At 44.5% G+C, this 140,083-nt stretch overlaps 9 protein-coding genes and 4 long non-coding RNA genes across 15 annotated transcripts in view; 7 read left to right on the top strand and 6 right to left on the bottom strand.

The window, feature by feature from the left end:
- Positions 1-24,768, top strand: part of LOC137600305 (uncharacterized) — a 27,388-nt gene extending 2,620 nt beyond the window's left edge. Inside the window, exons 2-5 of the long non-coding RNA XR_011036926.1 lie at positions 4,881-5,014; positions 16,108-16,251; positions 20,150-20,245; positions 24,669-24,768. This is a non-coding gene — a long non-coding RNA (uncharacterized lncRNA). The remainder of the gene's footprint in view (positions 1-4,880; positions 5,015-16,107; positions 16,252-20,149; positions 20,246-24,668) is intronic.
- Positions 24,769-57,361: 32,593 nt separating this feature from the next.
- LOC137600274 (homeobox protein unc-4 homolog) lies at positions 57,362-62,488 on the bottom strand. Its single transcript, XM_068321821.1, has 3 exons — positions 61,759-62,488; positions 60,962-61,137; positions 57,362-58,522 (listed from the first exon to the last, which is right to left on the bottom strand). The coding sequence occupies exons 1-3, from the start codon at positions 62,030-62,032 to the stop codon at positions 57,362-57,364; spliced, it is 1,611 nt and encodes a 536-aa protein (XP_068177922.1). The 5' UTR covers positions 62,033-62,488.
- An 11,439-nt stretch (positions 62,489-73,927) lies between these two features.
- LOC137599876 (ubinuclein-1-like) lies at positions 73,928-76,487 on the top strand. The gene is made up of 8 exons (XM_068321088.1): positions 73,928-74,419; positions 74,479-74,549; positions 74,635-74,737; positions 74,844-74,971; positions 75,059-75,157; positions 75,246-75,386; positions 75,467-75,517; positions 75,583-76,487. The coding sequence occupies exons 1-8, from the start codon at positions 73,928-73,930 to the stop codon at positions 76,055-76,057; spliced, it is 1,560 nt and encodes a 519-aa protein (XP_068177189.1). The 3' UTR covers positions 76,058-76,487.
- Positions 76,488-76,751: 264 nt separating this feature from the next.
- Positions 76,752-80,703, bottom strand: LOC137600283 (intercellular adhesion molecule 2-like). Of its 2 annotated transcripts, none has more exons than XM_068321840.1 (7): positions 80,389-80,703; positions 78,874-79,087; positions 78,729-78,804; positions 77,782-77,920; positions 77,289-77,618; positions 76,958-77,188; positions 76,752-76,883 (listed from the first exon to the last, which is right to left on the bottom strand). In XM_068321840.1, the coding sequence occupies exons 1-7, from the start codon at positions 80,444-80,446 to the stop codon at positions 76,816-76,818; spliced, it is 1,116 nt and encodes a 371-aa protein (XP_068177941.1). In that variant the 5' UTR covers positions 80,447-80,703; the 3' UTR covers positions 76,752-76,815. The 2 variants fall into 2 exon arrangements, with proteins under 2 accessions (XP_068177941.1, XP_068177942.1); XM_068321841.1 differs by having other exon boundaries at positions 78,874-78,972; positions 80,389-80,698.
- Positions 80,704-81,276: 573 nt separating this feature from the next.
- LOC137600298 (uncharacterized) lies at positions 81,277-84,845 on the top strand. 2 transcript variants are annotated; one of them, XR_011036918.1, is made up of 5 exons: positions 81,277-81,412; positions 81,554-81,845; positions 81,986-82,675; positions 83,671-83,944; positions 84,046-84,845. It is a non-coding gene; the product is annotated as an uncharacterized lncRNA (long non-coding RNA). The 2 variants fall into 2 exon arrangements; XR_011036919.1 differs by having other exon boundaries at positions 81,983-82,675.
- A 260-nt stretch (positions 84,846-85,105) lies between these two features.
- On the top strand, positions 85,106-87,572 carry LOC137600299 (uncharacterized). The gene is made up of 3 exons (XR_011036920.1): positions 85,106-85,360; positions 86,287-86,653; positions 86,755-87,572. It is a non-coding gene; the product is annotated as an uncharacterized lncRNA (long non-coding RNA).
- A 586-nt stretch (positions 87,573-88,158) lies between these two features.
- LOC137600272 (protein GPR108) lies at positions 88,159-95,779 on the top strand. Its single transcript, XM_068321818.1, has 18 exons — positions 88,159-88,546; positions 88,809-88,928; positions 90,488-90,538; positions 90,635-90,726; positions 90,811-90,881; positions 91,064-91,266; positions 91,343-91,405; positions 91,508-91,609; positions 91,738-91,871; positions 92,958-93,033; positions 93,124-93,197; positions 93,295-93,412; positions 93,502-93,632; positions 93,763-93,806; positions 93,915-93,964; positions 94,068-94,151; positions 94,250-94,371; positions 94,452-95,779. Exons 1-18 carry the CDS (start codon positions 88,451-88,453, stop codon positions 94,537-94,539), a joined length of 1,719 nt encoding a protein of 572 aa, XP_068177919.1. The 5' UTR covers positions 88,159-88,450; the 3' UTR covers positions 94,540-95,779.
- A 751-nt stretch (positions 95,780-96,530) lies between these two features.
- On the top strand, positions 96,531-100,803 carry soul5l (heme-binding protein soul5, like). Its single transcript, XM_068321843.1, has 7 exons — positions 96,531-96,729; positions 97,283-97,342; positions 97,513-97,594; positions 97,689-97,809; positions 97,902-98,041; positions 99,328-99,491; positions 99,643-100,803. Coding segments are annotated over exons 1-7 (1,026 nt in total). The 5' UTR covers positions 96,531-96,727; the 3' UTR covers positions 100,100-100,803.
- Positions 100,804-101,148: 345 nt separating this feature from the next.
- Positions 101,149-111,763, bottom strand: LOC137600257 (calmodulin-regulated spectrin-associated protein 3). The gene is made up of 19 exons (XM_068321777.1): positions 111,631-111,763; positions 109,767-110,044; positions 109,529-109,669; positions 109,362-109,451; positions 109,093-109,128; positions 108,750-108,797; positions 107,888-108,026; positions 107,000-107,139; positions 106,831-106,924; positions 106,684-106,732; positions 106,525-106,586; positions 106,415-106,445; positions 103,786-106,216; positions 103,567-103,688; positions 103,185-103,471; positions 103,011-103,110; positions 102,760-102,872; positions 102,535-102,653; positions 101,149-102,431 (listed from the first exon to the last, which is right to left on the bottom strand). The coding sequence occupies exons 1-19, from the start codon at positions 111,761-111,763 to the stop codon at positions 102,102-102,104; spliced, it is 4,743 nt and encodes a 1,580-aa protein (XP_068177878.1). The 3' UTR covers positions 101,149-102,101.
- A 1,299-nt stretch (positions 111,764-113,062) lies between these two features.
- On the top strand, positions 113,063-114,999 carry LOC137600301 (uncharacterized). The gene is made up of 3 exons (XR_011036922.1): positions 113,063-113,338; positions 113,962-114,113; positions 114,461-114,999. It is a non-coding gene; the product is annotated as an uncharacterized lncRNA (long non-coding RNA).
- Positions 115,000-118,338: 3,339 nt separating this feature from the next.
- Positions 118,339-128,326, bottom strand: col9a1a (collagen, type IX, alpha 1a). Its single transcript, XM_068321812.1, has 32 exons — positions 128,161-128,326; positions 127,585-127,659; positions 127,190-127,228; positions 127,051-127,113; positions 126,399-126,452; positions 126,257-126,292; positions 125,957-125,980; positions 125,814-125,867; positions 125,645-125,698; positions 125,413-125,445; positions 124,657-124,713; positions 124,518-124,571; positions 124,367-124,420; positions 124,204-124,257; positions 123,699-123,752; positions 123,559-123,612; positions 123,415-123,468; positions 123,243-123,296; positions 123,095-123,148; positions 122,966-123,010; positions 122,830-122,883; positions 122,661-122,714; positions 122,293-122,346; positions 121,138-121,209; positions 120,485-120,520; positions 120,371-120,415; positions 120,215-120,247; positions 119,936-120,082; positions 119,773-119,827; positions 119,451-119,639; positions 119,255-119,332; positions 118,339-119,140 (listed from the first exon to the last, which is right to left on the bottom strand). The coding sequence occupies exons 1-32, from the start codon at positions 128,233-128,235 to the stop codon at positions 118,935-118,937; spliced, it is 2,064 nt and encodes a 687-aa protein (XP_068177913.1). The 5' UTR covers positions 128,236-128,326; the 3' UTR covers positions 118,339-118,934.
- Positions 128,327-128,959: 633 nt separating this feature from the next.
- hyls1 (HYLS1 centriolar and ciliogenesis associated) lies at positions 128,960-134,273 on the bottom strand. Its single transcript, XM_068321087.1, has 12 exons — positions 132,599-134,273; positions 132,107-132,239; positions 131,854-131,955; positions 131,524-131,773; positions 131,392-131,447; positions 130,461-131,222; positions 130,164-130,309; positions 130,056-130,086; positions 129,933-129,981; positions 129,764-129,845; positions 129,628-129,654; positions 128,960-129,151 (listed from the first exon to the last, which is right to left on the bottom strand). The coding sequence occupies exons 2-12, from the start codon at positions 132,204-132,206 to the stop codon at positions 129,017-129,019; spliced, it is 1,740 nt and encodes a 579-aa protein (XP_068177188.1). The 5' UTR covers positions 132,207-132,239; positions 132,599-134,273; the 3' UTR covers positions 128,960-129,016.
- A 9-nt stretch (positions 134,274-134,282) lies between these two features.
- ptp4a1 (protein tyrosine phosphatase 4A1) lies at positions 134,283-138,066 on the bottom strand. Its single transcript, XM_068321854.1, has 6 exons — positions 137,907-138,066; positions 135,462-136,168; positions 135,240-135,332; positions 134,948-135,078; positions 134,638-134,712; positions 134,283-134,547 (listed from the first exon to the last, which is right to left on the bottom strand). Exons 2-6 carry the CDS (start codon positions 135,564-135,566, stop codon positions 134,430-134,432), a joined length of 522 nt encoding a protein of 173 aa, XP_068177955.1. The 5' UTR covers positions 135,567-136,168; positions 137,907-138,066; the 3' UTR covers positions 134,283-134,429.
- Between the last annotated feature and the right edge of the window lie 2,017 nt (positions 138,067-140,083).

The raw sequence follows: 140,083 nt of genomic DNA, 5'->3' as shown, positions 1-140,083 counted from the left end.
ATAGAGAGCTGAATATGGGATTTATTCCCATTATCTATAAGGAAATAATCCATAAACATAAATCCCACATAAATACGGTGCCATTTTTCTTCCTTACAGTGTTTCTCCTCCCCTGAAAACCAAGGAAGAAATAGTTTCACTAAATATTCTCTTTAAATTTGGGAGATATATGCCTTCGTCCAATCGTTCAGCGCTTCAGAACCGCATTATTGTAACTGCAGTTCAATCTGAGTCTTATCATCATCATCGTTATCATCATCATCAAGTGAACAACTTAACGCTTCATCAGATTTTAAATTCAAATGAAGCTGAATCCTGATTGGCTAAGAGATTTCCCTGAGTCACAACACTGAACTCTTCCTGGTTTGGCAGAAATGTCGTTTTTAATCATCAATCATGTAATAAAAACCGATGGAAAAATATGTTTTCAGGGCCTGTAATAAATTCCTTATTATGTTGAGAAAACTAATCTGAAGCCAGTATTTCTCTAAATGTGATAAAAAGATCTTTTCCTGTTGTAATAAAGGAGGGAACTGCTTCCAGTCCTCCTTTAAATATCCACCTATTCTCTTTTAATGACCCAACGTGAGAAAAGCTTCATAAATAAATAATGAGAAATAAAAAAATAAACTCCCCTGCACCAATTTGTTCGTGGTGACGCGTCAACCTGACCTCTGACCTTGCGTTCCTGTGAAGGTCAACAACACGCCGACTGTGCGTACGCGCGCACACACACACGCGTGTGACGGCGTGTATGTGTTGTTAATTGAGCTGAATTGAGATCAGCAGGCAAAAAGCTGAAAGCAGAAAATGAGAAAAGCACTCAAGTGGCTATCAGTATCATAAAGGAACAAAAGTGAAGGAGGGAGGAGGGATGAAAGGAGATGATTTCCAGCCTTAATCCAAATTGAATTAGATCGATAGCATCTCTTTTTTCTGCCTTTATTTTTCATGTTTCTTTCATTTCATTTCAAACATCCACTTCTTTTATTTTTAATTTTTTTTTCTACTTCTAACTCGCTCTTCGTCGTCGTCGTCTTCGCCGTCCGGCGGGTCGACGCTTCTTTAAAAACACAAACTAACGAACAAACAGCAATCAGTAGGTATTCATTAGACTCTTTCTCTCTGTCTCACTGTTAATAATGTGAATTAGCATATAAATGAGATTGCATGTGATTGAATCCACTCTGCCTCAATCTGTCCTTTGGGACTTATGATTATGTCTTTCTCATCCTTTTCCTTCTCTTCTTATTACTCCTTTCCCACCCCGTCTGCCTTACGCTCTCTTGGTTATTCCTCTTTTTTTATTCCCGTTCCGTGATTCCTCCGAACCGACGCCACTGTTTGTGATCATTTGTTTATCTGATTGTGTGCTCAGGCTGTTAGTTTAAGTGTACTTAATTGCTCCTGACTAATTAGCAGATGAGTTGAAGCATTTGGGACATGGAGAACACACACATGAACACACACACACACATACATGAACACACATTCATGTCACCTTTTTGCTGGTGTCCCCGTCCTGTCCGTCTCTGGGCGCTGCGTCCCCTGGCGGTCGGCTGGCGGTGCGTTAATGATGTGAGGGCCCCGTGTTGTCAGCGGGGACGGCTGTGTTTGTGTGTGAACTGCTGTCTGTCACCATATCGCCAGAAAAATACCCTCAGAGTTCAGGTGAGAGTGTGAAGCTCTGAGACCCGGGTGTCGGCTTTTCCTCTTTTTAGTTGCTCTACTTATTTTAAAAAATCACAAGTCCTCAAGTCTGTTTTGTTCTAAATCAGTGGTATCCGACCTTTTTTGTGCCACGGATCGTTCTTCAAGGTGTGTCAGATAAATACAACACAATAAAACGATCAGCATAAAAACAGTTTTTATTCTAAAGATAATAATAAACATGAATCCAGTTTGTATGAACTTTATTAGCAGCAGTCCTCGTAACGTCACGCCAACGTTTGTTTCTTGTTGGTTCTGCTAGCTTTGGGAGTTTCAGTTTAGCGCTAGTGTATTCTGTGTTAGCAGCCGGAGCGGTCCCTTTAAGGAGGTAGTCATGTGACCGAGGCAAGCATCTTCAAGAGCGACTAATAGACGTGGAGGAGAGAATCCACTCATTTAAAACCAAGTTCTAGATTCTTTTTGCGGGACCCGGTAGCGACTGACCCACGGACCGGTACTGGTCCACAACCCGGGGGTTGGGGACCCCTGTTAAGATCTTAGCTGTTCCCTTTTTGTCATTTATATTTGCCGTTTATGCACAGGCGGTCATGTGGACACCTCCGCCACCTCATCGGTAAGTTTCCAAGTTGATCTACTCTTTTAACCAAAGTTGGTCGTTATTTCCTGTTTCTCTCAAATCATGTTTGATTATTAAAAGAGCTTCTTCTTTTTTTTCCCCTTTCCTGTTCATTAAATTCAGACGAGGTTATGGAGGAATCATCGCTTCTCTCCTCGTGTCCGGGGAGGTTAGTGTTAGCAACGGGACAGAAATACAATCTGTGGTTTGAAGAACAGCTTTAAAGCTGACATTTATCCTCCTGATGACATAAAGGAGCCGAGGGGCCTCTGACTGAGGTAAAAGTTTAATAAGTGGTTACAGGAAACGGATAAATGAAAGCGTGTCTTTAACCGGGGCGGTGAGCGCTATGAAGAGGCTAACTAGCTTCTTAATCGCTCGGCAAGTGCTGTGGGACAGTTTGAAGTTATACCACACTTATTTATAACCCCGCGCTGATGGAAACGAACCCACATCCAACCGAGAGTGTTACCCGACTAAACTGGACACTTAAGTTTTTTTTATTATCACCGCAAATAAAACGGATTTGTGTTGTCGTGTTCGGGGGCGGCGGCGGCAAACGGGTTCCAGCGGCAGTGCAAATCATCCCGGCAGGTAGAAACGGGTGTTTTATGATTTCATTTCTTCTTTATTGTGTCTGATTTTTTATTTCATCTTGTGAAACGTTTTGTTTGATGTGGTGCCCGAGAAAAAGTCACTTTATTGACTTAAGGTTAATATATTATAGCACAAATATATAAATAACGCCATCAAATAAAATTATATTACAAACACACTAAAAGTTGGGATCAGAAAAGGGAAGTTCTTGAGACGGGACGTGACAGAATGGAGCAGCGCTCCGGTGGTTAACGCTTCCATCATCGAGACCGTTAAGTCTCCGCTCGCATTCCGCTGACTCAGCGTTTTGTCTGGATAAACACTGAGGTCTGGACTTAAAAAGAGAGTAAATGTCTGAACACACTCATACTAGAGCGTCAACACGACAATGGATCATCATTCGCCCCCCCAAACACACACATAGAAGACACACTTCAGAGATGGATGATGTTGGAGTGAGTGAATTACAGTAGATCACAGTGTTAGACTTCCCTTGAACAGGAAGAAAATTTCACGACACACACACACACACACACCAAAGCCTTAAGGTCTGACAGCCTTTCAGATATCCGCATTAGACCCTGTAATCTAATTCCTGGCTATCATTTTACAAATCAAATCATGACACACCACTCATATTCAATATCACCAAACCTCCAGTCTTTTAGTTTGGCCTCTCCAACCAGCGTGTAAAAGCTTCATCATGGACCGCGCTGATGAAATTATCCTCTATTATCCGCTTCTCGTCTTCTCTCTAACTCTCACTCCCCCCGTTCTGTCTTACTTGAAGGAGTGCACAGATTTAATTTACAGCAGGACTCATGAGCCACTTAGTGCAATCTCTCGCCGTGTGCAAGGATTGATTGATTAGGTCTTATCTTGTTATCTGGGTCTGTGGTCGTTTGATAGGCCTGTTTGTTCTCTCACTAGTCTCTCAGTCTTTCTATCTGTATCCCTTTTTCTTGATGTAATTTCATGCCTCCGTGTGTGTGTGTGTGTGTGTGTGTGTGTGTGTGTGTGTGTTGGCCTGAAGCTCCTCTGTCTACTTTTCCTCCGATGTGAGAATCTGATAAGCACGAATTGTCTCAGAATTGGGAAATTACATGTGTTGCCCGGCGCATACTCGTGGCTCCTCCCTTGTGGCCCCGCCCTCATGGCCCCGCCCTCGCCGGTTAGTAACGCACGACGATGAGCTCAGGTGACCAGGATGTGATGTAAGAGATTGGAAACAAGTTGACACGCGATAAGATGAGCTGACGTCCCGTTCTGAACAGGTACCTTTAAAAAACTTAAAAATTCTAAAATCGTCACCTACGTTATTTTTTTTAACAAAAATTAATTTTTGCCTAAATCATCTCAAAAAACGAAAATAAAAATCAGTAGTCAACTTTTTTTGCACCAGGGACCAGTTTAACGTTAGATAATATTTTTCATGGACCGTCCTTTAAGTAGTTGTGGATAAACACAATATAATAAAAAATATAAATATTATAATAAACGTGAATTCAGTTTGTATCAACTTTATTAGCAGCATCCTTGTAACGTCACACCAACATTTGGTTCTTGTTGGTTCTGCTAGTTGGGAGTTTTATTTTAGTGGTAATGTATTCTGTGTTAGCGGCCGAAGCGGCTCCTTTAAGAAGGTAGTCATGTGACCGAGGCAAGCATCTTCAAGAGCGACTCATAAACAGATGCTGAGGAGAGAATCCAATTCATTTAAAGCAAAACATCGTTCAGAAGCAGATCAGTACCGATTGACCCACAGACTGAAAAAATGACAGGTGATTATTCCAAGAAGTCGTTAAAATGTTACCTTTTTTTCTTTTGTAACTGAGATTTTTAAATTTAAGCAGAATAAAAGTGTTAAAACCTCCACATGTGACCAAAACCTGCTGGTAATATTCCTTGAAATATTTCTAGGACTGCACAACAAAACCTCATCACCAAACTTTCCTGAACTGTTTTGACCCCTCCCTCCCTCTGTTACCCCCTCTAGGCCTGAAGTTGACCCCTCCACCTGTCTTGCCCTGCCTCCTACCCCTCCATGCCCCTCCCGTCGAGCTCCACCCACCTCCAGACCTCTCCTCCAGTCGTCCTGCACCGTTCCCACCGTCTGCCCCCAACCTGACTGTAAAACACACACACACACACACACGCAGTCGGAGCGGCAGGTTTCCTCTAATGACGTCCTCAGAGTATAATTAGTCTGGCCAATTAACAGCAGTAACGATGCTTGCATTCATTATGTCAAATTACACTGCGCTGACAAAGTGTCAACTCAGCTCTGCTCACCTGCTGAGGCGATCTGCGTTGGTGTGAATTTATCTGTGTGCTTATTAAATCCCTCTCATGCTTCTGGAGATGACGAATGTCCTGCCCATTCCTCGTTTGCCTGCGCACAAGAGAGTGCGCACAAGAGAGTGCGCACAAGAGAGTGCGCACAAGAGAGTGCGCATGCATTCAATTAGCGCACTTTCCACTAGCTGTGTTATTCTGGTTTCTGTAGCGGAGGCCCGGAGTCAGTTCGCTATATTGCAATATTAAATCAAAGATATTGATTCTGCGTGTGTGTGTGTGTGTGTGTGTGTGTGTGTGTGTGTGTGTGTGTGTGTGTGTGAGTGTGTGACGTAGATATTAAATGCGATATATCAGCATGAGTCAGATGGGACGGTGGCAGCTGTGATCTGTGTGGCCCGAGATGTGATTTTACACACACACACAAACACGCACGCACATACACACACACACACACACACACATGCATTTGCATAACACTGATGAATGTCGGGGGGGTTGGAGGGTGGGGGGAGAAGGAGGTGGATTCATCTTAATTAGCATCTAGGTCCTCCGGAGGTAAACTACTCTGTCGGGAAAACACACACACACACACACACACACACACATGCGGGCAGAGATAGACGAATAACTGGAATTGTATACTCGAATAAAATTGTCATACTATAAAATATATAAGTACAAGGACTGCATTCATAATTTAACTTATACGAATCAGAGGAGTGTTGGTGTCCTCGAAAAACCAAGAGAGGTTATTTAGTAGTTTCTGTTCACTGTTCAATTTTAAAAGAAGAAAAAAAACTCCCAGAATGCACCTTTCATTTCCACTGAAATGAAAATGGGTTGAAATGAATATACAAGATACAATATACATGTACATACATGCACAATATACATATACAATATACATGAAAATACATATACAATATACTCTTGATTTCCCTTCTGGGATTACCATTCCTGTATCCTCGTCAGTTTCATCAGTCTCAGCGGGTTCATCGGCCACCACCACCAGTTTTAGCTGTATTTATTTCCCTGACTAGCGCCGCCAGAGGAGGATGCTAACAGTAATATCGGTCGTGATTTTTCAAACTTGGACTTTTTGGCTTTAACTATTTCAGTGCCAGGTTTCAGTTTCCTATAAGCGACAAGTTCTGCAGGGTCACATGTGCATCGCTGGGTAAACATGCGTTCATTTTTTGTGTACATGTGCATGGGTTCATGCATGTGCTAACACATGCACTTCAACTCAGACTTGACCCGCTCTGATAGCTAAGCCTAAATACACAAATATACAGTATGTACACACACACACACACACACACACGCTTAAGAGGTAGCACTGGCTTGCTCTCTTGATAGGCAATTAACTTACTTCAGACACCTCATCAGCAAGTGCACAAAAATCCCCCTCTAATTGGACACACAAACACACACACACACACACACACACGTCCTCAAAGCTTTACATATGCAGCGTTCATTGAAGCATTGATATGCAGCGCGAGCGGGAGAATCTGTTCCCATTGCTAGCGCCTTAGCGTCGCAGCATTTCAAATGCACGCACACACACACACACACACACACACACACAAAAGTTCACGTCACACTTCTTCACGTTTGCCCGTCGGAGGGATCAGGGGGCAGATGATTCGTCAGTCCTGCGGAGTTAAGTAATCACACCCGGGTGTTTAATCACTAACGAGAACCTGCTGATGCTCTTTAATTAACACAACACTAATCGAAGAGCGCTGGCGAATCACGGCGCTCCGTCCTGTCGGTTACCGGAATAATTAGGAGGCGAAAGGGAGGGGGGTGTCATCTGTGGGCGGGTCAAAGGCGGTTGAGATACTTCCTGTTTAAAAGTGGTTCTTGAAAGGTTAAAGTTTTACAAATTTGTTGTTCTTGGAATAAATTGTTTGATTCAGATCTGGAAATATGTGAATTACATTTTCCAACATGTTCCGATGTAGAAGCTGCAGACCTGGCGGAGGTTAGCGTCGAGCTAATTGAGCTAACCGCCATTCTAGTTTCTGAATTTCTGCTGAATCCAGATGATGAGCGGCGAGTTTTCTCAATCCTTTGTTCGACACAAATATTCTTGTTCCTTGGAGGAACAGGCGGGAACAAAACAGCTAATTTAGCATGAATGTTTGAACATTTAAGTTCCTCATTTGCGTGAGGAGCCGATAGGATTACGACAAACACGCCTTATTGTAAACATCAGGAAAAACCTGAATCCTCCCAGAACGCCACATGACGAGTTAAAGGGGGAAGTTTGGTGAAGTTTATTCCAACAACGGGGGGGGGGGGGTCTCGGACCAAAACGTGGCAACACGGGTGGAAGATTTAGCGTTTTGTTAATGAGGATTACCGCACAAACCGGTGAAAAGGCAACTAAGCGGAGCGTCATCAGCAAACCGATTTAGTTTCTGGCTTCCATTTGTGAAGGATTACCAGACAATGTTACTGTAATCACGATTGTTCCACCAATGAGTCTGCCCAAGCTGGTGTTATTTTTTTTAAATATAGCGTTTGTGCACGTTTGCTATACGTCGTGCTACCTTTTTTTTTTTTGCAAATCCAAGATGCTAACATTGTGTTATACGACCAATTAAGTTAGTTAGCGCAGGTTAGCATGCAAACACGCCAACTGCATCGCCTTTTTATTTTAGTAGCAGGAAGATAAACCTGACATATTTTATTCTTCCTCTTTTATTTCCCCCCTGAAAGCCGCTGCTGTCTGTTTATAGGCTCCGCATGGGGAAAAAGGACAAAGGTTTAAACAGAGAAGGAGGGGGGGGGGTTCAAAAGATAATTAAGGAGGAAGGAACAGGCAAACTATTGGAGGAGGGATTGGGAGCAGCGAGGATAACGGAGGAGCGGAAGCTACCTTTGTTGTGTCTCGAAAAACAAGTGGATCAACCCAACTGCCTCTCAAAACGCCATGAATATGCATCCTGTAAGGCTATTCATCCACCCTATTGTCCCACACCAATTTATGTCCCATCAGAGGAACAGAGAGGAAAGACAAAAGAAAAAACCAGGGAAATAAAAATACAACAAAAACAACAATAAAAGAAAAAAACAACAACAAGCGCTGTTCTTTTTTTTTTTTTTTTACGTCCACGCAGGTTCTTTTGTGGCATTAGAAGATTCTTCGCCAATGACTGGCTATTATTCACTCGAGTAACAGCGTCTTTTTCAAGCCCTAATTAGCATCTATTTGAATAATCAGATTATCCTACGTTCTTAACGTGATGGTGAGGATGAGGAGGCAGCGATACCGCACCCGGTACGTTCTTCATCATCTCTGATGTGTCAAGTTCTTCCTGGATCGTCCCAGCTTCGTCTTCCTCACAAATGGAGACACTTCCTGATCCTTGATGGAATCCATCCGATGGGGGTTCATCATCAGCATCATCTTCATCCTTCATCCTTCTCCAGACAAACCGGTCCAGAAGCCCCAAAAGGTCCGGTTTGGTTTCTTGGATCCAGGAAGTAGCATCTTAAAGATTCTGTTTTCATCATTTAATATTTAGGTTGCTTTTTTTTTTTAACTATTCCATCTTTTGAGATGATTAAAGCTTCCTATAACCTATTAAACACAGCTTATTTTTATATTTAGTGTCATCCTTGTGGAGTTTTGTCACGCAGGAGTTGATCTAAAATTCAGCCATCTTTTTTTTAAAAATTCGTCATTTGTTGGTGAAGATGAATAGAAGTCCAGATATTTGATTGAAACAAGCTTCTTGTTTTCATACCGTTATCAAATCACACTTCCTGTAAATCAGAAAAAACAGAAGCAGAAGCGTTTCTTTTTTTAAGCCTCGCCCGCCTTGAGAATAAACAGGATTAATTCCTGAGACACTCGGCGTGATTTAAACGTGAGAAGATGACAAGCTCGTGCTTTGGAATGCGTATAGGTAGCGCTCACCTAGAGGGAACGGAGGAACACAAGGCTAATTAGTGATGATGAGAAGTTAATTTAGTCGGACACCTCAGGTAATAGCACCCCCCCCCTTTCATCTTCCTGTTTCTCACCCCCCCCCCTCTCCATCGTTCTCCTCCTTTAACTTCTCTTTACTCTCTAAGCCCATCAATTTTCATGTTCAGACAAGGTGTCGAATGTTCTGTTATCCCTTCAGAGCGTCTCTATGCTTTTTGTCTGTCTATCAAACACACACACACACACACACACACACACACACACACACACACACAAACATGTTTCCATGTATGTTCGAGAGGCCAGAGGGAGTCCGACGCAGACACTCTCATGCTAAGTGGGAAATTACATTATCTTCAGTTCTGACATTTCTGATTGTATTAGTGTGTGTGTGTGTGTGTGTGTGTGTGTGTGTGTGTGTGTGTGCGCGCGTAGGCGAGAGGTTTTCTGAGCTAAATGTTTGCTAGCAGGTGAGCCTGTTGTTGACAGATGGTGTTTGTGAGAGAAGCTCACCTCCCTGCAGAGTCGCACCCCAGGAAAACGCTCAAACACACACACAAACACACACACACACACACACACGGAGCGGTAACATGCCGTCACAAGGTCTCTGAGTGGATTCTAACCTGTTCACTTTGTGTTGTTCTGTCTTCACAGCCAGACAACTGGAGTCTATAAAGGTTTTTTTTAGACAGGAAGCGTCTGACGTTAGCTGTTAGCTGTTAGCTGCACCTCAGCATCATGTTTACAGGACATTAAAATGGAATTTTGTTTGGTATCTAATCAGATGTGCAGAAACAGTAAAATACAATAACTTGCATACTTTAACTAATAATATAAATGGTCTAATTTATTATTTTTTACTTGAAACCTTTAGTTTTCATAAAGGTCGACCACTCCCTTCCTGGAAACGCCCCCTTCCCCGTCTCCCCATCCATCTTCTCCCGCCGCTGATCCGTTGCTGGAACCGTTCCCAGCAGCCATTGGGGCGACAGGCAGGAAACGCGGGATGCCGCGGAGACACGGCTCACATTCACACCTACAGGTCATTTATAGAAGCCTGCTCACCTGCGCCGCCTGTGATTGGACCGTGGGAGGAACATGTGAACCCTGCGTGGATGACAACCGTGCTGCTGCCCCCAGAAATCCATTAGCGCGGCGCTTTGACTGGTTTATAAACCTCTTGTTGGGTCCAACATCAACATTTAATCCCCGACCTATTGACCCCAGGCTGAAAAAGAAGCCATTTTTGGGCGCCTCTGAAATCGGATCGGCGGCCTGGCGCCGCCCCCCCCCCCCCCATCAGCGGCTTGTAATGAGACTTTCACTGTGATGACGAGGAAAGGAGGAAGCCGCTTTAATCCACATGTTGAACAACAGTTTAACGCTTCTTCAGAGCCCGACGTCGACGGATAAAAAAAAAGCAAAATCCAAAAACGCAACTGAACGTGTAGAGAAATACGAGGAGACGGCGGCCCGGAAGGGTCAAATCATAAAATAGAGAAACAGGCAGTCAAAGAGATGCAGCGGCGGGAAGGGGGGGGGGTGAGGTGGGGGGTGGCGCCGGAGAGAAGAGCTCCTGTAATTAGTCAGTTAATTACATCTGGATGATGATCTGCTCGGGGGGATGGATGTTGTTTGAGCGATGTGTGTGTGTGTGTGTGTGTGTGTGTGTGTGTGTGTGTGTGTGTGTGTGGAGCCTTGGCGGCTGTGTACACTCCAGAAAGCGTTGAAACGGGAGCTAATTCTCGCCGTCTGAGGCCATTACGGTATTAATTTAATTTGGGTTAGCTGTCGCTAGCTCATTAACACGTCTAATTAATTCATTGACATCAGAATTAAGTTGTTTCGCTGAAACTGACACCTCTCTTAGAGGAGAGAGGCAGAGCGAGTGGGAGTGGGAGGCAGCAACAGATTGAAGCAGGAGAAGGGAGATGCTGGGTGGGGGAGGGGTACGAGGGGGGGGTGATGGATGGAACCGCATCCGTCACACACATACTATTAATAAACGTTAACGTGGGGAAACCAGGAAGAGGATGGAAACGGAAGAGGAAGCAGTAAGGGGGGGGGGGACAAAGGGGGTGAGCGACACACGACAGCAGAGGTGTGGAATCCTGTCGCCTCGGAGGGAGGTGAGGTCATCCTGGTGGGGGCGGCGGTTGTTCAGATGTAGCAAACAGTGGGTAGCTTGTTAGAGGGGGGGGCGTCGGAGTCTGTCTCAGTGGTCGACTTGATTAAGGCCGGCGGGGGGGGTGGGGGGGTCCAGTCGTGAACAGGTGCCCCTCACAGCGGAGGCGGGTTCAAGTCTTGGTCTCGTCGCCGTCCCTCCTCGTCCCATCGTCTTCCTCCGTCTCCGGCGGGGATGGGGGCCGCCGCCTCGACTGTGGCGTGACCTTCACTGACCTTCAGAAACCACCCCCCCATCTGGATTTTCTTCTCACCTCATCATCTCTCCTTCTTTCTTCCTCTTTTCCATCTCTAATCCTCTTCCTCCTCTCCTAGCCTCCTTTTTTCTCCTCTCATTTCCTCATTTCCTCTCCTTCCTTCCTTCACATTTCCTCCCTCCCCTCTTCCTCTCATCTCCTCTTAAGTCTCATTTTCCTCTACACTCCCTCCCCCCTTTTTTTTCTCATTTCCGCTCCTTTATGTCGCTCCCCGTTTTTAATTTTCCCTCTCTCTCACCCCTCTCCGTCTATCTCTCCTCCCCTTCTCCTCTCATCTTTTCACCCCTTTGCAATAACAGAAGGAGATGGCTTAAGCATCTGTGTCATCAGCGCAGATTAATGTTCTAATAATATTCACAGATGTCATTTTAAAGTTCTCCATTTGTTTATTTTCGCTCTTCATCTCCTCTTCGCCTCGTTTTCTTTCTTTCGTCTTGTGGATGAATCACGGGGCTTCAAAGCATCCACTTAAGGAGGCCCGTCTCATTGGAGTGTGACACACACACACACACACACACACACTTTTCTTTTTTTGAATCATCTGTAATCTGGATAATTACACATGAGAGGAAGTAAAATGAGCGAAGCGATGAGGAAGAGGAGGAGGAGGATGGATGGAGGGTGAGAATCAAAGCTTCTCGACACGTCTTTTCATTCTTATTATTTTTTTGCTGCTGTACTTGTTTGTTTACTCATTAAGGATAATCCAATTAAAGCACTTAAGAGCAGCTTAAGGATGCACACACACTTACACACACACACACACACACACACACGGTGTGTGTCCGGCCCTCGGAGCGAGGGGGACATGTTGCGTTGGGGTCTGTGAATCCTGCAGCTCTGCCAGAATCTCGGGGGGCCCCGAGACCAAAAAACACGTTTCCGTGGCGACTCCTTCTTGGCTCTGGAGCCGGTCAGCCCCCCCGACCCCCACACACACCTCCCCTGCAGAGCTTTCCTGTGGTGTGTTGGCTGACTGGCCCCCCAGTGCACATATGCCCACTTACACTGTGTTCCTCTCTAATGAGCTGCTCTTGTCTACCAGCTTTGTTAAAACATCGCGCTGCTTTTTTTTTTCTTCTTTTTTTTTTCCTGGCGCCGTTCTGGGGGTGTAGAGATCTCCTCATGTGAGGTGACATCCAGGCAGGGGGGAGGTGGGGGGTTTAATCCAGGCCTTATGTGAGACAGACCCCACCGATATGGAGGTTTTCACACCAAAAAAAAATAATACTCCTGAGGTCAACAAGCACGGGTCGTGGTTTCTGATGGTTTTATTTATTTCCTTTTCCTCCAAATCAGCTGTTATATTTTTTATTTTTATTTTATTTTTTTTTTACATTTTTAATTCTTCTTCCTGTGACAGAAGAAGAGAGAGGGTCTCTACTTTTCAAGTTTGATCATTAATTATTAGTCTCCGCTTCCTCTGAGGAAGAGAAGCTGATGACAGCTAATTAAGGATGAAGTGATGTATATGCTCGCCTCACATTTCTACCCCCCCACCACCCCCATTACTACCCCCCCCCCCTCACTTCCTCCCTGCCCACCTGCCAAAATCTTCCAGTCACGGATGGTGAATCCATCGGTGGGGACGACGGTGGCGTTCGACACACGCTTCAGTGGCGACCGGCCTAAATATGGAGGATTTATTTGACGGGGGCGGGGGGGTGTCCCCCTCCCCCAAAACAGTCCCTCCTATTATTAGTTTTTGCTTTTCAGCTTGTGAACATATTTACGACGGATCCGGAGCGTCCATTCACCTCCAGCTCGACCCCTCGGAGAGGTGACGGCATGGCGGATAGATCATCTTCCTCCTCCCCCACTGGTGATGATGATGATGATGATGATGTCTTTATGACACGTCCCCAGGCAGGAGGAAGAGAAGGAAGTGAGGACAGACGGTGGAATTATATTTAAGGCTTGCGGGTGGAAAAAAATTTGCGGTACATTGGGCGCCGTTGGAGGGAGGCTACGGCAAGCCCCGCTGGACAAACAAAGACCCCCCAAAAACTAAGATTTGCTGAAAAATGAAAAAATTGGATAATTTTAGAGATTCTAACGGGAAGATAAATTATGACAGAAGTCGGTGTCTTATTTTGGTCGTAACGTCTCATCCATACGTTTTTCTTTCCTCCCGTCCTCTGGAATCGGAGGCGACAGAAACACCAGTGGAGGAAATCATTCCTGCCTCCAGGCGAGTCATTACCGAGGCAGAGAGTGAGACCGGGGTGACAAGACTCGGTCTGAGGCCCGACGACCAACCGGAGAGCAGAAACCTCCTCCACACTCGTTACTCCTCTCCTCATCTCCTCTCTCCTGGTTTACCGTTTAGATGACCTTTTTTAATCATAATTTATTATTGTTATTATTATTAAGGTCAAAAAATAATATTTATATAATAATATCATATTAATAATATTTATACACATTTTGTGAAAGTTTAAATAGTTAGAAATTAACCAAAAATGTTAATTCACATAACACAACTCCGATTTTCTGTGAATTAAACCTGAAATAGATGTCTTAAATAAAACGTTGTTTGCTCATGTAAAATAAGTTATATATTTTATATTTGACTAAATTCACTAATTATTATCAGCTTTTTTATAGGAAACTGTTAAAAAAAAGTTGGACATTTTTTTGGTTTATGTTATTTTGTTGATTTTTTTTTTTTTAACCAAAAACCTGACAGAACGTTTTATTTTTCAGGCTGGTTTTGCCCTCGCTGGCCAGAAGGTGTCAGCTCTGTGTTAAATAGTAGTGTGCTGCACGCACACACACACACACACACACAGGCCTACTGATGTCCAGCTGCTCCTGTCAACACTACGTTACGGCGTGTAATTCACCCTCTCACACAACGGCAGCTGAGACCTGAGAGGAGCCCCGCCCCCTCAACACACACGCATACACACACACACACACACACACACACACACACACACACACACACACACACACAGGATAGATGGAAGTAAGAGACATAAAAGACAGAAACTCCAAAATAAAAGTGGACGAGCCGGAGAGGGAGACGGGGGTGACAGACGACCGAGAGCCAGACAAAGAGGCCGATTTGGAGGGGGCGGGGGGGCAGTGTGTTTAAGTGGCCCAATCAAGGGACCTCATTCAGAGGGAGGGCTGGTGTGTGTGCTGGTGTGTGTGTGTGTGTGGGGGGGGGGGAGTAGTCACACATGGACAATCTGAGTCCAAGTTACCCTGCAATTATCAACTTACCCGTCCTCCCCCCTCTTTCATCCCCTGAGAGATCCAAGCTGCTGTAGCCATCAACAACTCATTCAGACCTTAACAAAGCCGCGCCACGCCCACACACACACACACACACACACACACACACACACACACACACACACCCCTGCAGCCCGGCTGACTCTGACTTTGTGGATTCATCATTGTGAAATGACTGGCGTTCGAGGCTACCTCCTCCTTTTAGGTGCATCTGGTGCTTTCCAACTTTGTCGTCTTTTTGTCACTGATGATGTCACTGATGATGTCATTCAACACAAACTAAATATGTGCATGACTGTAGAGGGAGGTGTGTGTTCTCTCTGATGTACGTCTCAGATTCTTTCACACACTTTCAGGAACAAACAAACATCGGTGTTTTTCATGCTGGTTTACTCACATCCAACATGAAAAAGGGCGTGTCTGTCCTTGAACACACACTTCCTGCTTGTAAAGTCAGCCGTAAAGGTCATGTCAGAATTCTGTAAAGGCAGCGCCGCGGCTTTAATGGAGTCGTGCTCCCCGTAACAGAAGCTTTTAATGTGCTAACCCGTGCTGCATCCTGCATGCTTTTACAATGAAACGCTGGTGTGTGTGTCTGTGTGTGTGTGTGTGTGTGTGTGTGTGTGTGTGTGTTTGTCAGCCCTACATGGCTGCTCCACACATTTAACATGCCCTGAGGCCATCATTTCACCTGCGGCACCCTAAGCATGTAGTGATTACAGCATGTGTGTGTGTGTGTGTTTGTTCTCTAAGCCTTCAGTAATAAGGTGGGCTATGGTGCATCAGAGATAAGGCATTAGGCAGTTGACCTCTGACCTTTATCCCTGTTTAATACGGAAAACTGGTCACTAACACCCAGGAGAGACTGCTTAATGAAATCTGTGTGTGTGTGTGTGTGTGTGTGTGTGTGTGTGTGTGTGTGTGTGTGTGTGTGTGTGTGTGTGTGTGTGTGTGTGTGTGTGTGTGATGACTGAGCATTGTAGTGCAGCTGTATTTAAAGTGTCTCACATTTAGATTTCTCTTTTATAAATCAGGTGTTTTGAAGCCAATGAAATGAAATTATTTTGCGTGTGTGTGTGTGTTTTTGTGTGTTTGTTTCAATGCATTTGTTGTGTCTCAGGCGTCTCAGATGAAGAAACGCGGATGTTTAATTTTAAAAAGGTCTGACTGGTGATTTTGAATTTTAAATCTTACAATATTTAACGGTTGTTTTAGCACCTTTCCAACAGAAAACTCAAATAAATCCAAAAATGCGACATCTTTTTTGCTTTCTCTTTTCCCTTTTCCTGCAGGACGGATGAAGTTCTATCCTTCCCTCTATTCTTTTCCCCGTATCGATCGTGTTTCCTGTCAATAAGGCCGTCACTTGTGTCGTGTAACCGGTTTGTCCGGGACTCTGAAGACATCCTCCAGCCTCTCCTCCACTCCATTAGACTGTAAGTGGAGACGGAAGTGCATCAGATGTGTGTGTGCGTGTGTGTGTTTCTGGTGCGTGGGGTGTCACTTCAGCTGTATTGGGGTCAGGTTGGGAAATATAGAAGCTTCCAGGCACTCAGCACGTAATTGAAAATCTATTTCACACAAAGTGAGGAGAGGGAGTGAAGGAGTGGAGAACAAATGAAAGGAGGACGGCAAACGGGAGGGGAGGAATAGGTGACCAAAAGATAATAGTCATGGGGGGGGGGAGAAAGGATGACGGATCATAGGGAGGAGGAAATAACGAATGAAGGAGATTATTCTAAAAGCTGGGGTGTGACTGGTGGAGGTGAAGGAAGGACGGAAGCGGCGGAGGAGTGAAAAGGCTCCAGCGCCGTCCTGAGTGGATAGAAACCAGAGGAGACGCTGAGAACAATTCATTTCTGCGTCCCGGTAGAAGATTCCTCCTCGGTTTATCTGGTTCCAGCTGATCTGTCAGAGATCCGGCGACTCCCAGCTGGAATAAATCACACGTCGTCGTCTACCAGGATGATTACTGTTTAAAATGTGCATTTGTTGAAGCAAAGAGGGGCTGGAAATGTTCAAATCGACTTTATATTCATTCGTTCATCTTCTTATCTGCTTCTTCTGTGGGTCACGGGGGTTGCTGGAGCCCATTGCAGCGGAATTAGGGACGAGAGGTGGGGTACACTCCGAGCGTGACGCCGGTGCACCGTGGAGCCACACAAAAGACAAACAACCACTCACGCACCACCGCGCCGCCCTCGACTATTTAGTCATTTTGGAAATTTTTTTTATACTTGTTCCCACCTATAACCAACTTCCTCCATGTTTAACAGGTTGTTCTTATGCTATAAAACACATGTGTCAAACTCAAGGCCCGGGGGCCGAATGTGGCCCGCCACATCATTTTATGTGGCCCCGTGAGAGAATAAAGGGTCAGAGTATCTAAAAGTAAATAGGTCAGAAGTGTGCTTATATAATAATGCAATAATTAAGCTAATTTAGGTTTGACAAAACCATTTTGAACAAAGTTAATGTCCTAACTTTTGTTTGATGTTATTTTTCTTTATTCTCTTGGATAGTTTGACCTGATAAATTAAAAGGATTTATGTTGGAACTGAGCAACAAATATACACATATTTAACTGTAAATTGTAATGTAAATTCAGAGTTATTTAACATTAAGGACATATAATTGGCTCAAATTCAAGTAGTTCAAAAACCCGCCTTTGTCTGTGTGGTACGGAAACAACAACATGAAAAACTAAACCACATCCTGACTCTTATCTTCACGACTGATTTCATGACAACAGATTTCAGGTCGTCTCTCTTTCTCCACCTTTTATAAACATTTCTATTATTAACGTTCGTCTCCTTTACAAGTTCCTAACTGCGCTGTCAAAGCGCTGAAACGACACGAACGTGTGAAAACACAGATGTCCACTTAGCACGCTCGTTACACTTCACCGTATTGGCTTTGCACTCAGGTTTATGGTGTTGTTCACTAAAAACGTTTGCAGCCGTTTACGGCGTTGCTTCTGGGGGCCGAAGCGACGAGCTGTCGACCATCTGAAAAGCGTTTGCTTTGTCACACCAGCTCCTCGCTGTAAAACCACCGACTTTGTAGTTTCAGCTTTAAGAGCGGCTGTGAAATTGTCAGTCACACCAGTCGGAGCGGCGGCGTTGGATGAAGGCCGCCTGTTGTTGTTGTTGTTGTTGCTTCAGCCTGTTGTAAATAAGACAGATTATTATAATAAATATAAACCCAGTCAGGGATTTTTTTTTTTAAAATGTGCTTTTATAAACAAAAACAGCTTTTTTTTGTGCTCCTATTAATTTCCCATACCGGTATAAAACTAAAACTGAAATTTAGTGCACTAAATCTTTATTTGGTCACTATCTGACTGGATTTTTGTTTCTTTGCAAAAATCGCGCACAGAAACACCGACGACACCACGTCTCCTTTACTTCACCGATTCTGAATCTGTGAAAACAAAATGAGAAAATCTGTTGAGGCAACCCGCCGGAGCTGGGAAAGCTTTTTACTGAGCAGTGGGGTAACTACATTTCCTTTAGAGCAAAAGCTTCTAATTACCTGGATTTTATATACAGTACAATACATGCGATTTTGTTTGCAGTAAACAAGAGTCCTGAAGAGATTTCCCTATTTTCCTTAGATGTAGTTAAAGAAAATTTGTCTGACTATAATAAATCCAACTGGTGTAAACTAAAAAGATATATGTCATATCACTCCTGGCATTAATACGCCCTACTTCAAACGAATAATGTAGTTTGTAAAATTTGCTTCAAAGAAAACCAAAGAATAGTCAAAGTCATAGATATGAGTTGTCGCCATGGAAACACTTCCTCTTGGGTTGTCCCGTTAGGGTTTGCCCCAGCGCATCATTCTTTTCCCATTCAGATGAACACTTATATTTGTTTGGCCAAGTTTTTTATGCTGGATGCCCTTCCTGCTGCATCCCTCTGCATTCATTCGATCTTGGGACAAAATAGGTGCAACTGCAGCAAAGTAGATGTGTTAGCATTAGCATTACATACCATCATAATGGAAAAGTGTATTTATGGAACTCAAAGGGATGTTGAAATTTTGCATTTATTTTATTCAGTCTATAAAATAGATACTTTACGTGGCCGTGTTTGCAAAGATGTACAAGGCAAACTTGATATTTATTGACTGGACGACTGTCAACAGCGCTCTGGAGGCTAACAGACAGTGACAACAACCACTTTCTGGCACATTCACACCAGCAGGAAATAGTTAGAGTCAATAAATGATCAATAATTCATGTTTTTGCTTTTTAGAAGACGGATCAGCTGGTGGAGAACACTGAGAACGTTCAAACTGCACTTGGTGAAGCCCCAACCCCAAGAACTAACAACCTGAACGTGTGTGTGTGTTAGATGTGTTTTGGACAGCATAGTAGCATACATTTTCAAAGAATTACAATTAATCTTGACAACTTTCTAATTTTCTATAATTAAATGCACTCCTGGGGAGGGATCCTGTGGATTTCATGCTTTTTCGTTCATTATTTTCAGCGACAGCCTGCATGAGGACAATTTGATGAATCTATCAAAATCATGACGCCAGCATTTGTGGAAATTTATATCTCCAATCCGTAGATGACAAAAATAGAGCAACAAAGAGCACAATTTATCTGATCTGTCTGTATATTTGAGGGTGTGTGTGTGTGTGTGTGGGTGGGTGGATTGGGAGTGTGTGCGCCCGAGGCCTCTTCATCTCATCAGTAAAAATCTATTCTGCTCAGACTCATCCAATAAGGCGGGTAATGATACTCCACTCTAATATTGGGACCGTCCAAATTGAACACATTTAAACTTTAATGCAAGTCAAGTCCTGGGGAGAATGTAATCTGCCCCACTTAGTGTGTGTGTGTGTGTGTGTGTGTGTGTGTGTGTGTGTGTGTGTGTGTGTGTGTGTGTGTGTGTGTGATTATGAGTGGGTGATACACGTTGAATAGAGGTCACTTCTTCACACTGAAGGGAAGTCTTCACCTGTTTCACGCTGCAGGTCCGCTTATATTAATTCCCTGGGAGTCAGTCGTGTAAAGGGAGTCACTAAACGCCTTTTGCTATTCCATCAGAAAACTAAACGACATGTGAGGTACAATTATCCTAAATTTATCTTGCTTAAACTCCAAAATATGAGCTGGAACTTAGCTGGGATGAGTTGCGTGTTTCACAGGGAAGCTCTTTGTGGTCGCGCCGCTGACGAGCGAAATTCTTCCTACAAAATGTCAACACTGATCATACGGGCTCATGTGGTTATACAAGGTACATTAACCTGCATTATGCATATAAAAGAATTCTCAGTATATTTATGAACAAATATGTGTTTTTTGTATTTTTTTAGAGGCCCCGTCTCTATCTTACTTACAGTTGCTTCTGAGTATGGTGAAGTCGAGATGAGGCGATGGGTTGCTGCAGAGACGGGAACTAGTGGGATGTGGTGAGTGGTTCAAAATACAGACTTGTAAATAAAATATGTTATTTTATGAACATTTAGACATCAGTCAGCAGTTGTCTGTGTCTTAGGGTATGTATGCATCAGCATACTTTATTGATCCCCGAGGGGGAAATGGCTTTTTGTTATAGCTGAATATAGAATATCATAGAATGTGTCGGTCTTGAAAAAATGCTGGTCGGCTTCAGTTCGATCAGCTGATCTCGTGTGAACACAATGAGCCATAGAGTTACGGTCGGCTGACAGAGAGTAAAAGTACCTCCATGATTACTGTAGAAAAACTAATAGTATATAATGAAAAGTAAGAGAGAAATAAGTTGTAAGAAAGTTTCAACAAGGAGCTCATTTCTTTTCAGAAGTTTTCAACAGTTGAAGTTCAGAACCACAGATCAGTTTGGGGAAAACAGTTCAACTGTCAGCTGTGTAAAATTAGCTAAAAACAGTATAGTTTGGGACCTTTAAAAGTATATTAATATTAAAGTTATTAAAAGTATAAGTAGAAATAGGAAAAACTGTTAGCGTTAGCATCAATACTATGTTGTAGCGCTAGCAGCAAAGGTCGAAGGACTTCCATTTGTCTGAAAATCAAACAGGTGATGTAAGTTAATATTGTACAACAGGTCTGACAGAAAACTGATAAAACAGAGAACAAACGCAAACCGATTTGATCTGCTGTGTTTTTTACACTTTGAGCTGTTGCCACTAATGAACTCCAATGTTTTGAACTGCTTTTTAGAATAAAGTGAGAGGTGAGACCACAACATGTGTGAGGCTCCAGCTGAGAGCAGCTCTGTGATGAGAAAAACACGCCGCAGCGCCAGTCCTTCACAATAACATCACTCTCTATTGGAAGGTTTCTATACAAACCATCCATAATACATCAAGCAGACCTTATAATCAACATTTAACTTAGAACATCAAATTATATTATATACAGACTTTATTAACCGTCATCTATCACTGGCTTAACTGTTTTTGTTATCAAATGGTTATAAAATAAAAGTTTTGTTTATAAAAATATGTCCAATATTAAATTTCACATTTCTACCATGATCGTTTATGCATTTAACTTCTAGAATCACATTTTTAGCCGTGTAGCAGCAATGATCTAATAATAGTAATCAATAAAAAGTGATCATTAAGTCGTAGTCTTGTATGTGTGTGTGTGTGTGTGTGTGTGTGTGTGTGTGTCTGTCGACACAGCTCAAGCACAAATCCGTGTGTGCATGTGTGAGGCGTTTTATCACTAATCCATGAAGAATCCTCTTCCTCCTCCGTTTCCTCTTCCTCCCAGGATGTCAGGGTCACATCAAAGCAAAAAAAAAAAAAAAAAAAGCAGCGACCTTTGACCTCGTGACCCCAGTTTTAGCAGGTTTACAAGCTAATGGATTCTCGCCCAGTGAGAGTCCTTTCAGCAACGTCCTCAACAACGAGGATGGGAGATTTGAGAAAAGATACGAAAGCGAATTACGGTTTGTTGTAAAAATTATAATATTTACATCACAATAACTCAATTTAAGAATAATAATAAAAATTAAACGGTATCACAAACACACACAATCATATTTCTTCAACACACATTAACCTTGTGGCTGAAAACCCGACTCGATTTGATTTCTTGTTTTCCTCACTAATAAAAAACGCCAACCTAGAAGCGCTCCAAACGCTGAGTGCTGTGTTTGTGTGTGTGTGTGTGTTTGCGTGTGTGTGTGTGTGTGTGTGAGTGTGAGTGTGTGTGAGTGCATTTATGCTTGTAAATGGGGATAACCTGCATTTCAAGCAGCCTCTCGGCATCACTCCCTGTTTTTGTCTTTCCCACAATGAGTAACTTATCTAAACCATCCCCTCCTTCAGCCTCCTATTTATCCATTTTGGGGGGGGGGTGTTGCTCGCCGCCCCGTCGTTAGTATTCCGCCACACACCCCAACAAAGCCATTATCATCAAAACACACACATTCGCATGCAGATGGGGTGGCTCTCCGCCTCTTAGTTGCGCGGCTAATGGCGCTAGCCACTTAATTAAGGTCACTTATGGACAAACTCTGTTAGAATGGGCGCTAATAAGTACTGCCCAGACAATGGGGCTGTGTGTGAGGGTGTGTGTGTTAATGATATTGCTGTAAAGCCTGACCTGCAGGCTCCCATTACCTCCAGCTTATTGAGTGGTTTGTTTTGCAGAGTGGCTCTTGGAGGTGGGTATCATTGAAACTTCACTAGATGGACAACTGGACACTTTAGAAAATGCATCACAATATATTTTTTGGGGGGGCATAGTGTGTGTGTGTGTGTGTGTGTGTGTGTGTGTGTGTGTGTGTGTGGCCTGTTTGAGAGGCGCCCAGAGACCGATGGGAAGAAAAAAAAAGAGATAAAGTGTGTGTCGTTCTGCCACCGAAGCCCATGTGGAAACTGAATATCCGGCGCGTCGTTAATTTATCGCCCCCCCGTCCTCCTGCTCAGGTCCTCCCTTCCGGAGCCTCTCCTCAAGTTGCCTCATCGAAAAACAATTAGTCCCCCCCCAAGCACCAGCCAGTCAGTGTGTGTGTGTGTGTGTGTGTGTGTGTGTGTGTTGTCCCGCCGTGGGGAGCGTAACATTGCCCTCTAACATCACCACACAGGACGCTTCCGAAGTCCTGCTGACCTTTTAACCGTCAGCGGTGATGATGAGAGACGAGAGGAAGTAGAGGTGTGGGGGGGGGGGGCATGAAGAAGGACCCCCCCCCCCCCCTCTCCTGTCCTTCTGATGCAGCGTTCTGAACTTGGGGTCACGGTTAGAACCGTAAGTCATTCATTAATTATGTCAATAAAATATCCTGATTTTCTTCGACATGTTGAGGTATCCTCCATGATCAAGTTACAAACATTACAGTTACACTGAAAAAAGATGTTTGTTTCTCTGCTATAACATAAATCCTCCCACCGACAGACGTTAACCCCCCCCCCCAGGTGAAAACAGCTGATCATGTCCTCACAGGGACGAGAAAGAGCAGCTGTTTCCATCCATTCTGTCCTCCACCTTCACCATCGCTGTCTTCTGTGTGTGGGGAGGGGGCAACTTCACCACTGCTGTCTTTTATATGTCCCCCCCACCCCATTACATGTGCCCCCCCCCCATTCCTCTCTCTTTCCCATCTTGTTTGTGTGCATTCGTCTGCTGCAGGAGTATCATATGTGGTCTCACGATTAGGAACCCAAAGGTCAGAGGTCAGATAAATAGTTGTCAGGAGGGCCTTATCCCAGGAGGGGGGGCAGGGTGGTGGGGTGGGGGGGGTGGGTTTTATTAGATGAGAAACTTGAAACGAGTTAAAGCTAATCAGGCTGCTATTTACACACATGTCCTCCTCCCAGAATGCATCAGTGAACCTGCTCCAGTGTAGTTTTACTGTCTGGTAAATGTAGTTTAATTAGAGCAGAATAATTCAAACCCACCAGTGTTTCTTAATGTACACGTCCTGGATAATGTTTTACAGAACCCTATTCTCTGTTCGATTCGATCCATCAGCCGTCGTCACAAATTACACGTTCCTGCAGGTAAACTCAAGAGATATTCCAGGATTGGAGGCTGTTTCCCATCAGGAATGGGTTACGATTCCACAGGAATGTTCGTCTTTATTCATTTATACTCTTCTAATGTCATCTGTTTTTGCAAACAGCTGATAAATATTAATATAAACCTGAAATAGATGGAGCGTATTAACTGAAGAGTCTGAATCAAGGATTTTAGTGCAATTTTTGATTCATTCTGCTGAAATATATATATTTTTGTAGTTTGCATTAAAAATGGTATGCTGTAGATGACACACACACACACACACACACACACACACACACACACACACACACACACACACACTTAGGCATCAACCCAAAAACCATATGAAAGACATACATCAACACAAAACACACAGGAGGGATGGGGGTGGGAGAGATGGGTGGAGGATAAAAGATGGATTACGGTGGTGCTTCAGACTGGCAGCGATTTACAGATGTGTGTGTGTGTGTGTGTGTGTGTGTGTGTGCGTGTGCGTGTGCGTGTGTGTATGAGCAGAGGGAGCACCGTGTGATAAAAAGTGTACGACAGGTGTTGGGGATGAGATCTCCAATTATCACACTTTTAATACCTTTTTTCCTGTTGGCACACAAACACACACGCACACACACACACACTTCACACACCAGCTAACAGGAGAAGCTCCTCTTCATCCTTAACTCCAATAAATCTGAAAAAAGAATTCCAGAATAAGCGTCTCATCCGAAACGTGAACGTGCAATAACTGAAAATGCTCATTTCTGTAAGTGTTTGTTCTCAACTGTCACCATGTGGACACAGAATTTTTTTTAAGAACCAAGAAGCCACCTTCACACTCTTTCTTCATGTGTGCTTTTCATTCTTTTTCCTCTGGTGAAGCAGCGACGGGCCTTTTCTTATCGCTCCGCATCTGCCGCATCAGCAGGATGACATCATCTAACGGAGACGGAGCCGGATGAGTGACGCTATCCTGACGCCCGTCAGTCATCCTCGTCGCCCTGCAGGAAAAGCCCTGGGTTTTGACTGACAGGCCTGGTTAGAAACCATCCAACACACTATTCACACAACCATAAATAACACCAGATCAGTGTGGAAACCGATGCATCAACAGGAGCTTCCAACTCTGATTTGTCGTCGTGCAAAAAAATAGAAGAAGTCTAATAAAACCATAAAGATTAATTTGTTCTTTATGACTGGATAGAAAACATTTATTTTATACACCCAATAATGAACAGTGATGTGATCAGGACTTACATCGTCACACTAGCTGGAAATCTACTTTCATTGGGTCTGATGGAATGAGTCGCTTAAGGATTTTATTGTTTTATTTCATTACAGCGACATCCAGAAAGGTTAGAGAAGCACCAAATAAAATGAAAAAGAAGTTTTTCATCCTGCAGGAAGAAACGATCCAAAGGGATCAAAACGTTTCTGTCTAGTTTAAATGGTACTCTTATGATCGTTTCACCTTTCTAAACATCATATAAGTTAACATTTTGTTCCTTACATTTAGTTTTAAGCAGGGCTTTGAACCAGAATTTTTTGCCAATCGGTTCGTTCCGAACAGAAACAGAATTATAACGTTTCTGGTTTTGCGTTCCACCCATAAACTGATGTTCCTGAACCGGTTAGAACAAAAAAATAAAGTTCCTGAACCGGTTAATAACGTTCCTTGTAAATATAAATATGTAGGTGCCGTATTTTGCGCACCATTAGACGCTTTAAAGCTTTAAAATGTCTCAAAAATCAACGCTGCGCCTTTTAACATGAAGCGTCTCATGTGTTCACTGAGTTCAGAAATCTGTAAAAAAAAATTTGTGTGACTTTAGTCAGCGATCCACCAGATCGACCGTTGTCCACCGACAGGACGTATTACGTCACTACGTACGCCGGCAGCGATGGACCAATTAGAGAACATGACGCGAGGCTACGTCCGGCACCTCCGGTAGGCACCAGTATAGGGTGTATGCCGAGAAACTACCGAGATATTCAATGCAGACCGGAGATGAGGACTTCAAGGATTTAGCACAGATTTATCAAAAAATAAATAAAAACATATTTAAAAATTAATGTCGGTGTATTGTTTTAAATTTAAATACGTAGTACAACACAGTCCAACCAGAGTCACCTTTTTGCTTCCATTAACAACCATGAACCGAGCAATAAGGTGCACCATGTGTCCGGTTAAAGTACAGAAATAAACTCCGTTATCTAGACTCTTTATACAATGAGCAGAATGGTGCACAAAATATGGTAATTTAAGGACTTTTAAATATAATTGGCAACTAAAGCAATTAGTTTATATACTATATAATTATAGATATATCCCTACCCTACCCTACAGTAAACAGTACCACAGCACTACACCTCTGCTTTATGACAGTTATATCACTGTAGTTAAGACTTATGCCTCCTACTTAGACACTACATGACATAAGACAAGAATAACTTCCACCATGTCATTTATTGCTGAACAACAGATCTTCATTGTTCTTCTCCCATAGCTTAATATTACTACAAAGCTCTGGCAGTACGGGAACACACTGCTCTGAAAATGACTGCAGCCAATGAGTTCATGTCTAAATCATACATTTTTCAGATTGACATACTGCAGTGTTTACCTGTAATGATTAATGGTGACTGGGAGACCTCCCTTTTCTTAACTGCTGCTGATAGCCGCTACTTCTCTCTGCTCTCATCCCGCGTCCAGTGGATGACAGGAAGTGAAACATGAGGTCAATTTTTTTTTTCAAGAACGAAAAAAAACACAAAAAAATCGGTATTAACCGGTTTACAATTATTTTCTGTTCCGATTCTGTTCCGGATACAAAAAATATAAAGTTTTTGGTTACGTTTTCGTTCCTGACAAAATACCAAAAGTTTCCGGTTTTCGTTTTCGTTCCATGAAGCGGTTCAAAGCCCTGGTCTGAACACAGACAGAGGTGTCATCCATCTCTCAAAGCTGAATCTGGAAGCTAACCAAGTATTATTTACCATCACCTGCTCTGTTGCTCTAATGTGACATTTTCTTTTTTTTGCAGTGGGATTATTTCCTAGCACCTGATTGGCTGCCAGCATCAGATATTTGAACATAACCAGATGTGATGAGGATAATAAATGCAGAAGATCATCTGTGTATTGACGGGCAGGTAGAACAAAATCTTCGTCTTTCTGATGGTGAATATTTTTGAAAAGCGTTCAAGTTCTGTTGTTGTTGTTTTTTTAATTTTCTTCTACTCTGTGGCAGATTTATGGTAATTTTAAGTCTCACTTCTAAATAAAATGCGACCAATCTGACATATTTAATTATTTTTAATATTTTTTTTGCAGCTTCTGCACTTGAAAAAATTTTTTATTATCAGATTGAAAATGACTGACGGTCCCTGAATGGGTCGTTGTGTCAAACCTTCAGATGGAATTTTCTGGTGTGCGTTCACTGCCCCTCAGGAGTTTTCAGTGTTTGTACAGTTCTGTATATTTTTGCAGAAAGTGTGTGTGTGTGTGTGTGTGTGTGTGTGTGTGTGTGTGTGTGTGTGTGTGTGTGTGTGTGTGTGTGTGTGTGTGTGTGTGTGTGTGTGTGTGTGTGTGTTACGGTCGAACGACTGTCACAGGCTCATGAACTGGCCGTGATCCATGCTGGTGTGTACAGTGTGTTTACACAGGGTATAACGTGTGTGTTTGCACACGGATGTGTTTGTGGAAATGTGTGTGTGTGTGTTCGTCCTGACCCAGCAGGGAGGTGAACGGAGAGACGCGCCCCGGCTCCAGGGCCCCCCCGTCGGGCCCCCGGCTCCGACTCTGACCCGGAGAACGTTCCAGATCTCTGAAAGTGCACCAACCGTAGAGGTGAGGGTTGTGTGTGTGCGTGTGTGTGTGTGTGTGTGTGTGTGTGTGTGTGTGTGTGTGTGTGTGTGTGTGTGTGTGTGTGTGTGTGTGTGTGTGTGTGTGTGTGTGTGTGTGTGTGTGTGTGTGTGTGTGTGTGTGTGTGTGTGTGTGTGTGTGTGTGTGTGTGTGTGTGTGTGTGAAAGAGGGTCATACTGATTAGCCGGACTAGCTTTTAGCTTATTGATGTACTGGTTAATGATGTTCCCAGAACAACAGAGACTGAGGAAGAGGAGGAGGAACGATCAGAGTTACGTTTATTTGTTTCAGCAAAAAGAGATATTCCTTCTTCTTCTTCTTCTTCTTCTTCTTCTTCTTCTTCTAAGGCGCCGGTAACAAAGAGGGTTGGGGATCTCCAATGGAGGTTTTATTTTGAGTTTGAACCCAAATATGTGGGGAAGCTGTCCGTTTTTCATTGCTTCCTAGACTGTCAGAGGCTCGACAATCTATTCCTGTTTTTAGAGGGAATCTTTTTTCTCATCCGGTCGTGTTTTGGACCAACAGGTATACATTATTGATTAGAAACGTAGGAAAAATCCAAAAGAGGATTGTGCAGATTCTAAATTTTCTTCTTGGCCAAGCAAAGATTGGCGATTTATCGAAGCAGGAAGGAAAAAGGTTGAAGGTTCGTCTGAGTGAACTGGAGAAGCCGATTTTAAGAAGAATGTGTGAAACACAAATCAGAATCGATTTGAACTATTTCAGAGCTGAGAATGATTTAGACACTTTCACCAACCTGTGGCGTGTTAAGGTGTCTTATGTTCCGTGTTGAGTGAGGAACTTAAGGGACATCGAAGCTGATCTGGACCGGATGGAGGCCGGGGGAAGCTGATTGGTCGATCACATTTACCTGTAAAACTCAACTCCCTATGAAAACACACTTTATGGCATTTACTTTTAAAAACAATCTGTTTTTTCTTTTCTTTTTTTTTGCTTTTCAAAGCCGTGGAAACAAAGAGCTGCTCTTCCTCGTCGTGTCTTCGTCTCTCTGGGCTGGAGACTGTCTTCCACTGAACGTCACCTCTTACTGTTTCAGTCCTCTTGGGAATTCTAATCCGCCGTCCTGTGTGTGTTTACACGTTTTCATGTGTGTGTGTGTGTGTGTATGCATCCATTTGTGTTGCAGCCGTCTGGTCCCTCGGCGGCCGTCCCGTCCCCCCCCCCCATCCTGTATAGACGCCTGTTCTGGCGATAGCATTGTCTCCATGTCCAAAGACCTGCCGGCTGCCCTATTCCACCACGTCTTTATCATGCTAATACAGAAGACGAAGCAACGAGGGAGGGGTGTGTGTGTGTGGGGGGGGGGGGACAGGGAACGATAGCTCCACAAACAGAGGAGGGGGTAATCTTTCCCCTCCTCTTTTTCCGTTCTTCTCGTCTCCTCCATCTCGCCGCTTCCTCCTCCGTTCCCTCCATCCATCCATCCGTCCCCCCTTTTACTTCCCTTTCTTCTCCTCCCTGCACCCTCATCATCTGCCGCTCTCTTATCTACCCCCCCCACCCCCTTTTTACTTCTTTGATAATCCCTCCGAACATTGTCTTCATAATTACACACAACAATGATTCCCATCCTTGCAAGAGAAATGTGCGCCGTGCATGGAGAATATTTCATAGATGAAGACCGGAGTGTGAATTAATAACTTGGGTCTCTTGTATGAGGATGTTTCTGTGTGTGTGTGTATGTGTGTGTGAGTGTGTGTGTGTGTCTGTTTGAAGGCTGAACACATAGAACCCAGTGTTGTTTTAACACGACTGTTACATTATGCATGCTGACAGCCCCTCCTGTCCCCATTAAAGGCCCATCTTGTTTCCCCATTATATCTGGTTTCTCTGTTAATAGAGCTCTTTGTGTGGCACTTCCCTTTATGCTGGGGGTGTTACAACAGAAAGGTCAGCGTCGGTACAACCCGCCACGCTGCAGCTCGCCGGTCGTCTCATTACGGCCCTGGTTTAGATTCATGAGTGTGAAGGCCCTGTCAGACGTCGTTAAACGTGTTTGTGTCGCCCGAGTTCTGTGTTCCATCGTTTCTGTTGGTGCGTTTTGAAGCTTCGCATCAGAAAAAAGTTAAAGAAATGGGAAGAAATGTAGAGTTTTATTCATCCTGTGACTGAGCTCTCCCAATTTGAAATAAGTAAAGTCATTTTAATCTGTTCCAGTCTTGTATAAAAAACATCCAAACCACCTAAATTATTAATAAAATACACATTTTTATCAACGAAGAGACACGCAGACTTTGCCTGTGTGTAATTAATTATATATAAGTTGCTTAAAAAATGATAAAGAATGAAAAGAAACTAAAAAGTCACGAGAACACACGAGCTGCGTCTGTACTCCACCAACGAGAACGAGATCCGGTCTCACTGATGTCGTATCCATCCGCCAACACGTGGTAAAGAACGAGATCCGGTCTCACTGATGTCGTATCCATCCGTGTATTTCTAATTTAATTTTAAACATTTGACTCAACATTTTAGATGTTCTCTTTATCTTTATATGTAATAAATGACTAAAAACATAAAGCATTTATATATTTTGCATTGATTTCACTTATTCAGACTATTTTATTCATCCCTACCGACTCAACACAAAATAAAGCCTTTATTCCCGATCAGGTCAGAACCTGAGCCGATAAAACATGAAACAGGTTTTCAAATGGAGATAAATTTCCACGCCTGTGACTCTTTCCTTATTTTATTACCCATAATTCTGTGGGGTTGACGCACCATTGGACATGTTCCCTTCCAAATGCGGTCACAGCTATAAAGACGTCGACGGGTGCGATTTGCATCGAATCCGTTTTGCGGTTTAGCGCAGCTACTAGTTAGCGTCCCTCCGTCGTCACAAACACTGTGGAATAAATTCAGTGGAATACTTCTTCTTCTTTGGTACCTTTCTGACACCCCCACCCCCCACCCCGGCCATGCAGTGATCCATGGATGGTAATGGCCATTCCTGCTGCTCCCTCAGCACACACCATTACTGCTGGAACACCCAGCAACAGACGGGGGGGGGGGGAGAGAAGGATGACTGACGTGGAGAAGGAAGGAATATTTTGGTTCTAATAAAGCATCATGGTGACACGAAACTGGAAGCGTGGCAACATGTGTGTTTGTGTGTGTGTGTGTGTGTGTGTGTGTGTGTGTGTGTGTGTGTGTGTGTGTGTGTGTGTGTGTGTGTGTGTGTCTGCAGATCATTTCATGGTGAGGATTAGAGCCGGACAGGTACGATATCTTGTTTCCTGTGACCTGCTCACGACGACGTTTCCCACACTCATCACTTCACCTCCATCACATCCCTCCGCTAAGATATAAAACACATTGTTCCCCCTGACCCCAACACACACACACACACACACACACACACACTTCCCACAACTTCACGAGCTTCTTAGCTGTAAATCCAGATTATCTTATTTCAGCGCATCTACGTGTGTGTGTGTTTGTGTGTGTGCGCGCCTGTGTGTGTGCGCGCCTGTGTGTGTGTGTGTGTGTGTGTGTGTAATGCTATATTCCTGTCATACCCAAAACCGAGGGGATGTGTGTTTCCTGTAACTCACTGTGGGTTATGATAACAACCGTTTCTTCTGTCAACAGCCCATAATGTCAGATTTACAAGGTTGCCCCCGGTAACCAGCCGGGCTGGCGTGGCTGACTGATTCTACAGCATCTGTCAGAGCAAGAGAGGCCATCTATCACACAAACCACACACACACACACACACACACACACACACACACACACACATACACGCTGTTTCACACACACTCACACACACACACACTTTCATGGGATGCTAGCATGCATTCTAATGAGCTAACGATCATGTTTATTTATGAAGCTCTTTTTGTAACATCCCACTTCATGAGGCCACAAAACCAAAACCAAAACACAAAATAAAAAACAACAGTAGTGTACAGAAATAACACTTAAAAATAGAAATAGAAAGTTTATTGATAGGGGTCACACTAGCAGTACCACAGGTCGCCACAGGGGGCAGTGTAGCCATAATTCAACTATGCCAACAAGAGGAGGAAGAAATAAAAAAACACACTCACGCCTTTTTACTGATTTTGTTTATTAGCTATGTTTTGGACTCCTCCCTGCCCCCTTGTGGACGCATCGAAGTCAACAATAGAAGGACATGAGCGTTCGAAATAAACTTTTATTTACAGCTTCAGATGGAGAATGAATGAGCCTTGAATTTCTATTATTAAAGTAACGCAAAGAGGTGTTTTCAGCACGTTTCCAAAGCCCATCAGTGCTTTTCTTTTCTTGTTTTAAGGAAGTCATCCGAGTGTGAAGATATAAACGTGTGCAACTGGATCTTTTCTGCTCAAGACGCCGGAATCTCAATCTGTATATACATAATACTTATTTTTCAAAAAATGCAATTAAATCAGTTTTTTCTTCCAATTCCAGTCAGCCTGTTTGTAATCAAACAAATGAAGGCGTTTGGAGGTGTCTTTAAAGAAACGAAGTAATTGTGACTGATCAATACCGATCATCAAAACCTTAACATCTCTGTTAAAGCCAATGATGTAGTAGCAGCCAATAATGTAATAAATATGCCCTTTTTTAAAAAGGTAATAGGCCAATAATCAAATAAAAGTCTTGAATTGATCAGGTAATAATTTCTGGCTCATAATGTAATTTATTAGGCTACTAGCCACATAAAAAAATTTAAAAAAAACTTCAGCCAAAACTTATTACGTTATAGTTTCAGGACTTTTATTAATTTGTTGGCCTATTGCATTTCAAATGAGGGCAAATTTATTACATTACCAACTGTTCTTACATCAGCTGTTCTTACAGCTTTAACAATCCTCTTCCGATTGAGTCATGACATCATACAGGTTAATTTATGACATCATACCAGTTGTTCCCTAGAATAAATATACCGTTATCTCTTCAGCATCACATTTCCACTCATGTCCGTCTCTTAGGCTCCATCGTTCCTCTTTTATCCTATTTGGTTTAGTTATGAAGACTTGTAACGAACCTCTTCCTGTTATTTCTTTTTTCTTCTCAAAACTATCCAAACAGTAAAAGTTATGCCTTCCTTTTCCATTAATATGATCAAAGCTGCGTTTCAGCTGCTTTAAATGGGCCCCACTCCCACTGATGTGAAACCTGCGGGACATATCAGACGATGCAATCTCGTCGCACATTCACACTCTGACTGTTTAGTTCTTATCACACTGCACTATTCCAGATCTGATCTTGATAGACTATTTTAATTCTTATCATAATAGACTATTTCATGCACCGATGCCTTTTTACTCCCATGCAGCTGCGATGAGGTATAATTGGTTTGTTCTGCACGCATTCCGAGGCGGCAGACGGGGGTTTTTATTTTGTTTTCTCGTGCCGCCTTTTCTCCTCCTTTTGTAGTTTGGCTGTTGTTGAAACGTTGCGTTCACGGACGTCTGTTCACATCGATTCTGATGGGGAATTAGTGAAGTTTCTCGTTTTCTCGTTGTGATTAAATGTCCGGGTGTCGTGATTGGACGGGTCGGTGACCTCCAGGCCTCCAGCTACCTGGATGTGGAAATATTCCCAAAACCATCCCCCCCTCTAATGGTGATTGATTAATGGGCTGTACCAAAGGTGGGGGGAACCCAACAAAATAAGGACTGATCTATTTTCTGATTCATCAGAGACTGAGTCTAGGTCTACGTTGAGTCAGTTTGAGCTTCTTGACATGAAAGAATGAGCAACAAATGGTAAATGTTTGTACCTGAAGTTTATATTAAAACAAAAATACACAAAAAATTTACATTTAATTCGCGATTATGGTGCAAGTAACCCCCCCTCTGCTCCTCAAATATGGTACAACCAGGAAGTAGAGACAGACATGAGATCCTCCACAGACATTTTTGAATGAAGACGGCGAGGAAAAAAATGTAAGTAGGTAGAGATTTATGTATTTAAAATCATGTATTTTATGACTTTATGATGTCATCAAACTTAGTTATGAGATGGGGGGGGGGGTCAGACTTCCCAGAGTCCTTCAGATTCTTAATGTTCTGAAGTTCATATTTACCAGCCAGGTGAGGCAGTAATGGAGGAACAAACCGGTGTGTGTGTGTGTGTGTGTGTGTGTGCGTGTGCGTGCTGGAGAACACGCCGGGGTGTGTGGGATATGTCATAATGTGTTATGTTAGTCACTGCCCCTCTGACAGCTCATGTCAATAGGTGGGTGATACAGCTGTCATCATATTGTGGTGTGAATGAGCTTGGCTCTACTGTGTGTGTGTGTGTGTGTGTGTGTGTGTGTGTGTGTGTGTGTGTGTGTGTGTGTGTGTCCCAGACAGAAGCCCACAGGACAGATGGTGGGTTCAGACGCAGACTGACACACCGTAACGAAGCGATTACACACTCAATGACTCCCCCTGAAGAGAGAGAGAGAGGGGTGGGGGGGAGACAGGGGTATGGGTGGGGTATGGAGGGGGGGGAGAAGATAGATGGAAAGAGGAACGGGGGTAAAAGGGTAGGTGGAGGAGATGAAGAGGAAAAGGTAGCGGATCAATCGGTGAGCGTTTGTGAGAAGAGAGGTGTCAAGTTTTTCATTTGCAAATCCGAGGGAATGGAGAAGTGAGAGATGGATGGATGAAGAAATGAAATGAAATGACAGGGTGGGGGGGAGAAGAGGTGAGGAAGGTGGGGGGGGTGTATCAAAAGCAAGGCGGGAAAGAAGGGATGGAGAGGGTGAGAAAGGGGGAGTAACGGACGGAGGGGAACTCTTCAGGGAGTCCGGATTACATGATAGCCAATTAGAGGGAAGGATGCTGGAAACTCCCCTGATGAAACTGATACGTGATTGGTTCAGGATTTATTAGGGCTCACAGAGGTATCACAGGCTCTTACATGCAGATAAACACACACACACACACACACACACACACACTTGATGTTTTCTGTTCCGACTGAATTTGTCAGACCTTATAAAAGATGTGCGGATGTGAGGAAGAACATGAATCTGTTGGGGGTTGGAGTTGGTAGTGGGGGGGGGGGGTTCTAACCTCTGCCCACCCTTCTCACTGTTTACAGCAGCGAGACAGACCAGAAACACTCACCACACACACACACACGCCGCGCTACCCGAGTCTAAGCCGGCCCAGGTCAGGTCAAGCGGGATCATGGGAAACTCGTCCTGTGGCCCTTCTCACCTTTTTCATCTCCGAGCGTCTCAAAAACATCCCAGACTTTGTCTTCGCTGCTCCCTCCTCTTCCTCGTCCGTCCCTCCCGTCAAACCGTTCTTTTTTTGGAATAAGGGTAGCCTTCTCCGAAAATGCCACGGCGCTGTTTGTGGTTACTTTAAACACAAATTGTTTCCATAGAAACAAAACTAAGCTTAGCTAATTTTGAAAAAAATATGATTTTGTAATGTTTGTGCGTAAAGTTTGTTGAAAAAAAACCAACAAAACATAACAAACTGAGGGTCGGAATAACAAAAGTTAGCACAGGCTAATGGTAGCCCTTCAGGACACGACATGTGGGAGTTAAGATGCGGTTTTACATTTTTTCTATCTCTTCTTTGTGAGTTTATTCGGCGCGATGATGAAGAGCGCCTTCGCTTCCTCTCACATCGCTGCAGCCTCGCTGTGGAACCTTAAATCCAGCCAGGCTGGACTCCTCTGGAGGAGATATTTACCAATGGAGGATTAGGAAGACGGCTCTTATTAGTTCACATCTTTGGGCTGTCGTTCTATTTAATCATTACTAAATGTCCTCATTAAAGTCCTCTTTTAAAGCGATTCCCTTCCCGACTGATGCGCTGCGCAGACTAACGCTAACGCATTCAGATTCAGAGACACTGTCCACTGTTTCCGATCTATTGAAGTTAAGTTTATCTGAAGTAATTTATCTAACGCGACCAGGACTAATTATTCACGACAGATTAGAGGTGTGTGTATGCATGTGTGTGTGTGTGTGAGGGGGGTGTAAAAGGGGTTGTCGCCATCTTCATGTGATGTTCTCTATGATGTGGATCTGCCACCTGACTCCTCCTCTTTTTGGAGGAGGAGCCAGATGGCTATCCAGCCTTTAGTTTGAGCCAAAGTAAAGGCTGGATAGTTTTGGAGAGTTATGGATAGTTCGTCAATGGAAGTCAGGTGTCTGTTAAGGAGAAACTTCTCACCAGGAAGTGCAGATCCTTGGAATTCTGCTAGGTGTTCACCTGGAACATCTCTGTTAGGTGGGCTTCAACCTTCTCCCGTCTCTCTTCCCATCATCCCTTGCTTCCGTCTTCCTCAGTGTTCGTCTTCCTCGTGTCAATCCGAACCCAAACGGTTAACAGATTTAGCGGCTGCGCCGGTGGAGAAGCCAATGAGAGAAACCATCAATTCATCCGGCGTTTAACCGCTCCGATCTAACCTCCGTTAAACTCGCCCGGTGAAACTCATTTCTGTGTTTCCTAGCCAATCTGAAAAGCTATCATCTCGCTAATCTTGGGCTTTCAATTCGCCGGGGGGACCGGGGGAGTTGGACCAATCCCGGATCTCGGAGATGATCTGTTAGCCTGGCGTAAATGTTTATAACACGGGGCAATCTCCAGAGTTTATACGTTGATGCATACGTCCAGTCACACACACACACACACACACACACACCTGTTTTTTTTTCTCTCTGTGTCTTTCGCTCGCCCTCTCCGGGGCATTTATAGTGATGTGAAAGCTGTTATTGGGCAGGTCAGTGGAGTGGAACTGTCAGATAATAGGCTAGTTACCGTGGCAGCACATGAATGAGGGATGGAATGGAGGAGGGAGACAGAGGCAATAGAAACGCTCAACTCACCCCTTAATCAGAAGGTAAACTGGAAATCTGGGGAGTTTAGACTCCCCGCCAAAGCCGAGGGAAGAAGGGGGGAGGGAAAGGGGGCGAGTCGGATGGAGGGTGACAAACGGAGGAGGAAGGGGAAATGTGAATTGGCGTGAAGCAGAGATGAAGATATACCGAGAGGGGAAGAGAGAGAGAGCATTCCCAGGCAGTGAGGTGTTTATTTCTCAATTTGTAAATGCTGGCATCATTACCCAGAGTTCAACAGGAGCGGGCTGAGCCGCCTGCGTCAAGGTCAGATTAATCAGACGGCCAATAGGAAGAAAGACGGGAGAGGGAGCACACATTATGTAATGCATCCTCTCGGCGGCTCCCCCCTCCGTCCGTGCCATCTTCGATCCGTCTCTGGTCCAGCCCCCCCCCCCCGAGCCTCTCCTCCGTCTCGCCTTCGTGCTTCCCCTGCTTTGAGGAAGGATGCTTGTTATTTTAGAGCACCAGACAATATTCCACCAATATGTCAGAACCATGTTGTTTTGTTTGTTTGTTTGTTTGTTTGTTTGCTTTTGTATTCAGGTTTATTTATTCTGGGTTTAAAAGTGAGAAAATTTACCTGGAAGCACAAAATTGGTAACGGCTTCGGATGAAAATGGAAAAATTGAAGTACAGGTATAGTCCTCAACATACGAACACGACTGGTTCCAAGAGGTTGTCCATAAGTTGAATTGTCGTACTTGTTAAGTTTCGATCTTTAATCTCCGTTTGAGTTCATTTAAATGTCATTACTACTCAAAATACTAAAGTAATGTTATACTACTCTAAATACTAAAGTAATGTCATTACTACTCAAAATACTAAAGTAATGTTATACTACTCTAAATACTTAAGTAATATCATTACTACTGTAAGTAATAAATTTCTGTTCCCTCAGACTGACCAGAAACAATTACAGGACATTAAAACATCCCATAATAAAATGCTGTAGTACCGTAATGTGACTTTAACATCTCTACCTCTGATGGATTAATTTTCTCCTGGGGGGTGCAAAGGCTAAATCCAGCTTTAATCCACTGAGGTGTTCCACCACACTGACGTGTATGATGCGTTGATGTCACTTCCTGGTCACCAAAAGTCAGACACGCCCCTTTATGTCGATAACTCTGTTTTATTTCATTAAGTCTCTGTAGATAAATAATAAATAAATAACAGCGTCATGTTTTGTTTTTTTCTTGTCACATGACTGCAGTGTGATCATAAACTGAGATTAGACGTCCACACGGAACATTTAGGGATTATTTTTTCTCTTCAGGACGAATCCGGTTTGGTTTTAATGAGGATTGACCTCACTGACGTAACTTCTTGACCTTGCGTCCATCCAGGATTGTTCTCACAACGTCCGTCCACGCAAATCAACACCCCCGGAAACGAAGCGTTGAAAACAAACATGCTTCAGAAATGAGTTCCGGTCTGTTACGTGATGGTATCCCTACGCACGCTGGGGTCTATGTTCCGATAAGAAACGCCGTTTCGTCATAATCAGATTCTTTTGAAAATGGCCGTTCTACCAAACTGTTAATCTCTCAAACGTGACAAAGAGGAGGAGGAGGAAAGAGGAAGAAAGGAAGGAGTAATGAGGAAGGAAATAAGGGAAAGGAGGAGGAGATGGAGATGGAGAGCGACGGCGGAGGGAGAGAAGGCCAGAAATTGGAAAATGAATGAGAGGAACAGCGATAAGAACTCTTGCTTTTGAACTTGAAGAGCTTAATTTGAAATGTCAGGGCTACCGCCCCCCCCCCACCCCACAACCTCCCCCCATCCTACCCCCACACCCCCCCCCTAATGCACCACCTCTCCTCAGGAGTCCCTGTTGTGCAGTAGCCTGGATTAAAATAATTAAACGGGCTCTGTTTTAATTAAGACAATAAAGCCATGAGTCTCTAGGTAAGACCTGAGAGTGATTGAGGGAAATAGAGGGAGAGTGGGTGAGGGAGGGGGCTGAGTGGGCGAGGGAGGGGGGGGAGGGTGATAAAGTGGTCTAACGAGAGAGGTGGGATGATAGGAGGTGCGCAGGGAGATGCATTATCTCCATTACTTATCTGTCTTGTCTGTTTGGAGGCATGAGATTGCATTATCACTCTCCACGTAAGGATGTTTGCATTGGTCCTCCGTGGGCCAATCCCCTCCACGCGCGCGCGGGACGGGATTGGTGTCTGGAGCCGCGTGTTTAATAACTTAGGCCTGTATGTGAGCATGAATTTATAAATGCATTTATATTGCGTGTCCCCCCCCCACACACACACACACACGCCCACTCTCCCCGTGTCTTTGAATCATGCATGTTTGTGCGCGCCGCCCTGTGCACACGTGTGTGTGTGTGTGCGCGCACGCATCTTTATTATATACGCCCGCCTCTCAGGCTGCTAATGAAATATTTATTTATTTCTCGGAGCGGGGGCGCCGGGTGGGGGGAAACTCAAATGAAATGTCATATCTCATTGTCCCCCCCACCCCCCTGTGAGGAGGGGATGGAGGAACAGAATTGCTACTGAATTATATAGAGAGGATTCAGAGGGGAGTGATTACAGGATGGGGGGGTGGAGAGGGTGCGGAGGATGACGGGGGTTGGGGGTGGTGGTGGTGGGGGGGGGGCAAACAAGTCATTTATCTTCCATCATTTATTGTTGGGTGTGTTTGTTCTTTGTCACCGTGTCAGCCCGCAGATCCGGGGTTCACATGTTCAACCCCGTCAGTGGTGTGGCTCGTGCACGCGCACGTGCACGCACACTGAAGTGAGGTAAAAGAGGAGCCCACTGCTTATCTAGGGCTGTTTATCAGTGTGTTGAGAACACACACACACACACACACACACACACACACACACACACACCGGGTCTTGACACCACCACAAAGGAGATTAAAACTTCTTAATCTTCTCTTGTCCCTCCTCGTGTTGGACAAACACACACTGAGCCGCCTCCTAACCGGGGGGCGGGAGGGGGTGGCGGGGGGGGGGCCCTCAGGGGCCGCAACGACTTCCAACGACGTCGTTAGAGGCTGTTTGTGATGTTTGTTTGTTGTATTGATCTATTTAAAGCGTTCGATCAGTTAATCACAAACTGATCGACTGAACGTCGTCAATCAAAAGTCGTTCAGAACGTCTGTCGGTTCATTTCCAGACATCTGCTGATCGGCCTGTGTCGTATTTGTTGATAATTACCTCCATATGTTTGTTTATTTACAAGCAGGACATTAATGAACCTTTAGCTGCTAGCTGATGCTAGCTGATGCTAACTCCGTAGCGCTGCTGACATCCTTGCAGGACTTGTTCCCATCTCCTTGAGCCGTTCTCATGACCCTCCGTATCCACGCTGCAGGTGCAAAAACACACCAGTAAACAAACAAAATGTGTAAACAAACGCAGGCAGCTGATTGGACAGCTGCCCCCCCCTCCCCCACCCCCCCTTTACTTGAATGCTTCTTTACGACTTTCCCTGGAGGAGCTCACGTGTCGGGGAGCCGGAGTTCAAGAGGGTTAACGCCTCTGGAGCCGATTGGACGCAAGTCTGTGGCGTCTGTTTGGATGGGCGGGGCTTCACCGCACCCCTGATAGATTTATCAATCAATGTTATTGGCCTTTTCACAATTAATAATACCAGTTTAATTTCTAATTAGCCTGCAGAGGCTCCTGGAATGTTATTCCATTCTCTGTTAAGGTCAAATACGTCGACGACCTTCTTTCATCATTTTCCTAATAAATCTAATAATTGAGGGGACTTTTGTGTCTTTTATGGTTCGAGTCCTGATTATTTAGGGAGTTTTTAGATATTATATCATCATTGAAACCCTCATTTGGCACCAGAGCTTGAATTGATGGGCTGGACTCTGCAGAGAGGCGTGTTCGCCGCCGTCTGGGCACGTCCCATGACTAAAGCGAGGTTAGACTAAAGCCACGCAGGAGGCTGGCCTCAGTGTGTGTGTGTGTGCGCGTGTGTGTGTGTGTGTGTGTGTGGAAAAGGCTGCAGAGCAAGTAATAGCAGCAGGCATGTGGGAGTGTTTAATGGAGAGTGGAGTCATTTGCGCTTTTTAATGATGATTAGAGGAGGAAATTGGCTCAGATTTACAGAGTCACTCAGCAGCGAGACAGAGGAGGGAGAAAATAGAATAAGGCCTTCAAATTGTCTCGTGTGTGTGTGTGTGTGTGTGTGTGTGTGTGTGTGTTGTTTCACAGGTGTGAGACCCGTAACGTACGGCTGACCCCCCCTCCCTCGTCCACCCACGCACCTCCACACCTTCACTTCCACAGGAAATGTTTCACTTAAACCGACTGCAACTCAGCTCACAGAACCTAATGAATCTGGACTCAATTTTACGCCTAGCTGCCTCACACACACACACACACACACACACACACACACACACACACACACACAGCCTCTCTCTCACACACACACACGCACACAGTTAAACATAAGCCTACTGAGACTGCCCTACCTATAGCTACTCGTCTTTGCAACCTAAACAGGAAATTGGAAAAGTGTGATTCTGGCCTTTTATTGGCTGACAAGTCTTCATCAGGGCTACCTAATCTACCTGACCCCCCTGTTAGCCAATGAAAAACCTTTTTTCATGCTTTTGTAGATCCGTTTCTTCCTGTACACCCACCTTTTATACGGCAACTTACTTTTTTTTAGCTCACGGATCTCCAGAATTTTGCGCTGTTTTTGGTGGATTCTTCTTCGAATTAGCCGCTAAGGGCTAGCATTTTTTTAAGCATCGCCTCCCAATGGGAGAACAAGACTTTAATGTCATCATTGAGAAATAATAAGATGTCTTGATGATTGGGAGCGATCTGAGGTTTGGTCCACACTAATACACACACACACACACACAAAAAGTTCACACACATCCTATAATAGTGAAGAGGACTTGTGTGGTTTTCTTTCTTTGTGCAGCAGAGCCATAGCGCGCATTCCTCTATTAAGATATGTAAATTCATAATCTCTCAAAAAGCCCATTTTTACTTCCATTTCTCTCTGTCATTCAAACGGTCTTCTTTGGAGTTTTCCCTCCTTCCTGCTCCCGTTTTCAGGTTTATTTTAGCTCCGTCTTTCTGCGCCGTCACTCCATTCAGTCCGATGCCGCCGTGCAAACAGACCAGTTTCCTTCCTTAAAACACAAACTTCCATCAATCAATTAGAGGTTTTTAAAAAAAGACAGAAATCTAGCTGAAGGATGAGAAAGAGGTAGAAATGTGTTCATTTAAAAAGTGTTTGGTCACACCTCAAATGATTCATTTATTAGCTGTTTTAGCTCTATCTCTACCTCTAGCTCTACCTTTAACTCTACCTTTAACTCTACCTTTAGCTCTGCCTTTACCTTTAGCTCTACCTCAAGCTTTACCTTTAGCTCTACCTCTAGCTCTAGCTCTACCTTTAACTCTACCTTTAGCTCTACCTCTAGCTCTACCTTTAGCTCTACCTTTAGCTCTAGCTTTAGCTCTACCTCTAGCTCTACCTTTAACTCTACCTTTAGCTCTACCTCTAGCTCTACCTTTAGCTCTACCTCTAGCTCTAGCTCTACCTTTAACTCTACCTTTAGCTCTACCTCTAGCTCTACCTTTAGCTCTACCTCTAGCTCTACCTTTAGCTCTACCTCTAGCTCTACCTTTAGCTCTACCTCTAGCTCTAGCTTTAGCTCTAGCTGTAGCTCTACCTCTAGCTTTAGCTCTAGCTTTAGCTCTACCTTTACCTTTAGCTCTATCTATAGCTCTACCTCTAGCTCTACCTTTAGCTCTATCTTTAGCTCTACCTCTAGCTTTAGCTCTACCTTTACCTTTAGCTCTACCTTTAGCTCTACCTCTAGCTTTAGCTCTACCTTTACCTTTAGCTCTACCTTTAGCTCTAGCTTTATCTCTATGTTTAGCTTTAGCTTTAGTTTTGGTTTTTGCTTTAGCCTTAGCGGTCCATACAGTGCAGCCATGATCATGCGTGCACAGAAGTAAAGACACACTGATCGACTGGGCAAGCCTTCAATAAAGCTGTACCCATACACACACATACACACACACACATACACACATACTGTACACACACACACATACACACACTTTCAACACATCAACAAACAAGCATCATGCAACAGAGTAAAGCTCGATTTAGTCCTTTGGCACCCTGGAGTTTGGATCCCGTCCTGCTCTTTGCTATCTTCTGTCATTTCTGGCTTGCCAGCGCTGTTGTTGCCTCCCTTACACACACACACACACACACACACACACACACACACACACACACACACACACACACACACACACACACACAGAGTGGATGCCAACTGTTACACTATGTAAGCCAGATTGACCATGTGTTGTTGTATCCTAATGTCTCCATCCAACAGTAGCGCTTCTAATAGCGCCGGATCACCTCCACGCCTTTCTTTCCTTACATCCTCCTCACAAGCAGACGCTGATGTCATCAAAACACAGCAAGGTGATTTTTGCACACGCAACACACACGCTTGGCCACACGCGTGCACACACACACACACACACATTCAGAATCAACACAATAATTGAAATATTTTCAACCTGATTAGGTCTGGCCTGCTGGCGGGGTCGGTTGCTAGGGCTGTGCTCCCTGGTTGCTAGGGGGAGTAAATCATCTGGCCTTATTTGATTTCTGTTCCAGATATGAAACCGTTACCGCGGCGATTAAATGTCTCACAGCTTCTACAACCTGAGGGGAGAAAAGAGTGAGGATGAGAAAAGGGAGAGAGACCAAGAGGGAGATTAAGTTGAGGAGATGGAAGGATGGAAGAAAAGGGGGTAGGGGGGGGACAAAGAGGCCCCTCGCGTGAAAGAAATATGAGAAAAGGTGAGAATGATGATGCCTGAATCCAGAAATACTGCGTTTGTGTGAAAGAGAGAATAACTGGGTAATAAGGATGAAATGTTTTGCTGCGCTTCCGTGTCTCAGTTGGACGCTCTTCCCTTCTGACGCCTGACAAGTGTGTGTGTTTGTGTGTGTGTATGTGTGTGTGTGTGTGTGTGTTTGTGGGGTGGGGGTGGGGGTGGGGGGTTCTACCGACACACGGGGAGCTGTTGGCGTTACCCAATGTTTATAAAACACAACGTGAACCACGACGTCCCGCCGGAGCGCACGTTAATGGGAGGAAAGTAAAGAGGAGAGAGGAACTTTATTATCACGGGGGCTCATAAATAATGATGATAATAATAATGATAATAACAATAATACCACGTGACTATTTAAACACATTGTACATGGAATTCATACATATCTCTAATTTTATTCAGGCAGTCAGTCCATCGTTTTTCCCATCGGGTGAGTCAGGATAGGCCACGTGAGTCAAACTCAAGGCCCGGGGGCCAAATGTGGCTCGCCACATCATTTTATTTGGCCCGCAAGAGCATAAGTCAGAGTGTCTAAAAAGTACGTCAAAAGTGTGTTTTTACCAAAACGACATTCCCCACAATGCAGTAGTTCAGCCCATTTTAACACTGACAGAAACATTTTGAACAAAGTTAATGTCCTAACTTGTGTTTGATGTTATTTTTCTTTATTCTCTTGGATAGTTTGATCCTTGATTGATGGAGTTCTGTGGGTTTAATAACCTGACAAATTAAAAGGATTTATTTTATAACAGAGAAACAAACAAACATATTTTTTTGTGTAACTGTAATGTTTGTAACTTGAATAAGTAATAAATTCAGAGTTATTTAACATTAAGGAGTAGTTACATTTATTTTACATTACATTGAGTTACATTTATTAGTTACATCTGGCCCTCTGAGGACAGACATGAGGCTGATGTGGCCCTCAGTGAAAATGAGTTTGACACCCATGGGATAGGAGTCAGGTGCAATGCATGCTGGGTAGCAGGCAAGGTACTTGTGGGGACAGTCAAACAATATGTTTGAAATCCAAATAATTTCAATCACATGTGTGACTTGGAGATCAAATTTGTACATGGTTGAAGTGTGTCCGGTGTGTGTGTACCTCTGGAGGCCATGATGGTCCACATGAGGGGTTTAGGGGGGGGTTAGGGTGATTGTTGGTGCCCCTCCCTCCCTGTGGGTCACCCAGTGATGGAAAGCTACTCCAACAAGCTGTCAGATGAAGAGATGGGAATAAAAGAGGAAGAGGAACGATTGTCTCTTCACATGAAGGGCCTCCAGAACGTTTAATGTCAAGCACCCCAAACATTTTGTACATAATGACACACACACACACACACACACACACACACACACACACACAAACACACACACACACACACACACACATAGCAGATTCTGATTTTAGTCACTGAATGAAGCATCAGTCAATAGAAGCAAAACTCTTCATGATGCCGATCGACTCAGAATCTCTGATTGGATTCTGATCATTGATTCTTTATAATCTTCGCTGGTGACGACGTCTTTTATTTACCTGACGGATCAATGAAGTTTTATTCTAAAGGATGCCGTCAGGAGACTCGTCTCCAGAAGTTTCTTAAAAGCAGAAACCTCAAGTCACACCTGGAGTCACGCTTGGGTCAATCCCAGATGACGCGAGTGTGTGTGTGTGTGTGTGTGTGTGTGTGTGTGTGTGTGTGTTTAACATGTAGTCGAGGAGGCGTTGGACAACTGCAGTACAAAGGATGGTAGTGGAAAGTACACTACTCTAATTACCTTAAACCTGCTTCTCCCTTCAACCAGTCAATATATATGTGTGTGTCGGTGTGTGTGTGTCTGTGTGTGTGTCTGTGTGTGTCCTGCGAGTCGATAAAGCGTGTGCTAAGAGGCAATTGGTTGTTTTTCCTCGACTTGACACGTTAAATGCAGTCACATTTCAGGTAAACACACACACACACGCACGGCGAGGCTAACGGCTAAACGCTATCGATCGGGTTCTGTTCTCCACTCGTTTCCCTTCATGACCCCTCGCTGCGCCGTCGCACTCGGCGACGGACGTGGGGAAGCTTTGAAATCACACCCACGTGAAAACACACGCTCACAAGCGCCGAGACGGAGCTTCCGATTCCGATGCGTTAGCGTTAGAACTTTACTTTATCAATTCCCGTTGGGGGGGGGATTGATAAAGGACATTGAAAAATCCATCCATCTATCCATCAGTCCATCCAAACGCTTCTTCATCTGTTTGTCCAAGGGGGGGGGTCGTGGTGGCGGATGGATGTTCAAACTCTCACCTGACAGGTCTCTCAAGCTGAGCCGTGCCCTAAAGTAATGGGACAACCTACCCTACACTGGAGGGGTCAGGGTTGGGGGCAGGGTTCGGATCAGGCCTTGAACTTCTTCATTTTGAAGCAGCAGTTCACCCCTCCCACCTGTAGGGGCAGCAAAGCTGGTTTCACCTGAACATTGAAGATAGCGGGTGCCGATGGATTCTAAAGGAATAGCGCCGTTCCATCGTAGGCGTGATGAGTTTCTCGCCGCCGGAGGGGAGGAGTGTGTGATCCGACACCCTCACAGCGTCCAGGAATAAATAATTAGTGTCCGTGGCGCCGGAGATGACTGGGAGTGGGGGGCGAGATGTAATTATTTACGCCAGATTATTGCCCCGAACACGCATGGACTCATGCCTGCGTGGTGAGGCATGTTCACGAACACATGACTGATGTCAGCAGGTGAAGATCAGGCTTAGAAACCATCGGTTCTGATGTTTTGGGGTTTTTTGACCTCAATAGGGGACAAACCGGATTTTCTTTTCAGATCTGTGTGAACGCAAAAATCCATTTTTAAACCACACTGGAATCAGATTTGAGCTTTCAAATCTCAGGAGGACCCGGTTTCCTTGTTTGCATCCAGATCCTGCAGTTATACTGATGTTCTCATCACACGCTGCAAATCTTCCAAGAAAAAAAAGTGACATTTTTATCATTTGTAAACACACCTAACCTACGGGATTAGAGAGTGTAGAGATGTTTACCATCCCTTTGTGCTTCGTCTCATACTTTGGGCTGCACTGTCTGTTGTACTGCCTGTTGTCCTGCCTGTGTTGTACTTCCTGTTGTACTGCCTGTGTTGTACTGCCTGTGTTGTACTGCCTGTGTTGTACTGCCTGTGTTGTACTGCCTGTGTTGTACTGCCTGTGTTGTACTGCCTGTGTTGTACTGCCTGTGTTGTACTGCCTGTTGTTCTGCCTGTGTTGTACTGCCTGTGTTGTACTGCCTTTGTTGTTCTGCCTGTTGTTCTGCCTGTGTTGTACTGCCTGTGTTGTACTGCCTGTGTTGTACTGCCTGTTGTACTACCTGTGTTGTACTGCCTGTTGTACTGCCTGTGTTGTACTGCCTGTTGTCCTGCCTGTGTTGTACTTCCTGTTGTACTGCCTGTGTTGTACTGCCTGTGTTGTACTGCCTGTGTTGTACTGCCTGTGTTGTACTGCCTGTGTTGTACTGCCTGTGTTGTACTGCCTGTGTTGTACTGCCTGTGTTGTACTGCCTGTGTTGTACTGCCTGTGTTGTACTGCCTGTTGTTCTGCCTGTGTTGTACTGCCTGTGTTGTACTGCCTTTGTTGTTCTGCCTGTTGTTCTGCCTGTGTTGTACTGCCTGTGTTGTACTGCCTGTGTTGTACTGCCTGTTGTACTACCTGTGTTGTACTGCCTGTTGTACTGCCTGTGTTGTACTGCCTGTGTTGTACTGCCTGTTGTTCTGCCTGTGTTGTACTGCCTGTGTTGTACTGCCTGTGTTGTACTGCCTGTGTTGTACTGCCTGTGTTGTACTGCCTTTGTTGTTCTGCCTGTTGTTCTGCCTGTGTTGTACTGCCTGTGTTGTACTGCCTGTGTTGTACTACCTGTTGTACTACCTGTGTTGTACTGCCTGTGTTATACTGCCTGTTGTACTGCCTGTTTACCGTGGGTCAGAGAGGACTGCAACTTGACGATCAAGCTGACTTTGACTTTTTGACTTCGATCGATCAGCCTGAACACACGTGACGTCATTCTGTTGGTCATGTGACACATGATGGGACGTTTACCGCCACTTAAACACGTCGGTTATTCTGTTTGTTTCCTGATCGCTCACTTCTCTCCTTTTCTTTCTCACATTTGCAGATCATTTTCACCCTCCCTCACCCCCCCCAGATGACCCCCCCCCCCACACCTCTCTAACTCACTTCAAGCGGACTTCCGACGTTTTGTGGACTCACATCTGGAAACAGCATTTCGCGCTGGTTGTGTCTCAGGAAGTTTTCACACTTCACGACTCATTAACCTGCAGACCTGATGCCCCCCCCAAGTAAGAGAGAGGGCAAGAGTGAATGGAGGGGGGGTGGGATGATGGGTCGGATACGGGAAGCTCAGGGAGGGGATGGAGGAGGGTTTTAGGGATGGTTTGAACTCTGGATCTGAACTTATTTCCATCCCGTAACCGGATCTGATTGGTCGGTTTCAGATTTTAATATTCGACACATACATCCAGGAGTTGGAGGAGTTAATGTAAGAAGGAATGACTACAGGAGGAGAAGGAGAACTGACTGAGAGGTGATGAAATGAAATGTGTGTGTGTGTGTGTGTGTGTGTGTGTGATGTCCAGGGGTGTCAGCATCCAGCCCTCTGTGAGTAATGTGTGTGTGTGAGAGGAGCTCTCCTAATGAAACACTTTTCCTGGAGTGATAATTACACCAGTGGACGCCTCCAGTCCACGTGTGAAACTTAACTTACTAAAACACAAACTTCCCCTCGGGCTTCTGTGTGTGTTTGTGTGCATTCTGAAAACACACTTTGCACCCACGTGTGTGTGTGTGTGTGTGTGTGTGAAGCTGACATTCTAAACTTTGCTTAATAATCAAGCCAATAAGTTGGCGCAGACCTTCTCCCGGATGTGTTTTTATTTTTCTTGTGCAGGGAAACACAAGCTGACATTTACATGAAGCTGAAGACGCTGATTTAACGCCGTCACTCTCTAAACCTTCACTGTATATAAAGCCTGTTTTCTGTCTCATGTGGGGGGTCAAACATGAAATTATATTAACTTTCCCTACCCCCCTTTTTCCCACTTCCCCCGCTTTCGGTTTGTTGCTTGAAATCTCACCGAGGGCCTCCATGCAAAGATAAGCGATGAAGATGAGGATAAGCAGTGACAGCAGAGGCTCGACGGAAGATGAGGAAGGCTCCGTGTGCAGCCGAGATGCACAAATACATAAACGCAACCTGTCTTTAATGGGATTTGCAGGAAATCCGGTATCACACTTGGACAACCAAAGAGTTTAGTTAAATAAACCCGACCTAGACCAGCAGAACAATTCAATTATTCTGCATTGGCTTTAATAAATGTTTGATATGCATTACACGGGAATGTTCTCATTCAAATTTTACGATTTAACAGTTGGGGCTTTTCCCATTAATTCTCGACACACAAAGATACAATTTGCACTGTTGGGCATTTATTAAATAAATATGGAAAAAGTCTAACAAAATTACAGCAGGGGCAGGATGGAGCGGAGATTAGCACACATGAGGAACAGAAAAGTTTCAACTACCAGTGCATTTATAATACAAACTCCAGGTGTGTGTGTGTGTGTGTGTGTGCGCGCGCTGGGATCTGGAAGATGAAGTATTTAATTCTTTGCTTTTTAATAGATTTTTCCACCTTTCTGGAAATATGGAAATGCCTTTTGCTCCTCCAGCGGGAGAAGACTTTTTTTCCACGTGGCGTAAGCAAATCTCTGTTTGTCCTGCTCTCTCCGGTGATGACAACCCGACTCGTCTGTGATTGGTCCAGATTTACAGGATGTTTTTCTGTGTGGCAGATTTTTGCAAACAGGGGGCATCTGGAGACTCGATTCTGGGGTAGCTTTAGCTGCCTGTCCAAATGTTTTTCTTTAAACCGGAATTATTCGTACATGACTCTCCGTAGCTTTCAGACCACAGTAATCCCTTGTTATTCGCGGTTATTGCGTTCCGAGAACCACTTCCTGATGCCGTCAGCCAATAGAATGCGCGTGTGGTATCACATGACTGCCAACTAAAAATCTGCGATGTAGTGAAGTTGCGAGTGTTGATGCGCGAATGCGCGAGGGATTACTGTATATCATCTTTGAATGTGCAGCGGAAACATGTAAGAGTCTCTGAGCTGAAAGATATAACATTTAGAATGTATAATAAACGTAACGGAAGAGTAAATGAATGATTTTCCGCTGCGTTCACCCTCATTGAAGCAGATCCTAACATTTAAATACTCCGACACAGAATTAAACTATATCCATTGTAGCTTTTTTAGAATTTATTCGACACCAGCGATGGAGGTGAGGAATCGGTGGAGGCGGATGCAGCGCAGGTCCCGGCTCGGTTCTGAGGTTCACACGAGGTCCCAGCACTGGAGGAACCGACTCAATCACGTGATGTTTTTTTTATTTGATCTTTAAACATAACTGAGGGTCATGTGACAACAAAGGTCACATGGTGTTGTTGTCTGAGATCAAATGAAGACACAGAAACCAAACCTTTAAATACGCCTGACTGGTTTTAGATATTATTCCCTTGTGTAATAATAGCTAAAACCAATCAATCAACTTTCATTTATAAAGCGCTTAATCACATCAACAGACATTTTAAAGCGCTTTAACAGACACAAAAAACCCAGCACAACCCTCCAGAGTAAGCATAAGCGACAGCGGCGGCGAAAAACTTCATTGAGGAAAAAACTCCGGCCAGGACCCAGACTCTTTTGGGCGGCCATCACCTTGACTGGTTGGGTGGAAATCCAATACTTCCTTTCATTTGAATATACTTAAGTGTATTCTAAGTTAAAGATATATTTAAAAACATGTTTAAAACCAAACAGGTTTCAAAACTGTCGCGTTTCTGGAATATTTATTTTTCTGCCGCTGCATCAGATGTTTTGCACTCAGGAATAATTTCAGGAAATAAAAAGCAGTTTTCTTTTTCAAAAACAGCCACCAGCATTTCTAAAGGAGCCACTAAAACAAATAAGTAGTCGCGCTTTGAAAAGGACAGTGTAAATAGAGTTTAGTGGTGACCAGTAGGCACACAATGAAAGCACCACTCATCATCTCACCAATTAGGTATAGCGTGATGGCTTTCAGCTGAAATTAGCCCCATCCACTGCTGTGGAGTGCAGGTTAGACCGAAAAGAGACACTCAAGTCTTCTGAATGGAGCTCACCTGCTAACGCTAACACAAAAACAATGGAAAGCTGTTCAAACGCTATACATGAAATGACGGTAAACACGCACGACACGTGGCGCTAATGTCGTAGCATCTCATCCTTTGTGTGTTTTGGGGTTTGTGGGATTAATAACATCGAGATTTTTACACTCGACGGCGCTAAGAGGAGCGCAATCGTGTGCAATTGTGAAAGGGTTCATTCGGAGATAATGAAAACATGTCAGTACGGAGGTGAAACAATAAGAAAGATAATATATCTCTCATCTAACTCAATCTAATCTGCTATAATTAACATAGTCTGGCAGGCATAACATGGAGATAACAGATCCAGTAGATCTTTGGCCGCTGATCCATAATTGATCCGATCAGAACAGATTGTCAATATGAGAAATTATTCTTCATTTTTAAGTCTTGAAAAGCTAAACGTTCAGCGTAAAACAGGTTGGTGTAAAAAGGTACTTTCAATGATTTTATTAAAAAAGAAAAACTTCATTATGAGTCAAAGGGATCTGTCAGCGCACACATAATGAAAGTCAGGCCAATAATTATGATAATGTGGTCTTAACACTTTGTTAGGCTTTAAAATGAATGAATACAAAATGAACGGGTCCGTCTTCAGTCCGTCTTTAAGGATGGACTCGTTTCAAACGGTCAAACGAATCACCTGCTGACTTATTGATTATTGATCTCACACAGGTGTCTGATTGAGTGTTGATGGAGCTTCACACAAAGTTTTTTATTCTTTTCAGAATACTTTGCGTCCCCCCCCCCCATAGATCCATTCACCCATAACGGACAGACAGTTTTCAACCCGTTAGCATTAGCCAATCATCTCACTCCTGTTTTGATCCATGATCCTTTTCAAGTCTCAGCAGAGTCATCAGCCGCCGCCGCCACCAGCACCGCTTCGTTCGTGTCACTTCTGATTGAATCCAGCAGATTCCTACATGCATTATCCTCCTCAGAGACTGCTGAGTCAGCACTAAGTGAGCGCCGCGATGTGATTGGCTAACTGTTGTCCGTTATTAAAAACATTTCTCATCAGTTATGCATTTTTAAAAACTTTCAACTTGGGTTTTATTGAACATCTTGAACATTGAACATATTGAACATCGAATACGACCTCTAGGATCAATGTTTCCACCTGGTGTTCTATCCTGATACACGGTTCATTCATTTCATGTTAATCAATGCTAATACGCGACGACATTCAGATTATACTGTAGATTTAGCGCTCGACTGTATCATACATGATAATCTCATTAATCCAACCACTGAATATGATAGTGCTTATCCAGGATTAGCTCTATTCCAAACAGGAGAAGCAAAATAAATAAAAATGCCTCTTTTTGTGTCATTAAATTGAGAACTCTTCATGTTTTTGTCATGTTTTCAGCGGGTTTTATAAGGGAAAACATAATAAACTAATAAATAAAGACAGCAGTTTGTAAAATGGGGCAAATTCACAGGAAAATACACCTAAAGAATTAAATAATCTGATTCGTTTACAGTTTACACGTGACGCTGAGCATGAAAATCCAGAATCTGGGATTTGGTGATCCCAGATTTAAATCTAAACACTGGATTATTATTTATCTCTGGATCAGATTAAGACATATTCCCAGAATTTTGGACTAAACTTTTCATTACTGCTGCTTTGCTTTGAAAAGGATCCAAACAAGTCATCAATCACATTAAGGCCTAGACGTTCCAAACACATATCGATAATCGATACCTGCTGATAGTTGGCTGCGTGGATCTGCGTGGGGACGCGTGCCCGTCACGTCTGCGAGCAGTTTACCACGGATAAATAACACACACTATGTGTGTGTTTAACTCTGATGCTGAATCAATGCGACACCTCAGGGATGGGGGGGTTAAATGGGGTGTGGGGGGGGGCAGACTCGTTCTTCACGGTTTCTTTTAAAAGCAGAAGTGTGTGCGAAGTAATAGCCGCTCATTAGGAGCGCGCAGGTTCCCGGTTCATCCATCGTGGGCTGTCATGGGGGGTGTGTGTGTGTGTGGAGGGGTGGTGGGTGGGTGGTGGGGGGTTGTACGACCCCCGGGTAACGCATAAATCACGCGCGGAACCGAGCGGTGGCGCGGGAAGCCTCGTGCCCCGAACGCCGCCGATTTATCAACCAAATTACTGCGCGTCCTGCCCGGTCCCGACACTTTACCGGGAAATCACCGACTAACCCCTGAGCGAACCGATTTATTGAAAACCTACCCCCCCCCCCACACACACACACCTCCACTCACCCCCACCTCCCTCCCTCCCTGCCCCGCGCTCCGTGTCACTCCACTCATCTCTCACCGACTTAATTAAAATCTATCCCGTTGGCTCGTTGGCATTTATTACAACCACTGGCCTCATGAAACAAAGAACACAACAAAACGTTCATTAAAGCACACACACACACACACACACACACACACACATACACGCGCGCGCACAAACGCAATTCTGGCTACTTTTTGGCTTTTACGCATGGATTTACGCATGGGATTATTGTGTGTGTGTGTGTGTGTGTGTGTGTGTGTGTGTGTGTGTGTGTGTGTGTGTGTGTGTGTGTGTGTGTGGGCATCTAAAACATACCAAATATTAACAAACAACCACTTTAAACAGAAAACTAAACCCTTGTTGGTCCAATAAGAGCGTCTTCATTTAAATATGTCCTGTTTTAGGCCCCACGCAGGCCCAACAGGACGCACTGGAGCTCCACTCAGATAAACAAAGATAATTGTGTGTTAAAATGTTATTTTATTGTGTTCAAGCTCCACACGGTGCAAACAGTGGGGGTGGAGGGAAGCAGGTTTAACTTTAAATTATGTCTAAAGTCATATTTAAAACAGAACAAGAGGCAGGAGTCCACGCAGAATATAAAAATAAAAAATAAAACACTCTCCAAATATTCTGTTATTATTTAGGCTCTAACTTATTATTTAAACACCTTAAATTAGTTTTTTGTCTGCAGGTGCTTCCGGATTGATTCGAAACATCGGGTTTTTTTCTCTCTTCATCACTGCTGATCATTAAACTTCTACTTAAATACTTAAATTGATGATTCCTGATGCTTCTGATCGATAACTATTGATTAGCTCAGACAGGTCTGGAATAATGAACTGACACTGATTGAGATCGGATCTTCTGTTGGATCCTGAACCGCAGGATCATCCAGTCCGGATCCCAGACGCGCCTTTACGCACAACAACAAACCTCCTTTACTCCACAGCTGGGGTGATGCGGAGGGAGGTGGTGGTGGTGGTGGTGGTGGTGGTGGGGGTAATAGGTTCTCGAAATGATGTTGATAATTAATTGCGCAAATTTGTTTCTATTAAATAGGAATAACACGTATTGAAGAAGTCATTAGCGTTAATTAATCCTGTCTGTAAATTGCGTCAGAGAACAACCAGGCGGACTGGAGGACTTTCTCCTCCGATTCTTCACCTCAGGGTGTTTTTTTATTTATTTTTTTCCTCACTTCTGGAGGTGATGCAGCTATTGGACTCTCTCCTCTACACTCCTGGTGTTTTTTTTATTTTTTTTCCCCCCTACCTCCTCTTGAGAATTAGAAATGGTGGGGGGGGGGATGGAGACTGGGAATGTGGAAGGTGCTAAATTAGCTGGCTGATCCGCGCTCATTGCCGCATACACATCCCCCTATTACTGCGCCCCGGCGCCAGCTTAATATTCCGGGCATGGCGGGCGCGTCTAGATAGCAGATTTATCAAATGGGAAAATGAATGTATGATGATCAGTTAAATTGAAAATCAGCGCCCGGGTGACAGGCCGCGCTGACACCTCGGTAATTAGAAAGAAAAATGATGGCGTCCGAATGCATAATAGAGCAAAAACAATTTACGCTCTTCCCCCCACGCCGTAATGATCGCGCGTTCAAATTGAAAATTTCTCCCGGTTGAAATTGAATTCATAAAGTGTGATGCATGAGCCGCACGGACACAGCGGGAGGGCCTGCCCGGTCCGGGTGGGGTGTGATCGATTGGTCGTTTGTATTGGTGCCACCGAACCCTCCCCCTTCTCCCTCTCTCTCTCTCTTTCACCCTCTGACTCACCCCCATTCTCTCTGTTTTACTCCACTTAGTTATTTTTTTTATTTCTACCAGTGGAAAGGCCCAGTTTGGGGGGGGAAACACATTGTTTTTCTGGGGTTTTTTTAGAGGAATAGACTTCAAGTATGTTTTTTTATCACAGTGAAGATGATATATCTGTAAGAAATAAAGCAATAAAACAGCCTGAATCACCTAGAATATAAGTGATATAACCTACAAGAGCTCTGAGGTCATGAGGTCATCTCTTTTTTTTCTCAGTTCCAGATCCAGACAATGAATTTGGGCTGCAGTTTTCCTGATTATCAGCCCTTTAATAATCAGACAGGTCAACATAAGCAGGTCTACATCAAATTCTAATAGGCTGAGGGAATATTATGACCATTTAGAAAGATTCCGGGTGCTTTAAAGGATCAGATATTTTCCCTCTGATGAATAAAGTCCCACTGGTTTTCGACAGCGAGTCTTGTTTTTCAGTTTATCTCTTTAATTATTTAGAAAAATGACCTTCATCTATAAGAAAGGCGCACTTTAAAGGCCGGTATATTCTCTCCTGCGCTGCGCACACATGGGCTGCACTAAAGGCCTCAGTGAAGGGAGATGAAACCTATATTTTCTAATTAACCGCATTCTTGAAACGAACCGATTATAATAACGCCCCCCCCCCCTCTCTCTCCCCACCCCATCCTTATTCTTAAAAAAAGAGAGAATAAAAGTAGGAATTTGACACAGCGCGCTCGGAATGAGCGATTTAATGTGATTATTTCGGTCGAAGGGGACGTTTCCGGAGGCCTTATGGGAAAATAATGTCCTTATGAATTAAATAATAGGGTTATTACTTTCATTGATTTTAGCTGTCTGGGAATTTAGTGTTCTGCTTCGGTCTTAACCCATCCTCCTCCTCCTGCTGTTCTTCACTCTGGCTCCATCCTCGTTCTCTTGTCTAATTATTTTTCTATAAGCCCCCCGCTTTCTGCAGCGCAAATAGCAGAGTCACTGAGCGAAAATTATGTAAATATTATTAAAGGGACTCAGGCACGGAAATTCATTTTAGGTTGGCGCAGAAAAGTAAAGCTCTGTCCCTCGGATCCCCCTCAATTTATTTGCAAATAAAGGCGCGGTGACCGGGAGGGATCAGGGATATTTAGCCGGGCTGTCAACAGAGCCGCTCCGCCAGAATTAATGCTTTTAATAATTGGGATTTCAGTTTTCCAGGGGAAATTGTTGGGGTTTTACACTCCACAGGCCGAACACACTCCATCCCCATGCAAAAACGGACACGAGCATATACGTCCAGTGCGTGCACGCGCACATTGAAGACAACCTGGACGTCCTCAAGTCAACCATTCATAGTTTTTTTAAAGCTCAGCCAACAACTAAAAATAATAATAATAATAATAATAAAATAATGAAAAAAATAATATTAATGCAAGCGTGGCCTCCGCTCTCTTTCTTCCTCTCCTATATCTTTATCTGTCCCCCCACCCTCAGGGGACTGGGAGTACTATTAGAACAAATGACGAGGGAGGGAGTGTGTGTGGGGGGGGGCCCAGGCGCCTTTTGTAAAAAAAATAAAAAAAATAAAAAAAAAGGAAAAGGCGCAGGCAGGCAGGCGGGAGCGCGCCTGTCCTATTATGTGCGACACATGATCAATAGGGCGATAAGGCAGCAACATCAATATAAGCGACAGAACAATGAGGGATATCATCGAACATCTATCTTAATATAGCCGACTACAAGGGCCGTCTGACAACCGAGGCAGCTCATGAAAATTCCGCCCCACGAATCTCCCACCATCTCCTCCTCCTCCAATAGACGCGGGCACACACACACACGCACACACACACACACACACACACACGCAGACATTGACGATGCAGCTGGCGCGGCTATTATTTTCCCATTTCAATTTGACACCCCTGCCTTTCATGCTAATTCTATTATTGTAGGAAGTTTATGTGATTCCATATCACTAGAAATCGGTAATGTCTAATAACCCTTTGGGCTGAAAGAAGAAGGGGGGAAAAACACACACACACACACACACACACACACACACACACACATACACACACAGCCTCCAGACCCGCAGCAGCCAGTGGGAAAATAATTACTTTCATATCAAAACTCAGCAGGAGGCGCAGGGTCCTATAGCCCCCGGCCACTAACCTCATTCCAGCCCCGGCCTTTCAAATGAATAAATTTGTTAAAGCAATAAATACAAACAGCCAGACGGACTCATGCGCCTCAGCTTCCCTTTGACGCACGGAGGAAGGAGGATTTATCTGCTGTAATATGACAAAAAAAAAAAAAACTCCATCCCATCGTGATCCGAAAAGGTTTTCTGTCACACAGTCATTCAATTTAAACAATAACTTTATTTATCAAAGTTTACATATAAATATCATTTTCTTGTTGTTGTTGTTGTTTTTATTGTTTTTTTTTAGTTTTTTTTTTACAATATCTGAGGATTTTTGTTGTCTTAGATGTTTGTTTGTTTTTTAAGAGAGAAAACCTAAAAGGTTTTTAGGCCTAAAGCCAGACGAGGACAGCTTTTTTTTCAAGGTGGGGGGGGGGGTTGTTGGTGTCTGGATCACATGTTCTGATTAAAAAATAGATGGGGCTTAAGTCTCCTGATTCCTGATATGTTTTCGAGTGTCTCGGCAGAGCTTTGGGAATGTGTGAACGGTCTTGTGTGTGTGTGTCAGTCCATATCCACGTCCTCTCCGTCCGTTCCGGGTGTTTCCTGATGTTCTGCGTTCGTCGAGGCGTCCGGAGACGCCCGCTCCTTGTCTTCTCCGCACGTCGTCGTCGCTGTCGTCGTGGCGATGACTCGACAACCGTCGTCCTCCTCCGCCTCCGTTCCGACCTGTGGACGCCTCTCCTCGCCGCTGGCGGCGGCGGCGGCGGTGGCGGCAGCGCTCAGCCGGGTCAGAGCCAAACTGTTGAGTTGAGGAGAAACAGGAAGTCCATCGCCGCCGCCGCCGCCACCGCCCTCCTCAATGTCCCTTCCCTCCGCCCTATTGCTAACGTGATTATGTTGAGGCGGCGACGGCGTGCGGCGCTCCGTAGGATCCGAGCTCAGAGTTTTGGGGACGAAGCCGGAGAGGTCAGAGGTCAACGGGCTCCCCTCCTCGCCCGTCACGCGCCTCTGCCCCAGGCCGAGCCTGCCGATGCTACCGTCCTGACACGCCGAGGCCTTCAGGGCCGTTTGGGGCACGAGAAACCCCAAGGGTTGATGGGTAATGGGGTAAAGCAGGAAGTGACCTTTACCCACCAGCGTCCTCTGACCGGGCAGCAAACTGAAGTCCAGCTGAGGTTTGCGTCGGGGCGTGGCGTCCGAGAGGAGGCTCTCCACGCTGAACGGGTTGTGTTTCTGCAGGGCCGACGACCTGGGCCCCCCAGGGCTGGAGCTGTGCGTGCTGCCGGGGGACACCTGTTCCGGATCCCCCGGGGCTCTTTGGTTTGGGTGGTTCTGAAGCTGTTGGCTGAAGTCGTGTCGCGTTTGGTCGCAGCCGGATTCGGCGCCACGCCTGGCGGCCGGCAGCTCCAGGTGGATATTCCCGTTAACGCTGGACGGCTGCTGCTCGCTGTCGGTGAACTGGGAGACGCCGCTGTCGCTCTCCGACCCCCCCGGGGTGTGGAAGTTGTCGCCGGTGAGGAGTTTGCTCTGCGACCTCAGCAGCTTCCGCTCCTGCTTCCGCTTCTTCTTCTCGGCGCGCTCTTCCTCCCGCCGGGCGATCTCCTCGGGGTCCATGGGCTCGCCGCTGCAGGTGGTGGGGTGGGAGTTGTGGGCTGGCCGGCCCGGACCCTTCTTTGTGTTCTCCTTTTTTCTCCATTTGGCACGCCGGTTTTGGAACCAAACCTACACACACACACACACACACACACACACACACACACACACACACACACACACACACACACACACACACACACACACACACACACACACACACACACACACACACACACACACAGGTGGAAAACAGACGTGAGATGATTTAGGTTTAAACATCTGAGTTTGTTTTTGCAGCTTTTGCAGAGATTTTAAGTGAAATGTAATTAATTTTATGTTTGATTTTTTTCTTATAGCAGCCGATCAATAAATTCCCTACCCAATAAATCAATTTAGTGACTTTTTCTCAGGAATAACTTGAAGAAAATCTGATTTATTTATTTTTTGTTTTATTTCAATTAAAATATTTTTTACGAGAGGAAAAAAAATAACCCTCATTCTTGATTGGGATCAAAATGTTTCACTACTTTCTAATAATCCACAGATTAAATCATGATACCAATCATGACGCCAGGAATCCCCCCAGAGTTATGCAAAATTCACTTTTTGTATGCATGGGAGCTGGTTTGCATAGCATTTGTGGTCATTTGTGAGGTTTGAATGTTGTCATAATTCGCTTGAATGTGGACGCTGAGGACATGAACTGAGTGAGGCTGGCTGCGTTACACCAAATGTCACTGGTGGTGTGTTTACACAACGGAAGTCACACCTGTTTCGGTCATAAATCCGCCTCAGAGCGGTGGTGATCAGTCGGTGAAGACTAAACCACATTGCCTACAAATCCAAACAAATCCCCCACCCCACCCCCCACCCCCCAGCTCTGAAAGGTGAAACCTTTGTCCTGTGTGTGGATGCAGCTCCAAACACACGGAGCTGCGTGGGGGTTAATGGGTCAGCAGATGCGCACCATCCACCTTTAATTGAGTAACTCCGCCAATTACTTCATTTAATTATACCGTGGCTAAAGCAACCAGATCGCATCCTTTCACCCCCCCTACCCCACCCCACCCCCCACATAAGGACCTGCGGGACTCCACGCGGCCGTCCCCGGCTCTCCTCCCTCCGCACCGCACCGAGCCAAGAGCGCCAGCTTCCCCCGCCCGAGAGCGCTCCGTGCCCGGCCTCCGAGCGCCCAGGGCCGCGTGTTCGGCGCTGATAACGTTTAGAATGCGCCAACGCCGCGTAACGCGGACGGGACGCGAACATCATGTGCGACAATGGCGCTGCTTATGAATTGTTAATGTCGGTTCTACCCCCCCCACCCCTCCACCCCCGCGCAAAACCTGCTGATAAAAGAGTGTTAAGAAGCTTGAGGGAAGAATAATCGGAGATTTAGGAGAGAAATCCCCCAAACAACACAACATGCTGTCCCGCTGGAGCGGAACCGAGCGTGAGAATCACCAACATACATCCAGCTGTTAGCTGGCGAGAAAGTAACAGACTCCTCCTGACCATTATTATTATTATTATTATTATTATTATTATTATTATTATTATTATTATTATTATTATTATTATTATTACTATTACTGTTATTATTATTATTATTATTATTTATTATAATTATTAATAAAACTATTATTACTAGTATTAGTAGTATTATTAGTTATTCTACGTTACCATTCCTATTATCACTGTTATTATTAGGGTTATTAATTAGATAACAGTAATATGATATGATAACAGTAATAGTAGCAGCAGTAGAAATTGAAGTACAAATTACTTGAACATGTTAGTAATTTTTATCTTCATTATTATTATTGATATTATTATTAATGTTAGTATTATTATTAATATTATTATTTTAACGATATTATTTGAAATAATTTCTCAAAGAATCTTGCAAATATCTGATCTTGGATATTTTTAACAGTAATGTAGCTCCAATATTATTGTTATTTTTATTATTACTATTATTGTTGGTTTATTAAATATATAAACAATTATATATGTAAATATGAGTCATAAAAAATTCCATTAGCCTAAAATATAATGTTCCTTTAGGATTTTTACCTTTGATATTGAATCAATAACAGTAACAATAAAAAGATAAGGGGAAAAAAGCAATGTGTAATTAGAGGAAAATCAATAAATGTTAAACAGACTCACATTAAAATATATAAATAGGTTATAACAAGGGCAGACATGTAGAATTGATAAAGTGTCGACTTATTAGACGTTTAAAAAGTAAAGGTAAAGAACATTTTCAGCCGTTGGTTTGCTCAGTAAATTGCCTTGTCTTTATTAACCCATAAATCAATAGGTTGCCTCGATGCATAATTCAACAGAGCCTTTATTGATGCTTTGATAATTGACAAATTGCTATCTGAACGTGGGGCAGGCCTTCCGTGGGCGTCACAACAAAGGCCCCACTCACCCTCTCCGTGCGTCCCACGTTTGGGACTGATCATTTCACCAAACCTCACGCCCGCCCGCCCGCCCGCCCCCCCTAAATGAACGCTGAACGCGTGTCAGTCCATTCCACGCGTTTGTGCGTGTCGTTACCTGCACGCGTGACTCCACCAGGTCCAGCCTGAGGGCGAGCGCCTCACGCATGAACACGTCCGGGTAGTGGCTCTCGTTGAACGCCTTCTCCAGCTCCTCCAGCTGCCACCCGGTGAAATTCGTCCGCGTCCGTCTCCGTTTGCAGCCGGGACTGTCTTTATCCGGGTCCCCTGAATCTGTACGTGTGTGTGTGTGTGTGTGAGTGTGAGTGTGAGTGTGTGTGAGTGTGAGTGTGTGTGTGTGTGTGTGTGTTTGTTGTTTGTTTGTTTGGGGGTGGTGGTGGTGGGTAGTTGTGAGGGTGAGAGAGAGGAAGACTATCATGGCAGAAGTAGCCTGGATTGAGCCTAAAAACTCACCTGACCTTTTATTTATTATTATGACGTCACAATATTTGGGTCAAAAATAAACATTAAAGTCATCCTTTATATTTAAAAGTAATCAAATCTGGTGAAGTAAACATAACTAATAAATATAGAAATAATCAAATCCATATAATCCCCAAAATCATCTCAGTGTGTTTGTAATCGAAGATTAATGATCAGATTTATTTATCTTTATTGATTGATTCTTCATATATATAATTTTTTCCATTTATTTTAAGATCTACAAAACTTTAAAACATCATTCTGCTTCAAAATATTCCCTGGAAAGCTAAAAACACGTTTACTGTCATCCGCGGTTGGATTTACGCACCAAACGCGCCTCTAACGCTCCTGTCGTGGGGAAATAAAGCCGCATTTTTACGCATCGGTTCTGAGAATGAGAGAAACCGAGCCGAACCGGCGAACCGGGCCTACCTGAGAGTTTGAACTGCTGGCTGTCGGATGAGAGCAGCGGGTTGGAGCTGACCACCGAGGCCGAGCAGGAGCCGTTAAGTAATCCGTCTATGGAGAACGGGACGGCGGCCGCGGACTGCAGCTGGTTCCCGCCGGCGAGCTCGAAGACGTGCTGGTGGTGGTTGTGGTGATGGTGGTGATGATGATGGGGACCCAGCGGGTACGGGAAGCCCACCAGCCCGCCCAAGGAGCCCCCGAACTGGGCGTGAGGATGCTCGAGTACCCGGCTGTCCATGCTCGCCCGGGCTGCGGCGGGGCCGAAGTGAAGACGCGCAGGGAGACAGTGTGGCTGAACATGCAGTCAAGGAAAAAAAAAAAAAAAAAGAAAAAGTCGGGGAGAGGAGGAAGAGATGATGATAAAGGGAGCCCACGTCTCCCCTGGCCGCGGTGCGCGTCTGCGGCGGTGGCGGGAACCGGGGGACCGGGGGACCGGGGGACCGGGCGATGCGAGGTATTTCACGTTCACGGTTCCAGGCGAGATGTCAAAGGCTCCTCTTTCTCTCCGTGATTCCACCTCATTAGGACTCCTCCATCTGCTCCGCGGGACCAATAAGAAACGTTAATCGCCCTGTGACGTCAGAGACGCGGTTAATGGAGTAACGGAAGGCAGAGCTCTGGAAAAAAAAAGAGAAAGAGAGAAAGAGAGAGTTTTTTTATTCCTTCCTTCCAAATCGATCCCTAATTACACCTGACGCGCTCCTCCGGTTCACCCCGGTCAAAAAAATAAAAATAAAACACCGCGGATGGGGGCGGAACCACGTGCGTGGCAACAAACACGTGATCGATAACGGAGGTGGTGGTGGTGGTGGTGGAGGGGGGGCTCAGTTACATCCTCATAACGGATCGTGGATGTTTTATGTATCTGTGATTGAATAAAACTGTTAATCTCCCAACTTTAAGAAGGGAATCGACCTCTGGACGCGCCCCCTGTCGTGCGCGCTCCCGCGCTCTCGCCCACGCGTCACGCGTGTTTTACAGGGGCAGATTGATCCAATAAGAGCGCTTTTATCACCCTCCCTTCTCAACCGAGCTGTCACATTGCATTTTAAACTACAAGCCCCTCTCCATCACCCCCCCCCCCACACACACACACACACATCCACACCCACTCCAACCCCCCCACGGAATCCACGGAAACACAAACTCTGAGTCATTATGTGGATTTTTTTTCCCTCCTACTGCTGAACAGCTGATGGTTAGTTGTGGGTCGGACGTGATGACCAATACGAGGCTTTTAATCTGGGGGGCAGAGCCGGAGCGAGCCTTTATGGGGCCCTTAGGAGGGTTTGATGGGGGGGCCCCCCTACTGGCAACGCTTTATTAGCTGCACTGTAAATCTAACGTGTTGTTGGGGTCGCTTCAATCACATCATGACATGTTTTTATTGGGTCTCGTGTTAATTTAACTTTAATATTTAATATTCATTTTGACGCCATTGTCATGACGACTGCTGGTTTAAACGCTTTGGATCAATACATAAGCTATTGCCTTTGTCAAATAATCAATATCATCTGGTTTATTTACACAATGAATACAATTGTAAATAAAAAACACAACACTTAAGCACAGAACTGAATAATTATTCTTACATCACATAGATGTAGAAAAAATAAATCAAAAACAACCAAATTCAGATTTTTTTTATCATCTTGATTGTTGACTCAAAGTTATTTATAGCAACACAAGAAACAGATGATTTTATTCATTTGCGTATTCAATTAAATTTTCAATGGGATGTAGAATTTTTTTTTGGATTTCGAAAAATTTGTTTGAAAAAAAAAATAATCAAAATTTCGAATTTTCAGTTGGATTCCCATTCAATTCAGTCATGTTCCTATTCACATCGCATATTCAAACTGCCCGTTTTTATTGTAAATTATTGTATTTTATTGAAATAACTTAATTATGATGATTTATTTCACAGTGACGTGACTTGAAGCGTTCGTCCTGATTCTAATCCAGACTGAAAACTTTCTCCGTGGAATTATTCTCTTGTCTCCGACGACATTTTTAGTTGCTTTTTCTTCTATTGTGAATGAGCTGCTAACCCGTATTAGCTTCGTTTTGCCTTTCCTGGTTGTTGGTCGCCCCCGTAATAAATTTTCATTGCGACGTGAGTCTCGGAAACACTTCTCTGGGGCCAGATTGCTAAATGCTAACCTGCTGATGTTTAACATGTGCAAATACTACTGTTACTGCTATTTGTTGCTAATTAGCATTAGCTCAGAGAAGAACGGATCCTTGATTCAGTTCTCCCTGTAGGAGGCGGTAATTTGTGGTCCTTTTTCCAGTACAGTAATCCCTCGTTCCTCGTGGTTAACGCGTTCCACAAATACAAAAATCCGCGATATAGCGACAAACTATTTATGTTATTATTTACGGTAATTTAATATTGATATTAAAACACCTTCTATCTGTTTTACCGTTAAAACACTCTGACAAACTGTTTAAAACACTTTTGTGTCTCACGGAAGTCTGACTTTTATCCGAACAAGACAGGAGACAACTGCGTTTAAAGTGTCAGAGTTTCTCAACTTGAGTTTGAGAAACGGGTGAAATGATGCGCGAATAGATGCTAAAACGGGGAAATAAAAGGTCCGGGAGCAACCTGGGGGGTGGGGGGGGTCCAGGTGGACATCTTTGGAGAAGCGACGGCGGAGGCAGAGGAAGATTATACATATAAATTGTAAAAAAACGGCGTTGCAAGGGGGCCAGATTGTTGCCCGAGGCGGTGCCTGCTCCATATTGTGTTAAATTTCTTGACAGGAAGCCGCCCCGTGCTGGTGAATACTGAACGGTAATCAGAGCTGCTTGAATAAACGCCTCGCCCCCCACCCTCCCACCACCACCACCTCCTCCATTACTGCGAATTAATTCGACTTTATTTATCCAATTTCTGGAGCTGACAGAACGTTAATTTGAGTTGAGATTTCTCTGTGCCGTTCCGCCGCTGACCCGACGCCTCGGGATTGGCGTGTTGTAATAACCTGAATCTTTTCGCCAGAAGCTGCGATAATTGTTACCTTATTAGCATGTAAATTGTTTAATTAATATTATTATGAAGAACCATATAATCCCTCGGTTACTTGACCCCGAGTCCAGGCGAGAGCCGGCTTTTCTGCATTTCAATGTCTGGCTTTTTTTTTTTTAAATGGACTCTTTAATGTCAGATTGTTAAAAAAAAAAAAGAAAGAAAGAAAGAACCCCCCCCCCAAAAAAAAATCTGAGTGTAACTTTGAACGGCTTGAGAGCTTCTTTTCATGTCGCCCCCTCTTGAGCTCTATCTCCACCGTTTTATTTCCTCGCTGCTCTTTTTTTTTTTTTAATGTGTATTTATTTTCCCGAAACATCAAAAACCTCCGACGCCTTCTTGTCGTAAAAAGGCTGTTCCCTCCAACCAGCCGGCCCTCCCCTCCTCCTTTTCCCATGCGGCCTTGCAGCAGCCTGAACCTCACGTGGCGCCGGGATGAAAAGCAGCCCTTGACACGAGGTCCTAGGAGACGGCGCCATTTAAATTCGCTTTTTTTTTTCTTCTTCCTTTCTAGTCGGGCACGAGTGACGCCGTCAGATGCCGGCTTTAATTAATTTGATAATAAGACGGGCGACGCTCTCGCAGGCCGGGGGGGCTGGGGTTTGGCCAATCCCACGTCTAAAGGGAAGACAAACACTGAACTACGGGTCCTCGCTGTGGACAATATTGTTGTTGTAGATTTCAGGGAGGTCATGGAGGAGCTTTGAGGGGGTTTTCAGTGAATCCTCAGGTCAGAACAATAAGAGTCTGATTCTGAGTGGTTTCATCCCATTCTACTTTCTATTCCACTTTAAATCCTAAACTTTTGATTTCATGTATATTTACTGTCTGTTTTACTTTACAGATTGCTTCACAGCCAATACTTTGATTAAAAAAAACAAAAACGATTTAAATATTGACTACTTTGCCTTAATTTTAGCAAATTCAGTCTATTTATAAAGCGCCGCCGCTGCTAACGCAGCTAAAGACTCCAAGCTGCACCTGGAACGTTCAGCGGTTTCCAAAAGAAGACACACGGTTCATTCCAGAAGAGGTTTTTGGAGTGCTTAAAGTCTAATGAGATGATGATATTTATTTTTAAACTCATTTCTGACTTCACTTCAGGTCTGAATGTGTCCAGAGACACGGTAACCAAGGCAACCTGGCCTACTGTACTCCTAACCTGAGGCGTCCCAGTGGGGATACACGCCCTCCAGCTGTCAAACACACACCCTGTAGTTAACATTTAGTTTGTCGTGATGAACAATCAAACCAAAAAATAAATAAATTACATTAAATTAAAAAAATTCTTCTTTAAATACGGAAGAAACAATAAAAGTGTGATCACATAGGTCACCACACAAAATAATAAGAATGTGTTATGAGCCACGAAACCCTCAAAACGCCTCTGGAGAGGAGGAATAAAGACATATTTAGTTTTTAATTAGCAAAACTAAGGTGAAGCAGCGCAGAGTTAATGACTCAATTACTGCTACAAGTTCATTTTTAACTATCTGAGATGAAGTCAGTCATTATTTAGGTGATTGGTCGATAATTAAGAGTCTAATCTAAATTAATTGCAGGGAGGTTTTTTCCTTTGTGTAGCCCCCAAAACCAGAAGGAGATGCTGTTCCAATTAAAAGTAAAGGGATTTCATGAACTTAAGTTTAGTTGGGGGGTTTTTTCCCACCAATCCTGATGCAGAATGAAAAGAAGCTTTTGATGGTTTTGGAGAAGGAGGAACCCAAGCAGGGGATGGTGGGGGCTGAGGGGGGGGTAAACATTTCATCCATCTAATAGTCGGTGTAATCATGTTTCTGGAAGAATGTTAGGAGGAAAAGCAAATTGTGATTGATGTAAGGTTATTTTCTTTGTTCACATCTTCTATGGTAGATTAAACACGATGCCTTTAAAGTCCATCAATGTCTGCCTGTGGATAAACACACATACACTGGATTTATTAAAAAAAAAAAAGAAGAAGAAAGAAAGCTAAACCTGCAAAAATTCCTTTTTTCAATTAAATGTGACTTATCACCTTTTCCTAAAATGTGCTTAATACGCCAAAAATGTTCAATGCTTGAAAGAGTCCGAAATGCCGTTTTAATTGTTATCAGTGAGTCGGATCTCCCTCTGTCTCCCTTCCTCCCCCCCTTTTTCCTCTCTTTTCCTCGGCTGTCTTGGCACAAGCCGCACGGAAATAGACCTAATTAACCACCCAACCCCCCAGGGAAATCCGCTATGCAAATGAACATTTACAAAATAAAGTAATGATATCATTTGAGAAGTCCTGATGCCAATTTTTTACGCATTGGCTCAAGGTATTTGCATATACATTTAAACCGCCCAGCCAATACTTTATTGATCATCTGGAACGTGTGTGTGTGTGTGTGTGTGTGTGTGTGTGTGTGTGTGTGTGTGTGTGTGTGTGTGTGTGTGTGTGTGTGTGTGTGTGTGTGTGTGTGTGTGTGTGTGTGTGTGTGTGTGTGTGTGTGTGTTCAGGGGAGGTCTTAAGACAAATGTTCAGATCGGATGGGCGCTGGGGAAGAATGGATCAGCCTATCCGGCCACTGGCTTGGCAGCTGAAGCCCAACAAAACCATCTGGCAGGAGAGAAATGGTGGAAAGAAGGTGGAGAAAGTCAACCCCCCCACCCTTAACCCATCCACCCTCCCCCTGCCCCCACATCCCACCGACACCCCTCTCTGAGACCTCAGCTTAAATCTGTAAATGAGAAAAGATGTTTTAATTAGAAGGCAAGTTGCTGCGCATCTCATTTAAATCACTGTAATGAGAAGATCAGTCAAAATGAACCCAAATGAAAGGATCGAAGCTGTTAGAGACGAAGGCCTGATCATCTCATCTCATCTCATCTCGTCTTGTCTCATTTCATTTCATCTCATCTCGTCTCATTTCATCTCAGCTCAACTCATCTCATCTTGTCTCATCTCGTCTCATCTGGTCTGGTCTCAGCTCAGCTCAAGTCATCTCATCTCAAGTCATCTCAACTTGTCTCATCTCATCTTCTCTCAACTCAAGTTGTCTCATCTGAGCTTGTCTCATCTCCTCTCATCTGATCTCAACTCAGTTCAACTCGTCTCATCTCATCTTGTCTCATCTCATTTCATCTCATCTCGTCTCATCTTGTTTCGTCTCTTCCCAGCTCAACACATCTCATCTAATCTCAACTCAACTCGTCCAAACTAGTCTCATTTCATCTTCTCTCAACTCAACTCATCTCAACTCAACTCGTCTCATCTCATCTCGTCTCAGCTCAACTCATCTCGTCTCATCTCTTCTCTATTCTTCTCATCTCATCTTGTCTCATCTCATCTCAGCTCATCATCTCATCCCAGCTCCTCTCATCTCATCCCAGTTCAACTCATCTCAGCTCATCTCATTGAGGTCCATGTTCATGTTCTTTTCTCATCTGACAGGGCTTCTCATCAATATGTCCATGTAACATCTGGATCACCGATGCCTTTATCATCGTTTGTCTTAGACCAATTCCTGAAACTGATTTTAGAGAAAAATTCTGTATTTCCTGTTTAACATATTTCACCTTCCAGTTCAATCGGCAGAAAAAAACAAATCAACTAAAGATTAGTATTTATTTATTATTATTAAATAAATAAAGTGTTTATTATAATAATAATAATAATAATAATTATTATTATTATTATTATTATTATTATTATTATCAACTCATACCTAAAAATTATTCTCTTGGAAAGTCTTTGGGGCTTCTCGGGTCAGCTTGTAGAGTCAAGACACTGGTGGCGACGACGGCTGATGACCCCGTAGAGACTGGTAAAGTAAAGATGCTGGCAAATTAGCAAAGACTGGTCGTTGATGGAGAGGTGGAGATGTTATTTATTTGATAATGTGCTTTTCTATAAACCTTGAATTTGTTCAAACTTTCTTCATATTTCATTTTGATTTTTATGTTTTGGGCATTAAAATCTTGTGACTGGGAAAATATCCTGTTTCGACTTACCTGCTTTTCTTGCCACGAGCGCTGCTGTAAATTATCCTGACTAGATATATGTTTAAATATTTCTAGTTTTTATGTCATAAAGCTGGAAAACGTCCTACTCCTTCACCTGGCAGCCATAATAATATCAAACACAGTGACATGATTTCTACAAAACAGACAGGGGTGATCTTTACACTCTGGGAACCCCCACGGAAGAAGCACATCTACCTCTTCTTTAGACAATTAAAATCAGAAGATCTGCTTCATTAACATAAAAACTCACCTGCATCCACTAAACATCATGTTTATTATATAATCTTTGCGCCATACGTGAATTAGAACTACAGATGCGGTAAAGTGACATCATAACCCTGAGGGCAGAGCTGTGGGAGTTATAACATTCATCAATATTATATTTACGAGATTAATGGACGAAAGTTTGACACCGTAATCCTATTATTAAACACTAAAAGCACCTTTTTTTGTGTGCTGCACAACCACAGCACTATTGTCTTTATTAGTCAAACAACCGCTCCAGGAACTATTTGTCTTCCTGTCTTTTTTTCATGCCAGTCCTGACAGCATGCAGTCGATGGCAGGCAGCCAGAACAACTCAACAGTATCAGTAATTAATGCTCAATGATATCAGTCAGAGAGTGAAATAATTCCAGATAAACTGCCGGTCCAAGCACAGCCTGATGATACCCTCCGGAATATCCCATCCCAGCATATGTCTAATTGTTTACTACATGTTTACATAAATACAAAATGTTACAGGGATGGGGGGGGGTTTGAGGGGGTGTTTGGGGTAGAGTCTGTACTCTGTAAGACGGAGCGGAAGAATTAATAACAATTTGTGGCAGATAATTACTTATCAATTAAAGCTGTTATCCTGCCTAATTAGACAACGTTCATTAAATTCAGCCAATTTAAACCTTAATCAAAGTTAGCAGGGCCTGACAGCAGAGTGGAGCAGCGCCCCCCGGTGGAGGAGGGTGGAACCGCATGGACTTCCAAGGCGCGCTGGTGGCGGTTTGTTTTTTTATTATTATTGTGCTTTTAGTTATATCAAGCATAGAATGAGCAAGAAATAATAGATTGCATTATTATTATTATTATTATTATTATTATTATTATTATTATTATTATTATTATTATTATTATTATTATTATTATTATTATTATTATTATTATTATTATTATTATCTGTCAAAGAAATGTAGAGGAGGGTCGTGGATTTGAGCTGCAGCATAAAACTCAAACATGTAAGGTGGAATAAACAATAAGGAATATTAAGAATACTAGAATCAGTCCTGATAGGAATGTAATCAAATCATTAAATAAAAATTCTCAACTAACACACACCAGACTTGAGTAAAAACTTACTTTCCACTGATGATTATTGTCTAAAGTTTTGTGTTACACTGATAAAGACCTGACCCTCTGGCCTCAGCCACTGACAATAAAGCACACGCTTCTCCGAAGGGGAGTGGGATGGCTGGGTGGGGGCGTGAGTGGGGGGGTATGGGGTGGGTGGTGGGGGGTCTCGGCATGAGGAACGAGTTAATTAATATTGGCTCTTGTTGGGTCTAGTTAATGAATGAGTGAATTATGCACCTCTGGGACGCCGCCTCCCCAATCGCTTTAAATTATACCCCGCACCCCTGTTCCAACATTGTCCTCCAATTTCCCCACTCTGATCCTGCACTGATGGGGTCTGTGTCAGCAACCAGACCATGACACAAACACACACACACAGACACAGACACACACACACACACACACACACACACACACACACACACACACACACACACACACACACACACACACACACACACACACACACACACACACACACACACACACACACACAGACTGGGGCTACCCCTGCAGTCTCCATCTGTCTGTCTTTGTCCTGCTCGGGTTTATTCTACTTCTTTGTCTCCGGCAAATTTATTGACACCTTTTTTTCTTTTTTTTTCCTTTTTAATTCAACGCTTCTGCTCGACCTCGCATCATCAGCTCAGGGTGGCAAATAACTTCCATCCCATTAACTCGTTTGAGAGGGGAGGCCAGTCAAACAAAGCTGGGCCTCAATCTCATCCGCACTCACACACATTCACACACACACACACACACATACACACACACAGTCCTGTTGGTCAGAGAGGTGAAAATAGATCCATATTATTTGCATTAAAAGCCCTGCACCGTGAAATTCATTTATAATTACAAAGCAGGGTTCCGTGTGTGTTTTGCAGATCATGTGTGTGTGTGTGTGCAGAGTGAATGGGCCTGATTGGTTATTTTGTGATATGCTAACACAGAATGCACAGTGACAGACTGCAATTATCCAATTATTGTAACTGTCAAAGTTGATTCACTGCAGTCTGAGTGGAGGCTGCCTTAAATAAAGAGAAGGATCTATGCATGACTTCCGTTTGAGTGACTTTTTGTGACTCTTTATTTAAAGTTAACTGCTTCAGCAAACACACAGCTGTCAGACATCAGTCTCTATGCTGCAAATGAAGGCTGGTCTTGACGAGAAGTTTGCATTTTCAATTCTATTTGAATGAAATGAAAATGTGGGCCAAACTTTTAGCGTCTTCTAAAAGTGAAAGGTTTTTATTTTAAGGTGCAGTTACAGAAAAATCCTGCAAACTTTCCCAAAAATGCATTTAATTGTAAAATCTGTAAAAATTTATCATTGTGAATAAAAAATGTATTAATTTTAATCACAAAACAAAATGTGGGTCTACTTTCTCTCCTCCGCCAAGCCTCGTGGACCTCCAGCGCCCCCGCGTGGGTAAAACGGCGCAGTGCAGGCATCTTTTTTAGCTCTTTTACGAAAATATAATAAATATATCAGCTATCGTATTAACGCGAGCACGTTGTCATAGAGACCAAAATAAATAACAAATATTACAGCATAAGGTCTACTTTAGTTTGATTAAACACAATTTTATTTAGGAATCTGCGTGAAGCTAATTAATTGGCTTTGCTAACAAGTTAGCGTGGTACCATTTTAATTGGAGTGCTAAAGCGGAAGTAAACAGATACTTCTCCAACGTAATTGGCTCAAAGTTTGACCTACTTTTTAAACACAGCGTTTGCGTGACTACGTCATGACGCTATGATGATTGGTGATTGGACAACGTCCGAACTCTCTGAGCATGTGACCAGATTGCTAGCGCACCTGCTAGCTCATTAACGCCGGAAGGAGCCGCCCGTCTTTCCCCGTAAATCAGCCCGCGGCTGTCGCTTGCTTTTGGGCCGTTATGGCGGAATGTCGGAGGATTCCGTTAACCCCGTTTACCGGTGACACTTTTGTGAAACCGGCTCCGGTACAGAAGTTTCCGGACGAACCCCGAGACGCCGTGGAGACGGTCCGGCTGGAGCTGACTCTGTTCGAGTCCGGTGAGCGGAGTTTCCCCGAGTTCAGCTACAGTCAGCTGCTGGACAACAAAGTGAGACTTTAGTTGTGTCAAAAAAAAATACATTAATAAATAAAAATTTAAATTTAATAGGAAATTTTATTTCAAATCTGGTAATTGGACCAAACAAAAATTTGACATGTTTGAAGTTATTTAGAGCTTAATTTTTTTGCACGTAATGTCAAAATAGTAATTAAAAAATAGCTTTGTTTTATTTTAGTGGTCTAAGCCACGGAAAATCATTTTACAATTAATATTTTGCATGAAAAAAAAGTCCAGATAATTGTTTTTTTTAGATTAAAGAAACACATTCTGACATTAAAAGAAATTAATAACTAAAGTTAAAAGGAAATCCGATAACTGGTTAATAGGTTTGACATGTTTGAACTTATTTAGACATGGAAACGTTTTTTTCTTATTTGCATGTAATGTCAAGATTATAAAAAAAATAGATGTTTTATCTTATTGGTTTAAATAACAGAAAATAATTTTCCAATTAATATTTTCTATGAAAAAAATATACAAGTAATAGTTTTATCCCCCGTTACTGTTTTTTAATGAAAGGAACGCATAAGAACAAAATGAGTCACTTTTGGGCATGCAGTTGTTTTATTTATTAAAATGTGGTTACTGGTTTTCTTTTTCCTGGCTGGTTTTTATTTCTTTGAGATTAAACTCTCTAAAGGAGACGTTCCACATAGTGGGTTTGAGGAAGAGGAAAAGAAAGCTGATGAAGAAGCCACTGCTCTCGCGAGGAAGTATGAGGAGAAATATGTGAGTCCTTCAGCAATTGGTTGAGTTGGAAATTATGTGGATTAGCTGGATAAATAATTGTTGTCAGATTTAGTCGGTTAAATGTGACCAAACTGTTAAATTATCCCCCATAAAGATGTACAACCAGTTTTAAAATGTTTATATATATAATATAATACATATTATATAATTTAAGTAGAGTAGAAATTAATTTCTCTGTTGTACACAGAAAAAGCACACAGAAAGCACCAGAATGTGCCATTTCATGTAGCTAAATTCAGCATTTTGTTTTTGAATTGTAAAATTTGTGTTAATATAGTTAAACAAATCCTAACTGGAAAGACGCTGCTAAAATATTTTTTCCTCATTTCAGGGCGGCAAAGCAAAGAAAAAGGACCGTATTCAGGACTTGATCGATATCGGATACGGTTACGATGAAGAGGATTCTTTCATCGACAACTCGGAGGCTGTGAGGCGGCGCAAAATTTCATTTAAATCAATATATTAGACTTTAAAACGTTTAAAGTCTTCTTTTTTTTTAAAAATCCAATTACAATCTCGATTCTGTCCCTGCAGTATGATGAGTTTGTTCCGGCGTCCATCACGACCAAATTTGGTGGCTTCTATGTAAATTCGGGGGTGCTGCATTTTCGCCAGGCTTCGGACACAGAAGACGTCCCGACAGGAAACACGTCTGACGCCTTCAGAGTGAGTCGTGAGGCTCTTGGAGTGATTCTGTCTCAGTAAGACGTAACGATCTGGAACATTTTACAAACGTAATCTCATTCTCCAACAGGAAAAACCAAAGAAGAAACTGTGCAGAGAAGATGGAGACGTGAAAAACAGTTTGGATGCTGAGAAGTGAGGCTCGCCCAGGTATCAAGAACTCATTTATTTCTTCTCCTGAGAACGATTTTATTTCTCTTGTAGCGTTTTGACTGAATTTGTGGCGGATGAGATGAGGAAGAAGAAGAAGAAGAAAGCCGCTGGCCCTTTAAGCGTCGCCAGCATGCTGAGGGAGGGACAGACGATGGGGGTGTCGACCCAGAGGTCGTCGCCGATCGTGGTCGTACCCACCACCCCTCTGTGCCCGGCGGACGCCGGCGGCGGCGGCGGCTCCGGTTTGACCGACCCGCTCCTCAGTTTGATCGGCTCGACCAACGACCACGCCCTGATCCAGGCGGTCAGCGCCGTGGATTTCGACATCGATTTGGAGTCTTTGCTGGACGTCAGCGAAGGGAGTCTGGGTTCTCAACCCGCTGCAGAGGTGCCGCTTTTCCATCCCGGCGCCATCGATTACCCCCGCCCTCCGAACGCAGGCGGCGCCCTTCAGCTGAAGCCTCATCCGGGACAAACGCAGCTCCTGAGGCCCCCGTCAGCTCACGGGTGCGTCCCACTACCGGAGGGACTTCCTCCGGGTTTGGAGCACAGCATCGGACGACTGGCGGCGGTAAGTGAATAAAACATGGATCAATAATGTACAAGCGACGCTCACGCTCCTTTTTTCAGGCCGCCAAAACCTCCGAAGGGGAGTCGAAACTCAAGTTCTTCACGCCGGACATCAACTCCATCCTGAGGGAGTGAGTTCTGGCGTCGTGTTTTCTCCACCGCGTGTCGTTTCTTGGAACACGTCTGACTCGTCTCTCGCCGTGTTTTTCCTTCCAGCATCGAGCTGCGGTGTCGGGAACACGGCGGCCAGCTGCGCTCCAGGGTCTACACCCACCTGTCGTCCTTCCTGCCCTGCAGCAGAGACACGCTGCTCAGACGAGTAAAGAAACTGCTGGACACACACACACACACGGTGAGCGTGCTTTATCGTTGACACTCGGCGGCTCGATCACATTTGACTCTCTCGACCTTCCGACGCCGATAAGGAGGAGGCGCCGCCCGACGCCGACGATCCGCTGCACAAACTGAAGGACGCCGTCGGCAGGGCCATGCCGGAGCAAGTGGCGCTCTTCCAGGAGAAATGTCAGGTTTACGAGCAAATCAGGGCTGCAAAGTGAGTTTATTATCGATGAGAGATGGATGCACTTCCTGGTTTTAACGTCTAAAGATGTTTTTTTGGGTATTTTTTATCTCGTTTCAGAGCAACCGAGGAGGAGAACGGCCAGGAGGACAACGTGGAGGAGAAGGGCGGGAAAAGAGGAGGTCCTAAGAAGTTGTTCAAGTGGAACGATGAGATCAGGTTGGAAATATCTTTTTTAAAAATCATAATTAGATACTCAAATTTTTTATTTTTTAAAGATTTTTTTGTAACCTGCTTCATCCTGCAGGCAGTGCTTGTTTCAGGTGTTGAGGCTGAAGCTGCAGCAATGCAAGACGCAAAAAGGAAGCCAGGAGCTGGAGGAGTACCTGAAGACGGTGTTGGATAACGAGGTTAAGCCGCTGTGGCCGAAGGGATGGATGCAGTCCAGGTCCGGTTTGACCCCCAGAACCTGAGTGTCTTGAGCGTAGAACTCCATTTTTCACGCAGACGCGTTTCGGCGTGTTTCAGGGTTCTGATCCGGGAGAGCAGGAACGTCTTCAACCTGCTCACGTCGTCACCGTGAGTGGAGGAACATCTCCGTGAGCGGATGTTCTGACCTCCAATCAGCTCGATGTCTCCCTCAGGGCGAAGCGGTCCAGGCTCGACAGGAAGCCGCCGTCTGTTGTGGTCAGGTCAGACGTCTGCAGGGCGCCGCCGATGAAAGGTCTCCCAGAGGGCGCCATCGCCGCCTCCACGTCGCTTGATGCTGCTTCCCTGAGGCCGGTGGAGGTTAAACCGGCGAAGCCCCCCACGGACGAGCCTGTCGTCGTCGCGGCGACAGCCCCGACACCCTCCCTCCTGGATCTCCTCGCCGACCAGGCGCTGGCTCGCGAGCAGCCGCTCCCCTTCTCGCAGGAGCTCCTGGCGGCGGCCGTCTCCAACTACCAGCGTTCGATGCAGCGCTGGAGCGTCAGCAGCCCGCCTCTTCCTCCGCCGCCGCCGCAGTCCAGCCCCGTCGGGTTCCCGCTGAGCGCCGCGAGTCCGGGGGGGTTCCCTCAGGTCGCACACCTCGCCAGGCGCCAGATGACGCCCGATGAAGCCGACGTGACCCTCCAGTAAAAACCTCCAAACTTTTTCTGTAGGTTTGACTCATTTTTTTCCAGATATTTAACAAAATTTAAAACTTATATCAAAGAAATGCAAACAATATTTCATTAATTCACCATTTATAGAATGAATTGGGGAAAAAGAATTTGTGTTTTTTCTTTTTTTTTCTTTGAGGTTTCCATGGAGACGGACGGATGCACGATGGATCCCGAATAAATGGATGTGGAATAAATAAGCAAATACTGATGTGAATTCCGCCACTGAATTCTGGTTCTGCCTTGAAACAAAACCGTTAACTGTTGGAAGATTTTGTCAGAGATGTGAAAGATTTACTTTGAATTAATAAAGAGTTTATATTTTGTGCAACCGCTTCCTTTTTTTTCTTTTTTTTTTAGCTTTAATGTTTAAAACGAGGTTAAATTAATCTCATCTGAATCAAAGATGTTGCCGGTAATCGCTGTCGTGTTGCAGACAGAAGAACTGATGCATGATGGGAGTTTTTTTTGGGGGGGGTAGTTTATCTACAAAGAAACAGGCGAAGAACAAAACGTGTTGTTTGTCGCTGCACACGACTGGAATTCCTTTCTAGAGATGTTTTTCCGTTGAAGGAAGGACGTGAAGATTGTCGTGCAGATTATCTGCTTCTGAAATCCAGTTTTTGTTTTGTTTTTCTTTTTAGAGTTTGGAAATGATGCGGTTTTTAAAAAAAAAAAAAAAGATGGTCGCAGCTCCGATCTGTTTGAGTCCATCCTGGCGCCGTGAGGAGGATTTCACAGCCAGATCATCACCTGCAGGAGGACGACCAATAAGAACTGTCCGTTCTGACTGTTCGCAGCACCTGAAACAGGAAGAGGATGCTTTAAAACTCCTCCCAGGATGCATCAGTCATCTACCCGACCAAACCGAACCCACCTCTGCCCGTCAGGATCTCCACCTCCACTGTAAAGTTTTTCTGCTCCAGTGGACCCGTCGCCAAGACTGTATATGTCCCAGCATGCTCTCTTCCTGGACGAGCGGGCAGGACGACGGCCTGCCCGTCTCTGAACCATGTGACCGACGGTTCGGGGTTTCCTGTCACCTCGCAGCCGAGGCGTTCTCCTTCCCTCACACGCAGTTTGGTGGGACAGGTGAGCTGCGGTCCGACTGGGGGGGGGAGAAGTGGGGGGGTTAGAGATGATTTCCAGAGGGAGGGGGTCGGTGTGATGACTAGAACTGAACACCTTCAGCGTGTGTCTCCACTCACACAGGACAGTGGCGGTGTAGTTCTGCGACTTCACCACTAGGGGAGGATGTGGGCCTTCAGCTCCCAGTTCCAGCCTGGCTTCACACCAGTACTGGACCCCGTTATCCTCTTTACGGGGGCTGATGTCCAGAGAGAACACCTCCGTCACGGGTTTACTCTCCGTGTTGTTGGACTGCAGTCGACCCAGTGACCTCTGACCTCTGTAGAAGGTCACCGTGAGGTTTCCAACCGGAGCGACGTCCTGGACCGAACACTGCAGCGTGTACGGCTGGCCCTCGAACAGAACCCCGCTGTGATTGGACACGCCGATGGACACGACTTCTGGAGGCTCTGTGGGAACGGATCCACGGTCAGAACCGTGGGGAAAAAAAACCCACTGGAACCACATGTGTCAAACTCGAGGCCCGGGGGCCAAATGTGGCCCTCCACATCATTATATGTGGCCCACGAGAGCTTTAAAGGTTAAAGTGTCTGTAAACTAAACTGAACTCACTGTAGACCAGCAGAGGGAGGCTGATGTCACACTGGCCCCCGTGTTCGGACAGGGCGTAGCACGTGGCTCTGATGCCCCACTCGCTCATCCTGTCCACGCTCCACACCAGGTAGCGGTCCATGGTGGGTTCAGGCGCCGCCTGGACATCAGGAGATCAACGGATTGGAGCGTTAGTCTGACGCGTGATGTCATCGTGTGACGGCTTTGTCTCCGCTCGAGTTCCTTTAGTTTGATTCGTTTCAACCGGAGGCCTCTGTCCCCGAGCAGCGGGCTAACATCCTCACCTTTCACTTCAATTCAAAAAACTTTATTAGTTCCCCAAGGGGCAATTGAAAGCACATAAAGCAGAATAGGTGTAAAACATATCGTGTAAACAGTGTAAATGTAAACAATAAACGTAAATAATAACAACATAAATATAAATACAATGTTTATGTTGAATAATAATTCAAAACCTAGTTAGTTCAGAACCAAGTGAGTTAGTTCACAACAAAACCTAGTTGGTTTAGAACCAAATTTGTTCAAAACCTAATGAGTTAGTTAGTTAGTTAGTTAGTTAGTCAGTTAGTTAGTTAGTCAGTTAGTTAGTTAGTTCAAAAACTAGTTCGTTTAGAATCTAATTTGTTCAAAACTTAATGGGTTAGTTCAGAATCTACTGTAGATTAAAAACTTGTTTAGTTATTACAAAACCTGCTTAATTTATAAACCTGGTTAGTTGGTTCAAAAAATAGTTAATTTAAAACATAGTTCAAAACCTAGTTAGTTCAAAACCTAATGGGGTAGTTAGTTAGTTAGTTAGTTAGTTTAAAACCTAGTTATTACATACCTACTTAATTTGAAAAGCCTAATTAGTTCAAAAACTAGTTAGCTTAAGACCTAGTTAGTTAATCAAAAACTAGTTAGTTCAGAGCGTGTAGATGCGATGTGGGGGCAGTGTGTGTTCCTACCAGGGACACCTCCCATCCCAGCAGAGAGAACCCCGCCCTCTGGACGGAGCAGTTGGCCCTGAAGGGATCCCCAAACCTGCAGGAGAACGTCCCCACATCATCAAGAGCCCCCCATCACCCCCTCACATTGTCTTTGTGGGCGTACCTGACCACCAGAACGGGGGGCCACAGCATCAGGGGGCAGCTGACCTTCTCCTCCGACTCCCCGGGGTCGTCGGGGAGGGGGGGCGTCGGCGCTGGGAGACTGAGAGGCGGAGAAGGGATGGATGGGAGCATTGTTGTCGGGGAGGGAGAGGGGGGAGAGACTTGAGGTGGTAAAGGTGGAGCAGATGTGTGAATGGAAACAGGGGGTGAGGTAACTGGGGGTGGCAGGAGTGATGGGGGGGCAGGGGAGGACACAATCCATCACTTATGTATGTGGAGATAAACCAGGAACAAGCAGCAAACCTTAACGGAAAGAACCCCCCCCCCGTCTGAATCCAGTCCTCCGTATTTACCCACCCAACACAAAGGTCAATTGAATTTAGCTGTTTTGTAAAAAATTGGGCTGCTTTGAGCTGATCTATTGTTCACCATTGTTTGGTAGCGCTCTGAGTCCACCCAGTGTGTTCCTCTGAGGAAGGAAGGACACCCTGCCCAAAGAAAAGAAGTCACTCCTCCTCTCTGGGACCATTGTTCCACCGGGGGGGCCTTCCTCCTGCCTGATCCACCTATCTATCTGTCTATCTATCTATCTATCTATCTATCTATCTATCTATCTATCTATCTATCTATCTATCTATCTATCTATCTGTCTATCTGTCTATCTATCTATCTATCTATCTATCTATCTGTCTATCTGTCTATCTGTCTATCTGTCTATCTGTCTATCTATCTATCTATCTATCTATCTATCTATCTATCTATCTATCTATCTATCTATCTATCTATCTATCTATCTATCTATCTGTCTATCTGTCTATCTATCTATCTATCTATCTATCTATCTATCTATCTATCGGTCTATCTGTCTATCTGTCTATCTGGCTATCTATCATCTAATGTGTCCCTAAAACCAGCCTATCGAAATTATTATTGTTATTATTGTTGTTGTTGTTGTTGTTGTCCAAAGTTGTTTAAATCAATCCACTGGACTTTAACAAAGTTTCTTGAAGATGTTTCACCTTTCACCCAAGAGGTTTCTTCAATTCTAAGTATTATTGTTATTATTATTATTATTATTATTATTATTAATAATAATAATTATTTTATTTTATTTTATTAAATAAAATTAATAAGTTAAATTAATAATTTTATTATTATTGTTATTGTTATTATTAAATTTCTTTTAAATTTCATTGAAGTATTAGACTTGAAGCTACTGTAGTGAATATATTTACAATACTGTACTTACTCAGGTATGACAATCACACACACACACACACACACACACACACACACACACGTGCCACTGATTAAATGGTCTCATAGTAACACACACACACACACTTACACACACAGTGGGATGATTTCAGAAACTTCCTCACAAAACTATACTTTAAAACTCTTCATCCAATTAAAACGTGAACCGTCCAATCATCCCTGAAGGCCACGCCCTCCGGCGAGGCCTCCCCAGGTCTGTTTTAAACGTCTGCCCCCCTCCTGCCGTGGCGTCACTCACCTGAGCCCACAAGGCTGGTCAGCAGAAGAAGTGTGATTGGCCCCCCAGGTGTGAACATCCTCCTTCAGGTGACCCGGCTCCAAACAGCTGATGCGGCGTCCTGCTCAAACACGAGCGGCTGGCTGGGTGATGCTGGCGGCGACACGGCCCGAGACTTCTGAGAAAACACTGGGTACATGTCAGGGTTTTATGGGAGTGAGGGTGTGTGTGTGTGTGTGTGTGTGTGTGTGAGCCTTTGTGTGTCTGCAGTCGATGATCAGGCGATTCCTTGGCTTCTGAAACCCACCATGGGCGTTCTCTGTTGGTACATCAAGAGAGGAAGGAAGGGAGGGTCAAGAATAATGCAGCGTAGTATTGCTGCACAGAGGGCAAGAGTGAGTGTGAGAGAACAGAAGAAAACAGAGGAGGCAGTGATGGTGTGTTATCTTTACAGAACAAAAGGTAGGAACTCAAGTCAGATGTGTGTGTGTGTGTGTGTGTGTGTGTGTGTCATGGTCGTCCAGTTAAATCCTCTTCTTAAACTGTTCTTTATATTTAAGCGAATAGTGAATAAATGGGGGATTTGTTTTTGTCATTAAAAAAAACCCCAATACAAATATTTATTTTATTTTTAAAATACAAAAACATAAAATTAACAACAGCAAAAATAATATCAATTTTTCTTATTTATTCCATTTTTCTTATATATAGCTTTGCAACAAAAACAGACAAAAAAAAGTCAAAGTAACATCAAAATAAAGACTTCTCATTGGACTGGGCTACATTAGTAAAGATTTTTCCCCCTTTCTAGTTAATTTAAATGAATTTCATCCATAAAGTTTCTAGTGTTAGTTTAGTGTATGATGAGTTTAACAGTTCATGGTCCATATAGTAATAGCCACAGTGACCAGCAGGGGTCGCCCAAAATCATCTCTCAAACTTCCTGGATTATTAAATTTGTCCATGTCTTCCTGGATTAAAATCCGACGTCCTGTTAGTTTCATTTTGGATTCCGTTTCGAGGCAGGTTTGAATAATCTCAACTGGTGAGAAATGTACTGAATGAGTAATTTGTTATTATATTAATGCTATCATATCAGTGTTTTACAGTATAATACTGTACTGTAATCCGCGATGCGATTTGAGCGGGGAAAAGTGACGTGACAAATTTGTTCTCCTGTTTCCAGAAGAAGGCGGTGATTCTGTGAGGAGACATGCTGGTTACAGAGCTTCTCATGCTAACTTTGGATGAATTGGGTAAAGAAGACTTCAAGAAATTCAAGTTTTACCTCTGGAACAAACTCATCGAAGGCTACGAAGGCATTCCAAAAACCCGCCTGGAGGACGCGTCGAGCTCCGACACCGCGTTCGAGATGACAAAGAAGAATCCCGGTGAGAAGGCTGTGCGTCTGACTGTGGAGATTCTGAGGAGGATGGATTTCAACGCCCTAGCGACGGAGTTATGGGACAAATATCAAGGTGCAGTAGCCGCTCTGAGCAAAACGAATCGGAATCAGTTTCCATAATGAGTTCCATAATCTGAATCAGTCCATTTTCTGCTTCTGTCTTTTCATTCTGGCTGCTCGGCCCCCCTCCCGCTACGAACGACACCCCAGTAGAAGAGCTTAACTCTCTGCGATGAATGAAGTCAGCGGGAAAAGCTTGAAGAGATCCACTTGTGGTTACCATCAATAAATGAACCGTTATAACCGATGTGTGTGTGTGTTTCTGTGGTAAAAGTAAAGTTAGTGTAACTTTTATTTTATTTTATTTTTTAAAAAACTTTTCCGGCCCACGTGAACGCTTTGAAATGTTTCATTTCCGGTTTCTTTTATTTTGAAAGTCCAAAGCGGAAAAGAGTTTGAGCGTGTGCTCTGTGTCTGTAACTCAAGTTCGTAACTGATTTTATTAAATAATAGCGTCACTATATATATTTATATTTTACTAATTATATTTATTAATATATAATATATTAAAATTGATAAATTTTAACAGTTTAAATAGAAATATAGATAGATGATGCAACTTCGGCGTACTTTGAACGCACCACTCATTATCTGACAACCCGACCGGCCAATCATGTTTCAGGTGTTGTTGCTTCTCGGGAGTGCGGATGACGTCACGACAAGATAACGGCGGCGACCTGAATGGGATTGGTGACGTCACATGCATCGGAGCCTTGAACTCCCCCTGTAGTCCGTGTAATGTAAGGTTTTAGACCGGTTCTACCGGGAACTTCCTGCCATCCTCGCTGCGGATCGTTTGTCAGCTTAACGGGAAATCGTTGTGGATTCTCGGACTCTTTAAAGGTATAGTGTTTTCACTTTTTTAAGGTTATAATGATACCATCATATTTTTTTTAACATCGGTATTATTATTTATTAATTGTTCTGTCTAAAGTTTGAGTTGTTCCTAACTTTCAGTAACGCGGTTAAAGTCTTTTCTTGTTGCCTCATCCGAAAACGAAACTCGCCATGTTCTCCTGTCCCCACCCTGCGATTAAAAGAAAAAACTTTATTTTTCCATTTCTGTGTTTCTCACACGGGATAAGATGACATTTTAAGTGGTTTGAAAGGTTGTTTACATGTAATTAACATGAAACACAAATCTATTTATAAAATATATATAAAGTACTATATATATATATACTTTATTTTATTTTTTTAAAATCTTACTCTGTTTGTATTCATTCTTTCCTTTTGGGTGCATTTGTGTACAAATTGTGTATCAAATACACACAAACACCTTCACACAAAGTGAATACGTACTGTCCGGAGAGACAGGGCGTGGAACTGTTAATGTTCAACCCTGAAACCTGAGGTTTACTATAAACTCCTTGGGTGATAAACACAAATCAGACTGAAGTTTTATATCTTATATCATCTGTTATCTTGACTTCTGACTCCTGTTATTTTTCCTAATACCTTCCATTGTTCCACATTTTTAATCCTTGTGAAATTTATTTTACTCTTTACTCTCAATCAAGGCAATTTCCTTCTTTCAAAACAAACCTCATTCCCTGAGGTTTGTTTTGAATCCTCCTTCGCTGTTCTATTTTTCCAGCTTCAGGTATTCATCATGTTTTCATCTCTTATTCCATTTGGATTTTACTTTAAATCCAACGCATAGATTTGAACTATAATGAGTTCCTTCCTCACTCGTCCAAATAGTCAAATTCCTTCTGTGTATTTTCATTTAGTGGTAGATCTTGTCTTTTTTTTTTCATCAACACAAATCAGACCAGTTATTCCTTGAACAATGAATGCTAATGTGGAAACTACTTTGGCCTCTTGTGTTGGTTCAGTGAGGAGACATGAGGACTCCGGAGCTTCTCCTTAGAACTCTGGAAGACCTCAAAAAAGACGACTTTGAGAAGTTCAAGTTCTACCTCTCAAATGGTCTCATCGATGGCTACAAGAAGATTCCGAGGGCCCGTTTGGAGGAAGCTTCTCCCGTCAACGTCGTGGAAATGATCACGATGATCCAAGGGGAGGAGTTGGCCAGGAAACTTACTCTTGATATTCTCAGATCGATGGACTGCAACGCAGAAGCAGATGAGTTAGAGAGCCTTTCCTCAGGTGCAGTGTTCGTTCTGAGCTAGAAAGCTAACTGGAATCAGTCTCAATTTATCCCACATTATAGCCCATAATGATTTCGTGCATCTGTTGTTTATCTGCAGGGGTAACAACTGCTGAATTGTCCATTCCCCCCACCCCCGAGGCCATTCCTGATCCTCCTGAAGAAAGACCAACGCGGCACCACAGCGTCACAATCACACCAGAATTTATTGAAGTAAAACATAGGAAATGGAATGTATCCTGGCATAAAAAGAAATAATGGAATATATAAGCAGCAATATGACTGTAAGGGAGTCGTGTTTTAATTAAAGGTGAGACTGACAGTTAACGTTGCATCAAACAAATGTATTCCCAGTATGTTGTCACAGAATGAGGAAAATCTAGTTTTAGTATCATAAGAATATATATACTGTATATATAGGTAATCTATCTGCAATTTTTGGGAGTTGTACTTTCTTGTACAAATTTTGTTAAAAAATATATATACACACCAACTCATGCAGTGGCATTAAGTGTCTTTCTTATAGATGCGTGTTAACCTGTGCTATGAAGATCTGATCATTTTATCTGAGATTTTTGTACAAACTGCAGATTTTTACTACAAACCAAAGCCAAAAGAATTCATGCATTTTTCATCAGATTAATTGCATGAACGGCACTCACTGTGAGATGCACTTCATTTTTTTACATCACAACTGTCAATCTTTTAACTACTTCTTTTAAAAAGGACCATGTAATGTTCGTTTGTATTTTAATGATTTTTTTTATACAGAATAATCAAAAAAAGAATGCACATTTTTCATTTAATCATGTCATTTAGAGACATTTGATGCAGTTTGATGTAATTTTGTACTGGATGCGCTTTAAATATTTTCACAAAATACAATAAATAAATATCAGTAACAAAGACTGTAGCCTCCTTTTATTTTGAAAGGCAAAAGCGGAAATGAGTTTGGGTGTGTGCTCTGTGTCAGGAAATCAAGTTCGTAACTTTTTTTAATTAATTAGGGTCACAATATATATTTCACTAATTACATTTATTAATATATAATATATTAAAATTTATAAATAGTAACATTTTGAATAGAAATATAGATAGATTGATGATGTTGTTGTGATAAAGGTAAACTTAACCGTACCTTGAACGCACCATGGGGCCACACTCATTATCGGACAACACGACCGGCCAATCAAGTTTCAAGTGTTGCTTCTCGGGAGTGCTGGTGACGTCACGACTGGTAAACGGCGACCTGAATGGGATTGGTGACGTCACATGCATCGGAGCCTTGAACTCCCCCTGTAGTCCGTGTAATGTAAGGTTTTAGACCGGTTCTACCGGGAACTTCCTGCCATCCTCGCTGCGGATCGTTTGTCAGCTTAACGGGAAATCGTTGTGGATTCTCGGACTCTTTAAAGGTATAGTGTTTTCACTTTTTTAAGGTTATAATGATCAGCACCAGAAGTTTAGTTTATAAATTATAACATAATTACCAACATATGTTTTTAACATTGGTATTATTATATATTAATTGCTCTGTAAGGTTTGAGTTGTTCCTTATTTCAGTAACGTGATTGAAGACTTTTCCTGTTGCTTCATTCGAAATCGAAACTTGCCATGTTCTCCTGTTTTTTAAAAAAAACAACAACTATATCTTTCCATTTCTGTGTTTCTCATTTTAAGTGGTTTGAAAAGGTTGTTTACATGTAATTAACATGACACACAAATCTATTTAAAAAGTATATACATGTAAAAAAAATCTTACTCTGTATTCATTCTTTCTTTTTGGGTGCATTTGTGCACAAAATCGATCAAATACACACACAAACACCTTCACACAAAGTGAATACGTACTGTCTGGAGAGAAAGGGCGTGGAACTTACTGTAAATGTTCAACCCTGAAACCTGAGGTTTACTATAAACTCCTTGGGTGATCAACACAAATCAGACTGAAGTTTTATATCTTATATCATCTGTTATCTTGACTTCTGACTCCTGTTATTTTCCTAACACCTTTCATTGTTCTACATTTTTAATCCTTGTGAAATTTTTTTTACTCTTTATTCTCAGTTAAGGTAATTTCATTTTCACACTTTCTCAAATACAAACATTCCCAGAGGTTTGTTCTGAATCCTTTAAATCCAACGCATATATTTAAACTATAATTAGTCCCTTCCTTCTTCTTCTTCTTCTTCTTCTCCTTTTGGCTTTTCCCTTCAGGGGTCTCCACAGCGAATCAGTGTCCTCCATCTAACCCTGTGTTCTGCATCCTCTTCTCTCACACCAACTACCTTCATGTCCTCCTTCATTACATCCACAAACCTCCTCTTTGGTCTTCCTCTAGGTCTCCTGCCTGGCAGTTCAAAACTCAGCATCCTTCTACCAATATATTCACTATCTACTTTCGAAACTACTTTCGCCTCTTGTGTTGGTTCAGTGAGGAGACATGAGGACTCCGGAGCTTCTCCTTAGAACTCTGGAAGACCTCAACAAAGACAACTTTGAGATGTTCAAGTTCTACCTCTCAAATGGTCTCATTGATGGCTACAAGAAGATTCCGAGGGCCCGTTTGGAGGAAGCGTCTCCCGTCAACGTCGTGGAAATGATCACGATGATCCAAGGGGAGGAGTTGGCCAGGAAACTTACTCTTGGTATTCTCAGATCGATGGACTGCAACGCAGAAGCAGATGAGTTAGAGAGCCTTTCCTCAGGTGCAGTAGTCACTTTGAGCTAGAAAGCTAACTGGAATCAGTCTTAATTTAACCCACATTATAGCCCATAATGATTTCATGCATCTGTTGTTCATCTGCAGGGGTAACAACTGCTGAATTGTCCATCCCCCCCACCCCCGAGGCCATTCCTGATCCTCCTGAAGAAAGACCAACGCGGCATCAAATCATCACAATCAGACCAGAATTTATTGAAGTAAGACATACTTTGACATGTCTTCTGATGTGATTAAGCACTATATGAATAAAAGTTGATTGAAATGGAATGTATGCTGGAAGAAAAAGATATGATGGAACACAAGCAACAAGATGACTGTAAAGGAGTCATGTTTTAATTAAAGGTGAGACTGACAGTTAACGTTGCATCAAACAAATGGATTCCCCGTATGTTGTCACAGAATGAGGAAAATCTAGTTTTAGTATCTTAAGAATATATATATATATATATATATATATATATAGGTAATCTGTATCTGCAATTTGTGGGAGTTGTACTTTCTTGTACTACTCAAAAAATATATATACACACGAAGATTTATGCAGTGGTTAAGTGTCTTTCTTATAGATATGTGTTAACCTGCATGAAGATTTGATCATTTTATCTGAGTTGTTTGTACAAACTGCAGATTTTTACTACAAAACCAAAGCCAAAAGAATTCACGCATTTTTCATCAGATTAATTCCATGAACAGCACTCACTGTGAGATGCGCTTCATTTTTTACATCATAACTGTCACTCTTTTAAATACTTCTTTTAAAAGTACCATGTAATGTTCGTTTGTATGAGTTTTTTATACAGAATAATCAATGTCATTTAGAGACATTTGATGCAGTTTGATGTAATTTTGTACTGGATGGGCTTTAAATATTTTCTCAAAATACAATAAACAAATATCAATAACACAGACTTTATCCTTTTTTTAAATTTAATGTGGGGCCCATTCTTCTCTTTCTAAAATGAGAAAAGGTTTGCGCAGATAAAAAAAATAACATTTGTATATAATTTCTTATATTGGGTCACAGTTACATTATGGTTATGACGCCATAATTTACTCAATATTTTGTGGGTATTCCTCTTTAGTGGCAAATAGAGCATTTTTATCTGGAATAAAAATTTCTTCCACGTGTCAAAGAAGGTAAACATCGTCTATTTACGAACACGGAATCAACGAAATTTCATCCGACGTGGACGGTTATTCACGTGAACGCCTCCATACCGGAAGCTATGGCAAAGAAGCGCAGTCACGTGACCAAATCTAAAGCTAAATCTACAAGGTATAGTAAGAAATGTAATGCGCGTCTCCCGTGTTCATTTGACATATAAATGACACATGGCCATAGTATGTTCGTGTATAGTGTATTTATAATTATTTTTATACCCATTTTTAAGATTGAGCCACACTGTCTCATACTTTGAATCACGTACTCGTCCGTAAACCGGAAGTTAGCGTGGGCCGGTGACGTATGTGTCCGATCCTTGCCCAATGTTTTGTTCCTGTATTTCAAGACAAGGAAGCAAGTTTGCCATCTATCAGCTAGGTTTTTAGTTAACGCAATGGACGCACTAAATATTCGGAAATCGTTACGTGAATCCTCATAATTTACCAGTGGCACACGTAAATAGCAACCGATACATCCGATTTAAAGATTATCATCGCTGTAACTCTCCTCGTATCCTGTTAGCAGTGCTAGCTTACTTGCGATTTTGCCATCTGGCAAGATTGTCGCTCGCTAGCATTAGCATTTAGTCGCCGCTAGCAAGTTAATTACTGCTCAGTGATGGCTGTGGACCACCGAGTTTATGTCGGAGCAGGGTATTTATTCCTTCTACTGCTGACTGGATGTAAAGCACGGATACACAAGCTTACGCTCAAAGTAAGGAAACCACCTAAAATTAGGATTACAATGAGTTAATGAGTGTCATCCAGACGACATTTTAAGCTAGCTAGTGCGCTTTGATTAGCTTTGATGGACGAACCAGACGTGACGTCGTGTTGTTGTGACGTGATGAAAGTTTTTGAGCAAAGTAGCTGTTATTCCACAGACACGATAGGTGATTGTGAGGTAACAGGACCGAAATCTAGTCTCTTCAACTTTTTTTTTTTTTCATTTTTCCCCCCATGTGTTTCTTTTCCAGAATGAAACTCGGGTTGCAGTCGACCTCAACAATTTCTGTTTCTTCGCTAACGGGACGCTGGACGTCAACCTGCATTCCCTCGTCTTCACGGAAAAGCCGGCGAACTTCAGCCCACACCACGTAAGGGACGAATAAAGACATAAAACAGGCTGTTTTTTATCTCCACTTGTGAGCTTTAGATGTGACTGTTGTGTAATCGTCGATAATGAAATCATAATCAATCAATGAAGCTGGTGATACTGAACCAATGCCTGTTGGTCTGTAATTTTTTGTTAGAGCATCTAATGTAAAATCTTCCATGCTAGACCAGTGGTTCTTAACCTTGTTGGAGGCACCGAACCCTTCTTTAGTAAAAATAATAATAATAAATTCAAATTTAAGATATAAGTATATGTTTTACTGGTGTATTTAATGAATTGTGCATTAATGTCACCTTTTTCAAAGAACAAAACCAAGACAGTGCATGACCTCACATGAAATGACCTACCTGCAAATCAGTGTGACTTCTGCCGTTGTCATAGAGACCAGTTCAGATGTGTGGCTCTGATGTCATTTTCACACCAAAGTCTGTTTCTGTTGATTTCCATTTAGCTTAAGGAAGTGTTTTTTTATTTTTGCTAGTGACAGACTAGAGTTAATCAACTTGACATTGCAAATCCTGCAGAACGCTGACTCCCATCACGTTCCGTTATACAGTACATGTAAATTCACGTTGCACACATTCGTCCGACCACTTTCTTATTTTGTTCAACATAGTTACTATGAATTAAAATATGAAGAAAGCAATCAGATGACGTACCATCATGACAGGCAGAAATCGACTACCTAGTGCGCAAAATCTTCCGTAGCACAGGTAGGCTAATCGATGTAGTGTGATCACCTGCAGCCAGTGATGACGAAGGGGGCGTGTCATCACGAGTTAACACGATCTGTCAAACGTACACAGTGATTCATGTATGTTGGGCAAAAACACCCGACACGATGTGTCCGGTGTTTTGTCTTGACCTCTGTCTCCGCCGAACCCCTGAGACCGACTCACCGAACCCCCAGGGTTCGATCGAACCCAGGTTAAGAACCACTGTGCTAGCATCATCAGACTTGTGATTTTTCTATAACTTTAAAGTTTACTGTTGTTTCCATTGACAACAAGACAGTCAGAGACTGCAACATCCTGCAACATCATCACATTTTTGTGCCTCTGGCTTCCTGAAAATGTTGCTTTTTGTTTTGTGATTTTATATCTCATCAGGTTTTTAGAGATGTGTACCTAAAAAGGTGTAAAAGTGGAAATTTGACCTTCACTTAGTTTTTTCAAGGTTAAGGTTGTGATCTGATTTTCATCCCCTTGCCTCCCTGTATATAGCCCCTTTTGTTTCATCTTTCTATCTTATCCGGTTCCTGAGATATGTGCAAAAAAACGTAAAAAAGTTGACATTTGGCCTTGACCTAGTTTTCCCAAGGTCAAGATCATTCTCTCGTTTTCATCCCCTTCGCTGCCCGAGTAATGTACTTTTTGTTTCATCTTTCTATCTGCAACGGTTTTGAAGATGTTTAGTGGACGGATGAACACACATGGGATGTAACAACAGGACCAGAGAGCCTGACTTTAATCTTTCTGTCCCTCTGGTTCTAATTTAGAGACTTGACATAACCGTTTATCTCAATTTCCAACTCTTTAGGTTGGGTTCAGCTTCTCCAGGTCACGTGTCAACGGAATCTTGTCCTACACAGTGAGTGCATCGAATCATTAATATTCCTTAAATACAGGCGTGTAGAACTCTTGTCAAACGTGTTGTAACTGTTTGTGGTTTTTGTTTTTAATCCAGGCAGAAGACACCGAGTTGTGTCCTCTCACTCCCACACAGATATCTGTCACCAATCCGCTCGTTCTTTTCCTTATCGATATCAACTCATCCAGGTATGTGTGTTTGGAAATGTGTGTTAAGTGTGGCCATGAAAGCCAAACTGAAGAAGATTGACGGCATGATGTGTGTTTGTGTAGCGTCAACGTGAAAGCTCTGGGTAAACAAGACAACATCTTGATTGCAAGACAAAAGGTGGAACCACCCAAAGGTCAGTGATGCTCTTACAATCTTTTGCATGCCTCTGCAGTTATTTATTTCATTCTTATTTTACTTTTTTTATCGAAACAAATGACAAACAAACAATCAAAAGGGGATCACAAATCCAGTCTTTTTTTTTTTTTTTTGGAACGTAACGGATAGTTCGGTGTGTTCTGTGCCTTCCACCTGTAGGTCAGAGGAAGAGGAGAGATGCTCCTGCTAATAAAGACAGCAACCCATCACAGCCCGTGGTGAAGAATCCTGAAAAACCAAGTAATGACTTGACCAAGAATAACAAGGACAACGTGACCGATGACCAGAAGAACGTGAAAGAGCCAGGAGAGAAGTCGGCATCTGCTGGAGTAGCTGAGAGCACGACGGCAGAGAGATTTGAGGTCAGATTGGGTCGTGTGTGTGTGTGTGTGTGTCTGCGTGGTCTGAAATCAGTTTCTAATTGGTGTTTGCTTCCAGCTGGCGACGATCAACAAAATGACTTTAGCTTTGGACAAAGTTAACAATACCTACAACTTCAGTGTAAGTGCGCACCTGGTAACCCTCACATGTGATAGGAAACCGTGTTGTTGTTGTTGTTGTTGTTGTTGTTGTGACGTTTTTCATCTGCCCCCTCTCGCACAGTTCCGTCTGGAGGTGGGCCCGGAGGCGGAGGGTCTGTACACGCTCAGGTTCCACTACTGTCCCAACAAGTCGACAGGAAAGAGATATCCCTACTCGTTCACTGTGAGTTGAGTGTTTTCATGCACCTTCGCTGTCAGGTGTGTGTGTGTGTGTGTGTGCGCGCGCGTGTGTGCGTGTGTGTGTGTGTGTGTGTGTGTGTGTTTGCGTTAACTGGAACTGATCCTCTGTAGGTGGAAGTGACGGAGAGGAATCCAGGCAGCTTCCTGTCTGCAGCAGAGATTCCTCTGTCGCGGCTCTACATTGGAATGGCGAGTGTCTTCTTCACCGCTGCCATGGTCTGGGTGTACATCCTGATGAAGCACAGGTATAGACTTTACTGACACGCTCACTGGGGGGGGGCTCACAGTGTTCAACAGAAGGGTCTTAAAGAGAGAATCCACTCATTTAAAACTAGACATCGTTCAGAGTCAGGTCAGAAAGAAAACAGTTCTGGATTCTTTCTGTGTGACCCGGTACCGACTGACCCACGGACCGGTACCGGTCCACAATCCTGGGGGGTCGGGAACCACTGGGTTACAGTACCACCTTTAAAATAAAGAAAACTCCCTGCAGCGTCTTTAATTGAAAAGCCAGCTTGTTCACAACGAATGCTAAGGGTTCCTGCAGGTTTGCATAAAACACCCTAAACCACATGTGTCATACTCAGGGGCCAAATTTGGCCCGCCACATCATTTTATGTGGCCCACAAGAGCCCCATAAAAATAGATTTTAAAAAAAGTGTACTTTGACCAAAAACTACATTTCCCACAATGCAGTAATCAAGCCCATTTTAACAAAAGTAATCAAGCCCATTTGGACAAAATCATTTCGAACAAAATTAATGTCTTAACTTGTGTTTGATGTTATTTTTCTTTATTCTCTTGGATAGTTTGATCCTTGATTGATTTGATTGATTGATTTGAGTTCTGTGGATTTAATAACCTGATAAAAGGATTTATTTTATAACAGAGCAACAAGCAAACATGGTTTTTCTGTGTAACTGTAATGTTTGTAACTTGAATAAGTAATAAATTCAGATTTATGTAACACTAAGGAGTAGTTACATTTGTTACGTTACATTGAGTTACATTGAGTTACATTTATTAGTTACACCTGGCCCTCTGAGGACAGCCAAAATGAGTTTGACACCCCAGCATCTAAACCAAACACCTGAGTGCGTCCGGTCAGCCGTCATCGTTCATTCTGACAGAAAAACAAATCCTTTGTGACGCAACCAGCTAAGTTTCATGTTTTCTGTGACACCTGTGTTGAACTAGAATGTCCGCCATGCAGCATCATTTTTTTTAAATTCCTGTTTTGCACAGAAATGTACAAATAAAGTCCCCATCTGTGCGTTAGAGAAGCATCAGTACACAATATCCCTAGAGGTGAACTGTCTCTATGCTTGCAGGTACAGCGTGTTTAAGATCCACTGGCTCATGGCGGCGCTGGCCTTCACTAAACCCATATCGTTGGTTTTCCATAGTGTGAGTAAGACTGGAGCATCTTCATCTCTCTTATTGTGATGTTTTCATCGCGCTAACAGTCCACCTTCATCCTGCGTGTGTCTCTTTCAGATCAACTATCACTTCATCAGCATCGAGGGCTATCCGATCGAAGGCTGGGCCGTCATGTATTACATCACACACTTGTAAGCACGGTTTCCTCAGGAGAGGAATTTCCGAGCGTTTCGAGACTCCGTTTTGCTTTTCTTTTATCGCTGCTGGTTGTGTTTCTGTTCCTCCCAGGCTGAAGGGGGCGCTCCTCTTCATCACGCTGGCGCTGATCGGCACCGGCTGGGCCTTCGTCAAATACATCCTGTCTGACAAGGAGAAGAAGATCTTCATGATCGTCATTCCGCTGCAGGTGTGTGAATGAGAAACACAATTTTTTTTTGTTTTTCCTGCTTTTTCTTTTTTTGTTTTTTTACATTGGGTGAATTAATTTTCTTCCAGGTCCTGGCTAACGTCGCCTACATCATCATCGAGTCTACGGAGGAAGGCTACAGGGAGTACAACCAGTGGAAGCAGGTCGTGTTCCTGGTGGATCTCATCTGCTGCGGGGCGGTTCTGTTCCCCGTTGTCTGGTCAGTGGGTGTGGGGTCAGATTAACGTGTTTAATCTGAAGTTTTAAAGTCGCCAAACCTCGAGTAAAGTCAACGATTTTCCAAACGTGTCTCACGGATATAAAAATCAACCCTGATATCGTGTTTCCAGGTCAATCCGTCACCTACAAGAAGCTTCTACCACCGACGGCAAAGGTAGGACTCCACGTTTACATACAAAACAGAGATTATAATTAATTTATAATTTATTTTGTTTTATTTATTTAATGTACTGAATTAAACTGGACCTGTTTCCTCTTTCAGCTGCCATGAACCTGGAGAAGCTCAAGCTCTTCAGACATTATTACGTGATGGTGAGAAGAGCTCAGCTCGTCCCAATCTTTTAGTGTCCTAAACATCCGTTGTTAGATTGTTCAGAATTCCTCTGAATTCTTTAAACCTCTGTCCTCCTCTCAGATCGTGTGCTACATCTACTTCACCAGGATCATCGCCATCCTGCTGGAGGTCTCCATGCCGTTCCAGTGGCAGTGGTGCTACCAGGTGAGACCCGGTCGGGTGGGGACGCTGGTTTTATGTTCTGGTAGCTGACAGCCAGTCGTCATGGTTACCCCACCCCACCCTTCTTCGTGTTTCGACAGTTTCTGGTGGAGTTGTCAACCCTCATCTTCTTTGTGCTGACGGGCTACAAGTTCAGGCCGGCCTCCAACAACCCCTACCTGCAGCTCCCCCAGGACGAGGAGGACGTGGAGATGGATGAAGTGTAAGAGAGGCTCCACCACCTGTGTGTGTGTGTGTGTGATAGTTTACGGGAAGTTCTTCTGTCTTTCTCGTCGTCGTCAGGGTGACCGAATCCGGCGCTCTGGAGGGAATCTCCAAAGTCAAGAAAACCTGCAACGGACGCGATCGCCAGAAGGAGTCCACCTTGTGAGCGGGAAGCTCACAAGGTGGGGGCGGGGTGGGCAACATTTTAAACATCCGCCAGACCGGCTGATAGAAGTGGGGGTGCACACGGACCAAGCCCTCCACCGCCCCCCCAGTGACGGCTATCCTTTAAAACTCCTAGAGGTATGCGGTGGTGTTTAGCCGCTATCTGGCTATGCAAAAAAAAACATAGTAAAATATAGGTTTTGTTGGACTCTTTTTCCTCGGGGGGGGGCGCCTCCGATCAGAATCCGACGAGCTCCATCTCAGACGGGTGGAGACAAAAAAAACCCCACGCCTGACGCTCTTTATGGTTCTGTTTTTTCTTTCTTCCCAAAGATAACGACCGTTTTAGACCAGGACTCGCTTTCTGTTGTGTTCATAGCGATTATTTAAAGTGGTACTTCTGGCTCTTAGCTGTGTGTGTGTGATGTGAGTGAATGTGTGTGTGTGTGTGTGTGTGTGTGTGTGTGTGTGAGTGTGTTCCTTTTGGAGTCAACGGCCCTTCCTCAGGTAAACGGCTCCGCGCTCATCTTTTCTCCGATACTTGACTCGTGTTTTGAAATATCTGGTTGAGTGTATCTCAAATAAATTCGCTTTTTTTTTTTTTATTGCTCATTCAGAGCTTTATATTTCAGTATTGATTAGCGTGGAGCAGGAAGAAGCCCCTCCCACTCTGTCACATGACCACTGCTGTTTATTAACGCTTTAGTGGCTGAGGTTGTTCTTGGTGTTGAAGGAGCGATCGGGTTCAAACTGGTCACGTTTGAAATATTTCTGCTTTTGCTTTTTTTTTTAATCTTCTTCCTCTCCATGTGAAGCTCGTTTTATTAATTATTGATGACTTATCGGTGAACGATTGGAAATGTGTGCAGCAGCCAGGCAGGGTGGATTACCATTTGTAAATAATTCAGGGAGATTAAAAAAAAAGAATGGGAGGGGGGCGGGGGCACGTAACACTTTCACAGGAGCTGCATTGTGCTTTGCAGACGATAAATAAACACACAGGTTCGGTTTTTAATGAGGTTTTGTTGAAAAGGAGGAACTATTGAAAACCGCAGGAACTCTTGGGACACCGGTGACGCTATCATGAACCTTATTGGGGGGGGGGGTCCGAATCAGTCGTGGAACTGACAAGGTTTTGTGCTTAAACATGTTTGATTTGTGTGTGAAGCGTAAAAATAAAGCTGGTGTTCTGGAAAGGTCTCAAAGTGTAAATATGTGTCTGTACCTTTAAGAGATGATCCCCTTATGGTAGCATGATGCTCCAAAAACAGACTCCTACATATCCCATCATGCACCTGGATAGCATCTTTTTCCGATGAACTGTACATTAAGCAGTATTCCTTGTTTTGTCATGTATTTTCTCCACGCTTAGTTCTAAAGCTGTTACATTTATTTCATTTAACATTTGAGGTTCATTCTTTGTAGTGTTTTTCTTCTTCTGGGATTAATTATTTATAATTTCCTACTAAAATATATATAATAACGTATAATAAGTAAATAAAATAAAGTATTATAATAAATAAAAGTATATATAATAAAGTAATAAATACTAGTAAAGTATATATAATTTCCTCCGGGATTACTAAAGTATACAGTATAATTTTTTATTTTCATTTCCTCTGTTGCCATGGTAGCAAATTTAACTTCACGACTCAAAAATTTCAACCTCGAATTCTTTTTTTCTCACTTTTTTTGATTTTGATTAAAGTTTTGAACGCTAGATCCCCACCCGACCCCAAGGCTCTGTCACCTCTCTCTTTGGGAGGGCGGGGGGGGGGGGCTGAAGGGTACCAGTCACGTGTCTCACACCTCACATCCATTAATCATATTTTTCTTTTCTTTTTTAAAAGTCCAATAACTCAAAAAATATTTTTATATATATACTGTATATACAGTATATATATTAAAATATTTTTATATATATACTGTATATATATTCCGAGGGTCCGCGTGTGCGTCACGTGTTCACTGGTTTTCAGCCCCGCCCGCCGGGGAGGTCCAGGCGGAGGGCTGCTCGTCACTGCAGTCCGCAGTCACTTCAGCGGAGCGGCTGAGTGCGGCAGACTGCGTCTCCATCCTCCTCCTCTTCCTCCTCCTACTCCTCCTCCTCCTCCTCCCTGCGTCCCTCTGGCAGGTGGAACGGACACTCACACACACACACACACACCCGCATACACGGAGCCGTGACGATGTAAGTATCACCTCTTGTGTGTTTTTATTTAAATCAGCATCGCGTCTGATGAGTCGCTTAGAAATATTTCTGCGTGGATTTTAACGACTTTTCTGCAGCGTCACGCGCGTGCACGCCAAAAATTTTTTTGTTTTACGCGTTGCGGTCACGCGCGCACGAAAACCTGACCTTCATTTTTAACAAAAAAATGTTAAAACAAAAAACAAAAGAAGGCAGCAGGTTGACGTTGAAGACAAGTCGTTAAAAAATTTTTTTTACATACATTTAATTTGCATTAATTCATTATTTTTAAGGATCTTTTATCTTTTCTGTGACCTCAAAACGACTTTGCTTGAAAAAAAGGCAGAGCCTGACATTGCAGCAGAACCCTCTCCCCCCCATATTCAACCCCCCCAATCTGTCCCAAACATGTCCCATTTTACCCCTGCAGTGCTAATCCCAGGGTGACATCTCCAGACTTCCTCTGTGGAAATGCCTCTAGTGACTTTTTAAAATGTTAACATTTTAATGCCCCACCACCACCCCTGAATTACCCCCATCCTCCCCCCTCAAGGGTCTTCATCCCGGTCCTGGTCCTGCTGGTCCTGGCGGTCCCAGCCGAAGGCAGCGTCGGGTAAGTCAGGCCTTTGTACTGTCGTAGCCAAAAGTATGTGGACGGTCCAGGGTGGGGTTGGTTTTGTGGATCCAGAGGGGTTCAGGCATGGGGCTGTATTGATTGGTGATTGGAAACAGTTAATATAAAGGTGTATTTTTTATCTCACCTCCACCCCCCCTCCTGAACAGACCGAGCACCAACGGCAGCTTCTGCACCGAGTCGAAGGAGTGCCTGGAATACGATCTGATCTGCAAGACGGACGAGTACGAGGTGAGCGACCCCCCCTCCCCCGCATCGCATCGCACTGTCACACCCCATCGACCTCTGACCTCTGGTTCACTCATCTCGCTCCGTGTGCGTTCAGGTGCGGCGCTACAGCGCCACCCGCTGGGTGTCGACGGACGCCGAGGCGTATTTCATGGGCGTGGGCGCGGCCATGGCCTTCAGGAGGCTGTTCCAGTACATCACTGGAGCCAATGAGAGAGGTGGGGGGCGGGGGCAGACGTCAGCAGGAAATGACAACCGGAGGAGTGTGTGTGTTATACCTGTGTGTGTGTGTGTGTGTGTGTGTGTGCAGGTGTCCAGATGGAGATGACCGCCCCCGTCCTGGTGAAGATCCCAGAGGAGACCAGGATGTGGGAGCCGGCCGTCTACTCGCTCAACTTCCCGCTGCCGGCGGCCTATCAGGACAAACCGCCGGCGCCCACAAACGACAAGGTGAGGCGAGGTCGGCAGGTGTGTGTGTGTGTGTGTGTGTGTGTGTGTGTGTGTGTGTGTGGAGAGAAGGGTGGGGGTGGGGGCTGTTCTTTCATCGTCAGCAAGGTGGAACGCTTTCATCCCTGCGGTATCGGTAACGTGATCTTTGACTTCTGCCGAGATCAGTAGAGAGCGGAATTATTTTGGCTGACTCAGCAGAATGGAAATAGAAAGTGCTGACTCGTGGATGCTGTTCGGTTTCACCGGTTGCTATTACAGTGATCCTTCGTTTCTCGCGGTTATTGCGTACCTGGAAACGCCCGCGAGAAAAGAAATTCCGCAATATAGCGACAAACTATTAATTTTATTATTTATGGAACGGTATTTTCTGCACTGTAATGCGACCTTCAATGAATGGCCTATTTTAAAACGTTTTTCATATATAAGGCGCACTGGATTAAAAGACGCACTGCCGGCTTTTAGGTGCATTTTGTAGTGCGGAAAATATTCTAATTTAAACCTTTATGAACCCTCCCCATACTGATGCAGGCAAACCTCGGTTTCCGACCACGATTCGTTCCTGAAGGCTGTTCCAATAGCGATTTGTTTGAATTCCAAATACATTTTTCCCGTTAAAAATAATGTAAATGGTCTGAATCTGTTCCAAGACGCTAGAAAACTACCTTTTTTTTTAATAGTAATGAAACATATCAAAGAAATGTAAAAGAAAGAAGCAAACACGAGAAAGAAGGAAAGACAAAAGAACATGGACGTAATCAGGTTAGCCTAAGGTACGAGTTAGCGTCGTCTTTAGGACAGAAGTTTACAGTACCGTAACTCGTACCAGAGGCAATGGAACGCAGATTAAGTGAAAAATTATTGAATACAGTAAACTAAAATAAAAAGCACATTACCGTCACGTTTTCTTTCGACTTTTCTCGCCTTTTTCTCGCGCATGGCGGCGAGAAAAAGTCGTTTGTTTGGCGTTCGACTTCCAAATTTTGTTCGACTTCTAAGACAAAAAAAAAAACAGAATTTTTTGGTCAAATGCCGATTTGTTCGATGTCAAAAGCGTTCAAAAACCAAGGTTTGCTAGTATTAAGCCACCTTCTGGCTGTGTTACCTTCTCCCACACTCTATTTAAAATAGTCTGTTTAAAATACTTTTAAGAGTTTCTTTAATACACGGAAGTGCGCTGCGTTCCGAGACTTCCGGATGCTGTCAGCCAATAGCATGCGCGTATGATGTCACATGACTACCTACGAACAAGCGAGGGGTCACTGTGAACCTCTTCCTGTGGCGTGCAGCTGTATTTCACCGAGATGCCCGACATGGACGTGTACGTGCGGAGCTACGGCGGCTGGATGCTGTCGGTGACGTCCCGGCTCCACGCCCACCTCCTGACCCGCGAGCTGGAGCGGGTCCACGCCCCCTACAACCACAGCTTCCACTACGGCGTGGGCTACGACAGGTACCACCCCCTCCACCCCCATAACGCCCCACTATGTCACAGATCTCCCCCTGATGCTGGTGTGTGTGTGTGTGTGTGTGTGTGTGTGTGTGTGTGTGTGTGTGTGTGTGTGTGTGTGTGTGTGTGTGTGTGTGTGTGTGTGTGTGTGCAGCCCCCTGAAGCTCTTGAACAGGCACAATGAGGTGTGGTACGTCGCTGAGGGTCCCGTCGTCTGCACGGATCCGCAGGAGCCCACCCCCGCTCACCCCCCCAGGCCCACGCTGACGGACACGCCCCCAGACACGGCGTCTGATCCCCTCCCCCACACGCTGGCCGACTCCCCCGCGCTCACCCCCTCAAACGCAACACTCAGCTCTTCCTCGCAGACGCCCCCCGCCCTCCCCCCTTCCGATGCTCCGCCCAGTCCTGCCTCCAACGCCTCCACTGAAGCCGCGTTCGGCCACGCCCCCACCCCCGCCCTGACCCCGCTGGACCTGACGACCAACTCCAGCGAACCCGCGTACGGGAGGCCCTCCGTGACCCCACGGTCTGACGCCCCCCCGCCGAACGGCACGGCCCACGTCGCCGTGGAGACGCACGCCGACAGGAAGCCGGTAGACGCCCGTTAGCGAGTTTTATAGGAGCAGCAAAGAATAAAACAGACGAAGACGCCTCCCTCTTCCTCCCCCTCATCGCTCTGTCCCTACGTAGGACGCCTCCCCCCGCCCCCCTCATGCTTAACATGTCCTGACACAGCTTTCACCTGCAGCCTCTATGAGTAATCACATTCTGAGGTTACCATAGCAACACTTTAGAATTAAGATCTGTGTTTTAGGGTGGAGTCCCGGGTCGTCACGCTGACTCCATCGCTGACTCAGCGGTAGGCTGACGCGTCCAACAGGAAACAGATTCTTGTAGCCACGTGTGTAAATAGAGTAGGATGTTGTAAGTCGTCATTCTTCTTCTTCTCTGTTTACCTTTAGGTCACTTCCTGTCGGTGAGGAGTTCATGAGGATCTTTGGCGCAGCCTTAAACCTTAAAAACATTCAGTTCTTTTAGTCTCTTTCCTCTTATAGTTAATATTTTTGAACTTTTATGCCAGTATTTGTGCTCTAAAATGCTTTAAAAAACATATTTGCATCTTTAAAATCAATTTTCATGTGTTTACATCAAGCAGTTTTTATCTTAATGATCATCTAAGTGCTTAAACTGCTCCAAAGATCCCCAAGAATCGCTCCTAATCAATTATCAAAGCAGAATAAAATGCAGACGTTATCGATGCTATTCTGGGCTACACACTGTATATTCTGAGGAAGGTGCAATAAAAACCAAAACAAACTCAAACTTATTGTGTTGATGGTTTCTTTTGGACTCGACTGACCACCAGAATAATAGTTCTAATCGTCTTAAAGATCGACCTGCTCCCTCCCTGGACGATCATTCTAAAAAAAAAAAAAACAACAACAAAAAAGTAAAACTTCATTTTAGGTAATTTACTAAAAATCAAATCCTTTCTATCATCTGAGATTCAGGAATCTTCAATCTGCTTTATAGGATATAAAATGTGTTCAGGGTGAGACTGCCCCCAAGTGGTGAAGAAGGAAATAACCCCAACTAGACCAACAGGTCTTAATATTAATTTATCAGCCCATAACTTTTAAAATTCGGAGTTGTTTAATTGGCATCTGACACTTGTTTGCATTCACATCAGTTTCATCAAATGTTCAAACATTAATAGTTGGGTTGTGTTCACATCCCCCCCGGGCTGAAGCGGCTCAAGTTGGATTTCCCTCCTTAATGTGACACAAATCGGTACTTGTCCTGATCGGATTGAGTCACTCCAATTGCAAATCTGTGCTTTTCAATTCTGATTTGGCGGTCTTGATGGGTTACGTTCCTAATTCCAAAGGGCATGCAACTCAAATGTGCAAAAAAAAAAAAGTGAAGAAATGAAATGCACCTTTAGGACTCCTCAAGGCACTTGTGAAATTTCTTTGAATTATGTATTTTTCTGTGCTCACTGGCCTCAGGAAATCAGGTTTGTGTCACATTAAGGCAAAACCCCCCCCAAAACAATCCAAAATGAATCAGTCCATCCCGTTAAGGTGAAAACAACCTTAAAAGATCTACAGTGTCCACTTCTCGGCATCGTCCCATTATGGCTATTTTTCATTTAGCAAACAAATGTGCTTTAAATCAACCTACTGACAAACTAATATAAAAATGAACTCATTACAGTTTTGTCAGTCGCTGGTAAAAAAAAAAAAGGCATTTTCTCTGTTGGCTGCATTAAACTCAGGACTGGAGTCCACAAATGATTGGTGTAAAAATGATGCGACGGCTAAACCCCTTCACAAACCTTTACCGACGAGTATTTCTTCTTTAAGATCACATCACTTGTTCCATTAACATTTTCCTGCACAAAAAGTAGAAATAATTTTTTTATGTTTTGTATTTGTTGTAAAATCCCAGGAGAGGTGAGGTGAGAGCTAAAGGCTCAGCTGTGTGCCTGATGAAGTGTCACCGTGACGCGCTCTGCATTAAAACAAACGCTTCTTGCTCCTACTGTATTGTATCTGATGACAGATTTCACTATAATTACAACATGTTAGCAGCCATGAGCTACGTTCTTCATTTGGAAACCACTGCCTTCTTTGTGATGCTCGCCCTCCGGCTTCCTCCTCCCGCCGCCGCCCCGCCTCCGTGCCAAAGGTAACCGGGTATGGTGAAGGCGTCCACACTCATGCCCATGGTCTTAGAGGGGATAGCGCTGAACTGCTTCCTGTCGGAGCTGTACTTGTAGATGGACTCCACCTGGGCGGAGCCAATTGTCCGCGGGCCCACGCCGGCCAGTCGTACCAGCTCCTGGGAGTCGGGGTTCATGGTGTAAACACCCCTGAACTGACAGTTGGAATCACGGAATAGGATGAGAAAGTGGTTGGCAGGACTCTTCTCCATTTCCTGAGGTTTGAAAAAAGGTGGAAGTCAGAGAAATAAAAAGTGCTGAATGCGGTTTGAACTGTAATCTGCAGGAGTTGAAAAAACAAGAAAGTCAATAGTTTACCTCCACGATCTTGTTCTTTTGGGTTTCATTGACCTTTCCGGCGAGGCAGCAGCGAGAGAGAGCGTTGTGAATGATGAACTTATTGGACTTGAAGCTTGGTTCTTTGAAGAGCTTTGGACCTGCAAACAGCCCCAAAAGACCATCCATGTTTATCCTGTTGTAGTTTTCTTAAAAAAGCATTTGAGTACTCAAAAACGGAGACATATTGAACTGTGTTGTGCGCACCAGTGTATTCTGGAACAGGTGAGTTACCATTGGAACAGGTCTCCCAGTCTTTGTCTCCATTCTGATTTGCCAGTCGACTTGGGGTCACGCATCCTGCAGGCGAGTCAGGACGGCTAAGGGAGAAATATCGCGATTAGATTGTTGATAACCTACCAACAACCCCCAGGTGTCCTTGTTTGATCAGACCAATACGAACACTGTGGCTGGAATAGTCTCTGAATGAATGAAGACAGACCTCCGAAGTGGTGTACCTGTTGGGTTTCTTTGAGGAATCCACACTTTTACTTCCTGACTCCTCCATGGCTGCCAGATTGAGGGAGGAATGAGAGTAGACTTTGGTCAACTTAGAGCCTGGAGAGACAAAAATCAGATCATGAGACATTATTCAGCTCTAAATTGGGACAACTTCTCCCTTTTGACTTTACCCGTTTTCCCCTTGGCTGGACTCAAAGACAGCTGCGTTTCCTCCCTGGTCATGCTGCGAGGCCGGGAGCGGGCTTTCTTTGCAGAAGGTCGCCCTTGATTGGTTGATTTCTGCTGGAGCACTTTCTCCAAGTCATCCATGATTCGGAGCTGTTGCCGCCTTGCGTACTCCACTCGCGTGAATTCCCCCCGGCGTCCCGGTGTAGCAGGAGGTGTGAAGGAAGGGGAGGTTGTGCCTGCAGGAGGTGTATTGGAGGGAGATGAAGCTCTTTTGTCTGAGAAGGCAAGTCTGAAACCGAGAGCAGTTGGGTTAGAGTAAAGATGGTGCATCGCTGTTTTGGACTGTATGAGGATCTCCTTTGTGCAGGTTCATAAATATGTTACCTGTTCTCCCGTTCTTGTTCATGCCATTGTCTCCTCTTCTTCAGCTCCTCTGTCCTCTTCTGCTGTTTTTCCAACAGGAAAGCTCTACGCTGGGCCATCTCCTCCTCACTATGTGCTTCCTCCTACCACCACATAAACACAAGATCATGCACCAAACGGCAAGACAGAAGTCATATTCACACAAACTTTCCTTTTCCATCCCGTTTTACAAGGACTCACCTTAAAAAAGAACTGAATTCCTCCTCTTACCCCCGGCACATTCGGTTCTGTGCCTGGTTCCAGAGGTGCAGTCGGTATTGCCTGTTCTCCTTTGGTTTCAGATTGTAGTTCTGGGAACTCGCCGGCTCCTGTGGGCGGATCCAGTTGCTCTACGAGAGCAAGAACTCCAGCGCGTTCCATAGCAGAATCTGTGCGGTCGCTCACAGAATCTGAAGAAAACTCATGTCCTTCATCAGTTGGATCTTCACTGCCCTCCTCTGGCCCTCCGAGAGATGACAACAATACCTCTATTGGGCTGCAGGGCTTACCTGCACCTTCATCCCTACCACCTTCACCTCCTGCACTATAGGCAGCAGATAGCGACAGCATTTCGCTCTCAAAGGAGCATTCAGAGGGAGGTCCAGAGCTGCTTCCGCCAGCAGCCCTTGGGCGATCTTTCCTGGGCTGTGGCAAAACCGGAAGTCCTCCTACGCTCTCCTCCTGCTCCAGCTCCAGGCTGAACTGAGTTGGCGTGTCGCTGGAACCTGTCTCTGATGTGCTCTCATCAGGTAGCGGCTGTTGAACCGACCGAGGAGGAGAATCGATGGGAGTCCGAGGCCCGCCAATACGGAAGGAAGAGGAGGTCTGAACCTGGCACTTACTGGGGGACACTCGCCGCAAGTGGGGAAGGGTATCCACATTCTGAGTCGGTGTTAAGATGCGGTTGAGTGGGGGGAACTTGAGGTCAGACGGCCGTGGGTGAGGCTGATTGGGGTGTCGTGGGTGATTCTTGGGGCTGCGGGGGGTGAGAGTAGTGGAGGAGTGGATCTTAGTGCGAGGAGCGGGGCAAGACGAGGAGATGATCGCTTTCTGGGAGGTGAGACTTTGAGAACGCCGTGATGGGGAAGTGGTAGACTCGGAATTGGATCCAGAGGGAATCATCCAGGCTTTACTGGTGCTCCTTGTGGGGGTTTTCGTGGGAGTCCTTGGTGGCGTCTTTGTTGGGGTGTGAGGAGGGGTTCGCGGCTGTTTGGTGTTACCTCTAGGGTTTGGCTTTGAAGCGGTTCCGGTGGTACTTTTGGGTCTTTGGTTGCTCATGAGCTGCTGCTGCTGTTCCGTCAATTTCTGCATGTCCTTCTGTAACGACTGCAGAGCTTCACTCAGTTTTTGCACCACCTCATTATATTCCATGACCACTCCTTCACCTCCTTTCTCTTTGTCTGCACCTTCCTCCTTCTCAGCTCCTTTCTTACGTTCAATGGAAAACGTGACCTGCTTCTCCAAACGAGGCGGGTTGGAAACCTGCAGCTTCGCTTTCTCCTTTTCCCCATCTTTTTCTTTCTCCCTCTTTTCCTTCTCCTCTTCCTCTTTTAGATGCACCTCCATGCGAGTGAGACGCTCCTCCAGGGTGAGATTATCCTCCTCTCCTCCTTTGCCTTCTCCCTCTCCTTGTTCTCTTTGCAGCTGAAGGAAAGCCGTTTTCCCGAGCCTCTGTCTGTGTTTGGCAAAGATTGCTTCAATCCGTCTTTTTTGGGCTTCAATGCTTTTGCGTTTTTCCTCCAAACGAACCCCCAATTCCCAGGCTTCAGATCCCGGATCAGGGCCTCTGGTTCCTGGACTGTCCTGGCAGCCAGGAGCCCCTGCTGGGGTGGAAGGTGTGATTGGTGTTCCTGGAGTTATCGGGGTTGGAGTATAGGTCGATTCCTCCGCCGGAGCAGCAGGATACCTTCTTCTACTGTCTCGCCGCTCAGCAAAGCTTGTCATGCGTGGACTGTTGCTGATGCTGTGGTTTCCTTGGCAACTTTTACTGGGGCGAATGTTACCGGGGGCGTTTCTAGGGGCGTCATCCGACGCCTCAGACGAGTCAACACTGCCGTCTCTAAGAACAGAGTCATCGTCACGTGACATATCAGAGGTGCATCCTGGTTTCTTCTTCCTCTCACCCCTTCCTTGCCTCTTCTTATCGCCCACCTCTTGTCCAACAGGCCGGTAGACACCAGAGCGACAAGGGGCGGAGCTACTGAGCTGTGGATTATCTTCCTCTGGGGAGTGTAGGAAGAAGCCAGCAGGAGCTCCTTCAGGACGCAACCTGGGTTCTGGCCTTCCTCCTGGAACTACTTTCCCTCCTTTCTCGCCAGTCCTTCCCTTTCTTCGGTCTTTGTTACCGGGATTGTGAACCACCTGTAGCGCCTCCTCAATCGTCGGCAGTTCCCCCAGGGGCGCCGTGCACGCGTAAGGACCCCAAGACGAGCGCTGCGATGGCGCAGAAGCACTGACCAGGCTACCGAAGTCCTCTGCCGATGTCATCGGTGACGTCATTGCAGGGATGCCGGCGGAGAGGCTGTCATTGCTGACGGAGCGAAAGACAGAATCTATTGGGTTTCCCATGACAATGTCAACATCACTGTCCAGCCCAAATGGGATGCTGAAAGTCACTGCTGACAGGGGACGACTGCAGAGAGATGGGTGATGATGATGATGATGGGAGGATGGGACAAAATGGATGAAGGGACAAATGGATGGTTGGTCAGACAGGAATGGAAAAGCAGAGACCACAGAAGCCAAATTAAAGAGGTTTCAAATTAAGATAAAATATGAAGAATGCAACACAACATTTACTACAGAAACTGGACCCGTTCAGAACAACTACCTGATTTGTTTCTTCGTCCAGCTTTTGTTTTCTGGAAAGGCAGCAGAAGGAAGTCTATTGAGGACTTTTGGTGAATGAAAACTTTCTGTACTTTGATGTCTTCACCTTACCTGGAGATACTGGGGAGGAGATGGGTACTAAGGGTTGTTTTAGGATGAAGGAAGGAGAACCGCTGCAAGAGAAAACAGTAACGTTAATGTTGGTCAGGTTTATTCAGGGATAGTAACTTACATCCGTGTTGGTGGATGTTATTAGCGGCATGTTGTTACCTGTTATTTCCACTAACAGGACTGGTACAGTCTAGTAACCCTGAGACATCTGAAAACCAAAGTGAAGATGTAGAAGTTTCACACGCTAATGACCCATGTGGTATTTTTACATATGTAGTTTCCTGTAACGTACGGAGCGTCACACACCTGTGAGGTCTATCGGATGTATTGGTTGGACGAATTCAGGTTTGTTAACCTCGAATGTCTGCAGCAGCTCAGATATGAAGCTCATGATGTTCAGCTGTGGGGAATAAACACTGGATTAGCAGAGAAGGCGGGCCGCTGATTGTGACGCGTACATTTGAATGATGCTTACATGCAGAGCCGGTGGGGCGTAGAGCAGGTCCTCCACCGCTAGGGGGCAGCAGCTCCGTAAATTGCTCCCACAAAACTCTTTGATGAGCTGCAGGTTGTAGAGGCTGTCAGCCACCGACATGGTGTCCTTCAGGCAAACGTCTGGAAGGGGCAGACGAGCAACACGTGTTCATATATCTATTGATATAATATTACAGCTCATTAATATTCAAAGAGGACTAATTTATTTATGACCCTAACCCTAACCCCTAACCCTAATCTTAAACCCGAACTCATAACCCTAACCCTAACCCCAACCCTAAACCCAACCCTAACCCTAAACCTAACCCCAATCCTAACTCTAACCCCCTACCCCAACCACAATCCTAAACCCTACCTTTACCCCAACCCTAACCCTAACCCTAATCCTAACCCCAAACCAGACTCTAACCCTAACCCCAACCCTAAGTGTACCCCCGACCCTGACCCCAATTCTAACTCTACCCTTACCCCAACCCTAACCCTAACCCTAAACCCGAACATGAACCCAAAACCCTAAGGCCAATCCTAACCCTAACCCCAACCTTAACTCCAACCCTAACCCTACCACCTGACCCTAACCCCAACCCTAATCCTAACCCAACCCCTTGATCCTAACCCTAATTATTACGTTACTAGCCAAAAGTTAACACATTATCAGTTCCAGACTTTTATAACATTATTGGCCAGCTATTACTTTTTTTCTTTGTTTTAATATACAAATTTAAATATGTGGTGTGTGTGTGTGTGTGTGTGTGTGTGTGTGTGTGTGTGTGTGTGTGTGTGTGTGTGTGTGTGTGTGTGTGTGTGTGTGTGTGTGTGTGTGTGTGTGTGTGTGTGTGTGTGTGTGTGTGTGTGTGTGTGTGTGTACCCTCCAGAGGCAGCAGGCTGGGGCAGTAGTAGTGCAGCACAGCAGCAATAGCGCAGCCATTGGACAGATCTTTAACCGCGTGGACCAATGGGAAGGTCGGGGTCAACTTAGAGTGCACCTTGTCCTTCCTATAGCGGATCTACAGGAAGAAAGAAAAGAGGGAAGGAGGAGAGGAGAGGGTAAAAAGAGAGAAAGACAGGTAACGGCAAATTGGCAAGTAGAGGGGGTGCGGTGATGGGGGGGGCAGGGTGAAGCAGATAAAGGAGATGAAGGGTAGAAGAAGAAGAAGGGTGGCAAAAGAAAAAACCAGCCGCGATTGTCCTTCAAATAAAACCAGAAAATCAAACTGTGATGTCAGCCAAATCCAGGGAAACACACACACACACACGCACACACACACACACACACACACACACACACACACACACACACACACACACACACACACACACACACACACACACACACACACACACACACCAAATCAAAAGCGAAGGTTGCATGTGCGTCAGCTGCAAGTGATGCTGGATGATGTCACACGGCGTTGTTGGAGGAGGGTGAGCAGTTAGCGTCGGGTCATGTGACCTCCTTTTGGTCACATGACCCCAGAACACGGTGTTTCAAACTCACTTCAAAGAAAAAGTGGTAAAAACACAAAAACCAATGGCGGCGAAATAAAGTCTGAATCCATCGAGTGTTCGCTGATTCGTCCAAACTCGGTGTTGGAATAGAGGTCAGGCTGCAACCGGTCAGTCGTTGGGTCGGTCGTTGGCGTGGCGACCAGTCGAGTCGGGTGTGCGTTGCTACGGGAGACGTGGAGGGGGATGCGGGGTGAGGAGAGAGCGAGGTGTTTATACGTTACCACTGGAGGCTTATTCCCCGACTCCTTCAAACAAAAAGCGATAGCATGCTGGATGGGGGGGTTGGGGGGGGGTGGCAAAGAGAGGGAAACAAGCATCAATGACAAGGGGGCGGGTCGTCATGGGAACCGCCCCACCGTAAAGTCACATGGTACCGCTAACGGGAAGAGGGAGGAGGAGGATGGGTGGGGAAACAAACGGGGTTGAAAAGGTACTGGGGGGGCTATCTCCTCCTCCTCTCCCTCCTCCTCCCCCCTCGGCTCTGATGACATCATCAGCTAACGCTAAACGCTAATCAGAATCAAACCAGCCTGATCAGATGGATAGATTACAGATCACACTTACGGGGACTAGTTTCCAGTACCAACGGGTGGATTGACACTGTCGGAGCGAGAGGCGTGACGGCGGCGATATTGGGGGGGGGGTGGATGGGGGGTTGGGGTGGGGGGGGAGAGAAGCAGAGCAAGGTTGATGTTAAAAGCTGCAGACAAACAGGTACAGTATGAGAGACAGGAGCAAAACGTCATGCGTGTGTGTGTGTGTGTGTGTGTGTGTGTGTGTGTGTGTGTGTGTGTGTGTGTGTGTGTGTGTGTGTGTGTTGGGGGGGTGCTTACCGCGTCGTTAGCCGGCTGCAGGTCCGTGCACGTCGGCGGCTTTGGGGTCTCGTCGTCTTCTTCTGTGATTTCTCTCAATTTGTGGTTCAGCTAAAGGGGGGTCAAAGGTTAAAGGTAAGATGGGGAACGGAGGGGGCGGGGCTTCAATGGGAGTCTGCTGGTCTCACCTGGTTGACCCAGAAGAGCAGAGCGTTCTCCCACGGAGCGCCGACGCCCATCTGCTTCGCCGCGTCGGCCATCTTGACTTTGCCCACGGTCTCCTTGGCGACCAGCGTCATCAGAGCGTCGATCATGGCGAGGTGGGCTTTCTGCACCAATCACAGGAGAGATACGCTGACGCCATTAAAAAAATAAATAAATAAAATTCCCATGATCCCCGGCGTGACTGACTGTACGATTCCTCACCGTCTTGATGGGGGCGGAGCTGAGGTCGTCCTCGGTGACGTCAGCATCCCCGACCTTTGGTGGGACGCCTCTCTTAGCGAGGGCCTGCAGCAGGGAGGAGGTGTCAGCCGGGGACCCCTGCGGCGGCGGGGAGGAGACCCCGTGCTCCTGAGTCAGCAGGGCCTGAGCGCGGCAGTAGGCGTCCGGGGACAGAAGCAGCTTGGAGACGGACGGCTTGAGGTGTTCCTGGTCATACTGGTCCTGATAGAACGGATCCCACAGCTCCGCTGGGACGCTCTCTGGAACCACAGGGGGGGTCAGAGTTCACGTGTTGGCGGATGGATACGACATCAGCGAGACCGGATCTCGTTCTCGTTGGTGGAGTAAAGACGTAGCTCATGTGTTCTCGTGACTTTTGCGTTTCTTTTCAATCTTTATCGTTGATCACGTAACTTATATATAATTAATTATTCACAGGTAAAGTCTGCGTGTCTATTGGTTGATAAAAATATTGGTTTTTTTTCATATTTTAAGTTGTTTGGGGCTTTTTTTTTTTACAAGACTGGGATGGATTAAAATACTAAAACAATAGTACTACAGTTTTCTCTTCCTTTGTGCTGATATAAAGGTGAGTCGGCTTCCCTGCATTGTTCGCCGAGGAAAAATAGTGCTTTGTCAACACATGAAAATCAGTGATGTCACACTGACTGTCGTTAGAAAACATTAAATAACCGTCGGATGAGAAGGAAGAACAGAAACGAGGCGACAATCAGCGACCACATCATCATCATCATCATCACGCATGAACCAATGGGCCAGAAGCACTATGAGTGAGTCACTGCATAGACACACACACACACACACACACACACACACCATCCTGACCCATATTCCAGTTCTCAGCCTCTGGAAGGCTGAAGGATGGGTCGGATAATCCTGGAGGCTGGAGACGACTCCTGAACGGGAAAATCATCGTTCCCTCTAAGACACCATCGTCTTTCATCTGCCTTCCAGCTCTGAGACACACACACACACACACACACACACACACACACACACACACTGTTTAAGGGGTGTCGCTCTCTGCAGCGCCGGGAGGAAATGGGCCTGCCGTCGCCATGGGAATGGAAGGCAGTCATTCTGTCCGGATCTCAGTATGAGACGAGACCGGACTGCAGAGGAGGAACCGGTTAACCCTTTAACAACAACAACAACAACAACAAAGACAACAACAATCAGTTATGTTGTTGTTAAAAGGTTGAAGAATCTATTTTTCTTTTTTAATCGTGACGTCACGGCAAAGGTGACACTTTAGTCTCAGCAGAGTCATCGGCCGCCGTCGCCACCACCAGTATCCAGACTCCAAAAGGGTTTTTTTTTACCACCAGAATCTCCCTGAAGACTCTCAGACTTTGTTTTAGACTGGTTACCTGATCATCACCTTCACACGTGTCCGACTCCTGAACGTGCCTGATGACGTCACGCACGCATTCTCAGGTACAACCCTGCAATAGCGCAGCGCAGCGCGTAACACTGACACAAATATTTTGTGTTCCTGACCCATTTATAGCCAATCCCACGCACACCCACGCAAGTGCAATGCATTTGCAGGCTAAAACGTGTCTGTGTGGCGGTTATTCCACCTATGGTGACCCCCCCTCCCACCCCACAAGGGCCCGTGGAGCCCGGCTCTGACAAAAGGCTTTGTTGCACTGCAGAGAATCGGCGCAGCGTGAGGATGGATGCGGCGCAGGAGGATGCTGGAGGCTGGAACGCCAAAGAGGACAGTGGGAGCTCAACATATGGGGGGTTTTAATAATTAAGAGCCCCACCCAAGCTCCGACTTTGTGATGTGCGCGTCACGGCCGGGGGGGGGGGGGTTTACCTGCAGAGCCGTACGATTTCGACAGCAGCCACCGGACGCTGGCGCAGATCTTTGCCCGGTTGAAGTCGTACTGGTCCAGCGGTTTGATCTCCGGCACTGATAGGGTCTTCATCTCACTGGGGGGGTCCACCATGGCCTCGCTGCGCCGCGCGGAGGACACGGAGGCAGCGCCGCGCCGGGATGATGCGAGGAGGATGGATGGATGGAGGAGGAGGAAGAGGAGAGACGGAGGAGGAAGAGGAGGGAAGGAGGAGGGTCCGGCGATGCAAATGTGAGAGAGATAAAACGGTAAATGTGGAATGAAAGCTACAAACATGAAGAGTAATGCTAATCATAGCCTGCAGAGGAAATTAAAAATATATGGGGGATAAAATACCTCGAGTCAGACTGAGAACGCGGCTCACGCCCCCGTAGACGTCACGGCTCAGCCAATGGGGTTACCCCTCCAAAAATAAAATAAAAAATAAAACACTCGTGTAACATTTTAATATTTATGAGAAACGCAACTAAACAAATGCAGTAAACATAAACGCGCAAACACCTTTATTTTTTTTACCCATGCAAAAATAGGATTTGTTCCACTGATTGACACAAACGCCAACAATGTCCTCCTTCCGCCACACGGGGGCGCCGTTAACACGGATTTTTGTTGGAACCAACCACCACTTTACCGATTCCTTCACACACTCACAACTTTTCTTCGTGTTTCACATTTTCATTTGACCAAAGAACTTAAAGCAAATGCCCTGAGGAGGAACCAGAACATAACGTTGTAACCCACAGCTTTAACACTTTTATACAAGAAAATAACAATTCTTGACACTTTGTGAATCTCCTAACTTAAAACTTCCTGCACGTCTTTAATTGGACGTTAACAATCGTTCAAAAATTATGTAAAAGCATTAAAAACTCGTCACCAGTTTTTGGTCGTACTTTTCTCGTGAAAGTGAATCAAATATATTTCCTGTTCGTTTGATGCTTTTATTTTGATAGACCACCGGACATGAACACATATTGGTGACACTGCCCCCCTGTGGTCAATAGTAGTATTACACATTTTAGTTTTACTGTCTTCCTGTCCGAACCCAGACGAACAATCATCTACTTTACCTTTAGGAAACTCTAACGAAAAGGAAGAGGGGGGGCTAATGCTAGTTAGCATTTCTAGCAGTTTTACGGTTGTATATGTTTCAAATAACAAGACATGTTAAACTTCATTGCTGATAAAATATTCAGAAGGCTCTTGGTGGTAAAAATACGTCTGATACCCTCTTGTGGTAAAAGTGAAGAACTACAAATGCTTCCTTTTCATCTGATCGCAGATTTAAAGGTCCCATATTATGTATTTTTAACTTAATGTCATTCAGCTGCCAGATGTCCAACTAGGCTGTATTCCAAATATTCTGACCTAAAGTGATCTGTGGTCCTAAATATCAGCTTTTCAAAATCTCTCATCTCAGCTCCTCACGAAACGCTTCGTTTCAGGCCTCCGGCTGCAGTATGTTAATGAGCTCCGCTGGGCCACGCCTCCTTCACCTGGGCCACGCCCCTCTGAAGTAGAGCGTTATGCTAACGGGACACTGACCGGCGGTACGTTTGTTAGCATTATGGCGTTTGGAGGACCCATCGTGTCGGCGTACATTCATGACCCTGAGTCGGACCCAGAAGAAACACCGACTGTGCGGCTGCAGCAGGACGTTTCTGAATGGTTAGTCCGGGTGAACGGTACTTAGTTAGTTCTGTGTTGTGTTGTGTAACCTACGTCATCACAGGACGTTAGCATCGTCCGGTAGCTACTTTAGCTTCTACTCCCGCCTCTCATCACACAGTAATAATGTCACATGTCTTATTATGTGTTTAGTATGTGTACAGATGTGTTAACTGTTAAAATGTTCCTGTATTTCTATAAGTGACAATAAAGTCTGATGGTGGTTCTGATAGTTATTACCATGTGGCTAATGCTAGCTTCTGCTCACGGCTAAGTTACTTTATTTTTCCATCACATTGATTTAACCCGTTACTGAGCTGCTAAATGTTTGAGGCAGTCCTCTGTGACGAGACACACGGAGCTAACACCTGCTACCATCACACCAGGTTAATGGTGAAATGATGGAACCATACTGCAGTCATGCCTTTATCTGCTCTATTTTGAGGTGTCTTCACCTGTTGTACAGGTGTTCCTGTGGACACTGAGTGTATGCCAACAGAAAAAAGCTGTTTGGAGACACAAGTAACAAGCTCACAGCTAAACCACAAAGTTATGTCTCTACGGTATTTGGCTACTCTGACAACTGTAAATTCAAATGACCTTTACCATGTTTTTCACTGTAGGTTAGGAGCCGTCTGCAGGAGGTTGATGAAGTTCCGTGCATGACTCAACATCCTGGGTTCCAGCCTGTGTGCCTAAACGTGTACACCCTACAAAGGGCCGGTCACGTACTGAGGGCCGAGTGTGGCCCTTCACGTCTGACACCAATACATCGGTAAGTCGTTCTTTGAAAAACGTCAGAATAAAAACTAGTTATTTCTTATTTTGCTTCATCAGGCATTCCTTCATTCATGCAGTAACATGACATATATAGGTACAACAAAGTCTAATATATTGTATTTGCGATACCTTGATTTTTATCTTATTAATAGACATGTTGAACATTTTTTGGTATTCACAATCCATTTATGTTGACATATACAAGCATTTATTTACATAAAACAATACATCCAATAATAATAATGAGAACACAGAGCCATCCTGTCAGGAAATCAACAACAGTTGTAATACTCGGGATTGAAAACATTGTGAAATAAATAGTTTTGTGTCCTTTTTCTGCAGATGGTGCAGACATCTGGCCTATTGCCCCTTTGTTGGCTGGTGCTGGGGCTACTTAGGGTGCAGAATCCGGGTTGTCATCCCAGCCTGTGTGGTCCTTCACTTACGCCAGGAGTTTCCTGAAGACAAAGGCCACTATGCTGGATTTAGACCGAGTCTTGGTTGAACCTGGTCACGTAGCTGGCAATGACCTCCTCCTTGTCCGGATGCTCACACTGGGCAGACAGATTCTCGGGGACAGGAATGGACAACATCTCATTTGTGTATGGCACGGGGTCCACCAAGACTTTGTCACATATGAGGTCCAACATGTCAGCTACAAAACCTGTTCAATAAAACACAAAGATAGATCTTTACTGTTATTGATATTGTTTGATTCATTTCTTTGTTTAGAAAAATTGTGTTCAAAATACATCCTGGTACTTGCTACTAATTTATTTATTTGTATGGTTACTTTTCACTGTGTTTTGGTGCGAACAATTACCAACAGAATTTCAAAACATGTTTGTTTGAAATATTAAAATATTGCGACACTAACAGAATGTTGGCTCTGTCTCGTGAGGTTTGACTGTGCATTGTCCCTTCAAAAGCCGTTGGAAAGTGGATCTTGTAGAGGGGTACACCACACGTAACGACATAAGGAGCCAAAACAATATATGACATACATGAATCTGTCTCAAAATTTTTATACTAAAGTCTTCACTTACTGTCTTGCTGGAATATTCTAATACACAACACTTATTTTTAAATGAACTACTATCAACACATGTGCATTCACTGACACCTGTAGACAACTATAGTTAGAAAATTAGTGTAACACATTTTATTAAAACATTGTATGGAATATGACTTGTACATGCCTTTACTTCAATAGTGGGAATGAAGAGTCCTGCAGGACAGCTGTGTACCAACAGTATGGGTGTCCCCTGGGTCAGTTTGGCCCCCACGTCCCTTCAAGCTGTAGGCTGAATGGATGGATGTAGGCTGAATGGGTGCACAAGGAAGAGGGACACTAATGTCAGGACACCAATGTTCTGATATTGGATAAGGAGGACAGACTTGTGTGCGTTGTCGCTATGACGACCAACAAACAATCGACTCTAACACGTGTGCGCACACAATACGAAACAAGGAATGTTGACTTTAAGTTGACTTTATTTATGCTGACAGGTAATAGGAAAGAAAATATGAGACCAACTTACATGTGTTTTAGTTTTATACTGTAGGTCCGGCACGAACACACACACACACACACACACACACACACACACACACACACACACACACACACACACACACAATACCTAAACACGAAACAAAGGAGACCTCCCTACATAGCCTAGCACAGCAGGACTTCATTCATGCTAACCGACAAAAAGAAAAGAGATAAAATGTGAGCCCAACTCTGGTGCGTTGGACCTACAGTAGGTACTGTAGGTTTAACACACACACGTTGGAGCGCACACACACAAACACGAAACAAAGCAGTACCGAAACAAAAGCAGTGATTTTCATAATAGGGCCCGTTTAACTCAATGCCAGCGCGTCTGGATGAAAGTTTGTAAATATAACTTCAAAATAACAAATCAAATATTACTATGGGTTTTTTTACTCGATAGAAGGCAAACTTTTGTTAAGATGAACGAAACAAATTAAAACATTTCCTTCAAAGTTGGAGTGCATGGGACACAAATACTGACATGCTTTCAATACAACATCATCAAAAACCTTAAGACAAACATAACAGTAACGTTGAATTGCCTAGCTTTATATCTGCTAAAGTGTTCCGTGGAAAACTACACAATAAAAGTTATGTCGGAAGACGTGTCAATCATGTTTTTCCACGTTCTTGAATGCTCTCTAATTGTAGTGCCCTCTGGTGGACATAGTGGGTAACTACAAAAACATTGAGACAAAGTTAGAGGATGTTAGATTGTCAACAGCTTCCGGCTGTGACTATCAAAATAAATTTAATCGACCGAACCATTGCGTCTGTACACCCCCGCTCCCCGCTAAAAGCGACTACAATTTCGTAAACAATGCAAACTTCTAAATTAGTAGCTTGCATTACTGAAGCTCCTCTAACGTGGAGGTTTGTAGCAGAGACCGCACTGATGTCCCCGACAGAGCTAGCAGTAGCTTTAGCGCTAGCAGGCTTCTTCACCGGCCGACTCTTTCTATAAGAAAAATAGTTTATATGTTCATTCGTAGAATTCGTTCAAAACCGATGTAAAAACATTAAAAACTCGTCACCCGAATTTTCTCGTATCTTTCTCGTTACATTGAAAACAATATACTGTACTTCGTTATTTTAATGCTTTTATTTTGAGAGCTCACCGGAAAACATAATATATCGGCAATAACTTCCAACTTTATCTATGTTGTGCCTACACTGCCCTCCTGTGGTCAATGGCCGTATTACATATTTTAGCTTTACAGTCTTACTGTGACATTGGAGTTTGTCTCCGAACCCAGACGAACAATCATCTATTTTATCTTTTCTAAACTCCAACAATAAGGGATAGGGAGCTACTGCTAGTTAGCATTTCAAGCAGTTTAACAATTGCATACTTTTCAAAATGCGGTATTATTAAACTTCATTCCTGATAAAATATTCAGAAGGCCCTTTATGGTAAATACGTCCCTCCAGTGGCCAAAGTGAGGAACTACAGCCACGTTGTTAGATTGTCAGTCGCTTCCGGTTGTGACTATCAAAATAAGTTTTAATCGACGGAACTAATGCGTGTTTGCATGTCAAAACACACCTTGAAATTTCATGATGATTTCATAATTCTATATTTCATATGATGTTTCAGCCCACCTTGAATGCAGATTATGTCCCAGAACGTTAGTCATTGTGATTGGATTTGTTGTTAGTTCATCATTTGCGTTGGAGGGTACCTGCTATGTTCCATGACGGCCAGAGGGTGGCAGCAGATCACCACAGAATGGAGTTAGGTTAAGCTGGCTGTGATTTACTAATACATGTGACTGAATGTAAACGTTGAATGTGATTATTGTGTGTGTGTGTGTGTGTGTGTGTGTGTGTGTGTGTGTGTGTGTGTGTGTGTGTGTGTGTGTGTGTGTGTGTGTGTGTGTGTGTGTGTGTGTGTGTGTGTGTGTATAATGTTATTGCTATTGTTATCCTTTATCCTTACAGGGCTCAATAAAGATATAGATTACATGTTCACGCATGTACATGTAATATAAATACATATCTGGTCATCTACTTATTATCTATTTCATAAATAATATTCCTTTATTTCATTAATAGTTATTATTTATTTCATGACTTTTTTCTGTTGCAATCCTGGAAAGGCTTATTAATATTTGGTAATGTGTGATTTTCTTGAAAATAACATGTATATATTAAGGCAGCCCTGCGATTTCTGTTCCTGTCTGTGTTCTGAGTCTCATGATCTGATTGATGCTGAAGGAACGTCAAGCTTCTCGTGGCTCCAACCGGAAAACCAATCAATGTGTGGTTGGAAATGTGCTTCACCGTGAAATTAAATATCATTTATTAAATTGTTTTTTAGAGGCAAAAAGCTCTAAGGGTTTTTGTAAGCGTAAATCATCCTAAAAGGAAATCGTTGCATTTGACGACCCCTTGTGGACATTTCTTTAACAACAGCTTGCAGCCGCAGCGTTCTGTGCTTGAAGGTAATGACGTCACTACAGGCTCCGCCCCCAAGCTAGACGTGGAGAACAAAAACATTTAGTCGTAGTTATCAGTTCTCAAAAAGGTGAATTTATTCGTGAACTAAATTAAATAAAATAATTAGAAATAATGAAATAATCATCGAACCAACATTTGAGGGAAAATTAAATAATGACGGACTGAATTTCTTTGCGTTCATCTAATCTTTAAAAAAAAAAAAAAATTCTCATCAAAGACGTTTGATAATTAAACGGTAAGAAAATCTCAGACTGAAGGACGGCTTTTGTTCGGATTCTCATATTTGCATTGCGGGAAGAAATGCGAGAAGTTATCAAAATGTGTTTATTTCCTCCTTTGTACACGTTGAACCTTCTATAATAAATAAGAAGTCATAAAACACTGCTGGGGAGGTTTCCACACCTCCGTCTCCCCCATCACAGAAAGGATCAGATACAAACAAAATGAACGTCATCCAGCAGTATAATTTTGAGTATTGACACATTTACATAAACACAGATAAACTTCCAGGTTTGTCTCGTTTGGAACGAAACGGGATCGTTTCTACGTATTCACGGAATTAACCAATTCTCCAATTTTACAGTACAGAGATGGCAAACTGAGGTAAAATTCAGCTGTTCAGTTTCCACCTTCATGTCAGTTTATAACCATTAGTCATTGTGACTAAAACTAAATTATCAATTTAAAAAAGAAAACTGAAAAACCTGAAACATACAAAACAAGTGTCAAAAAAACAAACCCAAAAAAAATTCCTCCACCGTCCCCAGTCTCTCAGTTTTCCTCTCCGGACCCTTCTCCTCACATCTCAGTCGGACCCTTCATCCCGGACTCCTTGGCGGAGACCGGCGCCGCCACCATGGGCAGGATGCACTGTGACGACTCGCAGTATCCGTTCAGGCCGGGGGGGCCGGGAGGCCCCGGAACACCGGGAGTACCGGAAACGCCGCGGAGTCCCCTCGCTCCGTCACGGCCGTCTCTGCCGTAAGCCGGTCGACCGGGTTCACCTGGAAGGAGGAAGTGAACGTCGTCAGAAACACTCCTGGTTCAGAAGGAGTCACCACTTTACATTTAGTTCACACTGTCGAGCTTTGGGTTTAAAACTAGATATCTTTTCCTACCTGGTAGACCAGGTGTGCCAGGTGCTCCCTTTGGTCCTCTCTCCGTTGGTCCTCTGTCCCCTTTGTCCCCCTGGTCACCTGAGAGGAGGGGACAAGTAATTATCTCATAGGAGGAACTTGATTGGTCCCTGAGGTAGAAGAGGAGGTTCCTCATGGTCTGAAGACCATCATGCGGGATTGATAATTCCAATCTCACCTTTGAGTCCTTTGCGACCCATGAACCCTGGTGGACCCTTCAGACCGGGCAACCCTCGTGACCCAGTGTGCCCAGGGAAACCGTTCCCTCCAGCGGGGCCTGGGGGTCCAGGTGGGCCGGGGGGGCCAGGTAGCCCGGCGATGCCCGACTCTGGCCTGCTAAGGCTAGCGGCTAGCTGGGCCAGCTGCTCTGTGGAGGACGACATGTGGGAAGTTCACAAGAGGGATCCTGTCAAGGCGATTCGTTCCAAAATGACATTCAAGTCTTATGGACCCGCCCCTTTTTGGGGCTTTCCAAAAAGGGGCGGGAAGATGACGCTTACCTTGCATGACCCTCATGCAGACTTGTTTGATATGAGAATCCGTTGGAGATTTTCCCTGATCGGACACAGTAGGTAAAGTATTGATTAATTCAAATGCGTCTCCTGGGTAACGCCTTAAAGTCCCGCTAGCAGAACTTCGATTAAAGAGAAGGAAGTGTCTCACCGCTGCCCCCTGCGATCCTGTCAGACCCGATAGCCCCATGTTGCCCTGCATCCCTCGCGGTCCTGGTTGACCCGGCTTGCCCTCTTTCCCCTGCTGTCCCCGGCTTCCCTCGGGTCCTTTACTTCCTGTCTCGCCTGGCGGGCCTGTCTGCAATCAACAGCAGCATGTAGACGCTAGCTGTTAGCATTGATGTCCATAAACTCAGGTAAAACTTGATTTGATTTATTCAACTATTCATGACGTGTCATGAAGTCATGGCGGCTGTTTTTTAAGACGTACCGATCCTTTCTCTCCGGGTTCTCCTTGGTCACCCTGTGAGGGGAAAGTAAAAACAAACTGATGTCACAACAACAAACACTTTTCACATCCTAAGAACATCATCAATTCTACCTAACTGGAAGCCAAGAACCAGCGTTTCATTGGTTGATCACTCACCTGGTCTCCTCGCTCCCCTGCCGTTCCTTCGGCGCCTGCAGGTCCCTGAAAAAACGGAACATGTGAGACTTATGCGACTCAACGTTGCAACCTAAACGCAGGTTTTAAACATACCTGTTCGCCTTTTGGACCATCCAGACCGACGGCACCCTAAGGAAGAAACTCAGAATCAGCATTTGATCACTAAAACTATTTTTATTGTTATTTTCAAAAAACTATACTTTTTTTGCTGATGACATCCTCTTCTTTTTGGTAGACTTGACCTGTTTTGGTGCTGTAACCTTTAACCTTTACTTTCTGATTCTGATTCATGGGGAAATATGGGGGTAAAGTAGTACCTCAACATATGAGTCATTCGATATACGAGTCGTCGCTCTGTCCACATTTTTTTTTGACATACAAGCAAAAATCTGAGTTACGAGTAATGCTTCAGGACACCGCTAGTCGGTGGATGGATACAACATCAGTGAGACCGGATCTCGTTTCTTTTCATTCTTTATCATTTTTTACATAACGTACATATAATTAACTATAAAAGCGTAAAGTCTGCGTGTCTATTGGTTGATAAAAAAATGTTTTTTTTATAATTTCGGGCGTTTGTGGGGTGTTTTTTTTACAAAACTGGAACGGATTAAAATGATTTTACTTATTTAGAATGGGTAAATTTTTTAATTCCGAGTTCAGTCACTGAACGGACAAACAAAACTTTTATCTCGAGGTTCTGTATAGGAAAGGCACGTAGAAATGCCTATGTGACGCTTCCTTACCCTGTCGCCCTTCTGGCCGCGGTACCCAGCAGGACCAGGAAGTCCAGGATAGCCTGGATCCCCTTTGGTTCCCTGTTTGGACACGAAAAAATTAATGCACAACAACACACACACACACACACACACACACACACACACACACACACACACACACACACACACACACACACACACACATAGAACTTTAACACAAGACACACTGTGTGAAGTTCGGAGGCGTTCCCTCCCCCACCTCAACCTGACCACATCCACAAAAAAAACCCCAAACCATCTCAGTGAGACTGGATGGTCCTGAAGACCCCCCCTTCACTCATCCCCCCACGGTGATTCTGGGTGTGTGTGTACGGTGGTTGTGGGTTACATCGGGGCCACATTCCTGGGGAACAGAGCCCTCTTTCAGGGCTTCTCAGCTTCCTTTCCTGGCCTGAATCCCCCCTTGAGCTGCAGAAAAGCCCCGACGGTGTTCACATTTCTGCAACAACGGTTCATTCATGCTACCGATTACCGGCGGACTGCCTGGAACCAGGACCATCAAGAAGCGACACTTGAACTACAGCGGCGCATTAGGCCTTGTTTTCCAGATACAAGGTTTATTCTGGCCAGCGATCCTCCTGTTGGATAACAGGTCCAGGATCGGAGACACTGAGCGTTTGATTCACGATTTGATCCGATTAAAGGAAAGAATCTGGTTTCATGTGGATCCAAGAAAAAGATAAAATACAGGGATTTAGGATTGAGGGAATGGATCACAGGCGGATTCCGTTCAATGACATCACCATCTAGATCTAGATCCATCTGGATCCAGTTCATATTCCGGATCTGGCGATCCAGAATGATGGGATCACAGATGATACAGATTTGTCTTCTAAACTTCTAGATTTGGATCTGGAACAAAACTATGAATCTGGTTTATCTGGATTAACTATCAGACTAACGATGAAACCAATGTGATCCAGATTCTAGGGGTGGGGTTTCCTGGTCCAGGACTCCTCAATGCTGGGATCTTCTTTTTTCTTGCCATCCCATTTTTTTGTCATTTACTAATCTGACTTTCTCACCGTCCATCATACTTCTTGTGTTTTGGATTGATGATGTTTTTATGTGAGTCTCTGTTGTGACGTGTTCTGGAGGTGTTGCGTGAATTTCTGGTCTCACCCGGGATCCCGGTGCTCCTGAAGGCCCGTCATGCCCTCTCGGTCCTCGTTCACCCTGCAAAGAAAGAGGACAGAAAAGATAAGGTAGAATCTAGACAGAAAACCAATTAGATGATCTGTATCTTGAAAGGGGAGGGGCTTAAAGTGGAAGTTTTAGGCTGGGAATTGATTCAGATTGATGAGAAACGTCTTCACTCAATCTGAATTCCTGCTATCTCTTTGATCCACAGACCCGCAGCAACATTATCATAAACCTGCCCCGCCATTTACACCTGCCACGCCCTTGAAAATGCAGTTAAACAAGAAGTGGGCGGGCCCTAAGATGTATTTCCTGCAGCTTTATGTCATCTGTATATGCAGACGACTCACCGGTCCTCCTCTGGGTCCGACTGGTCCCACCTCTCCCTGCTCCCCTCGCTCGCCCTGGGAACCAATCAGACATCAGGACCAACATTAGAGTGTTGGAGGAGAAAAGCAGATTCAAACTGACAACAAACCGACTTCATTCAAACACAACTGAGGTTCACGTTGAACTCACTTGTTTCCCAGGAGCCCCCATCAGTCCCACGACACCTGGATCACCTGAGGGACCCTGGTGATGAGACAGAGTTCAACTTATTGATGAATAAACAGCTGAAACCCAGTGGCAGTAAACATTCATCAATAGATCGTACCTTTGGACCGCTGACCCCCTTCTGGCCGTAGGCGCCAGGTAAACCCTGCATGGACAAAAAGACACTGAGATCCAAAGCTCCAGCTAACAATGCATCAGGCACACTTTTCAAGTCAGAGGTCACACTTACAGGAAGTCCCTGTGGACCGGCATCACCTGGAGCCCCGCTTTTACCTGTGAGACCCTGAGATCAACACAAATCGCACGTCAGGATTCATGACAGAGTAATCTACAAATCCAGACTCGCTATCCAGAACTAGTCTTCCCAAACCGGTCACCTTGGATGCTGGCAGACCCGGAATCCCCTCACGGCCATCTGGACCAGGGAGGCCCTGTTGACAAGAGAGACAAGAGTGTATTTGAAAGATATGAAGCCAAGGAGATCCAGGACTTTAAGATTGATTGATTGATTGATTGATTGATTAATTGATTGAATGACGCAAAGCTCACCGGCTCTCCTTTAGGTCCCGGTACTCCTCTGATTCCATGAGGACCTCGATCCCCCTATAAAGAAACAAAGACGAGGTTATATTCGCTTCTTAAATGAAATAATGGACAGATCAGAGGAGAAAAAGAAGGGACAGAGAATCTTACCTGCCCTCCCACTAGACCGGGCTCACCTAGAGGTCCTCGTTGGCCTGGATCACCCTGACAGAAAAGGTCACCAGTTGTTATTAGTATTGTGTTAAGAGCACATGGGGGTCAGGAGACACGAGGCAAACATGAATACTCACTGGGCCTCCCTGGATTCCCCGAGGACCTACATCACCAAAGGTCCCACGAGGTCCCTGTTGGTGAAATTTTGTTACAGCTACGAAAATGAAAAAGGAACTGTTGGTAGTTGTCATATGAGAGTCGACAGTGTTGTTGTCGAAACGACAGTCAGTCATGTCGTAGTTTTGTTTTCTTATCAAGTTCAGATGGTTTCGTAGAAAGAATTGTGTAACTCTGGAGGCTGCATCTTCTATTTTTTTGCCTGGTGGCCATTTGCGGTACTGCAGCAAAAAATTCCCCTGAAACTTTAAGACACCTGGAACTACAAACGTGATCAGTTCTTGATCTTTGTTGACTTATTGTTGTGTTAATTAATAAAACAGCCTGAGAAAAATGAAATCTGAAGTGGAATCACAATCATAAGTAAATTTGATGGAACCCGTGTCCACAAAGACATCACCCTGCCACGCCACCCCTCCATCTTTGTATACAGCAACTGAAAACATAGACAGACATGAACCTTACCCTGTCGCCTTTGGAGCCCATTATTCCTGGGAGGCCTCTTATCCCACCTGAGCCCTAAAATTACTCAGCAGATAGAGAAAAAAGGACAGACGTCCCATGTTAGCATGTTTGACACCAGCTCCATGTGGAAGGAACGTTTGTAGAGAGAGGTTGGATATTTTACTGGTAGTCCTTGAAGCCCGACTTCACCCCGCAGTCCTTGTTCGCCCTCCTCTCCCTACAGAGGGCAGAAGTGACAGGTGGGCGTTTCAGTCTTGGATAAAGGACTAAAGGAGACCACAGAGGATGCATGGGGTGAAAGTAGAGGATGCTACCTTATGTCCTTGCCTTCCAGGCTCACCAGATTCACCCTTAACCCCCTTGTGACCCTATAGGCAAGAACAAGAAGTTAAACGAGTCGTTTTGTTTATTGGGGATATCAATATTGTCGTCATCGTGAGACAAGTGACTTACTTTCATGCCAGGAAGACCAGGATGTCCAGTGAGACCAGAGGGGCAGGCATTGGGACACTGAAAAACACAGCAGCCTGTTTGAGGTCATGGAAGAGCCCCGCCACCAGGGGGCTCCACTGCACATGACCTCTTGACCCGAGGAATAAAAAACAAACTTTATTTTGTTTTAGTGATTAATCAGATGAAGATTTGGAAGCCTGTTGATCCAGTGCTGGAGCTTGAGACATTCTGAGACACAAAGTCATTATTTTATTTAATGCTGTGATACAAAGTCATTCTGATAGATTAAGTCCATTATTCTGATCAATTAAAGATTAAGATTAAAATTAAATCCACTTTATTTATACCCATTGGGAATAAATAAGTCATTGTCATAACATATTAAATCATTTTTCAGATTTATTACGTTGTTTTTATAACATTAACTTATTATTTTGATAAATTTTCATTATTATAACATATTAAGTCATTATTCTGATAGGTTAAGTCATTATTATAACATTAAGTCATTATTCTGAGTTACCCAATCAGTAGTTTGACAGAGTAAGTCAATATTTCAACATACTAATTAATTATTGTGAGAAATAAGTCAAATCACCTCTCTGGAGGTGCTTAGTCATTATTCCAGGTTATTATTTGTTATTATTTCCTCCTTTATTGGAGGAACTCATTCCAACATCATATTTTGAGTCCCGTTTTTTACCCTCTTTCGGGGAGAACGTGGCTGTAAATGAACCCCACTGGGGTCAAACTCACCAGGTCCTCGCCTTGATACACGCCTGCAGGACCCTGAAGAAGAAGAAGAACACAGTTTGATCGATCTTAAAAAACTTTCCATCAGGTTCTTTTCTTTCAAGAACAGAAACATTTTCCTTCAAACCCCCCCCCCCCACCTCTAAACCCTAATGATGTAACTGTCACCAGCAGCTGGCCCTTCACCGCCATCCTACACAACCCCCGTTAGCCGTTAGCGACAGTAGATATTTACCCGTGGCCCAGAAGAACCAGGAAGACCCACTTGACCTCTCTTTCCTCTGGCTCCCTGTAGAGACGGAGTCCATGTTAATCGTTTTAATCCCACAAAAGAACATTTAAACCTTAAGGACAATTATTTTAAATCAACTTAGTATGGTCAGCAAAATAATTATTGCACTCACAGGGGGTCCAACTTTGCCCAGTTCACCTGGTAGCCCATCAGTACCAGGGATCCCCTGTCCACAGAGAGAAAACGAACTTCTGATGCTCAATCAGCTGCATTAAAGATTAAAATCAATATTCTGTACGTGTGATAGGAACTCACATCGAGGCCGTCAAGTCCGACGCCCTGTGTAGAGAGAAACCAATCAAATCAATTACAAACACAACTGAAAACGTTGGATTTAACTGTGTGAGTATAGCGGCGTATCATCAGCGTATACATTAACGCTACAGACTTGGTTTACACAGGAGGAGCTAAAGGACACATTCTAGCATCCCGCCCTCTGTTGTCATGACAACTGAGGACCCAAACCATAATGATGATATAATGACAATGTCAACAGATTCATCTAATGACGTGTCTGGTCTAGAGATCAACTTTCAGGTCAGTATTTGGAATTACCGGCTCCCCAGGAGGTCCACGTGCACCCGCATCTCCCTGGAAACCAACCGGAACGGATGATCAGAACAACATTTACACATTGATTTACAATCAGCTGACATTTCAGGAGAAAGTCAATAAAAACACACAACAACGAACATACTTTTGATCCCACTGAGCCCGGTGTACCCGGATCTCCAGGAGGTCCAACAGGTCCCTACAAATACAACACAAACTCCTATAAGATTCAACACGCCATGAGGAAACACACAAATTCACATGTTTTGGCCTTTTTGAAGTGAAGAAGCTTCTTTAATGAGACATCTTCAACATCCAGAACATCCAGAAGTGGGATAATTCCAGAAAGCTGGGGTAAAGTTGGTCCTCCAGACCCGGTAGCAGGAAGGGGTGTGGCTCTCCGCCATTGTTAAGCTCCTCCCCTCAACTTCCTCATCCATAAATCACACCATCATCATCATCCTCATCTTTGTCTGTAACTACAGGTGTAAGCTGATGGCCGTCCTTCTATCTGTGATGTCATCAGGTTGGACCAGCTAAGCTAACGCTACTTCTCCGTCTTGGTCGTCCGGATCGTCGTCCCCTCAGCAGACAGGAACACACTGAGTCCTTTCTGCACAGGCGCCGCCATCGTTCACCCCTCTGCTGCAGCACCAGTCACACAAAAAGCCCCCTGTTCCACCCCCCCTGGAGGCAACTTTAAATAGCCAGATTGATTCATCCAAAAGCAGCCAAGACAAACTGCTCCCACAGCAGAACATCTGACCAGCTCCTCCTCAACATCTTGTTCCACTTACGTCGGCGCCCGGAAGGCCCGCCGCTCCAGGAGCTCCGTCTTTGCCTTTCTCGCCGTCGGGGCCCTGCAATCACAAGTTAGCTCAAGTTAGCATTAGCTGCTATGTTCACGCGGCGGTTGTGAGACGTTAAAGCGCTCACCGGTCCTCCAGGCAACGTGGAGTCTTCTCCTCTGTCGCCCTGGAGATACAAAGTCCAGATGATGATTGTGTTGACGGACGTTTTCCGCGTTTTTGCACACAGCAGTTTGGAACTATACTTAAGAAACTTTAATTATCTAGATTAAATTATCCAGATTTGGGTCATTTTAAAGTGATTTTCAGTTTATTTAGAGTCAATGAAGAAACAGGTTCAGTTTGATTAAACTACACCAAGTAAAAAAAGACGTTTTTCAGCCTTAAAGAATTTTACTTTAGATTGAATTAAACTTCTTCTAACACTTTTAGGTTGATTAATTTTTTCTCCTCATTCGCTGATGATCATCAAACCGACCCTCACCTTCGACCCACGTCTGAAAACTTTAAACTTTTACTTACGTCGATGCCATCCACTCCCGGTACGCCGGATGCTCCGGGGGGCCCCACGGGGCCTCTGGGGCCAACCGGGCCCCTCTGCAAAACAAACAAACATTATTTTCAGACTGAGCTCCAACTCGGAGTGTCGTCCGGTGCTGCTGGTGGCGGTCGGGATGAAGGGCGTCTTTGTTCGGGGCCGCGAGAGGGCGAAGGTCACGGAGCGATACGCTACCATTAAAGCAGGATGACGGCGGCGGCTGATGATTGGTACCAGCTGTGCACTCTGGGAGTCAAACCGGTTCACGATCGGTAACGAGTAAAATAACGTCTTAAACCTGCGACATGTTTAAAAGCCTGCAGAGAATGTGAGATTTAACCAAAGCACATTAACGTCTGTTACCATGGTAACTGTCTAACAGTCCTAAACAGGATAAAACCACCATCTAATGGGAGGATTACATAAAAAATCTATTAAATGAAAAATAAAATTTTAAATTTGACTGAAAATTATACAACAAACAGTTAAGATTCAAACCTTTATTTAACGGTAATAAAACGGCGTTCCCTCCCCAGGTGAGCTGAAGCAGCGTTTCTCACCTGAGCCGAGCAGATCAGCACCACGTGAAGTAAAACCACCAGCAGGGACTCGCCACCGATCCCGGACGGAGCCATCGTCCTCCCAGAGCCGAGGAAGACGCCGAAAGTCTCGTATTCCCAGATTAGACGAGTCCACCTGTTGGTCTCCCCCCTCAATGAAAGCCCCGGAGCAGGAGGAGGAGGAGGAGGAAGAGGAGGGGAGGTTTCTTTGTTCACACTGGGAGGAGCTTGTTTCGATTTATTTTGCAACCGATGCCTGAAAATACAGACGCCGACCGGTACTATCTAATCGGATTAATTCTGATTTAATCTGGTTTGTTTTGTCTTAATAAAACATTTTTTTTTTCATTGAATGTTTGAAAAAAAGATTTTCAAAAGAAAAAATTTGAATCTTCCCAGAACAAATTTGTCATTTATAAAAGGTAACTTCTGTAATCGAGTATCAGCAGTATTGAGGCCCCCCCTCCAATAGGCCACCGTCACCATCCTCACCACCATCATTATCATCATCAAGTGGATTTGAGATGATAATTTAGTGGTTTTTCAGTTTATTTATTTTTTCTACCCCAACATGTCTGATCCAGAGGTTTAGACCCATGCACGGGGCTGGTTCCATTTCTTTTACAAGACAAAACATTTTTCCATCCGGGATAATCTGGAATTTATTCCCAGGAGTTTGTTTAGACTTTTAGGTTCTTTGGAAACAATTCTCCGTCTCCAGACGTGAAAAGAATCTGTTAGAAGTTTCCATCGTCCCTCCAAACAAAACACAAAAGAACCCAGAAGATTAAAAACGATGCAAAAACTTTATTCAAGTTATAAAAATCCTGGCCCCCCCAGGGAGTGGGGGGGGGTCCTAGCAGAGACAGCTGAACTTATAGGGCACGAGTCCGTTGGCCAAATCGTTCCTGACCTGCCAGCGGAGCGCCGAGCGCTTCTTCTCCGTAGGAATGACGTACGAGTTCGGAACGAGGACTCTGCGAGGCTTCGGCTGAAAGGAGACAAAACGGATTTAATGTAGAAAAAAAACAACAGTTTGTGAAGTTTACCGAATGTTTCTCACACTAACACCAGGAAAATAAATTTACAAATTAAAAAATTTCAACCCTTTAAAGCCTGAACTATTACATAACTGCCAGAAAAAGCACATTTTTTGGAAATTAATGGAACCTTCTGTCAAATTTATCTCATTTGTTCTACATGAATTTGTATATGTGAGCTTTGTGTGAGTCCAGAATTTTTTCACATGCAAAATGCAGATACACACGTCTGATTGTATACACCAGGTCAAACTTACGATGTAGAACACTGAAAATCCCAAAACGATGAGTGACTCAAATAAGATAAACTTGGCATTAAGGGGTTACTAACATTAAAAAAATTAAAATTCCCGAACACCAAACGACACGACGACTGACGGCAAAGAAAGAAAAAGAAACCGAGATGATTATTTCTTAGAATTCTTACTGGAGGAGGCTGGTATTCCAGACGTTCCTGCAAACAAAGGAAAACTTTATCAAAGGGAAACACAGAACACAAAATGGATGGATGACAGATGGATGGATGATGGATGGAGCTAGAGGAAGTGGATCTGCCTCCGTACCTTCAGCTCCTGACGGACGGCGCTCCTGTCCGCCTCTCCTGGAGGCTTGAACATTTCCCAGAACTGCTTGTAGTGGAAATACCTGCAACCAGACCGGAAACGATTCAGGACGTTTAGTGACACATTTCACGTGTCACTTCCTTTAGATCACTTCCTGTTTATCTCTTACTTGGCCACTGGGTCGGTCTTCCTGCTGCTTTGGATCAGGGGTCTGATGACTGGAGGAAAAACAGAAACAATCAGGATCGATTGGCGTCTGAAGGGAGTTTGGTTCGAGTCTGTGCTGACTTACAGGATTTGGGTTTGTCCCGTTGACCCCCCGTCTGTCCGAGAAGAAAAAGTCAAATCAGAATACGCGCCATCGCTCAGAAACATGTCTGTATCGGACTACGTTACCCACCATGCCCGTCATCCGCGACTCGAAGCTGATCCTGGAGAGAGAATCCGACTCGTCGCTGTGGGTGTCGCCATCTCGGAGCTCCGCCTCCCGTCGGGCTGAGGACAGGTGGAGCGCCTCCAGACGCTCCCCCAGAACGCTGGTGGTGTCTGCAGACGAGATGGACGAGACGTTTTTCTGGACTCCAGTTGAAACTCATAGTTAGCGTAACGTTAGAGCGTCGTTATTCTCTTCTAAACAAAGTAAACATCATATTTAAAGATGATCGGTGATTACAGGTGCATTCTGGGTAGTATTTACCCTTCTTCGGCCTGAGGTTTCCTTCCCACCCCCCACACATCTGCTCGTAGGTCATCCAGCTGAATTCTTGTCTGGAGTCGATGAACTTGACGCCTTCACCGTGTGAAGATTCCCTTCGCTCGTCTTCTTCAGGTTCTTCTTCTTCTCCATCCGTCCAACGCGACTCATCGAACGTTGACCGGCCTCCACCGACGGCGCCGCGCCATTCATCCAACGCTCGACCAACCGCTCCATTTTCAGAGGGTATTTGTTCCTCCTCCTCCTGATCTCTAACTTCTCCTGACCTCCTACCTGTGATGTCATCATCAGTTTCCGTGGAAACACTCAGCTGACAGGCCGGCGGTCCGACGTCAAACGTGCCCAGGCTGCACAGGGAGCGCTCGTCTTCCTCCTCGTCTTCGTCTTGCGTCTCGGACAGATCTCCTCGACTGTCCTGATCGAACTCCGTCAGGCGGCGCTCCGTCCGACCGTCTCCTCCGTCCGGCTCCTCCGGTCGGATGGTGCCGTAGCCGGACGTCATCAGGCTCAGAGCCGGACTCTCACAGGCGTCATCCTCATCGTCTTCTTCACTGCTCCCGCCTCCTCCTCCACCGCTCAGGTTCTTCTCGTCCACTTCAGGCTCTTCCTCCACCTGGACGGAGTCTTCGTCTCTGACCAGTCGCTCAATCTCCACCTCCTCTTCTTCCTCCTCTTCCTCTCCATCAGACCAGACGGAGGAGCTTCCAGAGTTGTTGTCGTTGAACATTCTGTACATGGTGGCGCCTCGCTAAGGTGTGTGTGAGTGTGTGTGTGTGTGCAGGTTGAGGGTTTTAGGAAGAGCTAAGAGGATTAAACTGTCCAGGAGCTTCATTCTGTTCTGAATAGAGATGGAAGCGCTCCATCTGCTGGTGGCTGAAGGAACTACACCCCACCGCCCTTCAGTGTGTGTTACCTGACTCCCCGCTGTAGACCGACTCATCACACACCACGGATCGTCCTTCCACCTTCCTGTGTGAGGAAACAAAACGTTCACCGACTGTAACTCATCTTTAATCCAACCAGAGCCTCCGTGAACTGAAACTACCTCAGAACTTTTCTCCTCATGAAGCGCCGCCCCCGGGTGTCGGGGGTGGAGGTGTAGCTTTCAGAGAGCGGCGAAGGGATCGTCTCATCGAGGTATGGCTCCACCGGTAGCCTGCCGGGGGCTCCTGGGAGCGGATGGAGCTTCGGAGCCACGGAGTGTCGAGCGTAAGAGTCAAATTGTCTGTCGGGAGTCGTGTGCCCCCCATGTAAGAAAAACCCTCGACCGGAGTCGTTAAAGCTGGCCAGACTCACTGTGGAAAAAACACAGGATTTAAATATTATGGATGTATAAATATGAATGTGTATTTATAAAAATCAAAATTTTCTGGACCTTTCTCTTTGGTATAAGCAGGGGGGCTGGGACGCGTCGCCGCTGGGGGACATTTAGTCGTCATTCTTTTCCAGTCTCCACATCGGATCAGTTCATCCAGATCTGAAATCGCAGAGAGAGAAAACATTAAACAGGGGTTCAGACATCTAAGTCATGAATGATGTCATCAGCTGAGAGTTAAAACAACAACAACAGACCACATCAAGAATAAAACATGATGGAGGGGGGAGAAGGACAGAGGGATGTGTCTAACCTCGTTTAAATTCTCGCAGCCTGTAGTCGGGGATGTGTTCGTAGCCCAGGATTGCGAGCTGCTCCCTGATTTCACCTTCTGAGAAGTCCAGATTGTCCATTTTAACTTAAACTTCACGAAGAAGAACGTAAATCTGAAAGGAGTGACGTCATTACTATTATAAAGAGTAGAGTAGAATATATATATATATACACACACATACTATAGATAGATAGATATATACTTTAATGATCCCAAGGGAAATTCAGGTATATAGTATATACTTATACTACATACTATACTATAATATATAATATATAGTTTATATATGAACTATATATTTAATAATTATATAGTTATAAAGTTATAAAACACAATAAAAAATGAAGAACAATTGCTACGATTTGCTAGTAGCGTCTTTTGTTATGCTAACAGCTAGGCTAACCATAAAGCACTTGAGCTCAAACCGGTGAATTTATCTCATTAACGGTGTTTAAAGTGCTTCTATCTCACCTGTACGGGCGTTAATTGTTGTTCACCGCCGGTTCATCACCGGAAAACACGGATTCCGGTCGTTAACGGGAGCCGCAGGAGTTTGTTTACCCGTTAGCCAACGGGGCTCCTAGACAACAGCCGTTAACTGGCTTTAAAAACGACGCCTTTGAAGACGATGACAAACTTCCGGTTTGCTTCTTCTTCGTCGCTCCTGATGGTGTGTGGCAGCTGGGCGTCACAGCGCCCCCATTTGGACCAGAGTTGGAAGGAGCAGTTTGCCGGAAGAGCTATTTAACTCATTCAGGAGACGAGAAGATTTGGATAAAATAAAGTTTTGGAAGGAATCTGTTTACTCTGAATTGTAAACAACAACAACAAGCATTTATCTGGTTGTAACATTAATGATAGGGAGCTTAGTTCATCCCATCTTTCTCTGATGAGGGGCCGGGGTCAGTTTATAACAGAAATCACAATTATCTTCCAGAAAGCCACACATTACCTGACATTATTAATCCTATCTGGGATCTTAACAGAAAAAAGTCGTGAAATGAATAATAACTGAATGAAATAAATGACACTATTTATGAAATTGATAATAACCAAAGAACCCTTTCTGGGATCTTCACCGAAAACAAAAAGGCCTTGGACAATACCTTGTTTTGCCACTGGCTAATCAACTGATTTTAAGAACGACTACTAGGATTTAACATTATAATTTTTTTGTTTTTACTGAAAGTTATGTTGCCATTAATGAAATCATTAATTTTTTTTTTGGCTTTCATATTGTACTATTGACAAAACTCAATCCTTGCTTACGGCTTGTTGTATATTTTCTGTTATTGGGATGCATAAACGTCATGTTGGGATGCACGTCCCAGGGATGCACTACTTTGAGGTTAAATGAACTCTGCATACATATAATTAAAATGTGCTGAAAACACTGAAGACACAAGTCAGCTTGGCTTTCAGTGTATCATTTATTGTACTCTCACAAGTTGGTGAACAGGTACTTTATCGCTCACTGTACTAAATCACATCCATTGATAGTATAAATAGCCAACCTAATAATAATAGTACACATTTCAAATACATAAAATCATCAAGTATCCAAGTCTTAAGTTACGGACATAAAATAAAAGGCATACAAAATATCGCAGACGTTGGAAGTCCAGTTTGAAGCGAGAGAGAAAAAAATAAAAATAAAAAAATCACATTTTGGACATTTAATTAGTAAACAGAACGTCTGATAGAGAAAATAACCAAAGAATGGATTCCTTGACAAATATTGCAACGATGAAGCGTTCGTATTAAAAAACGGGTTCTAAACGGGGAGAGTAAGACTTCCTGCACGAGACAAAGGCAACGATTCTTTTGTTCCGAGTAGAAAAATGTAACCTTCTCTGACTCCGCCTCCAGTCGACCCCGCCCTCCACTGCCTTCCACCCACTTCGATTGTAAGGCATTTACGGATGAAGCATCTGATTGGAAGGAAGGCTTACCTCTGACCCTATGATTAATCAGGAAGGGGAGTTTGGGGGGTGTAACCGCTTGTGTGGGGAGGGGGGTTGCATGAACCGGCCAATTGGAATCAAGGATACAGAAAAACGATTCTTCGAAAGTCTCACAACGACACACGACGAGTTCTTCCTCTTTTTAGGGCACGTGGAGAAAAAACATGGCGGTTGTGGGTCACACGACTTCTTTTGACACTTGGATGATGTGTGGGAGGGGGGCAGGTGAGTGTAGAACAACACAATGACTTAAAAAAAGAAAAACGAAGCCTGGCGGGCGGAGCCTGCGCGGCTGGGTGGAGCTTCTGTGGATGGGTGGGCGTGGCTCAGGTTTGGCTCTACTGGATGCAGCAGTTATTGCGATGGCCGTTGGAGTCTTTGAAGCGCAGGCGCATCTTTGGACGATATTTCTCCAGGTAGAACAGCTGCTTGCTGTTGAAGGCGCCGCGACGCTTCCTGGAGAGGGTGGGGGAGGAGACAACGTTAGTTTAACAGACACGTCTGACGGCGGGGGTCACTCCGACCGGACGCCGCCGCTCTACTTACTGTCGGATGAACTGGACAGCGTCTTCGTACTTCATCCCACATTCGATCAGGGCGAGCGCGACCAGAACCGGAGCCCTGCGGGGGCAAACACATCCAGATCAGAGGAGCGTCTGCATGTTGTGTGATAAGACGACCGTCTGACGTCGACTCAGTTGTAATTAAACATCTGAGCAGTCGCCGTGACGACAGCAGAAAAGAAAAACAACCTGTTTGTGATGTCTTGACTCACCTGCAGCCACGCAAACTTGTTATTGTTTACCGTGACTCCATGAGGTCACCAAGCAAACGTGTGTGTGTGTGTGACACTCACCTCCCCAGGCCCGCCACGCAGTGGACCGCCACGCAGCAACCGGGCTCCTCCCTGAACTTCAGCTTCAGCAGGTTCAGCCAATCGTCTACGATCTGGTTAGAGGGAGGGGCTCCGTCGTCAAACGGCCAATCCTGGGAAGAGGGCGAGTAGAGGGGGGGGGCATGATGTCATCCAACTCATGCTAGACATTTGACTCAGATTAAAAATCAACTTCCACAACATTCTGACTTTTTTTGAATTGATCAGATTGATTCAATCCCTGATTGATTAGTTAACGGCAGTCTGAACTCACCAGAACCTGGATGCCTTCCTTCACCACCAGCGTGGCGTCGTAGGTGGCCTCGCAGACTCTCACCACGGTGGTCACGCCGTACTTCTTCAGCTCCTGAAGGAGAACGAACAAGAAATTCATCTTAAATTTTTAAAAACGTTTACATGGATGTTACCCACGTGCCCCGGATGTTAAGCCGTAACATCTAAACCCAAATGTCTTAAACGAATCCCGGCAGTTTACCTCGATGAACTTGTTCAGGGTGGCATTGGTGGGATTGTGGGTGATGAGGAACCTCATGTTCTTGTAGGTGATCTCCACGGGGGCTGGTCGGTTCATGCGAGCCATCGTGGCAACAACAAAAAAACAACAACAAAAAAAAAAACAACCAAAGTCTTCCACAGAAAACACGAATGTAAACGCCGAGGTGAACTCGGAGGGAATGTCAAATCAAAGCGTCCCAAACGAGCTCCTTCAGGGAACGCCGATCCGCTCGCTCTTCAGGGTCGTCGAAGGCGAAACCAAAATGAAGGCCGTGACGGGAAAACGAGGGAATTTAGGGGGCGTGCACGGCCGGAAAGAAACGGGGCGGGGCAGATCCAAAACCCTCCCGATCGGGGTCAAACAAAAGAAAAGGGAGGCGGAGCAAACCAGGCTGGTTCCACCTTGTTGGGGCCGGGCGGAAGCCGACGGGGGGGGGCAGTGTGCAGCGGGTGGAGTTACCCCATCCAGGCCGACGTGTCGCTGGTTCTGGGAGACAGACCAGGTCTGCCAACCTTCCTGGGGGGGTTGGTGGTGGTGGGGTTGTCTCTCCTGTGGCTCAAGCGAGTCGGATCGATGGCAAGTTCGGCCGTTCACTCGTCTGCATAGGCGGCGTGCTGAGCCTGGCAGTAGTCCCCACTGCCCTTCAGAAACTCCATAAATGTGTGACCCAGAACACCACAGAACTGCTGCAGGACACAAGAGAGCGAGAGGGGTGTGTGTGTTAAAAAACAGAGGCTCCTTCAACGCATCACACGCCTGCTTTGTTTTGGACGCTGACGGGCGTTTTATTTTCTATTTTTCATGTTGCCGTGGTAACAATCCCTTTGGGGTGGATGATACAGAATGTTTTGCTGTTGCTGACTCCGCCGCTAATTTCAGGTTTGAACGATTCTTCCAGAGTGATATTTAACAAGACGTTCAGATCAGAGACACACACACACACACGCACTAACTAGAGCAAACAGTCATATTCTATCCAACAACTACACGTCAGGAGGCCAATCAGCACATTCTGTACCGGGAGGCGGTAACGGTTATTGATGACTGATTCAACCGATCGGCATGACATCGGCGACCCGAATTAACTTAGAAAAAAAAAAAGAGCTACATTTAAGGCATCATGCTCTTCATCGCCATTTCTATATTCCACATCGTGACGCTTTTTTGCCCCCTAGTGGATTCAAAACGAAGTGCTTCTACATATAAGTAAAGGGAAGTAGGTAGCTGTGGAATAAAACATTTGCAAGTCAATATTTTCACGATAATAATAACATAAAGACGTTAAGTGAGAGGTGAAGTTCGAATCCCATTTTTAAATTTCCCAGTTTGGGATCAATAAAACACATCTCACCTCATCTGAATAGATGGAGGTAAAGGTGTTTAATTAGAGGAGCTTCTGGGGGGGGGGGCAGGTGAACCAAAAATAGAGGGTAAAAAAGAAGAGCCACTCCTGTAGGTTACATAAAGTGTTACCTAAGGGGTGCTGCTGGAGGAAGGATGCATCCTAGCAGGGAGGATGCGTCCTACCTGACATTTAGGTCACATCTGAGGCCTTCATTGGGCTCCATCTCGCCCTGCTTCACCCCCCCCCCCCCCCCAGATGCTTTCCCCCACATTTACTTCCCCATTTGTGGACCTTTATCCTCTTTAAACCTTTAAATTCCCCCCCCAGGTCCAAACACTTAAACCGTGAGTGTTTTCTTGTGTGTCCCGTTAATCCGGTCTGTTCCCGTTTAGGAAACCAGCATTTGTGTTGTGGGGGGGGGGGGAGGAGAAAAAAGTCGGATAGGGAACAAATTAAGTGATTATATGAATAAAAATGAAGAAAGAAAAGCGACGGAGAGCTAATGAAGGTTTCGTAGGATCGATGTCGCGCTGCGTGGCGTTTACAGCCGCGTTCGGTGTCCTTTGTGTGCGGAAACGTCGGGCGCCATCACGGAGCGCTAGCGTTAGCTTAGCATTAGCCCGACACACACACACACACACACACACACGACGTCCCGGTGACGCAGCGGGGATTTAACAAGTCGGGGTATAAGAAACAAAAAACATATTTTACGATTTTAATTCAGTTTAGAAGAAAACACGTCGATTTTATCCGTGATGGGGGTGGGGGAGGGAGACTTCCGGGAGGCTGGAGCCGAGTCGTACCGCTCCGGCTAGCGTCATTCCGGGCTTCACCCACACCTAAATTACCCTCCGAATGTGAATTATGTCGATTTAAAACACGTTTAACGAAACGTTTTAACGTTAAATGTCAGAGCGGGGGCGGAACGGAGCCGTTTTACGAGCGGACGGGGCCGTGATTTCACCGGAGAACCGGCGGAGGCCAGCTGGAAGCGGTAACGATTTTACATCACCAGCCCGAGGAGAGGAAGCAGACACAAAATGGCAGCCGTGAAGCCAGGGGCGTCCGCTACTTACTGGGATATGCTTACTCATTGAAGATTGTAGCTTAATCATACAGCCGGTCCCCAGAAAAACGTACGACTGGTAGACGGTTCTTCACCATGCAGTCCGGTGGTGTCCCCTCCGAGCGGAGCCGAAGTCTCCCGGTCGACTGGCGCGTCCCTCCCGCGAGGCTACAAGGAAAGGCGGAAACTACTTCCGCTGGGGAAGTTTCAAAATAAGACGCCACCGGTTACGCCCTTTATAAACCAAACTGGGCTGACAAGACAAGAGAGATAACGATGATCTATCGCTGCAGATCGAATGTATTGATCGGAGAGTGTTGTATATAAAGATATATAGAGGATTTAATCAAAAGGAGTCTATTTTGAGTGACAAGATATTCTTAATCTACCTCATGAGTCCAGAGGCTGGGGGTGTTGGTGGTGGTGGTGGCTGATGACCCTGCTGAGATAAATGTGTTTTGTCAACAGATAAGAAATAGTGAATTTGTAAAGATGGGTGTTGGTAACAGTGTAAAATGACAACAGCAGCATGAAAAGCGAACAATCAAGGTATTCGCCTGACCTTTCCCTTACTGACAAACCAGTTCTTGTCACAACATTGTCACATGAAAACGAAACCCTTCAGTAGAATAAACTTGAAGTGAGTAACATTCTTTTCTTGCGTGTTCTATTCAGCGTATGACATTTTGAAAAAAGGGATTTTTGTTGGATAAATATTGACGCATTTTAATGGAGTCCTGTCATATTCTTACAGTTCAAATGCTTGTGTTTGACCTCGTTGTAAACACACAAAGCTATGTAGTCAGGGTTCTAGTAACAATGACATATGGTTTTACTAATGCTTCATGAGATGTGAAATGCTACTGCCACCTTTATCAAGTACACCGCACACCTCCCCCAAATCTTAACAGTCAAGACATGTACTGCCCTCAGGGCTCTCCCACTGTTAGCACAATAGATACCCTTCTTTATCTGGGTCTCTCTCAGCATTCCAGGGATGATCCTCTGGGACAATGTCCACCCTTCCATGTAGTGTCATGTTAATGTGTTGAGTAGATTAACAAGTATTTAAAAAGACTAAGCTCTTTCAAAGTTCAAAACAAAAGATAATCAATTATAAAAGCAATCTGCCCCTTTTCCAGAATGTAGGAACGTAATCGTCCTTTTACCACATTCCATCAGAAACTATCCAGTAGATTCATCTTGCTAAAAGACACACAAAACGATGAAGCAATCACCCAACCACCTTGTAGGAGAAACAAACAAAAGACAAAGGTCATTGTAGACAGATTTGCATAATTCCCTCTGACAAGTTCCACCGGCCTGCGGGGGAATTCTATGAACCCACGATCCATCAAATAAATGTCAAACATAAAAACCCCCAACGGCACAAGCAAAAAAAAATTATCGCTGAGCTTTCCCACTGGATCAAAAAATTCCCCTTGGGCGTAACCACTTTAAAAAAATCCTGAGAATGAAGATTCTTTTTCAGTTACCCATAATCAAACTGCTCCACTATCGCTCTTTCCCACTTGCCTCACCCTGCATTTTATTTCGAAGGGCAACCCGGGCAACTTCCTGTTGCATCTGTATTTGTTTGCCTCCAGCTTGCCTGCCCCTTCAAACCCCACCCTGGAGTCGTGAGGTGTTCTGCCCAGACATCTTTCTGGCGCTATGACGCACAGGTGGGGCCGCAAGCGCAGAGGCCCGACTGTTCCCGCAGCTTCTGACGCAACACGTGGACACAACAAGTCTTTCAGAATTATTTAGAGTCCAACGTTCTTCCTGAAGTTTGTCAACAAAACCTCCAGCCCTGATATGGAAGGAGTGTTCGTAATGGAATCCAGCCATGCTGGGGGCCATTAAGGTGTACGCCTTAAGTGGGTTTATCTTCAACACCCAGCAAATACATCTGTTCATGTTCACTCTTCTTCATCAAATTAATTTATCTAAAGAAACATAGTCAGGGCGGGAGCGGAATACCCAGCATGCATTGTTGAGAGTCTGAATCTGAAATACAGCTGAAGATAAGCCACAATTGATTTCACAGTATAAACATGAAAGGTGATGGAACATTTCATCAGTCTGATGAAATGTCTGTTTATGATATATACAGTATATAATAAGTAGAGATAGCCTCACATGCATGAGATTTAAAGTTCAAGATACTCTAAATTAGTGTAAGAT

Source organism: Antennarius striatus, chromosome 8 (genome assembly GCF_040054535.1).
Source record: "Antennarius striatus isolate MH-2024 chromosome 8, ASM4005453v1, whole genome shotgun sequence".
Classification (NCBI taxonomy): Eukaryota; Metazoa; Chordata; class Actinopteri; order Lophiiformes; family Antennariidae; genus Antennarius; species Antennarius striatus.
Note: the sequence above shows the minus strand (reverse complement) of the source record. Positions and strands in the feature narration are given on the sequence as shown.

Coding starts and splice junctions, on each gene's coding strand:
- LOC137600257 (XM_068321777.1), bottom strand. CDS start 111,763: ATGGTGGACCCCCCCAGTGAGATGAAGACCCTATCAGTGCCGGAGATC. Junction 109,452..109,528: donor TGCTCTTCTGGGTCAACCAG/GTGAGACCAGCA, acceptor ACCCCCCTTTAG/CTGAACCACAAATTGAGAGA. Junction 106,587..106,683: donor CCTGTTAGTGGAAATAACAG/GTAACAACATGC, acceptor TTTCTCTTGCAG/CGGTTCTCCTTCCTTCATCC.
- hyls1 (XM_068321087.1), bottom strand. CDS start 132,206: ATGGACAATCTGGACTTCTCAGAAGGTGAAATCAGGGAGCAGCTCGCA. Junction 129,982..130,055: donor ACGGGACAAACCCAAATCCT/GTAAGTCAGCAC, acceptor TTTTTCCTCCAG/TCATCAGACCCCTGATCCAA. Junction 129,846..129,932: donor AAGACCGACCCAGTGGCCAA/GTAAGAGATAAA, acceptor GTCTGGTTGCAG/GTATTTCCACTACAAGCAGT.
- col9a1a (XM_068321812.1), bottom strand. CDS start 128,235: ATGGCTCCGTCCGGGATCGGTGGCGAGTCCCTGCTGGTGGTTTTACTT. Junction 126,453..127,050: donor CGGGCCTTCCGGGCGCCGAC/GTAAGTGGAACA, acceptor TTGTATTTGTAG/GGACCTGTTGGACCTCCTGG. Junction 125,446..125,644: donor CTGGTTCTTCTGGGCCACGG/GTAAATATCTAC, acceptor CTTCTTCTTCAG/GGTCCTGCAGGCGTGTATCA.
- LOC137600283 (XM_068321840.1), bottom strand. CDS start 80,446: ATGTTCACACCTGGGGGGCCAATCACACTTCTTCTGCTGACCAGCCTT. Junction 77,619..77,781: donor CCTCCCTCTGCTGGTCTACA/GTGAGTTCAGTT, acceptor CCGTTCCCACAG/AGCCTCCAGAAGTCGTGTCC. Junction 77,189..77,288: donor CTACACCGCCACTGTCCTGT/GTGAGTGGAGAC, acceptor TCCCCCCCCCAG/TCGGACCGCAGCTCACCTGT.
- LOC137600274 (XM_068321821.1), bottom strand. CDS start 62,032: ATGGACAGCCGGGTACTCGAGCATCCTCACGCCCAGTTCGGGGGCTCC. Junction 61,138..61,758: donor CCAGCAGTTCAAACTCTCAG/GTAGGCCCGGTT, acceptor ACACACGTACAG/ATTCAGGGGACCCGGATAAA. Junction 58,523..60,961: donor TGGTGGAGTCACGCGTGCAG/GTAACGACACGC, acceptor GTGTGTGTGTAG/GTTTGGTTCCAAAACCGGCG.
- soul5l (XM_068321843.1), top strand. Junction 97,343..97,512: donor CCAGCCGAAGGCAGCGTCGG/GTAAGTCAGGCC, acceptor CCTCCTGAACAG/ACCGAGCACCAACGGCAGCT. Junction 97,810..97,901: donor CACTGGAGCCAATGAGAGAG/GTGGGGGGCGGG, acceptor GTGTGTGTGCAG/GTGTCCAGATGGAGATGACC.
- LOC137599876 (XM_068321088.1), top strand. CDS start 73,928: ATGAGGAAGAAGAAGAAGAAGAAAGCCGCTGGCCCTTTAAGCGTCGCC. Junction 74,550..74,634: donor ATCAACTCCATCCTGAGGGA/GTGAGTTCTGGC, acceptor TTTTCCTTCCAG/CATCGAGCTGCGGTGTCGGG. Junction 75,518..75,582: donor AACCTGCTCACGTCGTCACC/GTGAGTGGAGGA, acceptor TGTCTCCCTCAG/GGCGAAGCGGTCCAGGCTCG.
- LOC137600272 (XM_068321818.1), top strand. CDS start 88,451: ATGGCTGTGGACCACCGAGTTTATGTCGGAGCAGGGTATTTATTCCTT. Junction 88,929..90,487: donor CGAACTTCAGCCCACACCAC/GTAAGGGACGAA, acceptor CCAACTCTTTAG/GTTGGGTTCAGCTTCTCCAG. Junction 93,413..93,501: donor TGATCGTCATTCCGCTGCAG/GTGTGTGAATGA, acceptor ATTTTCTTCCAG/GTCCTGGCTAACGTCGCCTA.
- ptp4a1 (XM_068321854.1), bottom strand. CDS start 135,566: ATGGCTCGCATGAACCGACCAGCCCCCGTGGAGATCACCTACAAGAAC. Junction 135,333..135,461: donor CCCTGAACAAGTTCATCGAG/GTAAACTGCCGG, acceptor GTTCTCCTTCAG/GAGCTGAAGAAGTACGGCGT. Junction 134,548..134,637: donor GCTGTCCAGTTCATCCGACA/GTAAGTAGAGCG, acceptor CACCCTCTCCAG/GAAGCGTCGCGGCGCCTTCA.